The sequence below is a fragment of the Excalfactoria chinensis genome, chromosome 3 (assembly GCF_039878825.1).
Source record: "Excalfactoria chinensis isolate bCotChi1 chromosome 3, bCotChi1.hap2, whole genome shotgun sequence".
NCBI classification, from domain to species: Eukaryota; Metazoa; Chordata; class Aves; order Galliformes; family Phasianidae; genus Excalfactoria; species Excalfactoria chinensis.
Window position 1 is genome coordinate 30,866,588 of NC_092827.1, and position 136,823 is coordinate 31,003,410.

Sequence of the window (136,823 nt, forward strand, 5' to 3'; positions counted from 1 at the left end):
AGCATTGTCTGAGCAGCCCCAGAGTAATGATTCCTTGACCAGGCACAGTGATGAGGGCAACGGTGGAACTTACCTCTGCCATACAGAGAGGTATAGCCTACACTTTGCCAGCTTCATCTAGGGTGAGACAACATTCCACAAAGTACCATTCACTAAATGTTCAGACTGCAATTTTTCTGCCCTTGGAACCAAACGAAAAGTAATGACTGACTGGAGAAACCCAGGAAACTGGGAAACAACAAGGGATAAAGATGATATTGACACAGAGCTTATAAGAATGTGGTATTTCAGATCAGATGATTCATTAACAACAGCTTGATAGGATGGAGGAAGAGGAATTTGGACTGCAGTGCTGCTGGGAACATTTCCTTCTTCCTTCTCCTCATACTGCTTATCTATCTCTTCCTTTCTGCCTGCCAAGGAAGCTTGTTTCTCCCTGGCAACTGCAGGTTAGCTCACAGATGATGCCTTCAGAACAGTGCTTTTTTTACTCATCAAGCTTAAATCATCTCTGATTTTTAATTGTACCTGAAAGTTCCCCTCAAAAAAAACAATGCAACCAATGGAAACACTGATTTCTTCTTTGGGGAGAGGAGAAGGAGCAGTAGTCTGCTCAAAAAAAAACAAAACAAAAACAAACAAAAAAAAAATAGCAATTGCTACCTGAGCCTTACCAACAGCTGTGTGTTGAACATGCTATAGCATTTCCAGTTTTGTATTTCAGAGGTAAGTGAAGCAGGTCAGTAGAGCCCTGCCAGTTCCATGTTCTTTGGTGTAGAAGGCTCCTAAGGTGAGTCAGTGGCCAGTCTAGCCACAAGCCATCAACTCATAAACCATACCAGGAATTTTGGCATAAGTACCAGAGAACACACACACGCACACATTCCTATTTTGTAACCAGGCCACCGTTAATTAAGAAACAGATGTTAGAGGTTAAACATCCCCCTTGATTTCAAAAGCAGAAATTGCTCTGCCTCATAGCAGCCTTTGCCATCAGAACAAACATATTGAAGAGACCCTGTTAACTTACCCAAGTGACACAAGACCACTCAATTGAGGAACAAGATGCAGATCCCAGTCACTTTCCATTTGGAAGCCCAAGACTTGCTACATACTTGCAAGGGAAGGCTGAGGCTACAGCAGCATCTTTGGCACCAGAGCTTTTTGCCACCAGCCCAGTCCATGGGCAAAGGGGCTATCCACAGTCACACAAGGAAGCCCCATCAGCAGTCCAGGGTCAGCAAGAGATGTAGAGAATATTCCATTCCAACTCATATCTGGAAAGACATTATCATATTCACCTGTGCAGGCTTCTGCAGAAAACTGAAATGAAAATATCTCAGTTTGTACTTTCTCCTTGACTCCACTTTTCCAGGGACATCCAGCTACCAAACAAGGAGAAGAAAATTACTTCATTCCAGCATTAGGGAAGTGTAATTTTAGGGACTGCAGCAGAGAGATCACCGAATCCAAGCATCAACCTATATAAATATATGCTGTTTCTATTGAACAAATCAACATTAAGCTGGTCTTGCTATTTAAGCATTTCTCTGAACATTAGTTGGATAATGAACTTGTGCCTTTTCAGTGACTGCACTGATGGCTGGGAGATAACAAGTCAATGTCATTCCACATTTCTCACAGTTTCCAAAATTTGTTCAAGATCACAACAGGAATTTGTGCCTAAGAAAGGAAGAAAAATTCAAATCCACATGCTATCATTCTTGCAGAGTACTCAAAAGTGGGTGCAAAGATATGCAGAGAGAAGCGGGCCAAGTTTGGGGTTAAGGGAGACAAGTTGCAGGAGTAAGTTATTCGAGCATTTAATTTATGAGTATTCTGAATGTAATTCAGCAAGATAGTTGAACATGTTACAACACAACAATATGAGGTTACACAGATATTCAAAATTAAATGCACCCATAAAGTGCTTCCAAAACTATAACCGCTGAAAAATGAAATGCGGGAAATGAAACTGCAGTTTATGATCTAGGCTTTGTCCTCATGGTATCCCAGAAGCAAGAGGGAAGACTAAGTAAGAGAGGAAAGATTAAGTGCTAAAAGCCTCTTTAGAAAGAGGGTTTTGCCCTTTAAAAATAGAAGTCCATCTTTAAAAAAAAAAAAACCATCGTGATCACTCCAACATTGTACTACAGATATTTCTTGACTATTATGTTAAATGTAATCTGAAAAGCACAAAGTTCTGTACGGCTGGGATACTGGGAGATGTTTATATGCAATTCCTGTTTATACAAAAGGACTGCAATTTATTATATAGGTTCGAACCACATCCTTGGCCCTATCCTATCACAAGATTTTAAGTTCTGCTATTGATTTGACAGTAGCACAGCATATGGAGCAATGACAGATACTGTTTATCAAAAATCATATTTTCACAGTCTGAATGTAAGTCTTCAAAATTTTAAAGGAGAACTGTATTTCTGAGTAAAGAAAATAGCCAGAAAGATGTTGTCAAATTAGTCACTTTATCCAATATTTGTAGTTATACAGGAATGTGAATACTAAAAATACAATAACTTTAATTAAGAAAGAGTTACTTGGCTTGTTGTTTTGGGGGGTTTTGTTTTGTTTTTAATTCTACAGGAAAGTGAATGCAAAAACCATACACCGCTAAGAACATTACAAATTTCCTGGCATTAATTTGGCTGGTGCAAAAAAACAAGCTTAAAAATGTTGCTATTGCAAGAGTCTTGGATTGAGTGCATTTCATTTCTGCAAGACAATAACAGCTCTCCAGCATAACAGATAAGAGAAAGGTTGTTCGCTCTACATGCAGACCTGTAGGTTCTTGACCAAGTGGTGGGCTGGAAATACAAAGACCTCAGTTTTCTCCAGTCAAAGAGACCATAACATTCCAAAGAAGTCTCACTAGAATTTGCCTCAGAAAGGGAATCCCCAAGCAGAATAGAGTGGATGTTTAGGAATTCCCTTTGCCAACATACACAACACCATTTTATTCTGCATCTAACATGGTCTACTTTCCTACTGTCAGTATGTGCAGACAGTCAAATAACATGAAGTAATACAAATAAGATTCTTTTTTATAATCAAACAATGCTTTACCTACTTCTTTTTCCGAAGCCCAAAAAAATAATAGTGGCCAGGACCATGTCTGAGCCCTGTTGAACCCCTCATCGTTTAGTTTTTAGAAGATATTCATTACACAAGAGAATGACATCATAAAAAATTCTCATAAACAAGCTGGAAACAAATTCCAGTTCTTATAAAAACAAGCAACATAACAGCTGCTTTAATTCTTCCCACACATAACCATTTCCCTATTATTTATTCTTCAAATTTTCTATTCCAATTCAGATTTTACACAAAACACCAGCAATAACAGGCTCATAGATATTCTGCTCCTTCTTAATGAAAGATGCACAGCAGTTTTCCAAAGAACCTCCTCGAACTGTGAACAAAGACTCGGATTTTCTACATCCCACCATCACATCTGAGCAATTCATCCCTCGTGGCCTGACTTGTACACAGAAAAAAGACTTTGACTGTGAGAGTGCACCAGAGTAAGAGGTGAAATGTAGCTGCTCAGAGAAAAATACTGGGCAGGTTTTTTTCCTGAAAGAGGTAGCTGGGGAGAAGAGCAATGCAGAACGTAGTCCATTAGGCCTTCATAATAACTACAGGTTTCTCATAGTTCCTCCTGTTGCAAAGTAGCTTGGTCCATCGGAGAAAAAGACATCAATTTAAATCTCTTCAAAACTAACATGATAGTTTCTAATGAAATAAATACCTGGGCTATGCACTCTATATATCTCCTTGCTTGAAGCCTATGAATTAGGCAGTGCTGTTATCTCCATGCTATTAATATTTTTATTTTTTTTTAAATTGTTTTTAAATAGCATGAGCACCATCAACAATGAATGGAGTTTGCTCCTAGTTCCAGCATAGCCATAGCATCACAGGCTTCAGCTTAGCAAAAATTGAGTGGTCATGTCTAAAGCACACCTCAAACTGTCCTGTAGGAAGCCTGAGGGTAGAGCAGAGAACTAAATTCAGTACATCCAGGTCTTAGAAAAATTCTACAGACATCAGACCTTCCTGTTTCTTTGAGTATAAAAGCTGGTTTAATTGAGATGAGATTGAGATGAGATCCCTCCATTTTGTTTTCAGTATCCACACAGGAGATGGTATACATTTGACTAAATCAAATTTCTTAATTGATTTTAACTAGGATAACTCCTTCAAAAGCGACTGTCTTCAGGGTCCACCCCAATAAGCTTAACTCCAGAAAGAGTGGGTAGAGAGATCTGTCCTGCTACTGACAGTAACAGCTTGTTTTAGCTGCAGATGAAGTTAATTCTTTTTCAGTTAAGTGTGTTTCAGCAGCACTGTCACTTAGGTTATTACTTGTAGCTGAGGTGAAGGAAGTGTCCAGAGTTTTATGTAGCCCTGCAGCAAGTAGTGTCAGTTATACAAAACCTCCTCTATAAGGTATGCTACATTAACTTGTTTACCACAGGCTTGCGGTATGCACATGAACAGTCTCAGTAAATCAGATGCTTATTGCCAGCTTATGATGCCAGCACACTGGCAGAGGGTAGATCTCCCATAGTGTATGTAATGATGCCACCTGTCACCCTGTCAGTCACGTAACTGCTGATAACTGACAAATATATTAGGTGCTACCTTCATTTTACAGGTGGAGAGTAGATAATTTTTTAAAGAAGTGTCACTCAGAATGAAAGGAACTGCCAGGGAGCTCATCAAGTCCAATATAGACTCTTCTGCATGTCACTCCTCTGTGGCCATTTGTATTCTTTTCTTACTTATTCGCTGCTATTAATTGTTAGTGTCACAAATCCACTTTCAAAATCCAGTGGGACTTCAAAATTTCTGTCTGCTGGGCAAGGTGCCCCTTCTGCTAAAAAATAAAAGCAAACAAACTAACAAAAAACAAAGTAATTATGCATTTGCTAACTAACCACAATTCTCCAAGCCAGCTAGCCCATAGTATGCAAACAGCATGCAGCTGGCTTATCCACAGCCTTAGGAACAAATACAACAAGGGCCCACACTTTGGTAGTCCACATTTTGTCTTCAGGAACATATCTATAGATATTTATCTCAAAACAAATTTCAGACGCAAACTGAGTACCTCAGGACAGCACAGCTTCACTGAGCTAATTTTACTTGTTCACTTAAATTATTTTAAAGCAACCAACTCGCACGATACTGTGATACTGTGATAAATACATACATACAAAAATCAGCAGATGATAGATAGCTCCAACCACATACCTGTTCATCTGCAGTCAAGCAAAAAAATGATAAGATCCCTACTGTGCCAAACACAAAGATTTAAGTATCATGTTAAATTTGACCACTGTAGCAATACTCATTATATCTCCACTCAAAATGGCATCGTCAAATACAGATGCAACTCCAAACAGCACAACACAGCATAAATAATAATTTCCTAAAATTAGTTCTTTTTTCTTATTAGAAAGAATGTATTTACCATTGTGAATTTCACTCCTTTTCTTTGAAAGACAATAGCTGACCATTAATGAGAACAATCATTAGCAATTAATGCTTAAAAAATAAACTAACCCATCTAAAATCTAAAATTCTGTTTTCCAAAGCTTGTAACTTTCTGCCAGTTCCAGCTTTGGTGTGCAGGGTACGTAGAGCATCAAGCCACAGATACACATATCTTGTACATGTTCCTGCCACATGGCTTGGTTAAACATTTCACAACCATTTGGTATCTAATATGTGTCCTTCCAGAAAGCAATGGTGGCCCCTGAAGAAGCACAGGCAACCTCATACTTCAGTAGCACTACGAGATGTATGTAAGAGTAACCACAGGATGATTTAGAGTGGACAGTGATAGCAGTGATAAACACATTAAGCAAAGCACCTACAATATGTGTGAAAATGTCCCACAACATGCTGAGTTGTCCTCTTTACTTCCATTTCTCCCCAGTGGGACTGGGATCTCAGGGAGTGCACAGCCGCTTCAAGCTATGACTGCACTGTTCAATCCATTTCTGTTCTCCAGATTTAATTGGTTGATTCACTTCAGACCACATCTCTGTACTTCAGAGTCACCACAGCATGGTGGTACATTGTATGGGAGATTGGTAATCACAGCCTGAATCTCTGATTAATCAGCTGAGGCAAGTATGGGGTCAGCTGTGGGAGCACAGGTGAGAGTGACGTAGCTGTGCTCCCGGAAGGGGTGGAGCTCGACTCCATCCCCTCTGAGACCTCATTTAAGGGCTGACTCCCACTGAGGCAGCATCTCTTAGAGATTGCTCACTAGTGAGGACTGCTCCAGCTTCTTCAGCCAAGGCACCACCACTGGTGAGTTTTCCTTTACTTATTCCTTCTGTACATTTGCTACCATCTGTATATTAACAACCAATACATACATCAACACATATCAGCAAAGACTAGCCGGTAGTTGTTAAGAGCTACATCCAGCCTCTGAACTCATAGTAATTCAACAATCCATCACAAACAACTGCAACATTTTTTATTTTTATGTTTTCTTAAGTTAATGGAGAGAGAGAAAGTTCCCTCAGAGGTACTGGAGCTCCACAAAACCTTATTTGCCCTTATCTTAATAGCATTATTTTTGTTAATGGAAATTACTCAGGATGCATTAAAACATGTTTTTCTAACAAAGCAAAGTCCAAATCTTGTCTCCTGTACCAACATAGATTTTCCAGTAGTAGAGAATAAAACTTCCCATTAGACTAGAGAAAATACTATTTAAGCCTTTCTTCAAAAGCCTCCCAGGCTCTCTAACCCTAGCTACCAGGTATGCACCTACCTCCAAAATAGAGAAGAATTCACAAAAACATACCTGGTACTTTTCTGGGGCTGCTATCTTCAATCTGACCTCTCTATTGTAGAGGCTGTAAAACTTACAAGATTACCTGGGTACAAACAGGGGTAGCCAATGATTTATTTCTAAAACAGAGAATAACTGTAGGGTACTCACCCTGTAGTTGCCTGTGGCTGCTATCCAGAATTAGTACTGTCCCCAGAGGAAGCCAAGAGCTTACAAATGATGTCCAGGAACAGGTAAGGTTAGTTACTGGGAATGGAGCTGCCTTGGCAGGAGAGGAAATTCTATTGGCACCTACTGACCCTGGAGCAGTCTGGAGTTCCTGTAGAGAATTTAAAATCTCTCTGGAGGAAGGCAGAAGCCTACAAACCATTCCCTGGAGAATGTAAGGGTAGAAATTGCCTCCAAAATAGACAAAAATTCTCAGGTATCTACCCTGAAGGAGCATGGTACTTTTACCTCAATTTCAGCTCTCTCAGGAGGAGGCCACAATACTCCCAGCAATGTAGAATTTTAAGCCAGAACTACAGCAGACCTCCCTACAACGCAAACAAAGCTTCTTAAGTATCTACCTTGGAGAAGTCTCACACTGCTACCGCTGTATTTCAGGTGTTCTCAGCCACACGTATCTTCTGGCCACTGTTTTCAGATATTCATACAGAGAGGATGCTCCATACACACACACACACATACACACAAAAACAACTACTGTTCTGTGTGACATAAGAGAATCTATGAGGATTATGTTCCCTAAGATTGGAGCTTGAGTAAAAATTAGGTTAGCTAGGTTATTTCTAATCTTGTGGAGGAAAATCACTAAGAAACTCTGTATGGCTCATACACAACAGTGTTTCTTATCTCAGTCTTAACTTCCAGGGTCTTTGAACAACCTACATATCTGGCAGTCTATTATTTGTTCCAAATATAATTAAATTAGAATACTCCCATCCTTGCCAGTCCTTTTAAAGAGTCAGCTACAGCTAAAACTAGCTTAAATGTATCTGAGATTAATAAACATGTAAGTTAAATAATGCATAAGAATCCCATTTTCTGGCACGTGCATTTCAAAAACTGTTAGAGTCCTTTGCAACTCATAAATTGATAGGAACATTTCTATTACCTGTATATCTGCCTCTATTCTGTTTTCCTTTAACTATCATTCCAGGATTGCATTAGAATTGTTATTATTTTTTTCTTAACAACTTTGTACTGCAGGGTGTTGGATGATCTATTTCTTCTTTAAGTGACAAAATAATAATGACTTTCCAGTTACCTCATGAGAGAGAAAGTCATTCAGTTATGCACTGCCTAGTTTATACTTGCAATACTGTGAAGTTCTTCTAGCAAATTGTTCTGCTGTCAACATAAACTATGTTTACATTAGACAAGTTCAGTGTTCCAGTTACAGACAGCTGATCTAATGAGACTACAAAGCCATTAAATTTTTTCTTACAAGTGAACGGCTGCACTGCTTTTAAACAGAAATTTCTGTTCTAATGAGTTCTTCACATCTCATTTTCTCATATTGTAAGATTAAATATTTCATCCTAACAAGGAAAAAGTACTAAATGTATTTTGCACATTCTGTGCAGTTTTACAGATAAAGGCACAGGAGGTTCTGTTATTCAAACTAAAAAATACCAAGAAACAAGCAAAGTTACAGAGAAGTTTCTTGCAATATCAAGGACCAACACAGAGGATCACTGCATGAATGTTATCTTTCTTGATTGAAAGGGAAAGAAAGCTATCACAGAACCACCAAACTACAAGGGTTGGAAGGAACCTCAAGAGATTATCAAGTCCAACTCCCCTGTTACAGCATGTTCCCTACAGTAGGTCACACAGGTAGGCATCCAGACAGGTCTTGAATATCTCCATAGAAGGAGAGTCTACAACCTCTCTGGGCAATCTGTTTCAAGTGCTCTGTCACCCTTACTGTAAATAAGTTTTTCCATGTGTTTGTATGGAACTTCCTATGTTCAAGTTTTAGGCCCTTACTCCTTCTCCTACCACTACTCGTCACCACAAAGAGCCTGGCCTCATCCATTTGCCTCTCTGTAGATATTTATAAACATTAATCAGATCCCCTCTTAGTCTTCTTTTGCCCAGGCTGAACAGTGCCAGGTTACTTGACCTTTCCTCAGACGGGAGATGCGCTTGGCTCTTTATCATTTTTGTTGCCCTCCACTGGACTCCTTCTAGGAGATCCCTGTCTTTTTTGAACTGGAAAGACCAGAACCAAATACAGTATTCTAAATGTGGCCTTAATGGAGTAGAATAGAGGGGAAAGACAACCTCTCTCAACCTGCTGGCCATGCACTTTTTAATGCACCTCAGGATACCACTGGCCTTCTTGGCCATGAGAGCATACTGCTGGTTTATGGACAACTCTGCTGCCCACCAGAACATCCACATCCTTCTTCACAGGGCTGCTTTCCTGCAGGTCATCACTTAACCTATACTGAAGCAGGTGATTATTCCTTCTCAGGTACAAGACTCTACACTTGTTCTCCAGCCTGTCCAGGTCATGTTGAATGGCAGCGTAGCCTTCCAGTGTATCAGCCACTCCTCCCAGCTTTGTAACATCAGCAAACTTGCTGAGGGTGGGCTCTATCCCTTCATTGCGATCACTGATGAAGATTTTAATGGTCCAGATTCAGTTCTGACCCTTAACCCCCATCACTAGTTACAGTGGCTGATACTTAATATACAGTTACTACTACTCCTAGAAAAATAATAATAATAATAAACAAATGAATCTCATTTTAACACAATTGCCTGATGCTCCAGACTTCACAGCCACCAAAGCCCACTGATACCAGTGGAACCAGAAGAAGCAGGACAAGCACAACTTGTGCACCACAGCAAAAACTGATGATTGAGCCAAAATAGTGTGTGACCTTTCACAGGAAAAATGATGCCTTTTACATAGATGCCAACTCTGACCTGAATTTCTAGCCTCTGAGCTGTTTGACCCGTGTTTTAAAAATACATTGATTGACACAACAACACAAACCTACCTAAATAAACACCCACAAGCACCTCTGAAATGATGAAGTTTTGAAACACCCAGAGATATTCTGATTAACCCGTTACGACTGTGGTGTATATGAGACTCAGTTGTGTTAAGCCAGTTCAGTCAGTAATCATGGTGACAAACCATGTCCTAGCCCTTGCAGGATTTGCAATGACTCCTGATGTATTTCTTGTTACCCCCAGGCTTTTTGACAGAATGGGTAAAATTCTCCAGGCATCACCACTTTGGCTTCTGCAAGACTTCAGAGAAACTAGTGCTGAATTCTTGCTGAGATGGATGTCCATATGGTACACAACATGGTACTGTAGCCATATACAGTTGCTGCAGGTTGGAATCATGGTCCTGACAGAATCTCACCTACATTTCACAGGTTCATTGCACAATCAGCCCTGAGCATAAGCAACTCGGCTGCTCTTTTGTCACCCTGGCACCATTTTGGAGTTTAAAACTTTGCATGAGAAAGGAGAAAAGTGATAAAGGGGAAGAAAAGGGGAGAGAAGAAAGATAAAAGAAAAATACCTTACAGTAACTCTTTAACTTCAAGGTACATGGTTAACTAGGATTCTGTCCTTTGGGGCTCATTCAGCTCAGGTAAGTAAGGTCAAGCTGCTTTGGCAAGTGTCCTGCTCCATATAAATATCTTATCTACACTTGTTTCTTTATCTTTCAAGGAGTCCTGAAGCACAGGGACTTGATACCAGGAAAAAAAATTACTAAACAAATAGACAAAGCTCCTAAAAAATCATGGTTGTTTTAGGTTAGCCCTTCTGTATTCTTTCCGAGATTACTCACACAAATCCCATCTACCAGTTATTAATACACACAGTTCCAAGCACACTAAAGGTTTCCTCAGACATGATATTCTGAGATAGGCATTCAATCTAGAAATGGGCCTCATGAGTAGTGCTCAGAATATGAGCCATGTCACGTACTGTTACTTTGGTAATTTCAGGAACTTGGTAGTTTTTCAAAACAGGCAAGATGTTCTACAAACACATATCCATTCCTGAGCATGTCTGTCCTGTCTAACAAGTTTGATTTGTCAAATGTTCTACAGACCAAGAATCCACAAGTTTCCTCATCCTTGATGCAGTGTGCTGTCGCCTGTCAGTGCTACTGTACCTCCAGATAAAGGGACGTTCACCAAATTGGCAGACAGATTTTAAGTCTTGCATGCTGCTGGAAAAACTACATGGTTGAAGCAAGTCTATCAACACTCCTGAAAACATCTCAGCAAAGATCTCATTTATGATAGATATTTTAAAATAGAATCAGATCTAGATTTTGCTGCAAAGACTTTCTGAGCACTTTAGGAGAATACAGAGGTACCCAAATCTAAATGGAAACAAGTTCAAAAGTACTTCAAGTGACAGAAAGGGTCCAATAAATCAGATTGTTTACTGCTTGAAAGAGAACTTTGCAGTCTTATTGGCACTAACTCTTTCAATGCCCAGTTAACCATTACTTCATCAAAATTACAAGCAGAGGAATTACTGGTGCATTCAACTAGATTGCAAATTTCCCAGAACTTCTTTTTATTAATGTCAGTGTGCAGCTGGAACATTCTACACTTGAGTTAGTGACTCACAATATTAAATAGAGCCCTGTAGCAATCAAAAGTGTCACAAATATCTCATAGTACACTTTAGTAGCAATGTCCTGTAAAATATCCTTTGCATCTGGAATTCATCATTTCCTAAGCAAGCTAATAAAAATGATAAGTTTAGAGATGCCTGCAGCAATGCAGGCTCTACACAAGCCCTTCTTCCACATGTCACTTCACAGTGCTGCTATTAGCATTCATGAGCAGTAAATCTGGCTGGTGGGAGCTAAGCATTGGCTGTCAGCTCGTCATGTTCAATCAGTCACTGCTGGTATGAGCTTGTGAATAATGCAGTGTATAGCGAGCACTTCTGCAGATAATGACAAAACATCAAAACAACAGTAAGGTCATTATGAGTATAAAGCATGAGACTCATTTTACAGTATGTTTTATTTAATAATACTGACAGCAAAAAGGGCCTTTTAAACCCAATAAAAATAACTGTAATGTAGTACCATCTAGACATGAGGCATTAGAGAAGTCCATTCTTGCAACTAAGAGAGAAAGGGAGAGAAATTCACTAATCATCCATGGAGAGGCAGATCCCTAGGACTTTCCTGGAGACACCAGATCTCCAGTGTACCTGGGATCACCAGGCATTCCAACACCAGGGACACCACTGAAGCAGGCTGCTGTCCCCAAGACAAACCCTCACAAGATGCTCTTGCTAGTGAGCATATAGCACGCCTACCTGTATAGCACGTATAGCACACCTACCTGTGTGACGTGGTGTAGGGAGCCTGCTTTGGCAGAGGGGTTGGACTCGATGATCTCTAGAGGTCCCTTCCAACCCCTACAATTCTGTGATTCTGTGATAGAGAACTAGGGTTGTAGATCAGAACAATTGCTTGTAAAGAATGCTACCAAGAGTGAGATATTTTTGCTGAGGAAATGAGAACATGATATCTACAGTTCTGTGCAACATTACCAGTTCTTGAACATTCATCTATCTGGAAATGTGATTAGAAGATCATAGAACAGCTTGAGTTCAAAGGAGCTTAAATATCTCGTTCTAACCTACCTGTTATAGACAGGGACACCTCCCACTAGACCAGGTTGCTCAAAGCACCATATATTCTGTCCCTGAAGACATTAAGGGATAGAGCATCTACAGCTTCCCTTGGCAATCTACCCCAGTGCCTTCACAGGAAAGAACTCATTCTGAATATATAATTTAAATCTACTCACTTCGAACAAGACGTTGGGTATACATCTGCCAATCTCATAGTTTTCCCCAGGCTCTACTAATTTTTATTTGTATGAGAATATTATTTTTCTTTCAGCACTTGTTTCATGATCACTGTCAACAGTAATGATGACCTGCAAAGTAATTTATCATTTCATGCATTCACCCACCTGCAGAGCACATGTTCTTTGTACACACAGAGACTTTCCTACACAGTGCCAAATCTGATATGATATATATGTTTAAAAAAAAGGGGGGGGGGGGGGGAATCCTTAAATTATATAACAGAAGAAAGGAAGAAAGTTTAAAGTAATCTAAGAAGGGTACACTGTGCAGGAAAATGTAAGAACAGATTAACATCTCCAGCTGCAAAATGGTGATTATCCTTAAGTGTTTGAATTGTGGATGGGTAATTAACTGAGAAAATGATTATATGTACATGGCCTGAAGTGTTCTTAGACTTACTTTAACATGAAAGGTAATATCCATAAGGAAGAAGTGTTCTCAAAGAAAACTAAACACATTAATCAAGTCTTTTCACGTGGGAGGACAAATTCTCTCCTATAAATTATGAAGTTGTTCTTAGATCTTTTTTCTTCAAGCAGAAGAAATCCTACAGTGATTTCATGTAGAGATTTTGATGGCTCGGTACTGTATGAGCTTATTCAAGATTAATCTGACTTCAATCCTAGTGTTGTTGTTTCAGTACTTACTTGCTACTATATTCACTGCAAGTAAATAAAGTTATGTTGCATAGATTCATTGAACATCATTCTTTCATCAGTCAATTGATAAGGCACTGAAAATAAACTAGGGCTAGTAAATACAAAAATGAAGCTTATAAAAATAAATGTTGTAGGTGGGCATGATTCACTATTTTCACTTTTTCAGAAATGCAAATTACTTGTATCATACAAATGATGGACAGGATATTACCTGTTTTATGGAAATAGAATAGCTCCAAAAGTTCACTTCTACTGCCAGATCCAAATTTGGCTACTCGTGCCCAGAGCTACTGATGAAAATCCTGGGTTCATCATTCCATGGGTACTCCTTTTCTGGAACTGTCCCTGTCCACTCCAAGTTTCTTGGAAACACAGCTGATAGAGGATGCTGTTGTCTTGAGATCACAGCTGGGGATGAACAAATATGATCAAAAGATGATGTCAATCCATCCAGCAATAAAAGCTTAGAAGGAACATTCCTCCACCAGACATTCAAACTGCTTCATATGCTCTTCACAGTAAATGGCTGCAGACCCCCACCTACTCCCCCATGAGAGAGAAGAGAAATAGCTTTAACATGCTACGGCTTCCAGCTGCTACTCTAGAACTGCTACTCTGAGCTCTGATGCTTCTGTAGTAGGTATACATTTTATGAAATAACTCCAGGCACCACACAGAGAGTAAGGCTGTTTTCAAAAGCAGCTACCATCAGTCTCTGCACATACTGCAAAAAACACTTTAATCCCTACTCTACATGACTGCTTCAGACTTCATAAAAAAATGTTTTGGTTATACTGAAGGAACGCAAGGATCTTCAACACTCCTGCTGAGAGCTCAGAGGTGAGAGATGTGAGATGCAGCACACAGAAAATCAGCAAGGAGGGAGCAATGAGGGTCCTTCAAAACCTGCAGGATATTTTCTATCTATCTCCAAAACACATTTCTGAAAACAAAACAAGGAAGAAGCATGTCATGCAACAACATGACAAGAAACTGTAAGAGAAAAGACACTGCACAGGAAAGAGAGAGAAAAAATGAGACAGGAAGAAGGAGGAGGGAACACAGCAGAACTCATTTTGCAAAGACCTGCAAGAAGACGAGATTCCAGAGATGATGTTCATGGTCAGGTTAAAACAAAAATAGATGTAAAATGTATTCACAGTCAGCTCATCTACAATAATCAAAATTATGCTAGCCTTCTTCCTGTAGTTATTGACATTAGTGTATGGGGTCTTACTGCTGTGCAAGGCTCAAACAGTTACCCACACCTTGACCACTAGGCCACAATACATCTATCCTCTGATGACTTATACAGTTGTGGAAAATGTCTGTAAGAACTAAACCATTACCAGTGGTCAGGTATCGACACAGCAAGAAGCCCTTGCTCTGGGCTGGATTGGCTGAACTAGTTTGCATTCCAGTTTGCAGACCAAGAATACACTATTTGTTGGTGGTCTGTGAACAGCTAACTGTTTAAAGCTTTTTGGCTCTCCTCCTAATTTCCACTTGCTAAATTGCCTTATAAAGTAGTTAAGTAATGGCAAGGATTTTTGCTTATGGCAAAATAAGTGTTTATCCTCAGCCTTCTTGCATTTCACATCACTTCCATGTGTCAGCAAGTGGTATCTTCAAAAAAACATCTTGTGTAGTCATGATTAGCAGAGGAAAATGTCTCGCAGCACTGTGAACTGGGAAGGCAAAGGGCAAATGTGATCCACCTGCTGGTATGATAAAATCCCAGCTGAAACATTATGCCTTAGAGGCAACCTTGGGGTCTCTGAAAGAAAATTCTGATTTCTCAGTCTTTTTGGTATGCATCAGTACTGCTGGCACAGAGGGACTCAGACTCTTCACAGGATCCAATCATGCTTCAGCTCCAGATTCTCCCTCACCATACACAGAGGTTTACCTCCATGTTCACAGCCAAGACTTGGTAGGTGCTGTTGAACCAGAGGTCTCCTAAATCTCCTCACAAGAATAAAAAGTACACATGGTATGATTTGTCACAAAGGGGAACTATGCCTTGTAACTACTCCTCACAGACATCTAAATTGGATAAATCAGGCAATAAATAAATATTAATGAATATAAATATTATAATTAATAAACAGAAGTAATAAATAAATTGTAGCCAATAATTATAGATAAAATATTAATACATATAATAGATAATAAATATTAATATTACTGTCATAATGGAGGAAAAAAGAACTAGGCTGAAAAGTACAGACACAGGAGATGCTCTTAATGGGAAGATGCAAGTTCAAACATACTGGAGATACCTGGAATGAGAGGGCAAGGTATACGAAGGCAGAAAGGAAATTTTCTTCAGTCCAAGGTGGAGAAGTTCCTTTCACAGTAGTTTTTGCCTTTTACTCAAAATTATTAAGTTTTGTGTGTGTTAAGCTACTATTACTCAAAAGCTTGCCTTGTTCATGCGTCAAGGTAAAATGCAGCTGTACTGTAAGTGATCTAAACATCCTCTCTTTGCTGCATCGTGAATATTTTCTCATCCACTTTGAGATCCAGTACAAGTTGACTGCATAATGTGAGGCTAATATAGTATACAGATGGTAAAAACCAAGACTATGGCAAGAAATACAGGTGCTGCACACTGTCTGGCATTTGCCATAGTCTCTAACCAGAGCAGTCTCGAAATGAAACATGTTTCTCCAGTACCTGCTCAGATATGCTCTTACTTTTCTAAAATAAATAAATGAATGAATGAATAAAAATCAATTTATTTCCCTTGTTTAGATTTTTATTGTTTTTCCATCTTCTTTGTGATATTTAAAAGGAGAAAGTGAAGCAGGCTAAAGTGACATTGACTAAGCTAACCATAACCACTAGGAAGAACACAAACTTCAGGAACCCATCAGCACAAGAAAGGAAGCTAGAATAAAAATATCACAATAAAGTCTGATTGGGACTAAATCATTGTGTTTTCATGAAAAGGTCAACTATTACATCCTGTAAGTCTAAACTTTGAAAGACTACACAATTTCATACCAAAAGAGTATTATACAGTATGTTTTTCTTGGGGCAGACACACTTAATCTGAAATACAGTTACAAATCCACATCAAGAGGTTTGGCAGTTCAGGGTAATTTTCATAGCACGGCTCATTTTCTGTTTCTGCAGATGATTTGGCACACAATAAGGTGTTAAGGAGGTGTCTAGCAATCAATATCCTGCAATTAATTTTCTGTAACTGAGGGAGCTGGGAGCAGCACATGAAGAAGGTCAGGGCTAAAGAGATTGCACAGTTACTATTAACTACGTAAAACAGAGCAAATGCATTATGCTATGTGCGTCAAGATGCTTTCCTTTTCCATATACACTTGCACATTCATACCACTTTTGTACATTTCCACTAAAAGCCAGGTACTTCTGTTCTATACTCATGCATCAGATTTCCAAGATAAAAGCACCTGGCTCTCTCTACAGCCACCAGATTTTCCAAATCACAGTCGCTCTTTCTTAAGAACATAATGGGTTTTTAAAAGGAGTGTTTTACATAAATTCACACAGGCATAGTAGTGGTAGTACGTTATTTTCATTGAGATAATAGCAAGCTCTAGCTGCTTTGAATGGCACTTCAAGTGCATAGCTGCATATTCAAAGCCACTCGCAGAAATAAATTGGAACAATCAAAATAATTCCTGATTATGCTTAAAGAAAAGCAATTTCAGAGTAGTAGAAATTGGTAGGCCAGCCAAATATTGTTACTCAGCCATGACACATTAGATTTATGTTTTGATGCCTATTAGTTCTCTAATCGTTTTCTCCTCAAGCATTGATTTATGGAGATTTGATAGATCTCTAGGGTTGTTATCAATTACTAAGAAATGATCTGTCCTTAAAAATTTTTCATTCTTCTTGATAAGTGGCGAGTCTAAATCCTTAGCTGCATGATTCATGCACATCAACTCTTATTAAAGCTCCTCACAGAAAAGTACTAAAAGTTCACTGCAGTAATAACACCATTTAATGCAGAAGCTTTTCTCTTAATAGCTGTCTTTATACAAAGGTGTCTGTTTCATGCATATGTCTGCGCTGGCAGAAAGTTCTTCCTTTTCAGGATGCTGGTTATGATTTCAGGCAAACCACTAAGCAGGAGGATATTTGCATGAGAAATGGAATAAATGATTTGGACCGGTACCCTGCTCACTTTATCCTGAAGTGGGCTTAGCTATGCCTGCCTTAATCCAGCACGTTTTTAAAAACTTTGGTGATTAAATCTGCCAAGCAAAGTCATGGTAAGACTTTATCTTTGCTGTTATAGTGGTTTTCTTACCATTTAACTTTAGTCCTCCATGCTCCAGTTCTCTTCCTTTTTCACCACTGACATCAGCAAGAGGTGTTTCTTTTCCCACAGTTCAAAAGATTCCTCTTGCCGTAGAAGACCCTTTACCATCCTTTTCTTGAGGTTAAACAGTTTTTACATTTCCAGTCTTTCTTCAGTTGTGAATCTTCTACACCTGAAATGATTCTTGATAGCAAACTTGTCCATCTCAGCCAGAGAAACTGTGCAGGAAAGCAAGTCCAGCCAACTTTCACAGGTATCGTTTTACTGTAAAGGCATAGCAGGAGGTGCTCCAAAAGCCCAATGTGCTGTCTGAATGCAACAGGCATTCCTTGAGCAAGCACCTAACGCAAGACACCATACGTTCATGAAAAATCATATGTACAGAATTAAGAATGGAAACCATATTTTTAGTGGGAGAGTTCACTCAAGAAAAAGTGTCTATGAATAAAACAGTGATAACAAGCTGCACGCTAGGACTTAGCATATACGAACAGGTTAAAGAGTTACTAGGATTCTGTGCATGTCAACAAGTCAGCTAAGAAGATAGAGGAAACATTGCACACACACCCCAGTCACTTGGTTCTATGACTTCCACTGGGGTGCTGCATCAATCTGCTGTACCCAAATATACATATTCCAAAGAGAACTAAAAACAAAACAGTTTCAAACAAACTGCTGAAATAACTAAAACATGAAGAAATGGCCCCACAGAGAAGAATTAAACAAATTAATAATGGGACAAATGGTGGAAACTAAAACTAAGTAAATAAGATTCAAAGTCTGTTCAGTTCACTAGTGTTGGAGACAAGACTTCACAGAGTATTTCACTGAACATACAGATACTTCAGTTGACTTTTGGAAAACAAGCTATGAGCAGTGTCAAAGAGCTGCATTTATACCAAGATTTGATTAAGTTATTGTGGCAATTTTCAAACTTGCTGAGTTTTAAAATTCTTAACTCATTGGGTTGTTGTCAATCCGTAGCTTTTAGATACAGCATTTTGTTTATCCAGATCAAAAAAGGAAAGCCAGAATAAAATGAAGTTTTAGATGGGAGGAATCACTGATACTATCAAGTTGGAAGGCTAATATGATTCCTTGTCAGTCTCAAGGAAGGTGGGAGAGGAGGCACCTGGGATGGGGAAGTACAGACTGAGTTATCATGGAATCACAGAATTGCTCAGATTGGAAAAGACCTTAAAGATCATCAAGTCCAAACACAACCTAACCATACTACCCTAACAACCACCTGCTAAATCGTGACCCTGAACAATGAGAGGCTGAGGGAGCAGCCCCTCTGAGAGGGACGTGGGGGTCCTGATGACAGCAAGTTGAACATGAGCCAGCAGTGAGCTCCGGCAGCTCAAAGGGCCAACCATGCCCATGGAGTGCACAAGGGTGCACCCAGCACCCACTGGATGATGGGAGGGGTTGTCCTGATTTGTTCTATGCGGCCTCACTTCAAGCACTGGGTGCAGTTCTGGATGTCACAGTATAAAAAGGACATGAAACTATTACACAGTGTCCAAACAAGGGCTAAAGAAATGGTGAAGAGTGTGAGGGCAAGGTGTAAGAGGAGCAGCTGGGGTCTCTGGGTTTGCTCAGCCCAGAGCAGAGGAGCTCATGGAGGCCTCATGATGGCTTCAGCTCCTCACTGGGAGCAGAGGGGCAGCACTGAGCTCTGCTCTTTGACAGCAACAGGGCCAAAGGGAACGGCATAGAGCTGTCAGGAGAAGGGCAGCTGGGGGTCAGGGACAGGTTCTGCACCTGAGGGTGGTGGGCATGGAACGGGCTGCCAAGGGCAATAGGCATATCCCTAAGATGCCAGAGTTCAAGGAGCATTTGGACACCACTCTCAGACAAAGGGCTTGCATTTGGGTGGAGCAGCATGGTTCCAGAGTTAGACTCAGTGATCCTTGTGTGTCTCTTCCAACTATGGATATTCTATGAGTTATGCATCTATTTCATGTGCAAATCCACTGAAAAGATAGAGAATAATAAAACAAGGGCAAAAGAATAATGGGATCCAAATCCAACCTTCATCTAAATCACAAACAAAACTTAAACTATGAGCCTTGCTGGCAGCAAATAAAGCTTCACTTGTGCTCCTGTCATTCCCTCACTGCAGTCTTCCGTGCTTCTCAGTTTCTTCTTGGACCAGAACTACACACCACCACTCACAGCAGCATCTCTGACCTCTTGTGAAGTATTCCACAATATATGAGAAAGCCCCTCCCTGTACCACAGACTTACAGTCAGGCCCACAAGAAAATACAATCCAGCACAGACCTCCCCCTGAACTACTCCTTTCTGCACAAAGCATGGCCAGACACCATTTCCAAGACAGAAATATGCTGTTGTGCTTCCCACAACAATATTGACATACGCTCCCTTAGTATCAGCTTATAAAAACCTGGATCTCCTTTCTCCAAAATTATGTCAGTTCACTCAAGAGTCAAGATGCAGGAATCAGACATTCTATCTCTAGGTATGCTACTAGAGATAGCTGAAAGATTATATTCCTGGGCTTGCAGGATTCCTCTATTGATTCACATTCTCTCACTCAAATGCCATTTACATCCCTCAATTTGATTTCACATGTATTTAATTAAGTTACTGAAACCATTAGTTGATGAAAACGTGTGCATACGATAGTGTATTAAAGGGTACCGGGCAAAGGGAGGCCAGGTGGGTGTACTTCTGAAATGGCTGTGACTGTCCAGTATCCTGGATAATCATTAGCAAAATACCGGTAGAACAACAAATTGCTTTTCAGGATGAGTGCAACTGCATTTTTACAGCGCTCTGCAGAAGCACAGAATAGATAGTAAACTTTAATTCGCTTTTCAAATTGTATAAAAATGAAACACTTAATATGAGGAGAAAAAAAAGAAAGAAAAAAAAAGAAAAATAAAGAACTGCTTGCATTGAGATTTAATAATGATGATACAAAAAGAGAACTGAAGGCTGATGCTGGCTTCGCAATGACTCCAAGCTAGAAACGCATTAGATGCAACATTACAGAAGTGCCAGAGACACATGAAATCAGGCATCGTGAATATCACAAAGCATACGTAAATAAAACATAGTGAGAACCTGGTACTAGATCAGACTGTTGTTTACAAGCAGATGAACTTTATGGAGGAAATGTTTAATAAGTGAGTTTTCTAATGTAGACACTATGAAACTGCCAAAAGAGGAGATAGAGGGAGGTAAGCAGTGGAAGGAGGAGAAACATCTTAAATATGCTGCTATGTAACTGCGGTATTTAAATCAACCATGAAGTAGCAGGGGGTGAGGGAGGGAAATCTTGGGAATTCTCCCAAAGCCATTTAAATCCACAAGAAAAAAAACATGTATAAAAGACTTTTTGAACATTATAATCAAGACGTTGAAGAAATCACACTGTAATATTTCATCAAGCTACACAAAATGGCTGACTCATGTAATGTCCCAGTTTTCAGAGCTAAACAGATGGCATTAGTAACAGAAATGGAAAATGCAGTAGCTGAAATGAAAGCATAAGAAGTTTACGCAAACTCTTCCAAACACTGGAGACCCAAGCCAACGCAATAAACAAGCTTACATGTGAACACAAGTCACAAATTAAACAGGGGCAGAGACAATACATGGAGGAGGAGGCGGCAAGCAAGCAAGCAAAAACAAACAGGCATGGAAAATAAACTGGCACCCACTCGGTACCAAATGTAGACGAGATAAAGAGAACATGAGGAGAAATCCAGTGACGTTGTGCAGGAACCTCAATGAACTAAGTCTTACACAGAGTCATTCTGTAAAGAGTTTCAGAGGGAAAAAGAAGACCCATCAGTGACTTAGAGATTTCTCATCAAGATATTTCAGAAACGCAAAAACAAAAAGCAAATGTCAGCCAGCCCCCCCAGAAACCAAGACAGCAGCGAATGAGTTAAAAAGATAAAGAGAGAAAAATGAAATTTGTAGTAGTGTAAATTAAAATTGTAGAAGATGGCAAAAGGATCTTCATTATAAACAATTCTCAGACACAGGAAAGTGCAAAAGGATTGACATTTCACACAGGTTGGAGAAGTCACAGCTTCCAACTAAAACTAAGTGCATATATTAATTTGCACAAAACAATAAGAGACATATATAAGATAAAACCAAGATGGTTCTGAGTCGGTCATTAATACAGAAGTGAAACATCTGTCAGTCACTGAGCCTAGAGATGTACTGCAGGTCCTCATCCTGAGCACTACCAGTGCAATAGCCATATGGAGGTGCTGGGCTAATACATCCTCAAAGACCTCCAAGAATTCACCATCTGAGACAACAAATGGAGTAAGCTTCTACAGGACAGTAACTCATCTCCCTGCAAATGGTATATCAAAAGGAGATGGAAGCCAGCCACCACATCCTGAAAAAGAAAAAACCAAGCAATGAATGAAAAGGCAATCAGTGTTCAGCATGAAGTCAGGAAGGCAGAGCAGGTGAACTGCTCCAGCAAAGACAGTGAGCTGCTGGCTTGCACCTCAGCTTCATCACCAACAGATGATCCAGAAATACTTGAAAAGTACATTTGAAGAGAAAAGCCTGCTATTACAGCTATCTTTTTAAAAATATATCAAAAGGAAAGAAGGTACTTCACTAAGGAACTGAGAGGTACCTAGATAATTGGTGAAATGGAGAGCCGAGGCTGTATGAAAATGCCTCAACTGATCAAGAAGGTTAAACTCTTAAACGGAAAGTGCCAGCCATTCCACTTAAATGAAAGTTTCAGGCTGGCACCAGAAGGAGACAGGAAAATAAAACAGACATAGCCACGCATTCACATTTATCATCGTGACAGGCTGACCCAGCAGTGGGAGGAAGCATCAGCTGTCCTCTTGAAGACATAAAACATGGAGACAAACTGAGCCAACTTGAAAGCATTATGTAAAAAGCAGCGTGCATCACTGAGAACAGAAGTACTGTGAAAAGAGCCACCGTGAGAAAGAAGTCAATTCCTGAAAAGCTGGAATTTCAGAAACTGAAATTAATCACCATTAAACGCCCAGGAGTAAAATCTAAAGAGGTGCTATTGAAAATTAGAAATATTTAGACAAGAGTAGGAGTCAACAAGCCGATTCTACAGCCTCCTGGATGTTGGCATGCTGCTTCAGACAGACATCCAACCCTGATGTAGTGACAGCGCTTATAATAAGTTAGAGAAATATTAATCACCTATTCAGTCATTTCAGAATGAGCTTCGATTAATTAGCTCTCAATAAATAAAAATCATCAGCTTTTATTCCTTGATAAATCTTTAAACTGCAATGAGTTTGCACTCTCTCATGCTACCCACTGCATCCGCTCTAGCTGCTATGAGCTATTAGTAATGTTTGCAGAATGAAAAGCATGGAATAGTTCCTTTCTGCTCCAGATGTCAGAACTGACAACAGATGAAATAGCGACATCACTAGTGGTTTTTTGTCTCTTCCCATCACAGAGCCATAGAATCATAGAATGACCTGGGTTGAAAAGGACTTCAAAGATCACCTAGTTTTAACCCCCATGCTATGGGCAGGGTCACCAACCACCAGACCAGGCTGCCCAGAGCCACATCCACTCATCACCTTTCCTGAAGATATGAGTACAAATGATAACGCAAAGCATAACTGTGCTCCTACATAAGATAGTCAGTTTTTTCCTTCATTTGAAGTGGGAAGAGACTCTTGCTAGGCCAGCACACAATCCTTAACCAGAGAGAATGTGTCTTTCTATCATTTCTCAAATGTGATTTCATTTACAGTGAGAAGGACGACTAGCAGCTATCAGTGTGACACAAATAATGCAAACTACCTGTAGTGGCTCAGAGGATGCTCAATACACAGCAACAGCATTTCCAGTTGTGGTTCAGCTTACAGCAGGTGGAGATTTCAACTAGAAATGTTATTGTAGATTTTTCTGTTCACACTACTGCATATGCTCATGCACAAAAATAATGCAGCTGAGATAGAGAAACACAGTATGGAGACAGACTCCATTGCACCCAGGATAGGAGTCTCTCAATAGGCCGGTATGCCTTTTGATTTCCCTGCCTTAGTCCAGCAGGCACCTCCTGTCTTTCAGATAGAAAGTATCAGAGCTTTCAGAAGAACATTAACAGACAAAAAAATGACAGAACTAATTCAAAATACTCAGCACTGCATACTCTGTACCAAGGCTATCAGCTCTGAATTGACAGGCAGAAAGGCACCTTTGAGAGGTAGTACACAGTGCCTGTGATACAGCAGGTTTTTGTTCCTGAAGGAACAATCCCAAGAGAGATTAAATCCAGCTCCTGAGCTACAAGCACTTGGATGTGACTCAAACTAAAGTGGTAATTTTGGTGTCTGAACAACGTGAAAGATGCCGTTTATTGACAGTATGCAGGTAAGACTTTCATGCTGAAACATTAGGAATTTCTGAGTGCTGTTTATGTCCACTCTTCAGTTAAGAAAAATAAGTATGTAATAATAAAATCACATACATGTTTTGCCTTTGCCACTTACGGTGAAATCCTTGAAACCTCTTCAGCAGTTGGTAGGAATGTTAAATACCTAGCAGCCCTCACAGGATAAAGTTTGCATTGCAAAGTGTTACTTAAAGCTTCAGTGGAATAAAAGAATCTGTGATTATTTACCAATACTGTGCTTTTAGTTATTGCTGCTACTTATGGAGTTGCAAAGGAAGAAGAAGAAAAGAACTGAATAAATCCTCAAAACGGTGCTTCTAGGAATGAGGAGATTGGAATCTGTGAGATGAGAATGAATGTGGAACAGCATAAACAATTGCAGCTTGCAATTCCCATTGAGTTTTCAGAAACCCAGCCAAAACTTCCTTTCTGTTTGCCATCGGCAAGAAGAGAGCCCTAGCAGCGCAGTTCCCACCTCTGTCCATTTGTACCACTGCCCAGCCCTCACAGCTCTTCTGAAACTTTGCATGGATACAGTGACATCGCATGCCTCAAAATGTAACAACACACTATTATTATGTTTTTAAAAAACAAACTAAGCTTATGATTTTTCACTAGAATCATTTTGCCATTTTTTTTTTCTCTCAGATATTGCTCCCACCCCCAGGCCGAGCTTCACTTTTGGGAATCATTTTGATTTAGTGCTGCAAAACCCAGGAAATCCAGGTCAGACATTAAGGTTTTCCAGAGGCTGAAGGACTTGGAAAACATTTCTGTACCAGATACTTCCACACGGGCACCAAGAAACCGCAGACAGTTTTTGCCTTTCCCGCAGCCATCTCAGAGGTCACCATTGCTCCTCCATGCTGTGGGCACGTGCCTGATGTTGCTGGGCCTTCCTCCAAAGAAACTATTGCCACTGCATTTGGTTAAGCCACCCTGCTTAAGGTATGAACATCACACTAGAACTTCCTGGTAACAACCACTATCAGGTTGCCAATGGCACACTAAGCACTTGTTTGATGGAAATATTCATTCCCAAGACAAGTCATTGCCTGTGAACATAGAAGGAAACTAAAAGAGAGATGCAACTCAACCACCTCGTGGAGAGCACGCAGATCCTTCAGGGCAGGAAACAGCAGATCTTACCCCCAACTGGCAGCTCTGGTCATAAGGCTGCTTGCCTCAGGAAGCCCAAGAAAGGGAGGAACAAGCCCTGCTTCAGTATGATTTGGAGGATTTGCCTAGATTGGCAGTGGATGCCCCATCCCAGGAGGTGCTCAAGGCCAGGTTGGATGGGACCCTGGACAGCCTCATCTGGTGGGTGGCAGCCCTGCCCATGGCAGGGGGCTGGAACTTGGTTCCCTTCCAACCTAAGCCATCCTGTGACTCTATGGTTTTATGATTTGTGCATAGCTTTTCTGAGCTCAGCTACGTGCTCTGTGTATGACTGGGATGGACAGCTGGAAGAAGAGACTCCCAGATTTTCCCCCAGGATACAGCATGACATTTAATGCTGCCCCTGACTCACCAGTTTGTAACTCGCACATTGATGACCTTCTGGAAGGTAACAGCTCCCCGTTACTGTACCTCACAGATACAGTGAGGCTCACTCATTAATATTTGCAGAGTACAGAGAAAATGTTCAGATGAAAAGGTTCGCTACTGATTTATGTATATTAAAGAAAGTGAGCTACTATAGTGCCCATGCTATCAAATAAAGAGATTGCACAGTACATAAAGATGGAGATGACAGATAACATGCCAACTCCGTTTGCTGAAGTGGTGCAGTATAATTCAATCCTGCAAGTGCAAATAAATCAAAGAGTTATGGTTACACACACATGCATGCACACACATTGTCGGTCCTGATGCTGCCAGCCACTTGTACAGTGCATTAATGCATTTACAAAGATGGAATTCTGGAAGCCCCGCTGTGTTCACAGCTTGATGGCTTAATTTTATCTTCACAGCATGCTTATATGTGGGCAGTGTGTCTTGTAAACATCTTAAAATATACACAGTAGGAAAAGGACTGGGATTCTGTATATTTTCCCTTCCTTTGCAATGAAGACAGCATCTAAATGCAGGCTAAACAAATCTGTGAATTTGCACAAACAAAACACAACCTTCGTACTTAACAGTCTTTGTATTTTTTTTGCTTGGCTATTACCTGTTGTTCCGAGCGTCGTGACACTAGATGGCATGAGCGTAGTCCTCACACTCAAGTGCTGCGCTGCCATTGGTGACATTTAGCAGTAGTTAGGGTCTGCAGCAGAACGAACTGACAGGCAGAAAATAACCTTAAAAGCTCGGTCACCCTGCCAGCCAGTAACAGCTGATGAATCATTATGTCTGGAGAGAGCTAAGCTGGAGCAAGTTACTGGTATTTGCAGTGCGGTTCTCATGACCTCTTCACTCAGTGTACAGAGATTATGGACAGACTCACAGAACAGATGTAGCTCCTGTGCTTGAAACAAAGGGTGCCTGGCATTCTCCCATCTACAAGAGCATAACCTGTGAAATAAGCAGCTCTTTCCTTGCAGTCAGGGTCTACCAACACCCTCCTGCAGAATTACAGGATGATGAAATGATTAAATTAAGACTCAATTCCTTTAAAGCCACCTTAGTCTGAGGAGATGTAGGTATTTAAATGATTTACCATTGAGAGAAATTAGTTGGGGATCCAGTGCATTTGGATTGTTGCATTCTCCATGTCTTCCTAGAATAAACATGTGAGGAACAGGAAGGAAAAAAAGAATCAGCAGGAAGTATGGAAAAACATAAAATAAGCTTTTGGGGTCAATTTTTCTTTCTTGCTTTATTATTAGAGAATGAAAAAAAGAAGTTATTTTTTCTTTTAAGGTAGCTGGCTCTTAGCACTCCAGTTGCTCATATGTTAATACTGCAGAGAAAACACGGTGCACTTGCTGAAGTGTGCTCTTTTTGCTTGCTTGCTTACCTGGTTTTGGATACACGTAATATAACTTACGCAAACAAAGTTAAACAAGCATGGAGAATTGGGTGGAGATTATGAGGTTCAGCAAGGGCAAATGTAGAGTCCCACCCCTGGGGAAGAATAACAGCAAATGTCAGTGCAGGTCAGGGACTGACCTGCTGGAAAGGAGCTCTGCAGAGAAGGACCTGGGTGTCCTGGTACTCTGGTGTTCTCCTAACAAAGCTGCCTGAAGGAGATACTCTGGGATAAAGCTTAGACTTCCGACAATCTGCTGGTGTTACCATGAAAATATTAACCAAGAGATTCTCATCCTACTTTCTTAAGGCTGAGATGCAAAAAAAAAACCAACAAAACAACCAAAAACAACCCGCAATCAACAAATCACCTTCACAAGCCAAACTCCTGTTAGTGCAAGTTGAGGGACAAATGGACTGAAACAGGGTGCTCCAAGAGGTGGTGGTAGATGTCTCTGAAAACATCCAAGGTCAGGCTGGACAGGGCTCTGAGCAACCTGGTTTGGCTGTAGTTCCTGTTCTTGTTGGGAAGTTGGACTAAATGACCTCTAAAGGTCCTTTCCAACTCAACGATTCTATGATCTGAAGCATCTGAGCTCTGACCAGAGCTGTGGAGATTCAGCCAAAGCAGCACCACAGCCTGGACAGAATTCAAGGGACTTCTGATCAGGACCTGCTCCAGGACCTTCACACTCCTTTAGCTCTACTGTTTAACTCTTCACTGACTGTAACAGGAGCTCAGCCAACAAGCACCTTCTCCAAGCCCTAATTTCAGTTTCCAGCAGAAATCTATGAACATTGTATCAAAACGGAGATGTTTGCATTTCTGTCACTCAAATTAAGAGGAAACAAAACACATTTTAAGCAACATCTTAATAAAGTTAGGTAAATTTTTGAAAGGTGATCAAATGACCATGTTCAACCGTGGCAGAAGTTTTACCAGCTAACCCTGACCTGAAGTCCTCACAAAATTTTGCTCAAATTCTTTTGTTTGTTTCAACTGACAAGAAAGAAAAAAATAAAAGACAGGCAACATTAATAAAAATAGCACTCAGTGTGTGCTTCCAGAAGGGGAGGGGATGAAAAATCAGGAGTCTTTGCTGGAAGAATGAAGATAGTGAACCTGAGAAACAGCTTCATCTCCAGGAGATTCTTGCTTTTCACACCCTTCCCAAAACAAGGTCTTTGAAGCTCCTGGAGCTGAAACAGAAGGGCAACACAAATCCCTGAAGGTATCCAAGAGCAGCCTTGTGCCTTAGAATACAGTACAGTGCAGAAAACAGTTGCTTGGAAAGCAGGAGCTTCTTAGTTATCTTGTCTGATGCCTATCCACCACAGAAGAAAAATCTCACACAAGCCATCTGAGGCAATCCCTGAACTGCTTTGCTGTACTGTTCCTATAAACATTTTCATACAGAACATACATTATGGTCATGCAAATTTGCTGGCCTTCTGCAATTAAGTGCTTTCTCAAAGTTAAGTACCTAAAACAACATTCCAAGAATAAACCCAGGAGTGTAAGCATTCCAGTCTACTTTAACCTGGAAAGCAGGTAATGAGGAAGAAGAAGAAAGAAGTTTTGAGTTTCTGAGGCTAAAAACTCGAATGTACCTTCAGATCCTGCCAATAACATTCCACAAAGAACATTCATAGAGATACTAACTACATTGTTCTCACTGGGTTTAGAAATTTGCAGACATATGACTAACCTTAATGAAGTTTCAGGTTTCATAGTACTAGTCAGTGGTCACAAAGATGTCTGTATTCCACAGTACAGCAGGCAAGCTCTGCTGGTTCACTCTGAGCATTTCTGAGGTTTGTCACAGCTAGAACCTCAACAGGAGACAGTCACCTTCTGGTACCTTGTCCACATCTCACCAGGGTGAAGGGCACTTTACTTTGTAGACGAAAGAATTTGATTAACAGGCTCTTTAATAGAGTTCTACAGACTTATGGTAGAGTACAATGCGTGGTACCCACTCTGAGACCATTTGATACCTTTGTTAAGCAGTTTCCTGTTACTGCAAAGGTGATCATAATGCTATCGCCTCGACCTTGCTCATTCTCTGATGTTATCATAAAAGTTAAATGCTTAGAGGTAACGTTGTTTCATTTTAAAATCAATCTTTCACCTTCTTATTCTGAAAAAGATCTAGTAATCCTGTAACCCGTTCTGACTTTAATTGTTCACATTAGAATAAGCATCTCTAAAGTTCAGATTGTTAAGCAGCTGAAGAACATGACTGCAATACTGGAACAGCCAGTGAAATCTTTAAGTTGAGCACTGCCGAGAGAACAAAGTTTCTCTATTCCAACTACTACTAGAAGAGGGAGAAAGAACAACCATTGAACTTCAAAACTTTAAAGGCACAGCGCAACTTCCCTGTAGCAAAAGAACCCAACTTTGCTGAAGCCTTTGTAAATAAATTTTGAAGTTTTATTTATCTTTCAACTCTTGGGGGAGAATTCTTGGGGATTGTTCAGTCAGAAAAAGAGAAGGTTCAGGGTTAATAAAGTGTATAAACAGTCAAAGGGGCAAAGGGAAAGAAAATAGAGACAGACTCTTCTCAGTTGAGCCGGTTTGGGCTGGACAGGTTGGACCAGGTAATCTTCAGAGGTTTATTTCAGTCTCAATGATGACGCAGTTAAGACCGACATGCCATTAATCTCAGGAAGTGATGCTGTTTTAGATCAAAGCAAAGTATGTAACCAAAGAAAATTTCAAATCCTACCACTTCCATAGAAAAGATATTTACATCTGTTGATGCAATTGTCTTGATCTGGATTTTAGTTTGGGCCTCTGTGTGTGCAAAAGCATACAGAGTGCGTTAGAAAACACTGCTTCTATTTTCACTAAACTCTGACAGATTTTACTGCATTCCAGGCATTTTACACTCTTATATTCAAAGTTTTAAGGAAACAAAAATAGGATCTAAGCTTATTCAGCTTAGAATCAGTGACAACAAACAAACAAACTACTGCAATAAACCCAGACTTTAAAAGCAGTCAAGCTCATTAGCACCACGGGAACAGGAAATTCTCTGATAACAAACTGAAGAATGACACTTAAAACAACATATCCTAAACAATTTTGAAGAAAAGAACTGAAATGCATATAAAGCAACTTCAAGTGATTTAACAAATGTGGTTCAGGTTTGGAACAGCCTAGTGCTTTTATAGCTGTTTCTCAAAATACATAAGCTTTCTTTCAATCCCAAAGGATTGATTCAGCAGACACTGAGGCCCTGCACATTGAATCAAGCAAAGTACTTCATAGAATCATAGAATGGCCTGGATTGAAAAGAACCTAAAAAATCACCTAGTTTCAACCCCCCTGCTATGTGCAGGGTCACCAACCACCAGACCAGGCTGCCCAGAGCCACATCCAGCCCGGCCTCGAATGCCTCCAGGGATGGGGCATCCACAACCTCCTTGGGAAACCTGTTCCAGTGCATCACCACCCTCCATGTGAAATACTTTCTCCTAATAGCTAAGCTAAGCCTTCCCTCTCCCAGTTTAAAACCCTTCCCCCTTGTCCTATCACTGTCCACCCTTGTATACAGTCACTCCTCCTCATTTATATGCTCCTTTCAAATACTGGAAAGCCACAATGAGGTCTCCCTGGAGCCTTCTCTTCTCCAAAGATAATTTCACTTAATGAAAAATACTGAAAGAATCACCAATAGAATTTAATATATAATTAAAATCTACAACTTCCTTTTTTTTGTGTAGCTCCAAAATGCCTAGTTTTTTTCATACATAAAACAAGTACTTCCATATTACTCTATACTTACCTAAAGTATTGATTGTACGTACACAGTATGTAAAAGTACACTAACTCAAGGTAAATCAAGATCTTATGGTTTATTGCATTTGTTTACAACTTTTGTGGAGGATTTTTTGGTGTAGCTTAACCTGAAACCATTAGACATATCTACACAGCTTTTTTTGCAAGACTCAACTCTTATCACACAGTGATCAATTCTCTACATTCATCATCTGCAGCTCTCTCAGTTCCAGTTTTCCAGAGTTTGTGAGTATTGACGCTATTGAAAAAGTAGAAGTTCAAACACACCTATACAAACAGACAAACTAAACAGAATGTTGTAGATAAGGCTAACCTTTTTTCTTTTCTTTTACGTACATATATAGATTTTTTTTAAACCAGGCACAGAGAACTTCAGAAAACACAATACTGAAAGCCACCTATGATATCTCTGCAGGTTAGGCATTCACAAATTCCACAATCAAGCATTCATCCCCATAGCTTCAGCTTTAACAATGAACATACAGATCTTGCATTTCCTCAGCACTTCAAGTGAACCGTACCTTAAACACAGTAGTTCTAAACCTGTACCATAGTTACCAGAATAAGACTACGGATTAGCTAATTAAGTGCCACCATGCTGTATTCAACTGTGTACTTCACAATGGAACTGACTGCTCAAAGGCCAGTCGCACAACAGTGAAAAGAACATGCATAACCAAACTGAAAGCAGGCAATGTTTGGGCACTTAGGTACAGCACAGAGGTCCATTGTGGAGTATGACAGTAAAACATACTGGTCACAGTAGTCAGAAAACCAGTACATACTTACATAAGTTAAGGAAAACTGCATTACCAAACTTGTACTTAAACATCAAGTTCAAGCGTGAACTTTTTGCTATATTCCCAGTTTGCCAGAGAGCTCTGAAGAACATAACCCCCCAAATAAACTTTAAAGATGTATAATTCTGCACAATCAATTCCACATTAAATCACAAAATAAGCACTCAATTTTCAGCCACCTGTAAGTTCAACAAAAAACCATTAAAATTAGCAAACGCATTTCCAATCTACAGCTTCATGTGACACTACTAATTAAACAGGGCTTGTTAAAGAAATTCTCTCAAAACATACATACAATATATGTTGTGGGTGAAAAACACAGTGAACAAATTACTTCCATTACCTCTACCAAATACCTACCGATTATGTGCAATTTTTAATGCTGATGTTAAAAGTTACATGATTTATATTTCACCAGTCTCATTCTGCGTGTAATAAGGATTTCAGAAGTGCATGTATAATAGGGGCTGTTTAACAGTACGAATTAGTGCTTGTTCCACATAGGTGTGGCCATAGGTCCCTGTGGAGCCCTTTCAACAGTCACGAATTCATCAGGGTTGTCAAAAGCTTCATAGTGGATTAACAAATCTTGAATAGCACACTCCTCAATCTGGAACAAAAAAAGAAGAGGTATTTCAGTGCTAGATTTGCATACATGCCAGTAATAGTTACGAACAGGTTGTGGTGGCCCTGAGTACATCTGCTATAAACCTCAACAGGAAGTAGCAGTACTCAAGGTCTCCTTCACACCACTGTAAGAAGCCTTATGCTTGAAGACCCTGGCCCTCGTAGGAGACCCTGATACCTGCTGGAAGGGCAACACAGAAGGGCACAAGTACTCAAGAAGTTTTGCTCTGGTGACTTAGTTGCACAAGTGTTCAAGGAACTGATGAAGGGAGATACTGCTGGATGTCAAGGAAGATAAGGTCAAAGGCAGCCTTGGCTACTCTGACCATGAGATCTTGCACCATCTCATGAGAGGGGAACAAGACAAACATCAGAATCATAACCCTAGACCTTTAGAAGAACAGATTATGATTTTTCTGGGATCTGCTTGGAAAAAATTCAGATAACGTGGCCCTTTAAAGAAAATGGGTTAAGAAGACCTGCTTGATTTTAATATCAGGGCTTCCAAGCTTAATAATGGTCCAATGACCAGGAAGTCTGATAAATATGGCAGGAGGAACTGATAGTCTTGGAGGATTGTGAACTATGTCTTAAGACATCTTAGTGCAGAGCTGCTAGTATTAATACCATGAGCTAGCTGCTAGTATTAATACCAAGATGAAGACTAGGGTCAGTACTGCTTAGCATCTACGTTAATGACCTGTGTAACGTGACATAACACACCGTTGACAAGGTTGCAGATGACAAAATCAGGGTGAGTGGCTGGTACACCAGTGAGTTGTTCTGCCATTCTGAATGTATCCAGCCCATCTGGGACATTAGCTGAGAGGAACCTCATCAGGTTCAAGAAAGGAAAATGTAAAGTCCTGCTCATGAGAAGAGTGAAACACAAACACATAAACCAGCCAACTGAATGGAAAGTAGCTTGGCAGAAAAGGACCTGCGGTCCCAGTAGTTGACTCTAAGCCACCAATGTGCTTCTGCATCAAAGAAGAGTCCCTCTATTAGGGACAGCACTTTCAGCAGATTGAGAGAGATGATTCTTCCCCTCAACTGGTGAGAAACATTTAGAGTTTTGGGCCCAGTTATGAAGTCCCCAGTAGTACAAGAGAGTGGGTCCAGTGAAAAGACACAAAGAGGATTAAAAGCCTGGAGTCTCTGATGTGCAAGGAGAAGCTAAGAGAGCTGCAGTTGGTTAGCAAGGAAAAGATTCATGGAGATCTTAGAAATGTGTATAAACAGCTGATCAGAGAAAGTAAAGCTAGATGTCTCGGTGATGTCCAGCAACAGGACAAGAGGCAATGGACAGAGACTGAAACACAGAAAATTTCATTTCAACATAAGAATCTTTTTTTCCACTGCTGCACACTGGAATAGGCTTTCCAGAAAGGCCTCCATTAGACTAGACAATTTACAGACTCTGATTGCAACTATTTTGTAATTCTGAAAATCTATTAGCCATGGATTCAATAGTCAATCAAATACAGATCTACCTTATCAAATTGCAACAAGATGTTATTATTAAATGACATTTAACACCATTTTACAAGTGACGCTAAGTATAATGATACATAATTAATACCAAAAACTGTTTTCTGAAACAGCCAGTGGAAACTCCTGGTGCTAATACCCAGCTGCAGAAACTTTGCACTTTACCTGGATCAAAGCCAAGGGTTTTTCTCTGCTCCTAATAAGAGCAGCTTCTTGCTGGCGCTCTTCCTCTACAATAGATGCAAACATGACAGGTGCCACAACAGAAGAGTTAATTGGTGATGTTGCCAACCAAGGACTGCAAAAAAGCAGAAGACATTATGAAGCAACATTTAGAACAATGTCAGCACGACAGAGAGAAAACAAATTCTGGAATCTAAGTGAGTCAAACTTACTTATGGCTCTCCAGCTGAGGCGAATCCAAAACGTGGCCTTCCGGACCTGGGCTACTTCGAGCCGTGCATCTGGAAAAAGGAAAGAAAGGAGGGTGGAAGTCACTAACAAAGAATTTTCCTCAATCACAATTAAAAATTCAAAGTAACTAGTTACAAAAATTTGTACTTTTTCCCCCAGAAGATAGACATTATAAAGTAAGACTGAGTTTGTCTTTAAACACAATACCGTGACATGAGGAAACACTGATACTCATTCCTGAATGCCAGAACTTACTGGATTTTCAGTTTGAGCACTAACTCTGGCATTTCCTAACACTTGAGCACTTGAACAAAAACACTTCAAAAAATAAAACACACACACACACACACACTTAAACCTGTAAAATAATCTATCGAGTTATGCACTGACAGCATGCACTGTAGATCTGTTTGAAATTCACATGGAAAGAACACAGCTTCAAAATAGAAAAATCTTGCATTTAAATCAAATCGTTAATGTAAAAAGAGCCAGTACTACAGCAGCACAAGCAAATTATTTCCTCAAGTATAAGCCCAGAAAATATGGACTTCCAGTGTACGTCCTGCAACCACCTCATATTCATACAAACAGCATGTAACTATAATTAACTGAATCGGAAAAAAATCCTGAAATAACAACAAAGAATTGCCAAGAATGAAGACATTTTATTCCATTCTAAGATGTTAACCTGTCTACAAAAATAAGTCAAATTAGGTATATTCTATGCCTTAAGACACAGTATGTTTGACAAAATAATCGTACATCAGTAAGACAAGAGACTTATTCTTGTTATTTAATCTCTCTCTTTGGCAACTTCTGCAATTTCCAGAACTCTAAAAAAGTTTTATAGCATACTATGAAATGCTAACTGACTTTTCTGAATTATTCTATGGCATTGCAAAAATTCTAATGGCATTGGTATTTCAATAAATCAGTCTCAATTTTCTTTATGGCTTTGGTAATCCTCTGTAAGTGGCCACAAACTCTTGGAAACGGGGAAACATCTACAGAAAGCTATCTAATAAGAGAATTCCAGTAACTACTAAGTTCTCTGCCTGGAATTTTTTTCCCCACAACACAACTCCAAGGACAACAAGAACCATGATTCCTACTTCTAAGCAATAAAGGCAAGATCTCAAAAAACTTGAACATCCATTACAAGAAATGACATTTCAGTGAACCATGCCCAGCCTTATGTCACAAAACGTAATCTTGCCCACCCAACAGCCAACTACTCAAAGAGAAGAACAAACACAAATGTTAACATCTGCCAAGGCATAACAGTGGACTTTCAAAATAGGCTCTCTGCAGTGTCACTCCCATGAATCAAGCCCAGCAGATCCACCTTCTGCCAGCTCACACTGCTTCTCTGTTTCCACTGGAAAAATACAATTCACATGAGTCAAGATGAGACTCTACCACCATTTTAAGTAATGCTGATCATATCAGACACTAACAAGAAAGTCAGTGCAACAGTGCATAGGGAAGAAGTCAAGAAGGTATGAGGTATGGTACTTTCCAAACTGTCTGTTTCTGGGTAACTGCTATTCCAGAACTTCTTTAGTTGACCCATGAATCAACAGCTCCATGACAAGAGTGATCAAATCTGCTCTACCATTCTCCACATTGACCATCCATACAGCTGCCAGTTCCTTTCACTTGGCATTATTAATTTGCAATGCTTTTTCCATGAGGATCAAAGAATACTTGGGGAAAGAAGGTAGAAAAAAGCTTTTGTTTTTCTTTAAATCTTTGGTAAGAAAGAAACAAATGGCAGCTTAGAAAATCCTATTTTACTTTACAAAATATCAGGTCATAACAGGTAAACATGATAAATATGGGAATTTTTAAAATTTTTTTTAAATTTTTAATTTTTTAATTTTTTGTGGCTAAGTGCCACAAAACCTTTTTATTGTTTTGGTTTTTTTAAATCAATTTTCCATACCTCTCATTTCTAGCTTACTTCCTACTCACACTGCAGCCACATTATTCATAATTTTACAGAGTAAGTTAGCTAAAAGAAATATCATCGTAATTTAATGTGAATGGATAGAATAAGCAGCAATGCTGAAACTAACCAACAGAATTAGGAAATCCCATTAAATTTGCAAAGAAGAAACAGCATGACTGTGGAACAAAGCAATGAGAAAGAAAATTCAGTACAAAGAAAAAGACTATAGGGAAACTACTTAAGCTAGGCATTTTTCTGCTTGAAGAAAACAAGTAGAATCCAAGGTGTACTGATCACAGCAGTGAATCAGAAGTATGTCATTGGAAAAAAAAAACCAAAACTCAAAAGAATGTTGAGCAGCTTGGTTCAATTTCCAACAACCAATTTTGTCACTATATACCACACTGGATGAAGCTCATCTGGGAGACCTTTAATTTTCATCTCTTAGGTTCAAGGAAGATGAATCTAAATTACTATACATGCAGACAAGAACAATTTCTCATGACAACTAAAGAAAACTAAACATTATACCCATCTTCAAGAAGGACGTGGGAAAACTGAGCAGTATCACCTCAATCCTTATAAAGGTTGTTGAATTAATCCTTTTCTAAGTCATTTCTAGATGTGCCACTATGGCAGATTTTGCCTGAACAACACAGCTACCTTCTACGATAGGATGACTGGCCCTGCAGACAAACAGAGAGCAAAGAACGTCACTTCATTTGCCTTTTGCAAGCCAAGTCCTTATGCTCAGCCTGTACCTAACAGTGTATCCTTATAATCAGTCTGAAAAACATGGACAAGTTATATGAAGTACAAGATAGATGGTTCTAGACAAACCATACAAAGCCCAACCAGAAATCAACTATTGGTGATGGTCCCCAAGGATTGATATAATGTTTATTGCCTTCACCAATTATTTGGTGGTTGGATAGAGTGTACTCTCAACAAGGCCACAAATAGATGGGGGACAGGTCAGGGGCGCACATGCTGGATGCTGGGTTGCCATTCAGAAGGACCTCAAGAAGCTGGAAAAATGGGAAAACAAGGCAAATTCAAAGTCATATTTTGAAAGAGAGTACCCCCGGAAAGCAGTACAGGACAGAGGACAACTACTTAGAAAGCAGCCTTGTAGAAAAGGACTGATGTAGTCTTGGTAGGCAGCAAGTCTAAGATGAATCAGTACATGTCCTTGCAGCAAAGGCTAAAAGCATACCAGTCTGTACTAGCAAAAGCACAGCCATACGGTCAAAAGAAATTATTCTTCTCTGTTGTGCTGTATTTATGAAACTACATACAGAATATCGTATTTGTGCCCCTGGACACCTGTACAGGACCACCAAAATTAGGGACATGTGATAGAAAGAAGAGCTGAAAACAACTGTATGCCTGCAAAGAGAAGGTCTCATTGCTGACTTCAACTATATGACTGGGAGTCTGAAAAAAAGATGCAGCAAACATTTGTTTAGTGGCATATGAAGTAAGAAGTAATAGATACAAACTGCTAAATGGGAAATCCTAGTTAGATGTAGAAAAAAAATCTACTGTAAAGATGATCCTACCCTTGAATATGTTGCCTAGAAATGCTGAGGTATCTATACCCTTGGAAATATCACATATCAGTTGGGCCAAGCCTTGAACAACATGATTTAGCCACAGCTATGTTGAGCAGGAGGCCAGCCGACAGCATCTAAATTATTCTGTGATTTCAACAGTGGGACCACTTTTGTCTGAAGTCTAGCTAAATTAGCTTCCAGTTTTTATTTCAGATAATAAAGACTGTAAGAGAATATATATTTAAAAAAAAAAAAAAAAAAAAAAAAAAAAAACAGGACCAGAAAAGAAAGGACAGACAACCAGAGAAGGCATTAGTTTTCTGCTTGCTTGTTCATTTAAGTAAGAGCATGTCTGTACATCTTACTGAATGCCACTATTCTGATGTCATCTCTCTACTTCATCTCTTTCTCAGTCTCCTCTTGCAATTCTCACCTTACTGCACATTAGACAATAACCTGCACCCCTTCAGCCTTTTGAAAGATACTCTCTCCTCCTCACCCATAATCCAAAGAACTCACAGTACCGCTAGAAACAAATCCAAACAGATTGTTTCGTTTAACCTGTTTGAGTACAGATAAAAAGACTGTTTTCCAGAGCAGGAAGGAAAAACAAAAACTATACACACACAGACTTTCCCTAACTGCAGTGAACAGTTCCAGTGTCACAGCACACTCTAGCGTTCAATTAAAAGATAAGTTTAAGTACCTGTGTCATCTACCTCAATTTAAGTGATGCTTTAAAATGTAGGAAACACAGATACTTTGAAGCTGTTTGTCCATATGTACATTTGTGTTTCTTGCTGGCAAGATACTTAAGCCAGATGCTAAATCAATTGCAGATATTTCAGCATGCTAGATTAATTCCTCAGCTGGCATCAAAATAATTAGGAGATATGGAACAGAGGGGAAATGAGAAACAAAGATATACAGAAAAACAGGGGGAAAAAAAGAAAAAAAAAAAAAAAAAAAAAGCCTAAAAACACAGAACTTGGAAAGATGGAAATCTAGAAAATTAAAGACTGATGCAGAGAAGTAAGTGCATGGAAACAAACAGGCCAAGTATCATCAGTACTGAACTAGCCTGATTAACTCAGTTGGCTGAACTTGCCATGACTCCTGCCCACACTGTGATGTCCTAGCACTTAACTTCCTGATGTTTCTTGAGAATTTCTTCACTTGAAGCCATTTCAGGTCTACTGCCTTAAAGATCTAATAAATTCTCTAAGAAAAAGAACACAAACACTGGTCTCCTGCAGAACCTCTTGGGTTTTGCTGTGCCATTTGACTCATGTACTAGCTATTAGCTCAATATTAGCCATGCCAAAACCAGGCCATTCCCATGCAAAGCCAGAGAGATGTGTTTCCACTAAGACTCTTTATTGCTCCCTAGAGTAATGTAATAAAGACAATCTGGGCAGCCACAAAAAAAAGTCAAGTCACATCAGGCCTATGTTTTTAGCTTGAACTGTGAGCTATACACACACAGCTGTGCAGCGTAACTCCCAAGACTAAGTTGTCCCTGGAAACAATGTAGCCACATCCACTTGGCCCAGTTTTAGAGCTGATGAGCATCTGGACCCAATCCAGTTCACATCTCCACATTCATGACATTTTTCATCTGCAGAAACTGGAAGATGACAACGTATGGAAGCATGTTTACCCCTTGCAATGTAAAAACATGAAGTTTCACATTTCATCCAAAAGAAGAAAAAAAAAAAAAAGAAAGAAAGCTGACACAGTAGTTGTGCAAGTTTCTTCAGTGTCCCATCAGTAGGCCTGACATTCAGAGACAAGGATTGCTTATGCTTTACAAACATTCAGTTTCCTTTCCTTAAAAAGGAAGAGGAAAGGGTGTGGATAATGAATCTTTACTGAAACAGCTCTTGAAGGCTGCTGGCAAAAGTCAGAGCTTGCTGTGACAGTAGCTGACAGTCAAAGAATGAAACTAGCTCAAAGTAGAAACCTTAATCCTTATTCCAGATGGATGAACCTCAATCCCTTATACCTAACAGAAAGAAATAAGCACCTTTAGAGACAACTCAAAACAATCTGAAATAGTTCTAGAAGTGCCCTTTTTTCTGACTGATGATAGACAATCTAGCCTCCCGCTAGTTTAATATATCATTTTCAGGCAGCTAACATATTATGCCTGGATTCAGCTCAAAGAATCCAGTTTAGAGCCCGCAGACAGGCCAGACTGAACAGACTAGACAGAGCAAAGCAAAAGGAAATTAAATGACTTTATGGAGATCAGAGACCACGTGACAAAACTATTAAGAGCATCTAGTGTATGTTCCCTTATCACCAGCTCACACTCTCTCCCACGTGATCAGAAGTTTTACTACTTTGCTAGAAACTAATAATACCTGTTATTTCTGCATGTTTGCGTAAGTGCTTCTCCACTCAACCACAGCTGCCTCAGCTTTATTTCTCTTTCTGAAGGAAATTTCTGCCACACTTTCCAAATCCCTCTTCTCTCCTCTAACACCATCACCCTCACACATTCATTTCTCCATTCAGTTTTGCTCTTTAACTACCAATATGGCACATACTACTTCCATTATAGAGTCATCACTTTCTATACAATTGAGCAACTAACGGAGGCCTAGCAGAACTGTCTTTTCCTTCTTGTACAGCCAATTTTTGGAGTGGGACAGAACAGAGGTTCTTTAAAAAATAAAAAAAGGATTGAGTTGTAATGTGTACCTGGGACCTCCATGCACCAAAAGGCTCTGCAAACTCTTCTCCTTTTAGTCAAGTTGTTGGTAACACAGTTAATTTGTAAGAAAGAGCAGTGAAAAGATGCAAGGGGACTGCCCCTCCTCACTGATTCTAGCCCTGACTTCTAGATCTGAGCTCACCTGTCTCTCACCCTTACAAATGTGCCTGTAGTAGTTGCTGACTGTGGCTCATGCTGGTCACCAGCAGAGAGCCTGCCATGCTCCCCTCACTCAGGCACAGTGGGGGTGTGCCCTGCCAGCCTTGCTACCACCTGAATCCTCCAGTATGGCAGAGCAGACAGACTTTGAGGTTTCTACATGGCAGGAAAGTCAGTAAGATTTTCAAGCCCTCTCTTTCTTAAATATGTTTTAAATGCCTTGTGTTTAAAATTCCTGATGATAGAGCAAAGAGATGCAGGTGGATGACAACTTGGTCATAATTACCTTCAGAAATTAGGTTGAGATTTCTTTCCTCTCAGCTCAGATAGTAATACTAATCCCAAAACACAGATTTTATTGCAGAAAGCAGAATGCAGGGACAAAACAATTCAACCAAAGAACAATGTACATCTAGTTATTATACAGGAATTTACATAGACATCAAAACAGGTCATTTTTGTCCTTAGAATTATAATATCCCACTAATTATAATACACAAACATAAATGATACATCAATATTTCAGTAAGCCTTCTGGATTGTTTAGGCACAATATTTCATGGAATGAATCAGCTTGTAAAACAACTCAGATTAAGGACTGCTCTGTGTTTGAATAAACGGATTTTATTCACCTACTGGTTACAGAAAAATACACTTAAGCAAAACTGTTTTATGCATGCCATACCTGAATCCTAGAAGATATTTTTCTATCTTCTGCAGAAAATAGATGTTTTCAATTTTTATACACACATATATGTACATAGATACACAAGCATTATACACAAGCATTTTGTTAGTAGACTGAAGTGTTTGTGTACACGTGTGTATATCTATGTGCCCACCTATACAAATACTTCTAACTCTAAACATAATGCTAGTAGTGGCATTATATTCCTTAAGTCTAATTCATTTCCTATTTATAATAGTATTCCATTCATAAAATCCTATTAATATTAAAACAATACTAGGAGAATACTTTAAAAAGTTAAAAAAAAAAAAAAGGCAATTTTATCCTTTCAAATTCCTGCAGAAATTTAAACAGGCTACTATGGTTCTGAGTTGTTACTCACAGTTAGGAAAAGACTGCTCTCCTACCTCGTGGTGCTCTGAACTGGTGAATCCTCAGCTCCTTTATATCCAGCCCTCTTGACAGTAGTACCAGGTAAATTATTTGCACTCATATATTTTTCTTCCTCTGTTACAAGATCACGGAATGATTTTGGCAAAGCAGAATGCAATGAAGATGACCTTTTGAATAAATAAGTAATTAAAAACATACATATATACATATAAATCCCTTTTAGACCACATGCCTTCAAATGTATCAATTTGGGTCAAAAAGTGAAACACCAGATACAAAGTCTAAAAGACTTTGACAGAAATCAGCAGACACAGCTGCTGAGCAGAACCAAGAGAGAGAATGAATTACTGGCAGCTATTGGAGGTTCTAAACATCCCTTAATCCACAGTGAAATTCACAAAACTGATATGCTTAATTTTCTTTTACTTGTTTAACTATAATGTACACTGAACTCTTATTCAGTACCTCTCAAGAACAGAATGAAAATACATCCATTTAGAATAATAAATAGTATGAAGATTTTCTGATCCATAAACCTTTATTTACAGAAATCAAGGTAGTTGCCCTCAGTTTCGTTCCTCCCCATCAAGACTTTAGATTTAATTCCCCATAAATTTTCCTACATTTAACTTCACTAACCACAACAGTCTCACCTAATTTCAAAGGTCTATTTACAGTATACCAAATACTAGAAATACGTACAAGAATAACAGTTCAGTTTGTCATGAACTCAGAAGGTAACAGATCGATTATAAATACTACAGAAGTAGAACAAGCTACTAATTGTGCAGCTACCACAAGGAGAGGTGCATTTGAAGTCAAAGATGCTCAAACCACATCAATGCGGTATAAAAATTAACAAGTATCAAGGGAATAAGATGTTACAACAGAAGTATCTGAATGCTATATATGGCATCTAAGTCATACACTAGAATACGAAGCATCAAGGGCTTTTTTTTGTTTGTTCTTCTTACTGCATGAGCTGCACCATAGGCATATAAAGTGGAATGGGAACCACTAGGTGGAACTTGGAGTCATTCCACGCATCCTCCATTACAGCTATCAGCTGACTTACAAGAACCACAGAAAGAGTTTTACCAGAACTTCCCCAAGCTTATTTATACCAAGTAGGCAAATAGCACCCTAGGGATCTGCCACCACATGAGCCTTGTGCTACTAACAGTTTACATACCCTACCTGTCTCCATGAAAATTCTGTACTGAAGTCAGACTCGCCAGCGATCCAGAACCAAAACAAACGCACACCATCAACAACAACAAAAAACAACAATGCAATCGCGTCATTGTTAACGACTCTGATCCTATCCAAAACAATGGGGATGGCATGAAATGGTTTAGCTTAAACTACTACAAATTTTCTTAACAGTAATAACTCTCAGTTTGCCTGACACACTGTCACACACCTATTTAATATTTTATCCACTAAAAAAAATGGAAGAGGTGGAAGTTTTTCTAATCTATAACTGCAAAACATCCAAGTGTCAGGTTCCAAGACAGCTGCTGATGTTTCATAATAAGCTAAAATATTAACAAACTGAATACCTAAGCATAAAAAACCCCACGTCATATATATGAATTCTAAATAAAGAATTCAGATTTATACTTCCTTTCTTGAAAAGCCACAGGCTCTCCCAAGTTTAAAAAACACAACCAAAACACAACAAAAACAAAAGGCCTACCACTCAAGATCAAAGTCTGGAGAGCTAATAAAGTCAATACATACCGAATACCTAGCTTCTTGTACTTCATATTCTCCAAGTATTATTTTTTCTTGCTTGTCTTTTTTATTTGTTGGGTTTTGGTTCCTCCCTTATTTTCACCATCTTCACAGAAGGTAGCATAGCTCCAGACCACTCCCCAGCTACAAGGCTGGAGGATGCTTTTGGTGGAAAAGTTGGGCATGGTGTACAATATACTTTGCATTAGTCAAACAAAAAATGAGTCGGAAGGTCCCACACCCTTCTGGCAAGTGTTCTCACTGCACATCCAAGATGAATATCTTATTTAATTGGAATGCAAGCTCTATGGCTTCAACTGTATTGAACGCATGGAAATCTCCAACTATTGCCAGAAGCACTCTAACAGACTAGACCTTTGCAAAGATGGTATTAGAGGAGTAACACTCTTTTCTATTTAAAATAGAAAAAACTGCTTTGAACAACTGATGACTTGCCTTCTGAAGCTTAAAGTTTCTTCAACAAATGCTTTTTTACAGCACCTAAGCATAATTTGAAATGTTTATTTACCTCTCACTAGCTCTTTTCTAAAACTTTGGAACTACCAGCAGTTTCCAGATCAGCAGCCAGAACATTGCTAAGGAACATACAGAATCAACCATGGTGACCACACAAGCAACAGCCTGGATTCCATCTTCCTGATATATACACCCGTTGGCACTTCCACTTAAGACTGTGTAACACAGTAGAGCCCAGCTACTTTCAAGAACAGCTCAATGAAAAGCTCAAGAAAACTATATATTTTCTGGACTGACCTATCTAAGTATACTCAGGAAAAAATAATAATAATAATAATAATAATAAAACAAAAATCAGTCAATACTGCTTTTTAACTGTAAGGAAAAGCTTACAGGTATTTCGTAGCTTCAAAGTAAATAACACTCAATAGGTAAAGAATTAGCTATAAGAGAATAGATCAATAATTTGAATAGTCAGTGTAGCCCGATGAGATGGAAATTATGCTCCATATTTTATCAGCTTCTCTTACTATCTTATTTTCTGTATTCAGAAGAAAATAGTCTAGAGGCATTTATTGCACACGATTAAGTTGATCAGTAAAAATACGTCTAATGAGTCACATATCTTACACTATAAATTAGGACTCAAGGATCAAAAACACTTCTGAAGATATTCAGTTAACAAGATAAACACCTCAAAATGTCTTCCAAAGCCTACCTCAGGTTTTGTAGTAACTATTAGTTGTGTATGAAGGAGAGAAGAGAAAGACATACCCATACAGTTATAATCCCATGTTATCTCACAGCCCCTTCCCTTGGCACCCAAAATAATCTGCCATAAAACAAAGCATAAAGCTTTACAATATTTATGTAACAAAAATTGGAAGTGACTGATGACACTTAAGATGACTCACTGAAAGTGCCCTTGAAACACCTACAGCAACAATCACTAACATCAGAGCAAGCCATGGCAAAGGATGTTTGGTGAAGTTCAGGCAAGAATCACTAGTATAGAGGAAAATATATTGGATGCATGAGGACAACAACTGACTCATGCAGATCCCAGTCCACGTAATTAACAGCCATACTGATCTCATGCATCAGCATGGATGTCCCCAGTGCCACCCATCAGGTGCCATACAAGTGGATGACTTTCCTTCCATGCCAACCACTGATGGGCGTAAAGTCAGTGGGTTTGTAAGGACACATGAACTGATATGAGCACGAGTGACCTGTGTACACTGTCACTGTAGATGTCAGGTTACACATTGCTTACTCATAATTATGTTAGTAGTAAGATTAAAACCAGTGGCTAAAATCCTGCTGTAGTGACATACCCCTGTAACTGTAAGTTGGACACTGGAAGTACACAGAGTATAATTTTCTTTTTAATAATCTGCTCATTGTAAACAGATGCCTACAAAGACTTCTTGCCCTTGCCTTCATAAACCCTTGGTGGAATCCTAGCTATCACAGATATTTGTTCTTCAAGTAAATAAATATATTAAATTCACATCTCTCATTGCTACTTGTACAGTTTTACTTCTAAGATTTCATCCTGTACCAACTCAAATTGCAAAAAAAGAAATCTTAAAATGAGGCAAGCTGCAATCTTTCACTGCTGCAAACCCGGATTATAAATAACTGTTCTGTTTGATACAGTGGCATTTATTTAAACATTTTAATTGTGTGAAATATGCACTAAAAGTCATTTTAAACACATTATATTCCACAAGAATCCTTAACACTAGTATTTTTCACTAACTTACTCTACTCCAAAACCATTTTAGCCCACTCCTTCAGGAAGGCTAACACTTTTTTTTTTTTTTTCTTTTTGACAGAGAAAAGCACCATTCCTAATGATTATAAGTAATCTCTTTCTGACTGTTTCAAAGCTTTGTTCTACCTTCTTTTTCTTTATATCACTTGAATACCACCTGCAGATACCACATCACACACGGGCAAAAATCAGATGGGACAGTGCCTACTGACTCACCTGTAGTAGAACTCTAAACAACTGCTAAGCTGTAATTACTGCATGTCCCCATCCCCAATGGGCTTACTACCAAACAGATACAAACAGGGTTATTCTTTCTAATGAACATGTTGCTTATTGAAGAAATTACTTCTAAGAAATGATTTAAGGAATTAAGGAAGAAACATCCAAAACTGAAAAGTGATTTTTAAAATGTAACATACCATGCATTTCCTAGCTTCGTGACTTTTGCAGGTGTGGGTGGTATGGTTATTAGTGGAGTAGGCTCTGTGGTGCTTGTTACAGACCCATTATCTTTTGCTGCCAGTGCAATCATTTTCCTTTGCTTCTGAGAAAGCTTAATCCCATGAGAAGTCATTCTGCTGTGAATTGATATTGCAAAGAGACATGTGAGATCAGTGTCCTTTCAGTTGAATTGCCTTTAACCTTGCATATTAAACGGAGAAATATTCCTTTCCTAGACCAAAATACTGTTTTAAGTGCAGTGACTACAGGCAAGGGGTGGGCTGGATGGCTGAGGAGCAAAAGGAGGATCAAAAAGAATCAAGCAACAGAAAGAAACCATAAAACTATCCCATTCCTACAAATGAAAATATGCAGAGTAGGAAAAAAAGTCTCTAAGAGAGATTTGCCATCAGATGAAGACTACTTTTTAGTTTTGTGACTTTTTTTTTTTTTTAAAAAGACCATTTGAAACTTGCTACCTGAAGCCAAAAAATACTCTTGCATAAAAATGTATACAACAGAATACAACCATTTTCTTTTCTATTTAGTGATTTGTATTTTAAGCTATTTGGATTCTTCATTCTCAGCTGTTTGGCTTACAGCTTCAAAATCTACCTGGAGAACAACCCTTTACAAGGAAAATAAAACAAACCAACCAATTTTTTTCTTCAAAATTACCCTAAGCATTTCTTACTGACTAGATAACATATTTCTCTCTTATGAAAATGATCCAGGGTATTTTCCTGGCTTTCTTTTAAAAGAACGTTACACTTTAAAGGTGCTGAAGTTATCCCCAGTTCTCTTTCATATGTCATCACTTAACAAGTATCTGCTTTAACTCATTGACTCCTAAGAACATCTATTTCTTTCATTGTATTTGAGAAATACTTTTCAAAGCAAGAAGCACTCTTGCTTCTGACTGAGCAAGAACTATGAATATCAACGTATCAGGTGCCAGGGGAGGTCAGAGAATAGAAGACAGAAACAAACTTCAGGATTGAGTATACTATGGTCCAGAAGTAATTTCTTAAGTGCTATGGATGAGAAAGAGTTAATTCTTTTTGGTTGAAAATAAAGTAGTTCAGAAAGCAGACCAATTATTTAATACACTAGTTTCTAATGTGCTAGACATGCCTTTGCAGTTGACCAAAGAAGACTACAGTAAAATAAAGGGATAAATTTTGAATCCCTCAATAAAAAGCGCTACAGTGAATTAAACAAAGTTCTTCAAGAACAACATCTTTTTTCCTGTTCCTTTTCAAATATGAAATGCCAGAACCACTAAGGAAATTCATAATGGCCTGATTTCTCACACATTTCTTTTATAGATTTTGTTGGATTTTTGTTGTGCTGTTTTGTTTTGTTTTTTCACCACTAACCTTGAATTTGTCTTTGGCATAGTTCCACATTTCTGCATATTTTCTTCTATTTCCATGATAGTTCTTAGATCCATAGCAGGAGGGCTGACAGGGCTAAATGAAAAATCAAAAGTTACCTTCCAAGGCACTCATTTTCACTTACATTCCATACTGCCAACCTTCTCTGAAATTCTCTATATCACACTTAAGATCAGTAATCAGATGTATAGTTTATGTCTGTTTCCTCCATTATGGCAAATCATAAATACAATGTTTCTGACAAAAATTTCATGAAGATATACATATTCAAGAACATGCTATAAAAATACTCAATATGCTATTAAAAAAAACCTGAACTATGATTGCTTTTAAAAAAATCAGATGTCTAAATCCAGGATTCTTATTTAGCAGTCAACTGTCCATTTTAAGTATAAAAAGGCACTGCTCACAGCTGTTTCATGAAGACTGAATTAGATATTTCTCTGAAGAGCCTGTTTAGCATTACTTCACATCGCAATGAAATTTGAAAGCTCTCTCCAAACACCACCTACATTCTCAAACATTAGAAAACCATTTCTTTTTTTGTAAATGATCTTCATGAAACATCTGTAGAAATGAATGTGAATTAAATCCAGACATTTCTAAAACTTATGTAGAACTAAAAATTAAAACGTAGGGATTTGAAGACTCTTGTAAACAAAACTTTGTTACAACAAGATTCAAAGACAAACTCTGAAATCACACATACAAAGCACTTTGTACGTCTCTCCCTACAGAAAACTGTCATAGACTAAGCAGTTAATTAATTTTCAATAATACTTCAACCAAATGTACTATTAACCCTTAAAACACTATCTGCTGTCTGCCTTTTTTTGGATATCAAGTACTAGCAATACTAGAAAAAGCAAAGAAAGCATAAGGAAAATCCATAAAGGTACAGGGATATTACAACAACCACTATGGTTTTGTTTGTTCTTTCTCACTGTAATCTTCTAAAAAACGTTCTGTAAGAATTCTAAGATAACAGATGAAGGTAGAACTTCCTTCAATCACATCTAAATACCAAAGAGTCTCTGCACCAACTATGCTTGCACAAATATCTGGAAAGATAAAACAGAGTCTTAATGGATTCTGCTGTCTAAACTATACATTTCAGAGTTTGTACTTCTAATTTCTATGGATTAACTGAATTCACAAAGCACACCAGCTACAAAGCAATAGAGAAGAAAACTCTGGAAAATTATCACTGTGTGATTCCTTACATCCTTAACCTCTTCTCTATTCAACTTTTACTGGCAATGAGGCAAGACAAACCTTCAGTCTATTATGGTATTATTCGTCTTCCATATGCAGATACTGCTACAGATAAAAATTAATAGTCATTTATTTTATTACTGCATCAGTTAAAGCTGCAGTGCTGATTTCTCACAGACCACTGCAGTCTAAAAGAGTGGCTTAAAAATGTCAAAGTACAATAGAGTTTCCAACAGGATGTTACTAGCACTCACTATCATATGAGGAAGAAATAATGACAGTAAGCTAGGTAGGCACCACAATAGTTACTCCACCTGAAACTGCTTGCTACCCAATTGGGAGAAGTTGCAGAGCTGTTTTTGGTACTGGGAATGGACTGTGGAACAGACTGTGTCAGTGCTGATGATCCCTTGTATGACTTCATCTCCTTGTTTTGCTGAGAGCCTTTTGTAACCAGGCTGCATGCTTTATCTTTCATCTGGAAAAAATAAATAAATAAATAAATAAAAATAAAACATACAAAGCCAGAAAGCACACTATAAATATTCTTACATTCTTCCCCACAGAAAAAGGAAATCAACACTATAAGCTATAACTATAGCTACATATGTATATACATATCTATAAAACATATATCTATGTATAACTATATATACAACATTATGACACTATAACTTGGAATGACATGTATAAGAGAAAAGATCTTAAAAACAATACCATAAAAACAGGCAAAATATTAGTGAATCTCTGGCTCAGTTTTATTTGTTTTGTTTTGTTTTTTTTTAATACATACTTCACTCTGAATGATCTAAGCCCAAATATGTATCTTGATAATAGAAAACTTACTTCAAGATGCTTCATTTCTAAAGCTGTGGGACAGGCAGAATTATTTCTAAATTATTTTTTTGCCTGTTATGCCGAAGTCTCTCAATTTTAAGGACAACAGCTTCCCAGAAACACTCCACAAATACAAACTGTCTTTTGATGGATTAGATAAATGACAAAAAAAGCATTGCTAGAAACAAAGAAATCCAACCTCAGTCCTCTCCGGATGAAAAACTTTTGTGAAGTCAGGGGACTGCAAGTCTCTGGGGCTACTCACTCCTGCGTAACTACCTTCAGAGTCAGATGTTAGGAGTTCTGGAAGTGATTCTACAGAGTTAGTTTTATCCAATTTTATGGAGCCTAGGAAATACGAACAGAGTAAAACTAATATATCATCAAAGCAGGACCAAGCAAAGCAAAAAATATTCACCACATATTTTAGGTATAACAGAACCAGATTACTTATCCCAGTATATTAGACAAGAATAACTTCAAGCATACTTAAAACAATAAATAAATAAATGGTAAGATAAGTAATGCTTATAGTTTCCTCTGTCTTGTGACATAAAATCTCATGGAAAAAATAGACACTTTTCTGTTAAAAAGTCTTCCTCAGTATCTTCAACAGTGAGTAAACTATTTGATGTTCCAGATAAAGGTATGTGAGTAGAAATGTTACACTATAGGGGAAAGTGCCTCTTACAAAAACCATGCTTCTACAGAAAGCTGTGGGCACAAGTTTAAGGTGATAACCATTCTTTCAAAAAACTTAGTCTTCAGAATTCACTGTCCAAATTCAGCAGCAGACTCTGCAAGTTTTAATTACTGAAGTATAAAAATTGCACTGTACTGCAAATTAAACTGTATGTTCTATTATTATAACTGCAAGGAACATCTTTCCCACTGACCTGTAGAGGCTGGACTCTGAATAATGTCTGAAAGATTATATCCACCAGAGCTGTCAGAGCGTTTCCGTGGCTTCTTTTTTGCTTTAGCTTTTGCCCTTTTGAAAAGAGCTTCCCTATTAAAAGCAAAAACAGTACAACATGGACTAAAGCACCAAAAAAATCAAGTCTCGGAACTATCAATATCAAGCTTTTCAGCCAGCAGCTGTAGTTATACTTTAAATAGCAATAACTACTCCCACCAGCTGTCAATACCTCGCTTGTTCCTTCTCTGACACTTCCCTGCTTACCTCAGATACTTACTAAATTATGGATGGGGAGGGGAGGGGGGGAAATCAAGAGAAAAAGGAAAAAATTCCCCCTCAGGTAGACTTTGTTTCTGATCTGTTCGTGGCACAAACACTTGTGCTTAGACAGTAGAAGACAGCAGCTGCATAGACTGTCACCCCCACCTAGTCCAGATTAAAACTTGCTACCTGTTCCCATATGTATCAGTCAGAAAGTGTTAGAAATTAAAGTAACTCTTTCCCCCCCACACAGATACTGGCAACAAAGTAATATTACTGCTACAATAGAGTAGGTCATGTTACTAGAACTTTACTTGTTCCTTCTCATGATATAAGGAACAACTGAACCAAAGAGTATCTTTATTTAAACACAACTATTAGAAATTCATAATTAAATTAATAACACCTCCAAATTCAATCCTAATCAATACTGTAACCATAAGCATATATATATGGCTTGAGCTCTAATACAAGAGAGTCTCTCAGTTCCCTTGACCTACTATTTCTTATCTAAACTTGTTGACTTTAGTACTTTATATTACTAAGTCATCACATCAAATAAACTTTTTCACAGTTGTGCAGACTTTATAGTCAGTTTGTCCAGTTAAAAAGTTGTACTTAAAAACAAACAAACAAAAAACACTATAAATTTACTCATCAGAAAAGCAGCATGTTGTTAGCCTGACAAGTCTCTACAAACCTCACTGGTGTCACTTCCCAATCTTTAGATAAATGTTGTAAAAGAGGATAATGGAACACCAGAAAACAAGCAAGGCCAAATTACCTGATCTACAGTTACCTGGATTACATTTTCTAGCAGTTCTTAACCATAGGAAATTTGCTTTATTATTCTCCAGCCAGAAAGCATCCACTTCAAATTGACAGATAAAAAACTCACAATACAAAACTTGTTGTTTCTCATGACATACTGATAAAATGAAGAAATGCAGATAAAAAGTATTTTTCAGACAGATCTATAGTACAGTAAAGACTGCAAGTTTATCTCTGTTTCTAATTCAAGGAAGTTCAATGAACTTCATAGTTGGTTGAATAAACAGGCAGGTGCAGCCAAGTGATGCACAGCACCTAAACATTTTCAATGCTCATTTTGCTACCTTTGATCACATTACTTAAGGAATAGGATAAAACTGCTCTGTTCATAATTGAAAGAGACCTGTAAGTACTCATTCCAACTGTCTGACTGCTTCAGGGCTAACCAAAAGTTAAAGAACATTAATGACGGTATCATCCAAATGCCTCATGAAGATTGAGGAGCGTGGGACATCAATCACCTCCCTAGGAAGCCTGTTTCAGTGCTTGATCACCCACATGGTAAAGAAATGTTTCCTGATTCCCATTCTAACCCTCTTCTGGTGCAGCTCTGTGCTGTTTCCATCCTGTTATTGGTTCCCATGAGCAGAGCCCAGCACCGTCTCTCTGCTTCCTCTCTTCAGGAAACTGTAGAGAGCAATGAGGCTGCTTCTCAGCATTTTCTTCTCTACATTGGACAATCCAGTGTCCTTAGCCTCTCCTCATAGCACATGCCAGCCCTTCTACCAGATTTGTTGCCTTCCTCTGGGTGCTTTCAATAACCTTCACATCCTTTGGTTGTTTTTTTATTGTTTTTTTGATAGAGTCCAGAACCATGCACTTATTCAAGTTGAAGCTACGCCAAGACTAAACGGAGCAGGAGAATCACCTCTTCTGACTGGCTGACTGTGATGAATTTAATGTACCCTAAATTGCAGTTTGCTACCCTGGCAGCCAGGTGACACTGCTGGCTCATACTGAGGAGCTGCTGTCACCAGCACTCCTCCTAGGTCCCTTTGTGCAGAGCCACTCTTCACCTAGTCTGTCCCTGTGCATCCAGCATTACTTCATTAGTAAGCTGGAGGGAACAGGAGGTGGGGAGGGGCTTTTCACTGCAATGTACAATACTTCAGGGAACTAAGAGCAGTCCTTGAAATCATAATTTATCCTATTTTCTAGTAGGCCCCCCCAGAGGGCCAAAGACAATTAAATACCACATATAGCTCACTTAGAAATGTTGATGAAAAACAGATACTTACTGAGAATTCTGTTCTGTATTCATTTCTTCCCTTATAAAAACAAAGTTCTCTCCCTCTTCAGGCTCAAAACAACTTAAGTCAGGTCCATCTGGATATGGCGTAATTACTCTCCTGACCATAGCAGGAATCTGTAGTTGCAAAAGTTATTACACCACTGCTCTTATATCATTTGCTAGCAAATACCTGATCTCTTGCACAAGGGTCAAAACGACAGTTACATAAAACACTTTCACAGATTAAGTAATTATTTAAGCAGGTTATAAACTTCTGTTACATTTCTAAATAGGCTAAGGCTAATGGTAGTGACTATGTTGAAGAACAGTGGTTTGTAGTTGAGAATCAACTAGTGTTATTGCATTCTTTGTGGCTGTTATAGTTTCCTTGGAAAAAAACAGGAGGCATTAGTTTCAGACTGACCTACATATGTTCCCAGCTGCTTATAACCCCTGACAGAAAATGCTTCAGGGTTACGCAAACTCACATCCTTTATTCTTTAACTGTGTAACAGTATAATGTTCCTTGGTTTTCCCTTTGTGCATGGAATTTCAACTTTCACATTATTTTTCTCATTGCTTTTAAGATTTTTTGAGAACACTTCATTTTTCACTGGAAAGACGCCTTTGCTTTCTTTTCCTTCTAAGTAACAGATGCACTTTTAAACAGATTTTGCTTGTTTTTTTCTTTCACACACAAAAACTGTTAATTAACAAGTACATTTGATATATTAAATGTGCAATTTAATTACTCTAAAGAAGACTAGTATTGGCTAGTGAATAAGAAAATATGAGCTCCATGGAAGTGGCAATAGCAGGAGTTCGTTTTTTTGAGTCAGATGTTCTCCTGTCAGCCTGTCATCTAAAAACCCTGAAGGTATATACATCTTACTCACTTGATCTCATTTTAAACCTAACCTTACACTGAGGTTGTATGACTTACCATTTTCCTGTAATAAACAGAAAGATCCTTTACAACTTCATCACTTAAGATATCCAAAGTCCTAAAAATAAATAAATAAAATATAAATCATGTTAATGAAAAATCCAAATGAGACATATATAGGCCCAGACATGGAAGAAAATGAACTCAAGCCATAAAGGAATTAATGCATTTGTTATAAGGCAGGATTAAAAATACACACCTTCCAAATAGTCCACTTTTACTTAATAATCAGCTGTTGTGGATTTATCTTATCTATTCCTGCATACTTCCAAGTCTTCCTTACAGGTAGTAACACTCCAAGTCTCCATAAATTTTTCCTTAAAAATCAGCCACAATAACCTTTGACACTTATGCAAAAAAATAATACAAGATCTTACTCAACTAAATTCTGCCTTATCTGCATGAACAGCTTTCCTTCCACAGTGCTATCATGGCTCATTTTCAGCTGTCTCAGGCCTATCAAATCTTGCCACCTACTGAGGGTATTCTCATTAAAATGGAGATGCACATCTGTTTCTCAGTAAGAATGCTGCATGTCCTTCCTGGGCTTAAAATCCAACAAATCTTAATTAAGAACAGCACCGAACACAATGTTAATACATTTTTATTCTCCTCTTCAAAATCAAAGCTTAAAATGTATACAGGTATGAAGATGAGAACAAGAAAATTGACACTATCAATAGATTCTTTTATCACATTGAAGATCTTTTTGACATGGATCTGAAGTGCTGGTATTCTGAACTGGTTAATAAAGATCTCTAAAAACTCCTGTTGATAAAGGTCTAGGAAAGCAGAGAAGAATGGTGATAAAGATGAATTTACACATAAGCTTTTCCTAGAAAAGAAGATCAATGAGCTTGCCCCAAGAAGATATTATTTACTCTGGAAGTAACTCAAAGTCCTCTATGAAAGCAGTGATGGAGAACACCCTTAACCTCACAGGAGTCTAGCTGAATATTTATGGAAAGCAATAGTAAATCATCTGTTGAGCCTTCACTGCAGACAGCTAAAGCAAATACACTATCAGAAGGCAGGCCCATCCTTTTCAGCACCATCTAGTGGGTAGCAGGGGAGTTAGAAACAGACAAGCTTTAAGGTCCCTTCCAACTCAAGCCATTCTATGATTCATTCTACAGTTCTTAGAAAACACACCAGCTATAATTACCAACCATAAATTATAATTATCAACATAAATTCAGTTAGCACAGTAAATATCACATGTATAAAAACGAAGTAACAAAAAAAATTAGAAAAAAATACACACAATTTTATGCATCTTTAAAAACAATGTGAAAAACACTGAACAAGATCAGGCTTAATGTCAAAGACCATTGAATTCAAGAGAAAATTAACCCTTAATACAAGCTTTTCATGCCAGATTGAAAAACAGCTTGTTGTAGAATGGAACTTGTATAGTATGTACATGTATGCAACTATTTTCTCTCTGCAGATCTGGCAAAAATGATCTTCCCTTTAACACAGCAGCACTCAGTTGTACTTTAGCTGCTCCTACTACTTCCAACAAATCTGCCTTTCTGGAATATTTGACTCTAGCATCTACATTTAAGTTCACCTGCATCCCTCCTTACCTTGTTTCAAGCAAAGCCGCCATATTGAGTCCTATGAACTGCAGGCAGGACAGTTTTAACTGTTCAGCATTATACATTGCTGAGAACTCCAGCAACTCAGCAGCATTCTTTAAAGTTACTGCAGAGAAAACACAACAAACTAGTAAAACAATACAATCTCATGCAGCAATGTTTAAGACTTACTGCATAGCATTAACCACAGCAAGCTCCACATAACTACACAGCAGCATGAACACTACAGCTCCTTCACAAAAATAGAAAGGTCCTACCTACAGATACTTTAATTTCAGTTTATTGAAACTCATCAAAACAAAGAAGAAAAATAAAGCTAATAATCGCAAGTTTCATAAACAGCATATGAGTCTTCTTAAATCTTCAAATCTTCCTATAGACAAGAGAAAGAGAAGGAGTGGGAGGGGAAAACGACAAGTAAAATTTGTATGCTGACTTTGCATATGAAGCTGAGCAACAGTATATAGTACTTCGTAAAAAAGGCAGACCTTTGTATCCATGTAGAAACAGCATTGTATCAAGCAAACAACGGAATTACTAGCAGAACTCAATACAAGGACAGAAATAGGACAAAATTAATTCAATGTTTCTATTTTAATGGCAGGAAGTTTTAATTTAATGAACAGCAAACAAAAATTGGTAGAAATAAAGGTTTGATGAAATTTTGATTTATTTTTATTTTTTATTAAAGAGGATAAAGAAAAGAGAAGAAAAGGAAGCAAAGAGAAGAAAAGGAACCATAATGAAAGAAGGATTATGGCAATCTAGATCCTCCCCTTGACTAAAAAAAGCGATTGTAAACAGATGTGCGACTAACAGCAGAAGGTAACCCACGCAAAGGAATTAACAAGTAATTCTGTGCAGAGATGCAGAAGAAAAGGCAATAACATTAACATCTAAAAAAAAAAAAAAAAAAAAAAAAAAAAGTATATTTTCATTTCTAGAACTCTGTAACAGAAATGGCAGAACTCACGTTTTTCTGCAATGGCTACCTCACATATCTCTTTGAGCCTGGATATAAGAAGCTGGTCTGCTACCACAAGAACATTGCATATGAATTCCACATTTTGAGAATCTGGAAAACAAAGCATCACGTAAGCAAATCATTTAAGCAATTGTTACACATAGCTCTTCAAAAAGATTTTAACAGGGCACAAACGTACTGGCTCTGCAAATTCTGATGGAAGCTCACAGTACAAGGAATAGCTTACAGAAGAGCAAAAGAAGTGATTTTGCGTATTTGTTTTTACGAAGGAGAGGGAAAAGGAAAACTGAGTTTGACAAGCAGAAAAGAAGTACAAAAAACCATGGGATAAACATCCTCAAAATCTGAAGTCACGCCAATTTGGATTTTCTAGATGAAGACATAATGCAATAATGCAAGCATGCTAACTATGGAAATGACTTTAAAGAATATATATAAAACTTGCAGGAACTGCTGTTGAGCTGAAAATACATTACCTTTTATTGCAAGAGCTTCATCCGTATACATGTAATCTACTATTATCTGCAGTATGTCAGAATGTATTGGCATTTCCAGAGCAGAACAAGATGAAGACTAAAAAGCAAAAGGAAGGGAAATAAAGAAGTTGACTATTTAGAATAAAATAAATAATTAAGAAAGTGACTGTATTTAGCAAATTGTGTTTGAGCATTTGGACAACAGCTGTCCTAATTTTAGGAACTGATTGCAGCAAAACAATAAAAGTCTTGCCAAACTTCTGAATAAACAGCCATGAAACAGTTCAGTGTTTCTTCAATTTGATGATCTTCTCTAAAAACTGTCCTTAAAAATAGTATTTACCCAGAATTGTTTAAAAGCAGAGCATGGAACTCCTTTCCTCTCAGTATAGAAGGTCTAGTGAGATTACAAGTTCCCATTCAAGAATAAAACTGAAAGGTTAATTTAGCCTTTACTGTTAACCTTACAGAAAACAGGGTCATCAACAATCCCTACATTTGAACAATCATCCTAACCATTAAGGTAAGCATCAACCACTGAAGTAACTGTCATCATTTAAATGTACACAGCATCACTGCTTAATTTCAATGTATTCCAGCTGGTACTGAAGCAAAGCTTGACTGTAGAAGATTGATCTCTGTTAAAAGCATGTTACAGTACTTACACATCTCCCACCTTAGCTTTAAAGTCTCTTACAGAAACTGACATTTTCATATAACATAGAGTCCTTGATTCAGAAAATATTTACCTTTGAATGTTTTACTTATGAATATTGTACACTTGAGATTTACTTACAAAATAAAAGACTGACAATCTACATGTAACAAATATCACTATAATGTAAATGGACACTCAACAATTCAATTTTTAATTTTTGTTTTAATTACTCAGCTTTGTGTTTCAGATACGTTTTCTTGTGGATGACTGAGGAAAATACAATAGAGTAACTTAAAGGATTGGAAAAATTTTGTTACTCAGCAACAAGAGCCGCCAGTATTTTGCCAATTTACACCTTGCCAACAAAAGCTATGTGAAGTTGAGAAAACTTGCAAACAACATTTTAGTTTCCAGTCTCTAAAAAAACAACCATTTACATCTTTCTCCTTGTTCATTAATCATAATTAACGTTATTCAGATTCTGAAACAGAGGCATCTAAATGAATTCTCAATGTCAAAGAACACAGAATCAAAGAAACATCAGGGTTGGAAAAGATCTCCAAGATCATCTAACATCAAAGGAATAAACAGAAGACCTACGCCTTTTGAAATAGCAACTGAGGACTAATTGAAATAGCCTTAACAGTGAAAGTCAAATAGAGATATTACACATTAACTTCTGATTCTATGGTACCTTTCACTCAGCACCTATGAGTACAGCATTTCATTGACACTGTAAGATCTCGTACAGAAAATAAATGGTAATACATCCAGAGGCATCAGTATCCTCCAAGAACAGGCCAGCACCAACCAACGAACTAGCTCAAAATAAACCGCTGAAACGATAATTTTATCTCCTCTGATATTCAATCTTTGATTTATTCTTCTCATACAATACAGAATCTCAGCAGTACAATTATAGAGTAACTAAAAATAGTTCTTTTCTTACAAACAGGATCCACGAATTCAACCTTCTTTCTTCTCCAATACTTAGGGACCACTATTCCAGGAAGAATTAAAAAGCTGTCCCTTACTTGCTGTCATAAAAATGCACCACTATACATTTTTGTTTATCGGTAAACTTACCTCAATCCACGAGCTGCTTAACATGCTGTGAAAATAATCTGTAAAGAAAGGCATTTCAGTTCAAGATCCAATAAAAATCCAGTTTAAAAAAAGACAAATATTACATATTATATATAAATGTATATACACACACATACCAAGTCTTGCACAAAGCACACACTTATGACAAGGGAATTCCTTTCCATCTGAAGACTTCAATGTCACATCGCAGAGGTATGAACTAGAAGATATTTAATAGGATCAGAACTGTGACAGTTCATTAGACCTATAAGTTTCAGATTCTATAAATACATGCTTCGGCAAGTGAGGACTTAGATAAAATAGACACTTGAATTTTAATGTAAAACAAACAAAAAAAAACCTAATAGTAAAGGCAAGATAATTTCAAGAGAAGTATTTTTCGGTCCAAAGTACAGTTTCTCAAAGGGCAGGCATCCTATCTCAGATTTTTCTTTCAAAAAGTCACCAATTATTGTTTCAAACAGCTGTGACCAAATAAATTACGGCTAATTTTAGTCAATCTAAAAGTTTCCATGTTATTCATTATTTTTGTTAAATTAATACCTACTACAAGCTTCAACAAATCATTTTAAGAGCAAAGGAATTCAAAACCTGTGAAAAATTTGCTTTTGAGCATCATAGCTTTGATTACATTGGCAGACTATTCAAGCCTTTGTGTACAGATATCCCAATCAGATCAATGGAATTAAAGGACAGCCCTCTGATAAAAATGTAGAGAATTTCTTCTACTGAAAGATATTCCTGATTTTTTTTCCATTAGAAAAAAAATTACACATTTTCTTATTTCCACTTAATGTAGTCCTTATGTAACAGCAAGCTTACTTGCAAGAGATTTAACTGCCTTTGACTGAACTACCCTGAGAATTTCCCCTGGCATTAGCATTCTAGTTAATCTGCAGAACAAACTGCTGTACAGAAAGAAGTACACTATATACTATATATAGTCTATATACTATAGACTATAGTCTATATACTATATACTATACATAGTCCATCTCAGACTACTAATTCATAGATCGCTACATGAAGATCTACAGAGAAAATTAATAATTATCAGTTATGTAAGGAATAAGGGTACACCAGGCGTTAAAATACAGCTGATAAAACTTAGCCCACTCTTAACAGGCAATGAGATGCAGAAAAGAAAGAACAAGATAGCAGATGTGAGGAAAGCTGTGTGAAAGTGTGTGAAAAAGTTTACCATTTTTTCTGATTAAACTTCAGTTTGTTCCCATTCTTCCTGTTGACAACATTAATTTTTCCATTTTCTAACCTGACTCCATCCAATCTGCAAATCATTAACATCAGTAATAAACAGTACAATCAGTACAGAGTTCAAACCATTAAGAAAAATTTTCAAGAAGTAATAACACGTCAGTCCATTCACCCTATAAAACTGAAAACTAATTCCATCTGTCATGGAAAACCACAAAAGACCAGTTGCAAAATATACCTGAAATTCATTCTACATCTTTGGTATCTTTTATGTTAATGAATGCTGTACTGTCATACTGAAGGTTGAAGTCCAACATAACAGAATCAAAAATCTAGAAGTTACAGATTCTACTACCAGACAATTATCCGAGCAAAGACAGTGCTGTGGAAGAGATACACATTTCAGCACAGGCTTTTAAAATCCTAATTTAGGAAGGCTTGTGAACTGGAATAGTAAAGATACAAGAGCACTTCTCATGGATTATGAAGCAATGTACTCCAACAGGGAAGTGCTTAACCATGGCAATTTTATTTGGAAATTTTATTTTTAGTAGTAGATTCACACATTTTCTGATTAATTTTAGTATCTGTGGAAAAATCACCTGCCCTGAAGTAGCTCATTACCTTCACTGAAACAAAAAGAAAAATGTGGGAAAAAATGACTAACACAATTCTACATATTCCAAGTGTTTGCTCAATTTCATTAGTTTCACCATGTAATATTAAGAGCGTATCAGTTTAGCAGGAATTTAGTTTAGTACAAAGCAACACAAGACTTTAAAGCTCTTATACTTGAAAAAGGCAGATTTAGCAAACCTAACTGATCTTTCTTCCCTTTTAATAAGAAGCTAACACAAACAAAAACTCTCCGTGAAGAACTTGCCAGAATATAAATTCATTTACTTTCACCTACCTTCCACTTAAATTGCTGAGTCCAAATTTTTTTGCAGCACTTTGCAGCATTTTTATGAGGTTAGCTTCGTCACCTACAGTTTTGCCTTTTTTAGATTTGTTCTTTTGCTTTTCATTTAGAACTTGCACTTGATTATTTCTGTAAATTTCAAATGCAGACTTCCGATTAACATCTTCATTAAAACTCATTTTGTTCAGGTTAGAAATTAAAGTATCTTGATACTCTTCCGATTTTTCTTTATGTAGGATTTTTGGTTTGTAACCATGAGTCAGAAGATCACAAGTATCGGTGTATATGAACTGCAGAAGGTATGCAAACAGATCTGGATGGACTTTCTCTATTACATACAGATCGCATCCAACAGCATCTTCATCCTTACGGTAGACATCTGGAGTTTCTAGCTGACTATCACTGGAAACAAACAGCTTCTTGAAGAAGTCAGAGCGTACAGCCAAGATGTATTTGTGCACAGCGTAAGTTCTGGTGCCAATCTGAAGAGTCACATCATGGATGCTGTCCATTTCATCTGTTTCATCTAAGAGCTTGCCAAAATCCTCTCCAAAACTTGATAGTGACACACTCGGAATTTCATAAAGACTAGAAAAAAAATTATACCCATAAAAAAAAAATCCTCTCTTTACAAACTCCATGAAAATTTAAACAATATGCTCAGTGATGAGGGTAGGGCAGCCTCCTTTTATTCTTACAATGCTGAACTACTCAGAATTTCGTGTTCTGTTTTTTCAAGAAAGAGGTAATACTATGCTACTTAGACAATTAAACCACACGCATAAGATCTGTCATATCAAATGCATATTGGAATATCAGATACAGCACTTTTGTCTTTATAATTAAGCCCACAATATGTATTTTTTTCAGATTTTATCTTCATTTCATTTTTCCAATAAGAAAACACAAACGTTTTCTATATTTCATATCACAATTAAAAACAATAAGAAAAAAAGGTGATATTTACTCCTGTATCAGACATACTGGAAACTATTAAGAGAACATCATTCAGTGGTCTTCTGTTTTACATTCAACTTCTTTTTCCCCAAAGATCCACTTTTCACTTTCATTTAGAAATTGATTAATGATGACTACTGAGGTAATGAGTTTCTACAGCATTTACACTCAGACTATATTAAGAAATGGATTGCAAATGCTTGCCTTAAACACTTCATCTAAAAATACCAATTCTACCTATCCTAATTAATCAAAGATCTCTCTGCTTATTAGTTTGTTAATAATTAGCTGTGCTATGCAAGTGTTATTGTCAGGCAGTATGATAACTATATATATTATGACTTCTATATGTGTTGAAAAAAAGGCTTTTCTGAAAAGCCGAATAATTTGTTATCACATGCACAAACACACAGGAAAAAATGACAGCTGTCGATATACCTTGTTTTAGGGTCTGACTGTAAAACAGCAAAATTGCATCCATTAGGATCTGTGGCGATACTAACAGCTCGGTGGACAAAAGCAAGTTTCTGAAGTCGAATTCTTTCATACACATTGTTTGTGTCATATGAAAGAGACATTTCAGTGGAAGCATTTGGAAGACTTGATACTAGCTCTGCTAAAAACAGACGAAAAAAAAAAAAGGTCAAGCTAATTAAATTGAACCGATTAAAAAAATGGAAAGATTTAGGACTTCAAGTCCACTGATGCAGTCACTAATAAAGTTTAGATTACGCTGAAGATTTCAGCTCACTTAGCAACACTCCAACTTTCAAAAGAAAGAAAGAAAAAACCCACACAGAAGCACTCATTCATTCCAAAAGACTCAAGAATGTTGACTAAACATTCACCTAGTCAACAGATCCAGATTCTGACGTTTCCTAAAACATACTGAAGCTGCAAAAATAACACCAATGAGCAGAAACAGTGTGCCTATAGATACATACCAGCATCAGGACAAAGAACAAGAAAATGAGACGTGCTCAGGAGCTACTGTACAATACACCAAATAAAAGCTAGTGACAGAGCAAACCTAGTACGTAACTTTGCAATAATCAGGATGAAAGTTTTTTGCTGTCAAAGATTAAGTCCATTTCAGCATAACAATTAAGATGTAATCTAGATATCAAAAGCAGAACTGCAACATAAAGTTGTAAAACACAAACACAGCCCAGATTGGTAGTAAATCCACTTCTACTTGTAGATTTTTATGGCACTCCTATAAACAGAGCCAACACTTTAAGCTAAAAACCTGTCCTATGGTAGAGAAGGATCTTCTCAACCAAAAAACAATCCATCAGCAATGTGAGCCAAGTTAATAAGAAAGAAATTGCTCTGGATACCATATTATGCCCAGGTCTGGGAAACAAAGTAAGATTTTCCTAACTAAGCAGTACAATCAAGTACATCTTTCTGTTCAATACCAGTTTTCTAGGATTGGTCATTTAATATGTGACAAAATTGCTATGTTGGGCATTCATGCTACTACTGCTATTCAGAAGTAGTTTTCTTCCCAGAAATCTCTGATGTTAACCAAAAAGGAAAGAAAACACTATTGGTCAGCGTACCAAACATTAGCCACAGAGAAAACTCACTACATAATACATAATACTACATAATAAATCAAAAAGCATACAACAAGTATTTTAAGGATCCAATTAATCTTTTATATTCTAATACTTAAAAAATAATAAAGTCATTACCAACCTTTCTTCTCTAGCATTTTTCTTCCTTCTTCTAGCCACTTGCCAGTAAAGGCTTCACCATCCTGTGTGACAAACATCATTTCATTCCTATTTAAAGCAACATCAGACATGAAGACTTGCCGGCCGTATACCCAACGACATTGCTTCATGGAATTACTGGATGACTTCCAGCAAAAAATCTGCAATATCAGTAAAAGTATTTTTCAGAGAAATCATATGAAAGCAATGCTGTGTATTTTAAACATAAGAATGTGTCATTTCAAAGTCACATGTAAAAGGAGAAGGATATTCTTCTAAATATTATCCTAAAAAATTATAAGCATCTATTAAAAAAGAACCCAAATGTTAAGTGGGGAAAAATATACTGATAATTTGCTCATAACGAGCATTTGAAAAGCTTCTCTGAATATTCAAACATCTTTGTAACTGTCACCTATAGGGCAGTTTTTACTTACATTCCAATAAGGACAGCGAAAGGTATCAAAGTCAACTCAAGCAACAAGACTGATCCAGTTTATTTACAGATTTGTACAACTGATTTACAAGTTAGGTCAAATTCAAAACAAGAGCACCAAAAAACATAAACCATATATTGCTAATCACATGACAAAAATCCTAAGCTTCTTTGTACCATCTAAGGTTCTGCAGATGCAGGTCATAACCAAACATAAACATGAGAACATACAACATAAATGTGAATACATACACACAAGCATAGAGATATATTTATGCCTTCATATATACATACATACATATAATATATGGTACACATTGGTAAGATTCCTTCTAAGTCTTCTATTCTCTTAGCTGAAAAAAACTACAATCAAGCTATACCAGGAGTTGCTAACTGAGGAAACAGAAGTCAAGCACTGTCAGATCCTCTGATATCCCATCTCTCTCCTTACAGAGTCTAAAGCATCTCTCTCCTTTTCAGAGTCTAAAGCACAAATACCAGTATTTGCCAGTATCTAGCAAGGCAAAAGATGCAGTGTAGGTTGACACAAAAAGGAAGATAAGTAGTTTTTTAGTATTACCCCAAAATGATGAAGAGACACTACCAATACCACAGATACTAGAGAATAAACCTCACAACAGTACTGAAGCAGAAGTTTATGACCTCCGAGGCAGCTAATGACCTAACAAACAGATATGATCCGCGCAATCAAATGCAAGGAAAGAAAAGGAAATACTGATCACTATTTTGATACACAGATTTTAACATTCTTTAAGGAAGCATTTTGATAACAAAATGTTTTTGTAAGCACCACTAGGTGGCACTGAAAGCTAAGGTCTCCCAGTGAACAGACCTAGGCTAGGAAAGGCTGGCAGAGTATTCTGAAGGAGCCTGTGAACTGCTTCTCTGTGAGAGGAGGAAGAGAATAAGGGAAGACAAAATAAATCCACCATACCATCACAGATCTAAGACGACACTGTTTACATACAGCTACAAATCCTAAATTATTCACAGAGCTTAGCTGCAACTTTACTGAGACTGTTTCTGGAGGGCACAAAAGTGATGGAGGTAAGGTAAGAGAAGATAGAAGAAAAGACAAGAAACACGCATGCCCTAACTTCTTTTGTATGCAAAAGTAAAACAGTTTCAGTCTCCATTGAAAAGCTATTAGATGTTCCCAGATTTAAAAAAATCAACTAGTGCAGATCACTTCCGTAGTCTTCCCATAGCTTTTTAATGTATTTTAAAAGAACACATTACTAGCAGCACCATGCAAAGGAATTGTGCATTCTCTAGGCCTGATTTTGTACTGTCAACTTAAGTTTACAGTAAAACAATAAAATATAGTTATTTAGTATTGCAGCATACATTTTATCTTCTTTTCCAAGATAAGTCCTATTTTGATTTCTTTAACCAGAGGTTCAGCAAGGGAGCACAAACGATTTCATACTTATTATTCAGTAAGCAGTTTGCTGTAAGATTGGTACTTTAGAAACATAACTTACTCTTCCAGCTTCATCCAGTGCTAAAATGCAGATCTTCTGACCCCCATTTTCTTTAAGATGCTGGGTGTCTACCTTGTATTCCAAATAGCCCCCATTAACTAAAACTTTCTTAAGGTTCAGCTGTCTGAAAGAACACAAAAGGTTATAGTAGTATTATTTCCATCACAAACAAATATTGCTTCTAAGACAACTTATGTCTATCACTTAGATAAGTACTAAAAAAAAAAAAAAAGCAGTTGAAGTAGTGACACTGACAAGCTACCTACATTTAGGTATCTACTGATATAACCAACATAACTGCTAATCATATTTAATTAGTAGACTGCACAGACCTATTTTGTTTTTTAAAATGTTGCAGCACATTCACATTTTCTTTTCATGATTAAAAAATTGCTTTAATCTTCAGAACCACATACATTTCAGTTTTAGTTTTGTTTAGCAGTTTGTACTAGAAGACCTTTTACCCTTTTATTCCATGAGTTCTCAGTCTCCCTCCAATCTAACTGTTTAAAGCCATGGAAGATAACAGTTTCCAGTTTCTTAGTGTAAGAATGGTTATTTAATGATAGAGAACAGAAGCATAAATAGTAATCCCTAAGCTAATGAATATTGGTAGTACTTCAAGGGTAGCTGAAAAGATAACTGGAAGCTGTTGAAAAAACGTTCATTACCTCTTCTGATGTGTTCATGAAAACTATCAGAGAGAATGAGATTAATTAACTTAATTATAATTTATGAGTCATGGGCCCAGTTTCTTCAACAGGTTTTACACACAGTTTTTAGCACATGGACCAGGTGGTATCACGAGGTCCCTATTCCAACCTAAATTACTCTATGCAGCATGCTATTTCCACAAGTTCTTTATGAAATTCAGAGCCACAGTGACTGACTCAAAAACAGAACCAAGTAGGACATCTTCAATGTCTCTACCAAGATGCATTTAAACAAACTGAAATCAGAAAATGAACAAAAAAATACCAGTTTCAAAATTATTAAGCCTGCAGCCTGAAATATTTTTTTCTTACTGTTTTGTTTAAAATATCCTTAGTAAACAATGAATGGTATTTAGTCCCATCTAACAACAAAACAAACACAAAAAAGTTGCTGCGGTTCATATGACAGAACTGAGAGTGAAGAAAACTCAGAGTAGTGCTGTACTAGTGCTACTTTATACACAGTCTTGTGTATAATAATAATTCTACTGCAAGTAGAAGCCTATAGTGAAACCATCACCTCAAACTTCATAACAAATTAGAAAAGCAACACATACTTTGAAGCAATCTTTTTGCACTGATAGTCTGCAAGTAAGTAAATATCCCCTCTTTCAGTAACACACACTGTAGCACCATCACTTGCAGACACCAGCGACACAGAAACATCTTTATGGTGTAGAGCAGAAACTTGTCGAGGTGCAGTTACACACTTTTCTCCATTAGGATCCAGCAGATAACCTAGAAAATACAACCCACCCCAAAAAAAGTATTATTTAACATTCCACACAACTCAATTAAAGAACATATTGCTAACCTACTTTGAAGAACCTTTAAATTCTTTAAGATTTTCTAGGTAGTCAGATAATTCACCTTCAAAGCATTAAGACAGGTAACAGATGCACTACACATGAATTCCATGCACCATGAATTCCTGAAAATATTCAAGATCTGACATAAAAATTAAAAAAAGTGAGGCATATTCTACAAGACCAGCTATTTAATAGCATTAGACTATGCAGTAGCATTGCCTTTCATCTCAAAAGAAGAACTTCTATCTCATTTCATTACAGTTTATAACACTAGAAGTATTATTGCATCAACTATTTCAGTAACCATAAGGTACTAAAACAAGCTCATTATATAAATCACGCTGCTTGCACATAAGCACTAAGGCAGGAGCTAAGGTGAAACAAAAGTTAGAGTTGTAAATGCAAAGGCTCAGAAAACTTAAATATCAGATCATTACTGCTCAGCTGCACTGAGAATCTGTAAAAATGTACACAGCATAACCCTGCTTTGTTGAGCACTTATATCTGCAACACAAAGGCCTGCAATCCTGTCCTAAATGCACAGCACCATGCCCAAACTTCCTACAGAGGCACAAGGTTTATTTTCACAGTTCTCAGCTGACACAAATACACCACTTATGATCCAAGCTACGGTCTCCATGCGGTACTGCATTGGGTGGGTCTTGTGCATATCAGAAGAATCTCAATAGCACAAGTAACCACAAAGCCATGTATAAGATAGATGCATACACGCACACACACACAAAAAAATGCATTAGTAAGATGCTTCTCTGACAAAGATATTTTTATCAGATACCTTTTCACTCTTAAATAGGAACACAATGGTGTAATAACCAGATTTCAGAACTGATGCAGACTAACTGTAAGTAAGTACCAGAGCTAGCTAAGTTTTGTCTGCATAAAGAACTGTCCAATTACACAATTTCAATATATGTTTATTAAAAAAGACAAATGGAACTAAAGTATTCCATTAATACAATGAACTAGGAAGTTCACTGGTTGGTAACATGTTTTTATTAGGTTCTCATGTCAGAATAATACTGAATTAAGTAAAGGTTATGGTAATTAAATATATATATATATCTACATACAGGAAAAGATTTCACTTCAAAAAGTTAGTATATAAAAAATTATGAGTAACTTGTTTACATTGGACAAATGAGATAGTTCATTATTTATTGAAGACACTATCAGCAAGACCTTACGTCATTTGCAACACAAACAGTAACATTCCATATCCTTAACATTTTCAATAACAAAACCACAAAAGAAACACAGAAACTAAGTCAGATTAGCTCCCATCATCTCAAATGTGTAAACGTTATGAAAAATATTCTTTTAAAAAAAAAAAGTGGGGAGGGATGAAATCATCAGATTGGCAAAAAAAACAGAGAGAAGAGAGAAAGCTTTAACCGGGCTTCTGTTGTATGAAGCAGACAGTAGCTTTAGTACGTGTAACAATTTCTAATGTCTGTGTTTTACTTTTAGAACACATCTACCTTACCTAGTTGTCCTCCATTCAGCCCCATGGTATACACTGATTCCTTAGTCCATAGCACTGTATGGAATCTGCCTGCAGCCACTCCAATCACCATTCTACCTTTCAGGTTTTTTGCCTGAACCTAAGCACAAATCCAAAGTACATCTTAATATCAAGCAGCAAAGGGTGAATTTTGCATGTACAAACTTCCGACAACACTGAACTTCTAAAGTCATTAAGAGTACAGCACTGGTATCAATCCACGAACAGCCTATTAAATCGGGATTATTTCAGAAGTTTGTCAAGTGGGACACTTGTGCATTTACGACAAAAAAAAAGAAGGGTCTTTTGGTTGTCTTTTTTTTATTATTATTTTGCACTATTTAATCAGAACTGAAATCAAATCCTTAGATGGTCTTCAATGGTAAGATGCAAGGATTGCAAAGCACCTGTGTAATACATGCAAGGAAGACTGGAGTGCTACAAAGGTGTCATTTAAAGTGTTTCAGTTGGTACGCCCTAATGCTCTAGACACCCTGTAGAACAATATGCTACTAATTCCAGACTTCAAATTTAACTTCATCTTGACCATCAAGAACTATCTGGAAAATCAAAAGAAATACTGTGGATATACAGTTATCATGAAGGGCATCCCATTGTCCCTCTAAATACTATCCCACTGCACCTCGGCAAATGAGTCTTTCCTACTTTAATAACACTGATAATACAATTTCATTTTTGGGGTTTTTGTTTGTTCTTTTTTACTTCAGATGAAACTTGTTTTCAATGGTAGAACAGTTCTTATTTCCTTTCAAAAAATATTCAGAATAAATTATCAATTGAACATAGAAAAAAACTCAAGTTGCTGATGCCGACACCCTCTCCTGATACCTCGCCAGTTCTTGTTAATTATTTCTTACCCCTGTTTCTATTCTTTCCAAAGCATCAGAACTCCAAAATCATTAGCACTTCCAACAAAGGATACAACCATCATACTCTTAGATCCATCATCCAGTGATCCAAACTGTGTCAAGGTCATTAGTCTCAAGTAATGCATATCCATTATTATTATTACTTCATTTCAGCTACAGAACAGTTTGGAAAAAAAAAAGATCTTGGAAACTGCAGCTTGTATCACACATTGCTACAATCTTTTGTATAGTTCAGGATGCAAATAAGAATTTAAGATTGAGATGTACAATAGCACAGAGTCAAGATTTTATCTGAATTCAGATTTCACTTCAGTGTCCAAAAGAGTTTAAAATTTACTCGCACAATCTTCACGTTTCGCTTTCTGTTTAAAAAATAAATAAATAAAAATGAAAACAACAAACACGGCCAAGCTTTTTGTTGATGTTATTCTTACCTGTCTAGGAACACTGCAATTAGCAGGAGGAGGAAGAATACCTAATTGATGGAAAGTATTTAGGCCAAACGTGTAAACACATCCATCTTCTGTTAAAACAACAGTATGATCTTTAGCTGCTGCTATCTGGGAGCAATGGTGGCTACTCAAGCCTTCCACAAGTCTTGGAACCTAAACAAGCACAGAAGTGTTATATTTACCAAAGGCCATACGTATAACAGAAATTCGTAACAAAACATTGAAACTACAGATGAAAATGTACATGAACATACAAAATATTCATGAACAAATTTACCATATCCAATCCAATTAGATATTAAAAACACATCCTCTGCTGTCAGTGCAGGCCTGCTCTAAAACCAGGGTGGAAACTGTATCCTGAAGACAACTATACAACTATTAACTTTCACCTTTTTTGTTTTTTCTTTTAAAATCATAATGGTTTCTCCCATCCATCCAAATACAAGATAATCTAAAGAAAGTTACAGAGAATAAGGAAGGAGTTCTGTATCTTAGACCCTTTATGCCCTCTAATGGGAATTCTCCTTTATATGCGTATCATCCCCATTTCAAAACATGAGCTTCCATACCCTATGCAAGAAAAAATGTGTTCTTCTAAGGAAGTGCTTAAAAGTGAGCTTTGGTCTTCATTATAGCATTCAGAACACAGTATCAAGATCTACCAGATACTCAGTATTAAGAATATTTAACAAAACTGAATACTGTGCTGTAAACTTAGTGCACACTACCAAGAACAGAAGGTAAGATATTTAAGTCTGAACTGTACAGCCGTTGTATCTGTCTCTTCAAATTTCATTTTCGTATATTCCAACAACGTTCTGTTCAAATGAACTCACTCAACAGCTGTGCAAGTCTAACTCAAAATAATCCTTCTGTCACCTTTCATGATGTTATTTAGAGAGGAAAAAGGAGGCTGTCTATTTAAAATAAACAGCAAAGAGACTGAATAAGTTTTAAGAGTACACTCACAAGAACTCTAATTCAGTTTTCAGACTTTCTGTTTGATATAAAGGAAAAAAATGTTGGGATACACAAAAGATAGAATTAAGTTACCAGGCATGTTTGCTCATCACCATGTCCCAGGCGCCCTCCTTGTCCATGTCCACATGTATAAATTTGACCTTTGTGGGAAAGGAACACTGAGTGGAATTTGCAGAGTACCACCTGAAAGAATAAGGGCGGGAAGAGAGTACAGGACAATTGTATTTTCTTGGGTAATCTAAGAACACCTACCCAAACCACCTAGTGAACAACTTCAGCTTCACTAAAGACAACTTTATTACAATACAGGAAGAATTTGTGAACGTGAAACTATATTCAGTGCTGAAACACAGAATCTTCATCCCAAGGTGTAAGTAACCTAAGCAAAGAAGAATGCAAATGATCAGCATTGTTACACTATGAGCAACTTTTTAGAATGTTTTTATGATCAGCCAACAAGAGGATTTTTTGTTTTCACTATAACTGTCACTAAGAATTTCATAAGTAAAGGAAGAATTCAGCTGAAAGTGAGATGCACCTGTCACAATGCATCTCCCTGACCTTTGCTTATATAGCAAAGCTACAGCTCTCTCTATACACACACAATGACTAAGCTGGTCAATGTACAGAGATCCCAGAATAGATTAAATTATGGCAGGCCAGTTCAGAAAGGAATTCCTCTGATTTTCAGTAATGTACAGGTACAAGATAACTGGATTTAGGCATGCTTCTAGCTATTTCACTTCTTCACCAACATGGTAAACCACTCTGAAAGCTAAACTCTAAATGAGGCAAAAGTTACAATTCATCTGATCATGAAATTATGAGTAAGATACCAGTATAAGAGCAGACGTACTACCAAATCAAATCAGAAATAGCACAAAACACTTGCTTTAAATTTAATTGTACATTAACTACTTCAGTAGTTCTGTTTATTGAAGTATGTTCAAGCAGTGGCCTCATAGGCTAATAAAGATTGTTTTAAGGGTAAAAATACTGCCTCAGAATTGCTGAAGGAAACTGCAACACAGCTGGTTAACACTAAATGCTAGATCAAGTTTTTATTGTAAGCTTTGAGTTACTCTTAAACTGAAGTCACAAGAAGTTAAAAGGAACAAACTACCGTTTATAGGAGGTGTGCTCCAGCAGCACACATGCTACTTTCAATACATGTCACAAAAATTCATTGTCCCACTTCTGTTCACTATGGGAGTTGAACAAGAGGTTAGTAACTCAAAACAGTTAGAGGGACGCCATGTTTCCAAACTCTTTAATTATCTTCAAGCCATTTAACAATATTAATCATCAATAGCGATCAAAAAAACATTCTCCCCACTGTAACAGAATTATGGTTTCACTGGGTGTGACTGGGAGGTAAAGCAGCAAGAAAATAATACAGCAGGCCTTGTCTAATATTCCTCAGCTATTCTGGAAACAGCTTGCTTAGAAATTACCAGAAAGAAAAAATAAAGCTATACAAAGCAGACCCAACATTTTTTTCCTTGTCAATTTGCAAAACTTGATTATATTACTGACTGTTGTTTCCTTCCATAAATCCTTCCACATTCACTGAGAAAGGTGCCTATGTAATACTTTCAAAATACCTGTTTGATATACACGCTGTTACGAGGAAAGAGGTCCACCAGTTCAGGATGATGTTTACTCTGTTGACCTCCATGACCCAATGTGAAATTTATATTGTTTCCCCACGTGTAGACTTCTGTGAGATCTGCAATGAAAAAAATAGTTTCTCTGCAGCTTCTAAGTACAGCAGTTTCATACACACCAACTTTGAGAACTCCTACAGTTTCTATTAAAAATTTGAAGAGGAAAGTTGTTTTTTCACCTTGAAATGAAGTTGAAAAACATATGTTCTAATAAGAAGGTATCATGTTAGAGGTTGTTTTATGACAACTATGTGTACAAGATAAGCCACATTACTCGCATTTACATTCCCTTTGTGTAAGATGCAAATGTTTCACAGCAGAGTTACTACAGTTCTCAGAAGAACATTGCTACTACTTTAAGGTTACATGGTTTTAGTTCTCAATTTACTGAAAAGTCGTTCCCCAAAAAACGTTATACTCTTCTGCATGAAAGCCATAAGCACTTTCACTATTCCTTACCTGTTGCTTTTTTTTTTTTAATAGCCTTTTGGTTACACTGATTTTTGAACACTGTTTTCTGATGAGTATCTGATCCAACTATTATAAGGCTTAAAAGAGTTTACCATATTAAAATGTAAAATTAATACATGAAATTCAAGATTGGCATGATCAAAACCACTTAAATTGACTGGAATCAAGATGAAAAGAATATGTTTCACTGTGCAACTCTGGAGACAAGAAGACAGGGACAAAAAGTATAAAACAGCATTAAAGAAGTTAGAAAAACTGTTTCTGTCAAAGAAAACATTGTGTGCTCAGTTATTCATGCTTTTTTTTTTTTTTTTTTTTAAACTTATGTGCTCACTTCCCATTTGGAAGTGTATTTAGAGTGACTGTATCTAACTTATATCAAGTTATTTTACCTTAAAATTATAGATTCAAGAATACACTCCCCCACTCTTCACAGGAGATACAGAAGTAATGTAAATCACTCTACTGAATTCAAAGACGCTGTCTTTGGTAACTTGACAGTGACATTTGGAAACCATCCATCTCAAGTCCTCCTGCTCAAGCATGATCAGTTAGAGCTTGCTGCCCGAGATCATGTCCTTTTCAGGTTTCAAACAACTCCAAGGACAGACTCTGCACAATCTCTGGGCGACCTATTAAATCTCTTGCCTTTGTTTGATGTCTTTTTGTTAGTTATTCTTTCCTTCAAACTGATAAGCCAGTTGTTATTTGTTCATTTTTGTTACGTACACAAATCCTGTGTCTACTTATAACATTCTGCACCTGCTGTTTTATGGACAATACTGACCCAATATCCAAAGAAATCTGATAGTCCATACCCTTCTAATTAGAAACATTAAACACTGTCTACACTGGTACATACATTAAGACATTGAAATAGATTTCCTTGTAAAATACAATTTATTTCCTACCAGTTTTCTTGAACACCACATGGACTGGTCTGTCTTTCATCACGAGATCCAAAGCTGACAAGCCTTCTTTATCCTGAATGTACAGACTAACACCATGCTGAAAGAGAAGAAGGGGAAAATTAAAAATAACTCTACTGCTTGAAAAAGCCATGTCATCGTTTAAGAAGCTACATACAACTGTAACTGATCTTTAAAATAGAGGGGAAAAAAAAAATCTTCCAAATGTTTCTAGTCAAGTGGGAATAGATCTGGGGGAAAAAAAAAAACATGCCACATTAATCATGTAGTTTTGTTCAACTATATACATTTCATGTTAATGAATTAACTGGGATTTTACCGTACTGGTTGAGTAATAAGATGTAATTGGATAAACACAGAAGAAACTAATTTCAAGGTAAAGCACTGTCATCTAGGCAGGGTGAGTATTAATTGAAAAAAAAAAAAATGCATTTATCAGCTTTGAAGAATACTTTTTCTTTTACTACCCAATTAGTGAAAGTTTTGACAAGCTAGAGACGGGATTAAAAATAAAAAGCCACCTACTATGGCTTTGAAAACAAGCAGGGAACAGCAGATCACAGATGCTGAGAAAAAAGACATGAGGGCACAAATAGCCAGACAAAATACTAGTGAGGAAGTTTCAATAGCAACAAGCATTATAGGTCATAATTTCCCTCTTTTCATAAACCTCCAGGGACAATGACTCCACCACGTCCCTGGGTAGATTGTTCCACTGCCTCACCACTCCTGAGAAGAAATTTTTCCTAACATCCTGCCTGAATCTTCCCCAGTGCAATCAAATGCCATTACCTCTTGTCCTAGCACTAGTTACACAACAGAGGAGACACACAGAGCCCCGCACCTTGTAACAACCTCCCTTGTAGAGAGTGATAAGGTATCCTCTGAGCCTCTTATTCTCCAGACTAAACAATTCCATTTCCCTCAGCAGAGGAGCACCTCATAAGATTTGTGCTCCAGACCTCTCACCAACTTTGTGGCTCTTCTTTGGGCATGCTCCAGGGCCCTGATGTCTTCCCAGCAGCAAGAGGGCCAAAAGTGAACAAAGTACTTGAGGTGCAGTCTCACCAATGCCTAGTATAGTTGGATGATCACCTCCCTGCTCCTGCTGACTCTACTATTTCTGATAATGCAAGGATGCCATTGGCCTTCTCAGCCACCTGGACACACTACTGGCTCATGTTCAGCCAGCTAGCAACTAACACCCACAGACCCTTTTCCTTCACGTAGCTTGCCAGACCCTCTGCCTCAAATCTGTAGCAATGCCTGGGGTTGTTGTGACTGTAAGTATAGGATCCAGCACTTGGTCTTGCTAAAGTTCATATACTGGCCTTAGTTTACCAATCCAGACCATTCAGATCCCTCTGAAGGGCCATCCTATCTCTAGGCAGATTGATACTTCTTCTCTACTGCAAATTTACTGAGAGCGCACTCAATGCCCTCATCCAGGTCACCAATAAGGACAATGAACAGGACAGGGCCCAGTATCAACCCCTGGGAAACACCACTTGTGACCAGTCACCAGTTGGATTTAACTCCATTCTCCACCACTCTCTGGGCCTGCCCACCCAGCCGGTTTTTTACTCAGCAAAAAGTGTACCTGTCCAAGCTACAGACAGCCAGCTTCCCAAAATACTACATAAGACAGAGTCAAAGGCCTTACTAAAGTCTACATAGATTACATTCACAGTCTTTCCTTCATCCACTGGACAGATCATCTGCTCATAGAAGGAGATCAAGTTGATCAAGCAGGACCTGTCTCTCATGAATCCACACTGGCTGGGCCTGATTTCCTGGCTGTCTTGCACATGCCACATAATCACAGTCAAGACTATCTGTTCCATGACCTTCCTCAATACTGAGGTCAGGCTGACAGACCCGTAGTTCCCCAAGTCTTCCTTTTGACCCTTCGTGTAGATGAGTGCAGATATTTTATATACATACATATACATATATATACACGTATATATACATATAGTGCTCTCAATTGAAATAATAAAGTGCTTCCAACATTGGTTTAAGGATGTAAACAGCAATAACTGAACATCTTGAGTTAGAGGGTACCCACATGGACCCCTGAGCCCAAACCCGGGTTCTGCACAGGACCGCCTAAAATTCAAATCCCATATCTGAGTGCATTGCCCAAACTCTTCTTGAACTCCAGTAGCTTGGGGCTGTAACCACTGCCCTGGGGAGTCTACTCCAGTGCACAACCACTCCCTTGGTAAAGAGCCTTCTCCTAACACCATTACACGGCAACAGGTAACACAATATTTTTCCTTCCAGTTGCTGCATAAGTCATCTATAAGCATAACAAGCTGCAGTTAGCACTGCAGAGTCTGGAGAAGAGGAAGGAATCTGAGGGGAGACCTCACTGCTCTCTACAATTACCTGAAAGGCTGCAGCAAGGCAGCAAGTGTAAGACAGAAATAGAGACTCCCAAGTTGAGCCACAGGAGACTTAGATCATGTATCAGGACGAGTACCTTCACTGAGAGGGTGGTCAAACATTAAAACTGGCAGCCCAGGGAAGTGGTGGAGTCCCCCAGCCCTGAAGGTAACTTAAGAGAAGTGTGGATGGTGACTCAGATATCATATAGGAGGAATGGCTGAGAGATCTAGAATGCTTAACTCAGAGAAAGTTTGGGGGGAAGATCTTGTCAACTTGTATAAAAATAATACACAATGGAGGCAGTGGAAGAGGGGTTATCAGTGGTATCCAGTGACAGGTATAGCTGCAATGGGTACAAATTTAAACACAAGAAGTTCCATTTAAACATATAAACATTTTTACTGAACTGGTGTTAAAACACTGAAGTACAGATGTGCAGACTAGACAATTGCTTCAAGGACCCTTTCTAGCTCAGCTATTTCATAACTATGTTCTGTAATCCCTTCCTGCCATTGCTGTAATACCTTAAGAACACATGCTTTTAAGAACACATGCTTTTAATAATACTGCATAGCAGAGAGAGAGTTAGGAAACTAGAAGGCAGAGCACTCTCTATGACTCATTTTTCTTCTAAGAGGAATACCAACAGAGCCATCTATCATAAAAACCTCACATAGTCATGCAACTGATAAAAAAGTAAAACACATTTGGGAAAAACAATAACAGCGTCCTGTAAGCAAATATCAAAGACACAGAGACGCATACACACACTAGAGGATTCAATACCTTCTCAACCATCACACATACAGCTTCCAGTTTTATACAGAACAGAACCACCTACAATTCTCATAAAAACATTTAATTTCGGAAAGCTTAAAGAAAACCTTCTCACTATACAGGAGTACAACACATGAAATGCATATTTATCAGTTATCACACTTTCGATAATTAAGAACTACTGGATCCACATCCATTTCGTTCAAACTGCTTTTTGAAAGGAGAAAGTTTAACGCTTACAAATTGCTAGTCACCGCAACGTTAGAAAGCTGAACTCAAAATGGAAAAGTCTTTGCCTTAAAGTTTGCTTTAAGTCATCCTGAATCACAAATATTTATTTTCTTACATGGCTAAAAGGAGCTTGAACATCTCAATCAAATGTAGATCTTCCTGTTGCTGTACTCTGGACTGGAGGAACAGAGGAAGGAGGAAGTAAAAATAAAAAACAACTTGCTAAGAGGAGGGGAAGAAGCAGAAATAACAAGGAAGGAACAAAGGGAACCAAGAGGGAGCCCTGGTTAAAATATAAATGAAATGAGAATATGTTTAATAAAACACTGCATTACTTTGAACTACTTTTCTCTCAAACATAAGATCCACTCAAGCTTATATTTTATGATCACTAAAAAGTACTAATTGGTATAACAGACTGAAGAGTCTATTTTTGCAGTATCTTTTGTCTAACATCACGTTCATTTTATACTTCTAAAATCCTAACCCCAATACTGTTCACACAAACCAGTCTTTCAGGGAAGTCCACAACTGACTGGGGATCCTTACTCTGTGCTTATTTCTTCATGGGCAAAGACAGACATCTTTTAGGAGTACAAAGTCAAATTTCAAGTAAATCAGGACACTGTGATCTAAATACAGTACTAAGATAACCTTCAAGAGGCTTTCAGTCATGTTTTAAAACCACTCACTTTTGAGTAACTGAGACCACTCAAAAACTCACAGATTCCAAGAAAAACTGCAGTTGCAAATACTCACTTTCAGTAGCGACAGAACACAGTCAATGTATCCATAAAATATACTTCTGTGCAAAGCTGTCCATCCAGACTCTTTGTCTTTTGCCAAGAGATCCACTCCTTTGGTCTCAGCCAACCAGTCCAGCACACCTTTCTTGCCACAGGATGAAGCAAGATGTAGAACATTTCTACCAAAGGCATCCTTTATAGTTGCAGCATTGTAGCAGTAAGAAGAAAGAAAGGCTTTGATCTGGCCTTCACTTCCTCTGGTTACTACAGAAATAACATCCAAAGCATGCTGTAGAGATCGACACTTAGAAGTGCAGTCTGGCATGAGAGAATTCATCTTCACTTCGGAAGCTGCTCCTCTCCTTAAGGGGAACAACCATTAAGAATATCAAGGCACTCCAACTCAGTATGCAACACAGTGCCTTCAAAAATTTGTAATTCCAAAGATGTAAATCCAGTTTTATTGAGCTGCCATCAGAAATCTTTGTAATGTTATATTTGGCACTTGATCCAAATAAATATTTAAAAATATATATTTTAAGAAGTCTTATTTCACCATCATATATAACAAATATTGTTGTCCATAGAAAATTCTGAAGTGAACCGACTACCTTATGTGTGGAGAGGGGGATTCCCCCTCCACACTCCTTTATTCTTCTAAAACTCCATAATTGCAAGGGAGACCTGAAAAAAAGAACAAAACAGAACAGATTAGTCAATTAAAAAGCTTTTCCCCCATCAGCTGCACAAAGTTAAACGCATACCATACTAGAGCTTACAAGTGCAGGAGTAAAGTAGCATGGGTTAACTGGCTTGTCTAATGCCATTTGAGCTTACTGTCAGGCATTTAGCCAGTCTAAAAAGCCATGAATCCCCAACCCAACCTTGGAAGGTAACTCCTCCCCTTCTTTGAGGCTACATGATGAACCAGGAAAAAAGAAAGGTAAACTAAAGAACAACAACAATTTCCTTTCCTAGAAAGGAAACACCTCAGGATCCCAACAGTTTCTTAATTATCAGGAGGCGAGGACTGAACTGAAGGAAAAAAAATAACCAAAACTAAAGAAACTCAAGCAGGTATTGAATACACCTTGGCTCTGTCAGTCTTGCCCTGGAGAAGGATGACCACCACAGTTTCCCTTTGCCACTGCAATAAAGGATTAAGCTTAGGGTTCTCTTCCTGGCCCCAGAGCCCAACATTGCCCTATTAAGTCTCTTCTGCAGAATGAACAGCAAGGTCCCCTTCTACCACTTCCAGAGCTACTGACAAATGTGAGAGGAAGGACAGCAAAAGGGGCAAGAAAAAGCTATGTGTACACACAAGAATTCAGACTGCTGGCTTCCTGCAAGGTAAAGTTGTAAAGCTCCTGGAACTGGTAGGAAGAAATGAACTTGTGGATTGGATAGGGAGCACATCCATGCATACTTAAATATGTGTACTTGAATGTACAAGTATTATGAATGTGCTTATTAACTAATTAACTTCAGCATATTATCCATCTTTGGCATATATTTCATGAGAGTAAACAAGACATGACAGAAGAACTAATAGACTATTAAAAATGTGCAGTTATATTAAAAGCATTACTGTAAGTAAATACCAGACAGAATAAAAATTACATATGAAATCATCTAAAATAGGAAAAGTGAGCTATATACATCACTGATGCACTGCATAGTGCATACTGGTATTCAGTCCTTCATACACAAACCTTTCACACATCAGTATCAAACTGAATCAAGTATTATTAAATCTCACGTCAAACTTGTCGATGGTTTTGCTCACTCTTAAAACTACTGTTTAAAACTGTTCAAACCCTGAAAAAAGTATGTCAAAAGAAGCCAGGCAACAATACCATGAAAGATGGATAAATAAAACTTAATCCTCAGAAAAAAATTCTCTGTTTTCTTCCCACCTCGGCAATCAATATAAACCTAACCACAGTCACACCAAAGTCCTTGTTCTCCCCTTCAGTAGCATGCTGCCATTGTTTTTCAGGCAGCAAACACACAACCATATTTTACTGTGTCACAACCTGTCACAGAAAAATTACACTGGCTGGAAAAGAAAACAGAAGTCCCATTCCTCCTATTTCAAGAATTATCAACAATTGCCACAAGGTTAAGAGCAAACACTAGTGATGGAATTAATGGAATCTAAACTTTCAAGAGAAAAAAGAGCAAATGCACAACACTAATCCAAAGATATTAATCTGAACATCTCATGACAAGCCTCTGACAGTTATTGTTCCACATCATTCAGAGAAGATTAAATACTTGGAATGAAAATCTACAGATCACAATTGTTCACTATGATACTTTCAAATCAGTTTCAAAGATTAGGGAAAAAATAGTTTTCATTCACTATAATTGAGTCTCTCATCCCTGTCCACGAGTAACACTTAGAAACATCTCAGAGTCCAAACGTGACCACAACCATATAGCTTACATTTCCCATAGTGAGTTTAAGCTCACCCTGTTTTCCAACCAGCATACCAACCTCTCAATAACACAAAGTTTAACACATACCTATATGGACTTCTCCTTCCAACTTCTTTAAAACCTTACACTATGAAGTGAGCCAACATTACAGGCTTGAAGAGAAGTTTTAGTTTCAAGCACACGGCCTGACGCTGCCCCAAGGAATCAAAGTATGACAGGTAACTGTTATTGTCAGCCCAGATTCCCAGGGCATCAAACTCTTCTAAATGGTAACTATTCTTAAATATATTGGGGTATCTATAGGAAAAACTATCAGTACTCCACTAGGTGATAAAACCATGCTGTGAAGTAGTATGAGTTTTACTTTATGCCTTCTGAAGAATATCTTTAGGACACTGCTATTAGCACTACAAAGAAAGAAAAGTAAAATCAACAAGCACAGGGAAAAAATATGCAGAGAAGTCAAAGAAAACTGGCTGATCTCTCAGGTAAACTGATAGGAAGTAGCACTGCCACTAAAGGCAGCTGTCCTGCCATGCCCCATGGCATACCGTCCATCCCATGGGCTGATACTCATCTGTTTACAACACCAAATTGCATGGGTAAATGATTCAGAAGGAAGAACAAACTTGTACCAAAAAAGAAACCCAAACCAAAAACAACCAAAAAAAGAAACTACACCACAAGAAACACTGCAAGACATGAGCACACAAATAAGAAAAAGTGCCTCATTAAAGCACCTGAGCTCTGGACTAAGAATCTAAGAGTCCCTGACTACCACACAGTAATTCCATTATGATGATACTGCAACTATGTGGATTATTTCTTTATAAGTCACCCTTACCCAGCCCTCCTTACACATACAACAACAAATACTATATTAGGACATTGACATATACACCTCGAGTTTCAAGACAGAAGGCTGCTGTTCAAGTTCACAACCCTCTTCAACAAAGACTGAGACATCAGTAACGCAGTCATGTTATTACAACATCTGAAACGAGTTAATAATCTTATCTGACTACTTTTACATATAAAGTAGGTCCTGAAGTGATATCCTAAAACTTTAACATTGTGATGCTCATGTCTGTGTGAAAGCCCTGTATGTGGTGTTAAAAATGCTTACTTCTAGTACAAGATGTCCCAATTGAATCAGCAGCACCCAAAGGAAGCTCAAAATGTAAAGACCGGCATATTTTTAAACTTGGAACTCCAGGGGCTAGAACACACATTGCCTTTGGTTATGTGTTTGCTTTTTATTAGAAGCTATTTCTGTAGACTTCTCACCACTAACTATATTCATGTTATAACATTAGTGTTTCCCTAATTCTGTAGTTATTGAATGACAAAAAGGTAAATAACATCATCAGCCTTTAGACATTTTTGTTATGTAATGTGTTGGAATTCAATTTAACATATATGCTTATAGTCCAGGAAAATTTAAGAGACTGCAACAAAGCCAGAGTTTCTAAATAGTAAACAAAGTCTTTGTGGTTTATGGCCTTCTGGAAGTGAGTAGGTAGAGCCCCCTCAATCAGCTCTTGCCCAGAGAGGGCAAGGCAGCCCCACACCATGGCTGTCACACCTCCGCCTGGACAGCACATTCACCCAAACACTTCAGAGCTTCTCCAGCACAGGTCTCAAAAGAGACCTGCTACAACTCCTGCCCTACACCAAAGCATTAGCAGCTCATCTTAGGAAAACCTTGTCCATCCTCACATATTGCTACAAGTGCTCTAAAACAGAGTATCTACTCTCCCAACCAACAAGAACACAGTTATCTGACCTCCTACTGTCTGTAAGGTCTCTGGCCAGAGAGGAGCCATCAGACCTTAAGGAATCAGAACTCCTGCGGCTGGAAAAGTAGCAGTCACTTGTGGTTGTCTCAAATTTGTTTCTTTGGTCTCTACAAGTTGTCAAAAACATGCCACTTTATAAGGAGGTCTAAGACCACAATCAAAACAACTCGCTTGAGAATGAAACTAAGATTATAAGCATCAGAGGGCAGTTAGATGAAATCTTGAGATTCTGATCAATCTTTGGGAATGACAAACAGAGGAGAAACAATCTCCCATTTGGGAGAGTACAAAGGGTGGTATCAAAGGATATCAAAGCTTCTTACAAGGGTTTTCTGATAGGTTAAGGGTCCTTTAGTCCAAAGGTTCCATTTAGCTCTTTTGTTATCCAAGATGCTTCCCAGAATAAACAAGTATATATGATCAATTACACTCTGACAACGAGAAATCTTGTAACAATTACATAGAAACAGCAGAAATGCTAGCATTTATAAAGAGGCAGCCCCTACAGCAAGTGTATCTCAGTCACTGACTTTCAGAAGCCAGATGCATCAATGGCACAGCATACACAGCAAAGTTTTTGCAATGCCTTGAACACCAGCAGCCAGCACTGAGCGACCACAAGCTAATGGATAAAGGAAGATGCCAGACTGCCCACTTCCACATCTGTGCAATGCATTACAGTAACTCAATCGATAAACTAGTGACACTGCTTTGAAACACAGCTCCTGGCTGTCTTGGTACGAACATATTTCTCAATATCTTATTTGATAATTAGACTTAGCATAACCTGCCCTCATCCCATTCACTGTTTTGTAAAGGATTTATTTAAGTGGTGTTGATTCCTTCCTAAATTTCAACTACAACGTAAGTGGCAGAAATGCTGCTCTGCTACACAGAGGGGCTTGAATCCCGGGAGCTGGACTCGATGATCTCTAAGGTCCCTTCCAACTCGCATGATACTGTGATACTGTGATACAACTAGGATGTACTCGGTGAAAACAACCTCCCTAACATTTGGCTCTCCCACAACAAAAGTAGGAGTTTCTATTTTCCATTAAAAGAAAAAAAAGCCCAAAGTTTTCTTGTCAACCCTACTGATTTATTATTATTATTATTATTATTATTATTATTATTATTATTATTATTATTATTTTTAATAGTGTAAATGACGTGGCTTTAAAGACACAAAATTGATCTACTTTCCCATTTGACAAGAAGTTGCTGGAAGCTTACATGAAGATTAGTGACAGGCAACGTCATACACTACAATGAGGCAAATCCAGCCTTATAAGGGCATTGCAAGTTCTTAAACATACCCACGGTGCTCGTGGGTTTTTTTGTTTGTTTGTTTTGCTTTCATTTTTGAACAAACATGCTGACATTCAACAATGTTATCCAAGTTGGTCCATTCAGACTTGTTTCATAACATCACAAAGCATAACATTACAAAGCTTAGCCATAACAGGCTGGTAATGCTAACAATATTTGTCCCCAAACCAAACTTCACAAACTTGGATATTAAGCTAATAAAAATTAAAAATAATATCGCTTTAGTTCCATAAGCCATAGATTTTGTTTACTACTGTTACTGATTTTCCAGGGTTTTCTGTCGACTGAAGTCTTATCTAAAGACAGCTTCGACTAATAAATACTGAAGGAGTTTAGAATCTGACCAGAGACCAGCAAACTGAAGCTAAATGGTAATATAATAATCATAACACTGACACTAAACAGCATAGCCTCAAGGATGCATTGCAAGAAGCCACTGAACACAGATGAACTTCTAGATAAATATCACTAAATACACCTTTCAGCTACAAGCCTTCAAATAATAAGATCATAAATTCCTATTCATGAGATTACATACCCATAGAGTGTTTAACCCTCTGCACATTTTATGATCCCTCAAACAATATTATCTGAATATATTTTATAGGGGAAAATGTAATGGAGCATACAAGCATTTGGGCGAAATCTAAGTTACATGGTATGCTGAGTGATGTGGAACTCTAAAAACAGCTCTTAACTACTTTGCAGGGGTACTGAATACTTGTTTACAAGTCATAGAAATTAAGAGATCTGTTCTCACTACACAAAGCATCAGATAGAACTGTGCCTCTAGTTCGGATATCAAGTTTTAAGAGAAGCAGAGAAACAGAAGAGAACTGTGAAAAGAGGAACCAGGACTCAAAAGGTTTACAAAACAACCTGAGTAGAAGCTGAACAAACTGCATCTATTTTATTTCTTAGCTGTGTTTTCCACAGACCACGTGGAGTCTTCCAACAAGAAGGCTACTGCATCATGAAAAAAACCCATCTGTTACCCCTGATAGCAGGATAAGCAGTCATTCCTTCAGGTTTCATGAAAGATTATTTATCAGGAAGTACTGAATGCAAATATTGCTACCCACAGATATTCTCAAAATTGACTTGACAAGCAACCCAGCAAGTTTCAGATACAACCTGCCTACAAGTAAAATGATGGACAAAATCCACCTTGATTTATAAAGCCTGCTATGTTCCCTCTGCCATGACAGACTCAAGGTGCTTCCTTTACCAGGCTGGGGCCTCTGTGCCACCACCCAGTAGCCCTGCAACAAGTGGTATTTCGAGGTTCTCATACTCTACAGCTTCCATCTTCTGAGTGATGACAGCAAAATCCTTACAGTGCTAACACTGAATAGAAGGCAAACACATTTGTCAAACAAGCGCCAAGGTATCACTGATAGCTAAACACAGCTACAACACTTCAGAGCAAGTTTGTCTGTCAGAAAGAACAAGGTATCTATCTTAACAGCACAAATATGACAGAGTTTGAAATACTGTGCTTTGCTTGTAGCATCATAGAAGAGCTTATGCTGGAAGTGACTCTAGAGATCACCCAGTTGCAACCCCCTGCTATGGACAGGCTTTCTGGAAATACTGAAAACTAGCCATCTTTAGTAACACTATCAAAAAAATGAAAACATGCAGGAAGGGGTAACAGAGAAGCATAGTGCATGCAGCTATGGACATTTCCACAACATACTGGGACCCTGCTCTAGATGTGCAGCTTATCTGCCTCACAACAAAAGAGCAATGGAGAGAAAACGCTTCCTAGAATTTCCTATACTTAAAGCTATGTCAGATAAATACATCGAGTCTCCGGAAGAGACGACTTTACTGTCAGACCTTGGTTAAAGCATGGTTTAAAAGCACCCATCCGGGTGCCTTCATATTTATTTCTGTAAACCACAAGTTGCGATCAGTCTCCACGCAAACCGAGAGCTCCACTGACCACGTCAGCAAAGGGAAGGCCAGGTGCCAAAGATCGGGCAGTTGGCCCTAACAGGGCAGCACGGAAATATCCTCTCGAGCCAACGACGCGATGGCAGCACGCCGCTGCTGCTGCTCGGAGGCAGAACCGCTGCCGGCGCCCACCACGGTGTGGGATGGCAGCAAGCAGGCGGACTGGGAACCTCCCGATAGGGAAACCAGAGGCCGCTGCCAGCGCCCAGGGCTCCCTACCCGTTCCCCCATATGCTCTACCCCTTCAGCCACCGCCCGGCAGGGCTGAGCCGCGCCGCCGCCGCCGCCTTCCCCCCGGCCCGGCTCCCTCCGGACACATCAGCAGGTCGTGGCCCGCCCCTCACCAGTCGCTAGATGAATGGGCTCGGACGGGCAGGGCGGGACGCGCGCTGGGCACCGCAAGGGCACATCCTCAATGAAAACAGAACAGGAGCGAAGCCAGGCCGCGACAGCTACCGCTGCACCTCCAGCAGCGGCGGCGGCGACCAGCCCGTGCCAGCAGAGCAGGGCACAGGGACACCGCACCCCCGAAGAAGCGAACAGCCGATTGGCCGAGGCTCCGCCGCACCTCGGGTGCCGATTGGTTGAAACTGTCGGCCAGGCTCCGCCCTTCACAGTGAAGCCTGGATGGACTGACACGCCGAGGAGAAGTTGGGCGGGAGAAGTTGGAGGGGGCGGAGCCTCCAGGGCGATGGTGGAGTTAAAGCAAGATGGCGGCCGCAGGTATCGTATGGGTGTGGCGTACGCAGCCTTGTGAGCGAGGAGTCTTGGTTTGCACACAAAGGGCTTGAAAAATTCTCATCCGAAGAGATGACCCACATCTCTGGTGCCCCAAGTAACTCAAGTGCTACTTCATTGCATGCCTTGGATGATGCAATAGGAAGGACGCGTTACAGGTTGATTTGAAACAGGATTCCAGGTTAGCATTCCAAGGTAGGAAGGGATAGATAGGTGATACCTAAAGCAAAACACAGAATAAAATAAAAAGAAAAATCACAGATCACTTGCAAAATAGAGAAGAGCAGCTGTGTTAATGCTTCTGCCAACTTATGTGCTTATTCAAGGCTACATTTTTATCCCAGAAGCAGTGTAAGCACTATGTAGCTTTAAACAACCTAGCTACTTTTTAATCTCAAAACATTTAAAGTTGAAATATATATATATATGTGTGTGTATATTCAGCAGCAGCAGTTTAATTTGGGGAAAATGAAAAGAGTAGAAGTTTTACGTTGGTCAATCACAGGCATTTTTATCCATATCATCTGACCAACTTAATGGGGAACTCCACAGGCTGCTTTCTGTATAACACTGTACCAAAGGTTCAGTTTTCCAGCAGTCTATCCCCTTGGTAACTAACCTTGTAAGCTGTGTGAAGTTTATTGATGTGTTATTTTCCTAGTGATAGCTTTTTTTTCCTGCTTCAATCATGAGCATGTTTCAGAGGTGGCCTTGCTACAAGTATGCTTGCCAGCTGGCCTGTGAACAGTAATGACCATCTGGGGAGATAAGGAGGTCCAAATACAGCTGAAGTCAGCCATAAACAGTGCTTTGTTGTACAATAATGAATTCAAGCTAACAGCTGAGGCAGGCATCCTTTGGAGAGGTAAACAGAACAGTGGAGAGATCAAGAGCCTTAAAGGAGAACAAGGTCCAAGACAACAATAATAGACTGTATATGGGAAAAATAATTTTTAACAAGATAGAGTGCCCTTCAGGCACTTTCATAGAGCTCAATACAACCGTGAAGAATATAAGAATAGGATCTGATACAAACAAAACTTCGACAATAAAAAACAGTCTTTTAGCAAGTTGAGATTTTTGTGTTTGTTTGTTTTGTTGTTGTTGCTGTTTTAAAGAAAAACAGGATATTAACTGCTTTACCTGTTATTTACTGTTGAGGATTTTTCTAATTGTTCCCAGGCCAGTGATGGAAATTCCTGCTATTATGTGTCAGTTCTTCAAAAGCAGCCAAGTAGTGAACGCTGTTCAGAGGCTGAGGGTGATATAATTTGATTTGCAGAAATATTTTGAGGCGATAAGGTAACGAGTTATAAAACAAACAAACAAGCAACAGTGTAAATAGAACCTGTTTAAATTAATGATTTTCTTGTTTATCAAGACACTAAACAGTCTTTTCTAAATGGATGGTCCAGCAGCCAGATTTGTGAATACCTGAAGCACGTAGTACGTGCCTGACTGTTAAAAACTATTTTTTTCCTCTCCAGCCTGTGGCAGAAAGGTCTGAATTACCACAAATCAACATGTAATTGTCATTGGAAAAAAATGTGTCTTTGACCATCACTGTGACCTTTTATAGCAGTTTTAGACTTGCAGTCAAAGGGCTACACTTAAAAAGGAAAACCACTGTACTTATTTACTTCAAGAATTTGAGGAGGAATATCAATTTTGAGAGGCTCAGTGTCATGGTTTTGTAACTTATGGAGTACATTTTTTGTGTGTTAATATGCATCTCAGTTCATTGATAGTTGAGGGAGTTATAGGTTGGCTGTACTCCAAACTTGTATGCTTGCTTAAGGCTAGGGAAGATTAGGCTGCCAGGTAGACACTGTCCCATTAAGCATCATTCTAGCAAGCTGTGGATCCTTTCAGCTCTTCCAGAAAAATCTGATGAAATACTGAGATAAAGTTCTGTTGTTTGTCTACTGCCCCAAACTTAAGGCTGATGGAATAGTTAGGGGAGATGGTATAAGTCACAGTAAGGAAAAGAAGTGTTCTGTACTTTGTGCTATCACTGTAACAATCTCATAACAGATTATTAAAATTGATTCTAAATGTTGGGGGAAAAAAAAGATGGCAATTACTTTTATCAGCCAGTAATCCAAAAGTTCAGTCTATATCAAAAAGGGAATAATTTGTCTTTTTCATTTTCAGCTACAGTTCAGTGTCTCGTGATGGATTTCTGCTCTCACATTTCTATTTTTATGCCTCAGCTGGCCTAATTATTACCAGGGTCCTCTGGAGCCTTTAGTAATAATTCTTACTGGCAGCAGTAATACTCTGCTGAAGAAAAAAAAATTAATCAACTCCATGCTTATCTTCTTCTATACTAAATAAATTCCTTATGGTCTTTCCATTTCATGAACTTGAAAAGAGCAGAAAAGTATAAGATATTTGGCAATTTGTATTAGAGAGATAACTGGAAGATGAGACCACTTAGCAGGGAAGATTTTTGCTTTGCCATGCAAAAAATCTAAACTACTTCACTACTTCAGATAGTCACACCCCCAAGAATTTTATATATATTTATATATATATATATATATATATATATGCACACACACACCACTAGTGCATCTCTGAATTTATAAAGCATATATACATCTTGTATTAAGAAACTCTATCAAGAAACTCAGAGAGACAGGTATACTAAATTCCACCTGAGAAATGTGTGAAGTCTGAGGATAAAATAGAATTGAAAGAAGGATGGTAACATATGGACCACTCCCCAAGGTCTAGTCAGACTACTTCAGAGTTCTTATGAAAGTAAAGCAGAAAATGAAGATGCAGTGAGCACCAAAGAGCTTTTGCTCAGCAAGCAAAGGCAAGGCTGGAAACTTCTACGTAGCCATGGCACATCAGATACTCTGACATCTTCAAGATCTCCAGTTGGTCTAATTAGATTTTGAGAGCATTCCTGATATTCAAAGTCTATTTTGTGTTACTATGCTAATCCACAGACCCAGAAATGAGAGTTAATTACAAACGATACAAGCTGTATGCAACAACAAAGCACTGTCCATAGCTTTGTACAGAACTAATGAGAAAGTACAGAGTATAAAATCTCCACAGCTAGCATGGACCTTTGCACTTACCTTGCAGTGCCATCTACAGTCTAAAAACTCTTCTGGCATTCAGGTGACAGCACAGATTCTGTTTGCTTACTAACTTACAGCATTAGCAAAATAAGTTTGTGATAAAAACTCAAGAGCTTGTTCTGTGTCTAAAAACTCCAGACAGTTTTCTTGAGCTAATTTCAGCTGTGCCAGTGACTCACTGAGTACTGTGAGTCACTCCCAGCACGGTCAGAATCATAGATAATAACCTCCTCAGATAGGACTGTTCAAAACAAGAATTTAAGTTACCTGCTTTAAATTATCCCTCATATGAGCCTGTGTCTGGCCATCGACTCCACTGCAAAATAAGGTGGATTACAATTTTTGTTGTCTAAATTGTGTTGAAACCTAAGTAAAATGATAAAAATCACAGTTGAAGATGCAAGTGAAACTACAAAAGGCACACGTAGAGTTTCTTTTTCTGGAAATTTTAAAACAAAGCTATGCCAAACTGGGAGGATGACCTTAGAAACGTAAAAGGTTTGGAATTTCATGAGAGGAAAACCAACATACGCAGCTATCATCTGAACCCACTTCAAAAAAATCACATATATTTAAATTATATTCCTGACAATACTCAGGAAATACATACAATAAATCTTTATGGAGTTCTGGTTATAGACTTTAACTTTGATTCTAGCAACTTTGAATCATCTGACTTTCCAACGAGCATTCTAGCTACAAAACTCCAGCAGCAGTCCATCTTTGGACTGCCATTTTGCAATGCATAAACATATACTGTATTTTTCTATGACCACAGAGCCACAGCCAAAGTTACTGACAATTTGTGAGTATTTTTCCATTAAAAAAGAAAATATTTTTTCATATACTACTTAGAGTTCATTGGAAATAAAATCAGATGAAGTGGTTGATTAGTACTCATTATGGAAATGATCCTTCGCTTAATTTATTCTGGTTTTACAAATGTAATGTATGAATTTCATACAAAATGCTGATTCATAAGCTTTGATAAAGTTACTCCAAGTCGATGAACTTGTTTCTGATCTGATCATTTAATTTCTATTTTGCTTTCAAGTAAGGGGACTAGATTTCTGTCTCCTCTACTAGCATTGGTTGATGCAGGGTGAATGCCTAGTTATTGTACTAACAATAGAATGGTGCTTTAGTGGAACTTTAAGCCAAAAGATTGTAAATGTTTGTGAAACATTGTGGACTGAATAACCCTAATGGTTTTAAACTGGAAGATGGTAGGTTTAGACTAGATATCAAGAGGAAATTCTTTACTGTGAAGGTGACAAGACGCTGGAACAGGTTGCCCAGCGAGGCTGTGGATGCCCCCTCCGTGGAGGCATTCAAGGCCAGGCTGGATGGAGCTTTGAGCAACCTAGTCTAAAGGAAGGTGTCCCTGCCTATAGTAAAGGCTTGGAACTACATGATCTTAAAGGTCCTTTCCAGCCCAAGCCCTTCTATGAATATAGCAACCTTGTTATTGAGCTTCAGATCAAGACCTATAACAAAGGCAACCAAGGAATACAAATGTTGCATATCTCACTGCACTCTTAGTTGTATCACGTTTTCATAAATGTATTCCTCTTCAAGAATCAAGCCTGCTCCTGTAGTTACACATGCTATACAGTGTTGCTGGGCAGCCGTGTGTGCTATGAACACTTTTTTTCTGACCAAGGAGTACTTATGCTGAGATGATGAATAAACATCACTGATAAATACATTCATGATTGGTAGGATGGATTTTTACAGTCTGGTGAACACACTACAGCGCTGTAACAAACATAAGCAAAGCAAGGCTACACGAAAACCAGAAAGAAATGCCCTTTTTTGTGATGTTTTTCCTTATCATTTTTGAAGTACCCTGCTAGTTACCTAGTTCCTATTAGCAACAGGAACACAGAAGTCAAAATACCAGTTTCCCACCAAACACAAATGCGTGGTCCTTATGCTGTTTTATTTCATTATTAAGACTTTCCTGACTATCTTAAAGAACATTTCTTTCTTGGAAAACGGCAGTCTCCCTTTATGGTTTCATTACACAGGAAGTGTTTGGCCACTAGATGCCACTGTCGAAACACGTTTGCTTTCCTTTCGTCCTCTGGTTACTCAAGAAAACCAAAATCAAAAAGGAAAAAAAAAAAAATATATATATATATATATTAAGGCTTTCCAAAAAGCTACTATTCTTAAGACATAATTCAAATTCAATTGAGCAAACTAAGTTTTCTGGTGAATCTGGTATAGTATCATGAATCAGAACCAGCGAGAATTATCTTCAGACTACCGCAAGTTCACTTTGTATTTAGCTGTTTTAAATAGCTGTGGTACCATTTAGAGCCAAAGTGAATTTGTTTCGCCTATTCAAACCTGTTTCAACCAATTCAAATATTACAGATTCAAAAATAGGGAGAGAAAGTAACATGAAATTTCTATTTAATTGGCCAGGAAATTGTTCATCATGTTAGTTCTTCCTTAGTTTTGCCAAAGTCCACTTGTCAGGGAAGGTATGCTTTCCTCCCTTGTGTGAGAAACTCCCATTCCTTCTCATCTGATAGAGATCTGATAACCAACAGCCAGGATAAAAAGAAAAGAGCCCAGCATCTGGACTATTCTTCCCCCCTTCTTTTCCTAACACAGGAGAAAATATGAGTTCTCTCATTACCCTGACAGTATTGTGCAGAGTAGGAGGACCCATCCCATACAGATATTTTATGGAGACGAGAAGAAATGCACAATTCTATTTCTAGATGCTGGAAATTGAAAGTGTCCCTTAGTCATGTAGAGATCTCCTTCTGAATCAGAATGTGTCAACACAGGCCCACTTCCATTTCATTTAGTGGTTATCTGAAAAGCTATCCTTGTGCTAAGTATTACTCAGCTCTCAACAAGGTACACTGCAGACAGTGGGACCATTTCCAGCCTCGGGATGTCTGGCAAAGCAGGAAGGCTGACCTGAGGTGCAGACTGAAAAAAACATGGAGAGTGTGCTGCAATTCTGATGCCGTTCTGTGCAAACATGGTGCTGTTTTCATTTGGCATCACTTGAAATAGAAGGACTTGTGCTCCAAACCTCTCAGAGGCATTTCAGTGAATATTCAGTACTTCAAACACTGAAATAGAAAGCAAGTTATTTCAAAAGGATGCTAAAGATGCAGACAATGATTTATTCTTCATTTTTAAAAGCCCACTTTCTCAAAAGACTTCTGAATACATCTGCATATTCCCTGACTATATCCTTCCCTAACTGTTGCTGCTTAAGTCTGTGGTCAGCAGTAAGCTGCTTCCAGAACAAGTGGCTGCTGCATCTTGAGAACCAGCGTAGCCAGCTTGCTGCTTTTTAAAAACCTTAAAAATGGTATTACATGCAGGATCAAATTCAGGTTTTTACAGACCCATAAGTACTCTCTCACTAGAGTGTAGTGTGCTTACACTAAATCCTGAAGTAAACCTGAATTTCAAAAAACCCCTTATTTTAACCTGAATCAGACCAAATCTCTCAAACTTAATTAGCACAACAGAGAAAACTACAGCACAGGCATTACAAAGGCCATCTAGGGCAGAGAATAGGATGGAGAGGCAGGGATTCAGTAAGGCAGCTCTGACAATTAAGAAAATATAAGCTAAAGCAGTTTGTCACACAGCTCATAACACCTTTTGGCACCCTTCCTATCATCAGTGACACTGGAATACTAACATAATGCCACCCAGACAACAAATGGATTTTTTAGCAGAGGTATGTAACCTCAGGAGTAAAATACTTCAAAGTCACCATGGTGACCAGGGAGCTCCAAGTCAACTCACCATACTAAATTCCATTTTGGCCTCTCTGCGCAGTGACAGTGCCAATAGAACAGAAACCACTAAGAGTACAGGCTCCTTGTCCTGCAAAAGAGCATAGGAAATTATTAGGTAAAGAAAGGTTCCCAGGTAAAAGTGTTTGTTTTTAAAATGAAAGACCAGAAGCAACTCCTAGCTGTAACTGCTGGGTATCAGTTCATTCACCCACACGGCTTTAAGAAAACCTCAAGGAATTCCTGCTGCCCCCACTTCCTGGCCCCACTTTGTCCTAATGATTGCTCTATCTCAAGGAAGGGGCTGGGAACAGTGGGAAGTGTTATTTTAGCCCCTTCTTTTCTCTCCTAATTCTCAATTTTCTCCAAGCATTCTCATTTGCCAGGTAGTCTTCCTTGCTCTCTCAGCTCTATTTTTGTAGATAATAATATGAAGGAAGAAATAAGTATCATTTTTCATGCCAAACCTCATTAAGTAAATTTGGTTCATCTACTCTCCCCCAACAGGAAAAAAAAGTAGAAAAGGAAAAGTGTAACTCAGGAGTCAGTCTTCCCCCATACTTCAGTAGCACCTTAATGAGCTGACCTGTGAGAAATTATTTTTGTCTACCTTAGTGAAGTGTTCTCAGCAATGTCTCACCTCAGCATTGTCTTATGTTCTCAGCTACACAGCAGTACAACAAAACCTTTATTATGTTCTTACCAGTGCAGGCACATTTTATACTAAGTAGCATTAAACTACCCTTCCACCAAAGCACGCAGAAATAAGACTGGGCTGAAAGATATCCAAAGGAGGCATTTGGAGCTCTGAGTTGCACTAACAAATTTTCAAGTAGCTGCTGTTGCAGAGCTGTGAAATGGCTGATACACAACATGAGATTTTTGTAATAAATAGGCTCAAATAGAAGATAAGGCAGTGTGTGATGATTCACTGGCTACTTCATAGGATAGTGCCATTATAAGCTCTCCTCAGGGTCCTTTTCTTTCTGCATCCTGCTTTTCTATGACTTCAAGCTTTGTGCTCAGCCTTTTCCAGCCTGAGAGGACTACTGACAGCTGTTTTGCAGCTCCTCCCAGCAAAGGGGGAGCAGGCAATATCTTCACACAACTGCATTCTTCTTTGTCATCACATGGAGCCCAATACCAAAGCAGCCATGACTTTATGCAAGGACAGGAAAATACAGTTATAAAGGTTGCTTCGTCTGAAAAGTAGGAAGCAGATACTCCAACTCTTACAGAGTTCTCCCCTTAGCAGCTAGTAAATCTGATCTGGGACTCAGCTGCTTCTTACATAAAAATGGCATATGCTGCTGAACTTTCAGATGCCTCAGCACCTACAGATATTTTAAATTCACAAAAACTCATGTCCAGATGGTATAAGACTTAAAACATAGTTTCTCTCTCACTCTGGGATTTGATTGTGTCCTGTCTTGCTCTTTATATTGCTTGTACCTTCCAATTTACACCTCTGTAAAACATTGCCATTTGGGTAAGGTGACACTGTACACATACGCATAAGTGGCTGCATGGGAAACGAAGTAGGAGAAAATTAGATCTTTCATTCCAATCTGTCCTTGTAGGAGAAAAAGAAGAAAACAATCTAGAGAGAAAAGGAGAGTAAGAATTGCCAGCCAGCTAAGACAGTGTGGCAGATAAACAAAACTATTATTCTTTCACCAGTCAAGGAATCAGAAGCAACCTGTAGTGCTCCCAGATACTTCATTTATGACTGCTTCTCAGAGATCCCCAAATGCATGTACTTCACAAAAGAAAATCCATGCAACTTTTCTGAGGAGTTTTCTTCCTGAAAGCTTATGACCAATCTGATCCTGCTTCCTTCAGAATGCTAGGTCACTTTGACAGACAACAGTGATTCATCCCATCATAAGCTCATATGGTATTAATCAATGTCTGTGTATTGGCTAGCAAGCACAGCAATGCCTATTCTAATACAGCTGAAACAGTAGGCATCTACCTAATGCACCTGAAAAGCTGCTAAATACTTCTCTCAGCACAAGAAAGAACAGTCCCAGTGCATCTTTCACACTGAAAGGAGAGTGCTGAAAAGGTTTGTGCTTCTGAGGAAGGAGCTGGATTGCTGGCAGCTGCCCACAGGGCCTGCACAGAAAGGAGGAAAGGAAAGGCAACTCAAGAGCAGCTACTGGGAAAAGCTCTGGTCTGAGACTCTCTCAAAAGCCTAACTGTTTTGCACAAGCTTATAACTCATCTTGCATCAAGACATAAGGTCAACTGTGTTTACAAATCTATCGATTGCTGTGAAACATTAATACTTCATGCATATGTTATCTTGTCTGGGGCTGCTCTCTATGGTAAGTCACAAGAGCTTTTTAACAGCTGAAGATCTTTGTAAATATGTGGTGCATCAGAGAGCCATGGAAGTTGTAGACACACTCAGAATTAAGTGGTGCAATCTGGTGAAGAGCTTTAATCAGGCTCCCAAATACAAAATTTGAAGGGAGAAGATTGTAAGGAACAGAGATGGGTTAAAAGAGCTCAACATCAGCCTGACTCTACTTGTGTGGAAATTAGCATAAGCAGGGCAGAGGGTTTGGTAGCAGCATCTGTAGATCTTTCTTACTCATTGCCCCCCCTCCTCAAGTAAGGTTGTCTTGGGAGGTGGGAAGTAAGCACTGCTTTCCTCCAAGGACTTGGACATCTGTTACTCTTACACTGAATAACAGACAAGCTGCACACATTTTAGTTGAGATAAAGGTCTGAACTTCCTGTCTCTGTATAGAAGGCAGCCAGTATGGTGTGCAGTTCCATTCATAGAACATAGCTAGGAACTGAAACATACATATAGAGATATCTGAAATTTAAATCAAGCAACCTTTGTAATTTTAAATTCATTTTGACCTAGTAGAGTTACTCCCTTTCTGTAATTAAGCCTATCATAAACTGTAATAGGGGCTAAGTCTGATACTGTAGTTAAAAAGAACATAAAAACTGCCTCAAAGGAAAAAAGTATTCAAAAAGTATCAACTTTTCATTGAGAAACAGGTGAATACGACATTAATCTGTCAAAATAAATCTGCTCCTTATTTTCAAAATATTGTTCTTACACAAATAACATCTTGTAAGCAAATTATATACTCTATCATTTGCATTTAGCATTGTACCTGAAGTAATTTCCTCCCACTGCAACAAGAAAAACACTTTTTCTTCCATTCTGCTTCACATAATACTCCTCAGGGATGTTAGTGAGGAAAAGTTTACCACAGAGAGGCACCTCTGTAGTTGCTGAGACAATGGGCTAAGATGCCCAGAAGCAAAGGCCTTTTGTTACAGGTCTCCTTCCTTCTAAGTAGGATTCAGACATATGACTCCATTCTCCTTCACAGAGAGGAGGAATAGATTTGTGAGAAGGAAGCTTTATTGCAATCAAAAAAATATAAGTGAGTCTATGTAAATATAAGACAGGTTAGTTTCCCTAAACCAGAAATGTTTTATTACTGCAGGTAAAAAAAGCAAACCACTCGGATACTGTTGTGTGTGCTCAGCAGGTGTCTGAGCACTACAGTCATTCAGAACTCATGGGTTGAAATAAAATGATTTACTAATTTAGAGAAAAGGAAAAGGATACTGGTTATTACTATACATATCCATATATATGAGTGTATAAAACAAGTCATGCACAAGCAACTGCTCACCACCCCAACGGATGGCCCAGCTAGCACCTGAGCAGGAGCAGAGAGCCAAATGAGCTCCCACCCTCTTCAAAACTCCACCTACATGATACCACATGGTAAGGAATATCCCTTTGGCCAGTTTAAGTCAGCTGTCCTAATTCTGTTCCTTCCCAGCTCCTTGAGCCCCTCACTGCAGAACACTCATTAGCAGCAACTGTAAACATGGTTGTACTATCAACACTGTTTTTCTCCTAGAACCAAAAGATAGGATCATACCAGATACTCTGAAGAAAACTATTCCATCCCAGCTGAAACTAAAACAGATACAGAAAGTTAACTGTAGGCTAAACAAAATAAAGCTACTCTTCTCAGTATCCATCTGACATCTTTGCTTAAAAAGTTTCAGCTTTAGCAAACACACCAAAAAAATAGACTTTTCCAAGACTACTCCAGACTTTGAGATACTGTTATATTTCTCAATTACTGGAATGAAAAGTACCTTCTCTACTCACCTGAAGACTTACACTGCACACTGAAAATTTACCTAGACATAACTAGCTCTATTTCCTTCTGAAGCACAGTATTTTACCCTTTAGCACACTTAGTATTACTTCTATGGATTATTTTATTTTCAGATTAAATAATTCAAGCACTTTTTTTTTTTTCCTCCGAAGATGAAGCTGACATTAAAAAGTAATTGTAGGATACATTTTCCCCATTCATGCCTCATTAATAAAAGCATTGCCTGAATAACAAATAAACCTTCTTAAAGGCTACAATCACAAGTTAACACATGAGATTTACTAAGCATAGTGCAGTTTATAACTACTTCTTTCTTCATTATAGGCTGAACAGTAAAATTCAGGCAGTAACAAGAAATGCTAATTCCATTCTTTTTCCTATTCCTAAGGGAGATATTTTGGTATTATAGGTAACATATTCAGTTCTTAAATAGTGTTATTCTTCTCAATGGGAATCTGCAACCAGTATGTATCTGCCTTGTAGAGACACTGACTATGAGTATTAGGGAAGAAAGTACCTCTGCAACTAATAAATAGTTAGAAGTCTTAAAATGCATCCTGATTCAAAAACATAAATGCTTACATGGAAGTAAAATCAAACTTCTGGAACCACAAAGTTAACATTCAATAAAGCAATAGCTTTTCTCTCCCCATTTTCTATGTGAATTCATATTCACACAAAGCTACTATCTGAATTCATGTTATGAGGGCTTACTTATTAGCATAATATCAGTTATCTTGAAGGAAGCTAACAAGGGGCCATAACCAAAGAAGAAAGTACACGTAACAATCAGAAAGATCAACACAGTAGCATGGTTACAGAGAAGGCATAACAACAAAGGGACTAGCAGAAAGGTGTTACTAAGGAAAAAAGCTCACCCAGTTCTGAAGAAGGAAAACTCCACAAGGGAGGGATCTCCAACCAGAGAGCCTCCCTAGGGGGCACTTTGTCCTTAAATGAGATCTAAGAGATGCTCCACCCCTTCTGGTCACACAGCTGAATTGCCTTCACCTGTGCTCCCAGGGCTGATCATGCCCTTTCCCCACATGCTCAGTGTTAAGGCTGTGACTCAACAGTTACCATACAGTATGAGAAGAATTAACATGCTCTCCAGAAAGCCAAAATATGGGAAATAACATCATGGTTGCCCTAAGTTTCATGTTCCATATCTTCATCACTGTAAATAGCAACTATAAAACATGGGAATTAATTTTTCTCGTCTGAATTGGAAAACTATTGAATTCCAAGCATGCAAAGTAATTGTGTAATTAGATGAAAACATCTACGTGAAGTTTCTGCTCCTATTACAAACATTTGCAGTGTCACATTATTTGTGGCATTCATGACTTCGGTGTTGTCTGTCTCATGCACGTTTGGTTAAGATGCCAGTTCAAGTCTTTCTTGAGAGATTTTGAACATATGCCTTCCTCTGGTTACACAGACTCATTTTCTACATTGGTCAACAACTTTTAAAAATAATCACTCCATATCCTAGACAAATAAGTAAGTAGGTAATGTCTCATTGCTGGGCACTGCACAGCCAGGTTTTATTTTCTTTCAGAGAAATTTAAGAGACCCCCAATGAAATGCTGAGTTAAGGCAAAGCACAAGAACTTTAGTAACCCACCCAGTTTTTGGGTGGCACCAAAAAGGCATCAGAGTTTTTGACTCTTGAAACCGTGGCCAACAATTTTGGCAGTCACACTGTGCTCCTGGAAGGTGGCAACATGCTGTCTCTGAAAGGGAGTAGGATTTTCAGTGCATCCCTGAAAATGCCAGACTTTTTGTCCAGACTACAAGATGAAAGTAATTAAGACACTTCTGTGTGTGAGTAAAAGGTGGAACTGTCAAGCTGTGATCTGAAATATTCTCCTGGGACAGCCTGCAAATACACAAGCTAAGCAGTCAGCCATGCACATCCCTGTACATGAAGGAGCTAACAGTACAATTGAACATCCTAATAGGAAGCTGACAAGTACTCGAGGCTCCCATTCAACCCAACATCTGGACTCATTCACAGTCTTTAATTTCAAAAAGAACTTCCAGAGCCTGAAGGAAGTGAGATATTGCACTCAAGACATATTAAACTCTGATGGCCAGTAACTCCTACCAGGCCCCAAAGGCTGACTACCCTGTTGAACTCAAGGAGCAGCAGTAGTAACAGAGCAATCCTGACGTGCTGCTTCTCATGTAACCAGGCAGTAGAAAGCCTGCAGTATGACCTCCATGAAACCACCCTTATCAGACAGTGGATGGAAGAGTCATATTTACCTTTCTGGAGTGGGTTCTTGCAGCTACTGCTACATCATCCAAAGCCAAGCAGTACTGGGAACATAAATTTTAGATGATACCTTATAGCTATCAAATTGCTTAAGGAGCTGCACGCTTCTCAGGCTGTCTTTGAAACCTCAGTGTTAATCAATGGATCTGACAAAAGATTGCAGGCTAAATTTCTTCACTATCACAAATGCACTAAAATAGTTGAGACTCATCCCAAAAGGCCGAAGTTGATATCACCAGCATTTTTTCTCTTAGCTGTAATGAAGGAAGATTTTTGGCTCAGCTGATTGTGAGTGACGTTAACAAAGGTTAAAGATTTTTATTGATTCCAGAAGACCCAAATTGGACTCTTTGTCTACTTCTGATGCTTTTATTACCTTTTGTTAGGAGAAAGGAGTTTCAGGATGATGGTAAGTATCTGCAAAATCATACAGATGTATGTATGGATAGTTCTGAAAAGGCATGTCTCATGAGAATGATAGATTTGCTTAGGAAATACAGCATGTGATTTTATCTTAAATATTTACCGAAGCATGCATCTTGTACTTATTCTTAAAGATCAGTTAAAGAGCAGCTTCTCTTCTGTTTTTTAAAACCATTTTCTCCATTAGCATTCAATCATGGTGCTCTCAAAAAGTAAAGAGAGAGCATCTGAGGATGTTCATTTGTGTTAATTTGTGCATTACCATTCAACGTGCTAAAATACCCTATGTATAGACGCAAATCAATTAACAGGCATGGTTTTGGTTGTTTTGCTAGAATATAGGTAAAATTGGTTTGAATTTTGGGTGGTGCTGTGTGGAGACAGGAGTTGGACTTGATGATCCTTGTAGGTCTCTTCCAGCTCAGAATGTTTTGTGATTCTGTTACTTGGAAAGCGGGAAACAGAATCTCAATGTCAGTCTGTCAGTGTCAGTCACTTCTGAAAACAAAAGTTGGGAGCATAAATGAAGCAGCCTGTATCTTTACTGCAGGATTCAGGGTAAGGCTACAGATACCTGTAGCTCTAGCCACAGCCTCAAATTTATCATCAACTGGCAGTATTTGCATTATATAGTTTTCCATTGGGTGGCTCCACTCAGTTGAAGGTAGATAAAGGTGTTATTTCATGAAGGGAAAGCAAAAGAACACAGATTTTTGAAACAGATCTAGACAACACCAGAGCTCCTAGCAGCATTAAATGAAATCTTGTCCAAGGCTAGTCTTTTTAACCCTGTATTTTTCCAGCTATTGAATTTGCCTTTGTTCTCTTACAACTCTGAATGTTGACCTGGCAACTTGAGACTGGCAAAGCAAAGGCATTATCTGCGCTGATTCTGGATGCTGGAGAAAATGCCAACTTACTGGAGATTCAGCTGTCATAGAATTAATAAGAGATACCTTTATTTTATGTAGAAGCAATAGGTTACTATATATTTTTTTAATTTTCTATTTATTCTTTCCATTTCAGTTGAATCACAGTGAAGAGCAAATCCCAGTCCTTTTTTTGCCTCTTCTAGTTCTGTTTTCTGGCTTGTAGCAGTTGTTTGAAGAAGTGTGAAAAAGTGAGCAGGCTGCTCTTCTATGACAAATGTGATAAGCTATCTCCACGTATTTTTGCAAATACTAAGAATTGGCTCTTCATAGTAAAGTTAATATCAAGTACTGAAACTATTAGCCATTCAAGACAATGCTGGCAGCCTAGTATCCAACTCCAGTTTAAACCAACCCAAAACCTCTGCACCCAGCATGATCAGTTCCCAGTTCTGGCAATAACTATAATCTACGTACTTAGATTAAAACAATAAAACTTTTCCAGAACCAAAAAATCCAATGTGATCTTTTTCTCAGTATGATCTAAAGAAGATTTAACCACTTTAACAACTCGCTTTCTGACCATTTTCCCTTGCACCACATTAATTTTAAAACTGCACATTTATTTACTTGGTATCATCACTCTGAACTTCAGAATATTTCACCTAGTTGTAAAATAAACAGCTTTCGCCAGCCTGGATCTAATTTTGTGCCATTAATTCTCCCCAGTCAAGAAAGCAAGAATTCTTTTGTTACATTGCCTGCCCTGCACCACCACTTCAGGATACTCAGCCCAGCCAACACTGTTATAATGCCAATTCTGCTGTCTTTTAAGTGATGCGCCCTTTTTTTCCTTTCCAACATCACGTAACAAAAATATTTTTAAATCGGTACTTCAGAAAAGGGTGTGACCTGTAGAAGCACATTTCTCCCACTTATGGAAACTCTGTGCATGATAACGTTGCCTTGAGATTAGCTGCAGATGGAAGCTGTTTTCTCAGCTCTTTTACCCTTCTGAGGTAAGAATAGTAGGAGAAACAACACGGAGAACGATACGTTTAGTCTGTGCTGTAGGCTGTGACTGTTCTCCAAATGTGGGTTGGAGCAGTCACAATTATTTCCTGCTTTCCTCAATCCCCCCAAAATGAATCGTACATATATATGGTTCAACCTAATGCTAGTACAATCCTTCAGTGCATTCCACGTCTACACCGCGTCTCTTTGGAGGTAATGTGCACCCAAAGAAGAATTCACATTTGCAAGCAATCTATAGTTTTTCTTCAGCAGTGTATGTTGGCTACCATAAGAGGCAAAATGCTGGACAAGGTGGATTTTTACTCCAAATCTGTAAGATTCTGGCTCTTTATTCAAGACTGATTTTTTTTTTTTTATTTTTTATTTTTTTTCACTCTATATTCAAGACTAACAAACTTAATGGAGCAGACTTCAAACCATTTACGACATCAGGCTCATAATTATAGCTGAATTTCTAATGTAAAATGCACATGATACCCATAAAAGATATTATAATTGCTCAGTAAGCACAGTAAAATTGATTTTCACTCTCTAGCTAGTGATGACACTCATCAAGTTTCGTTGCAACATTAAGTACTATAGTGCATTTCTAAGCATGCAAATTTGTACAGAGAAAGCTGATGGTTTTTTTGATCTTGATGATTATTTTATTATAAAGAGAGTACCCAAGCAAACTCTCCCTCTATGTGATTGCAAAGGATGTTCTGATTCTTGGCCACAGTGTCACAGCAGCACAGGGAAAGTCAAAGATACACATTGATATACATTGGTTGGACTTGATGATCTTTGAGGTCTTTTCCAACCTGAGTAATTCTATGATTCTATGATTCCTCTCAAAACTCTCAGTTCTTGCATTAACTGCCACTATCTTTGCCAGCAAGGCAGTAACTGTGGGGTGGTAATCCATCATGTAGCTGTAACTACATGATCTTTAAGATCACTTAGAACCCAAGCTGTACTAGGACTGATAATTTGCTCCAACAATTTCCTAGGGCTGCAACTAGACAGCTAGTTTACTGCTTCTTTAGAGGACATCCCAAGTGGACACAACCAATACACCAACTTCCCAGCTGAAGTCTGCCTGTATAAACTGTCCTGCAGTGTGATTCAGATAAATAAGTAAATGGAAGACAGTTCTTCCAGTCTTACAGAAAGGACTAAGATCAGAAGGCTTATTTTGCGTAAATAAGAGTTCTAACTGTAATGGTTTAGTCTGACCTGCATAGAATTTATAAGGAATTTAGTCTAGGTCACCTAGACCTCAAATTGTTAAAACCTTAAATTGTATTAAAAAAGAAAAAGAAAAAAGGAAAAAAAAAAAAAAAGAAAAAAAAGAAAAAAAAGAAAAAAAAAAAAGAAAGAAAAAAAGAAAAGGACATAGTGGGGGAAAAAATTACCATTTTCAAATACATTTAGCCATCTATCAAAGGAAGCTTGAAAGTAAAAGACATGCATTCCTGAACAAGAATAAAGCAGGACTGAAAATTCACCCTGACCTGTTCCAGCATGTTGAATCCTCCGCTGTATTTGGATGAACTCAGAAGCAGCCACTCATATCCTCCACATCAGAGCAGGCTGAGCTGGAGCAAAGGCAGAGGATGCACACAGAGAAGCAGCACCTGGAACTCAGCAAGTTCTCCTGCCAGGTCCTTTCCTAGAGGATGCTTGACCCCAGCTCCAGCTTCACTGACAACAGTATTCCTTCTCATTTGAGAAAAGGATTTTAATAGTAATCCACTATTGGTATTAAAGATGGAGTAAAGCATAACAATAAGTAAGAAAATGTGCACACAGCTTTATCTTGCATAGCAATTAATGGCTGAATGATTTTCACATGGATGCACAGATAATCACAAGTTTTATCCTGCATTTATCTTACAGACAGCAAAAGCCAGAATAGGTTAGCGGGTCATTAGGGCAAGGTTGTTTTGTGGTTGGAACAAAGTGCCAATTAAAAAAGTATTTGAAGACTGAATTCTTTATTGTTTCAATTTATATAAAAATCAATGACTTCCATAAAAATGTCATACGTAGAAATGTAGGTATACCTAAAAGAAGACAAACAAAACATAAATGTTGGTGTGTGTGAGCATGTGAATACTGAATAAAGCATTCACACCAGAATTCAATGTAGCAGTTGGTAGCTTAAGTATTTTTATGGCACCACTCTGATGATGTTTCTTCAAATGTGGCTGAGTCCTGCGGGAAACAGAAGGTGTCCTTTGGAGGACCTGCTGGATCACTCCATGTGAGGAAGCAGATGGAGTCGCAGCTTGTTCTTCCATTTTTGTGGGAAGATATTTTTGGTAAAAGAGAAGAGTTCTGGTCCCTGTGCTATTGCTCACTTTGCGTACAGTCTTTAGTGCATCATAAATACTCCTCCAAGGCCACTTCCCATGAGGTGCTAAGTATCTTCATGCAATACTGAGGCAATGTAGGAACATATCACAGAGGAAACATAAATTTCCCCATCAGTTCTCACTGGTTCTCCCTACAGCTGTGATCCTTTAGTCAGGAATCGTATTTTTAGACTGAGGGAGCTGAAATATTGGAGTAGTGACTTTTAAAAGCAAGTAGTTCTCATCACTGTCACACAAAGCAAGCTGTAAATATCTGCAGAAAGAAGGTCAGAGGTCTCCTTCATAACTCCCAATGGCCAACACAACTCCCAGCCACAGCCAGGAGCACCAGATCCACTGGGGGACCACCACAAGCCTCCTTCACAGAAGCTTCTCAGCCAACCCAGAATGCTATCAAGCCATAGGAACAATTTCCTTATAGTAAATCGTCTTTCACTTTGAGTTCTCCAGCCAAAATCATTTCTTTTCAAATATTGTGTTTTAACTCAGAATGAAGTTTTGCATAAATTTGATTCAAAAGCTAGGAGATGACACTCGATGGGCTGGCCAATGCAAATTGCCAGATCAGTCATACATACTGATACATACATAACCAAACTGACCTGAAAATACATGATTTTTTCTTGCTTTTTCTCTCTCCTAGCAGATTACAGATGTGTCCAGGAAATCCACCCAATACAGTTTATTCATCAGAAAGCAGTGCTTCCATTTTGGAGTGCACTCCAAAAATGCAGAAAAGCTGTTTTGTTTAAATAGGAGGAGAGCAGAGCAGATTAATGAGTGTTTTTCTTCTTGCAAGCTTAAACAAGCTTAGCAGGTGCAATTCAGTCCTGGCTAATAGGAAAATACTTGCCATTTATTATTTGCATTACTGCAGCACATCCAAATACAGAACAAGGAGTTCCCTGCACAAGGAGCCAGCCATCTGTACAGGGCAAGAGATGTATGTGTATATAGACAGTCACTAAGTGTTAAGAGGACAGTTTTGGTCAGCATATTAAGATCAGTATTTTTGTTCTTAATTCGATTAAAATTGATGTTGTATTTTAACATTTTAACAAACAAACGAACAAACAAAATACAGATGTGGGTACATTCAGGACATTTTCTCTAGGCTTGATCTCAGATTTTTTTTGTTAGAGTTTTCAGTTACCTATTTTGTAAGCGTATCTTCTGTTGGAAGCTCCTTCTTACTGATCACTGAACTTCACTGTTGTCTAACAGGCCAACTTTATTTCTTTCTTCAAGACTTCCAAAGAATTCTAATAGACTTGGAAAGCGTGTCTTTCATTTACAAAATGAAAGGCTACTTTCACCTACATCCTTTTCTAAGCATTATCTTACAGCAGCCGTTTGGACCTGGAACTCATATTCTGTTTAACAAAGCAAACACTCCTGCAATACAGCACCACTGCTTTTATAATTCCACATCAAAGCAGTAACTTTCCAAACCTCTGAAACCACTCACAGCCCTGAGATCTCACTTGTATTACTATAACTTCTGCCATTCTGTATTTTATTTCCTCTATAATCTCCTCCTAAAAGGTACCCTAGTCTGTTGTCTTAGGTTCATACCACCACTGACATGTTGGGCAGGGGAGAGAAACCCTACAGTCAGAAGTATTACAGCTGATTATTCTATTGATTATAGCTTATTGTAAGGGTACATTTGGATTGTAAGGCCCTACATAGAGTACAGCATCCAGGCCTGGAGCCCCCAGCACAGGAACAACGTGGAGTGGGTCCAGAGGAGGAAACAACGATGGTCAGAGGGCTGAAGCACTATGAAGAAAGGCTGAAGGAATTGGGTTTGTTTAGCTTGGAGAAGAGAAAGTTCCAGGGAGACCTCACTGTGGCCTTCTGGTACCTGAAGGAAGCTTACAAGCAGGAGGATAATGGACTTTTAATGCAGTCTGATAGTGATAAGACAAAAAGAGGGGAAACTCAAGTTAGATGTTAGGAAAAAAATCTACTCAGTGCAGCACTGGCATAGGCTGTCTGGAGAGGTTGTGGATGCCCCATCCCTGGAGGCATTCAACACTATGTTGGATGGGGTCACGGCCAGCCTCACCTGGGAGGGGGGGGGGGGGGGCAGCCCTGCACAAAGCAAATTACTCTCCCACACTACAGCATTCACACAGCCTGAATCACTCAGCAAGCTTCTATTTTACTAAGTTGGCCCACAGCGTCAGAGGCAGATGCTGGTGGTATGGCAGCGGAGGCTGAACCTTCCTGCCAATATTTCTTTGCATTTTGTTGCTGTGCCACAGATCAACACTTACTGATTATTTCCGGAGGCCAAACTGTGAATGTGAGTACAATGAGGCAGCTTGTGGTGTGTTTCAGGTGACAGTGGGTCACCTCCACTAGTGCAGATGTTTACGAGTGTGGAATGCAAGCTCTTGTTCATCACTGGTGAAATGCATGGCTATTGAGGGTGACTGTATTGAAACACAGTGTTTTGTAGCTGAGAATTTGCTCTATCAAAACGTGTCGCAATGCTTTTTGTATCTGTTGTAGTTTCCATGGAAATAAAGAGGAGGCGTTACTTTCGGAGCGACCCGCGAAAGTGGACATTTAAGTTTTTCCCTCACCACGGTGAAGTTTAAACCTCAGAATTAAACCGTCGAGGTGCTGCTTCTGTTTGCTGGTTTTAGGATCTCTGGATGTCCTGGCAGGTTTAATGTCGTTTTGTTTAGGAGATCCTGTGGGATACTTTGCGACGGGATGGGATTGAGAAAGACGCCGAGCTTCCCCCTCCTCACTCTGCTCTAACACTCGGTGCTGTGCGCAGTGCCTTCAGCAGGACAAATCACTGAAAACGATTAAAAAATGAAAATAAAACAAAGTCGTCAGAGGACGGAAAGGCTCCGCAAGGGAGTTTTGCCGTCGGATCTCCCCTCGGAGGGCGGACGGGAGCCGAACCGAGCCGCCCCGTCGACGACAGAGCCGAGGCAGCCCCGCATGGAGCAGCCCAAGGTAAACCTCCGGCCGCACCAACGCACCCGGGGGGATCAGAGCTGCGCAGCGCCGGGCTGGTCCGCCCTCCCGCCGGGCTCCCGGGCACGGCCGTCCCGTGCAGGCAGCCTGGATTGGGGCGCGGGCACGGCGGGCGGGACGCGGGCGGCCGCGGGACGGGCGGTAGCGGGCTCGGCTCCCCCCGGGCGTGGCGGCGGTTGGTTTCTCCTGGCAGCGGAGGCAGGGCCAGGCGCGGGGAGGTGGGCGCGGAGTTCGCGGCGGCGGCGCGGAGTTGGCTCCGGGCGCGGGGCGGGAGCGGCGGCAGGAGGTGAGCGGCGGAGCTGCGGGACGGGGCCGCGGGACGGCTCCGCGGGCGGCACTCCGCGGAGCAGAGCGGGCAGCCCGGGAGGGGAGGCGGCGGGCGGCTCGCGCCTTTCGCTCCTCTTTTGTGCTCCGCGCTCCGCGACCGGGAAGGAACTCTGTCGGCGGGGCCACGTGTGGCGGGGCGGGGGGCGAGGCGCGGAGTCGCGCTGCCCTCTCGCTTTGCCCCCGTGCCGCGGCTCTCCCTGCGGGAAGCGGAGCGCGGCCGCGTGCGCTCGGCGGGGAAAGTTTGGTCCCGGGCCGAACCGCCGCCTGCCCGCAGGGCGGGCGCGATGCTGGGACGCGAGGCCGAGCGGCGCGGCGCGCTGTGCCTGGGGCTGCTGTTGCACGCCCTGCTGGGCTGCGGCTCGGCGCAGCCGCCCGCCGCCTGCCCGGCCCCCTGCGAGTGTTCGGAGGCGGCCAAGACGGTGAAGTGCGTGAACAAGAACCTGACGGAGGTGCCGCCCGACCTGCCGCCCTACGTGCGCAACCTCTTCATCACCGGCAACCGCCTGGGCCGCCTGCCCGCCGGCGCGCTGTCCGCCCCGCGCCTGGCCGAGCTGGGAAGCCTCAACCTCAGCGGCAACCACCTGCGGGCCGTGGAGGCCGGCGCCCTGGCCGCCCTGCCCGCCCTGCGGCAGCTGGACCTCGGCGGCAACCCGCTGTCGGAGCTCAGCCCGCTGGCCTTCGGACGGGCCGCCCCGCTGGAGGAGCTGGCCTTGCGCGGGGCCCTGCGGGAGCAGGGCGCGCTCCTTGGCCTGGCCGCCCTGCTGCAGGCGGGGGCCCTACGCAACCTCACCCGCCTGGAGCTGGCCGACAACGGGCTGCTGCTGCTGCCCGCCGGCATGCTGGGCGCGCTGCCCGCCCTGCGGCACCTAGACCTCAGTAACAACTCGCTGGTGGGGCTGAGGAACGTCTCCTTCCAGGGGCTGGTTCGGCTGCAGAGCCTCAACCTCAGCGACAACTCGCTGGGTGTGCTGCGGAACGGCACCCTGTCCCAGTGGCGGGGGCTTCCCGTCCTGCGGCGCATCAGCCTCAGCCGCAACACCTGGGTGTGCGACTGTGCCATCGAGGACATGGTGGCCTGGCTGAAGGAGAGTGACCAGGTGGAGGGCAAGGAGGCCCTGAGCTGCGCCTTCCCCGAGAAGATGGCAGGCAGAGCCCTGCTGAAGCTCAACACGTCCGAGCTCAACTGCTCCACACCTGTGGACGTGCCATCCCAGCTACAGACTTCCTACGTCTTCTTAGGGATAGTCTTGGCTCTCATCGGGGCAATTTTCCTCCTGGTTTTGTACTTGAACCGAAAAGGAATCAAAAAGTGGATGCACAACATCAGAGATGCCTGCAGGGATCACATGGAGGGATATCACTACAGGTATGAGATCAACGCCGACCCCAGGTTAACAAACCTCAGCTCCAACTCGGACGTCTGACAGCGCTGCGGCAGTGGCCGTGCACCATAGCTATGCATGACATATAGACTGATGCTTCGCCCTCGTGCTCGCTTCCCTCTCCTCAGAGAAATCTCGGACGTGCTCGCAGCATGAAGGGGATATGCCTCTTTGCGTTGCTCATTGCCATCCTCCCTTTGTTCTGAGACACCGGGCAGCTGTGCATGGTGTTGCACTGTATGCAAGAAACAAGCTGCTACTTCTCTTCTTCCTTACCAGTTCTCGTGGGGGGAATTTTTTTCAGGATCTCAAAAGAGAAAAAGATACTGTGCTACAAAGCCACCGGAGTTTATAACAGATACATATATATACACACACACACACAATTGTCATTCAACAAAATCTGCCTCAACTTTTTGGGAAAAAACATTAGATCCTCTGTGCCAGTTTTAAATCTCATATATCTGAATTGTGATGACAATGTTTCCATTTCATAGACTTGGGATTTAGAAATACAAAGAAACTCCTTTTTAACGAGTCCTCTGTTACAAAGAAGGAGATCTAAGAGTGAGCATGCACAAATACTTCATAGTTTAACCTGTTTAGGACACTTACAGTCTCAGTGAATCACTATTTTATACTGTAATTTTTGATTGCAGTTTACCTGAAAATGGGTTGTTGGTTTTTTTTATCTATATAAACTGCAGCTAAACTCCATTTGAACTGTTGAATTCAATAAACAGTCTTGCAAGAACTTGTGTGGAAGTTTCCTGTTTAATGAGAAATGTATGGACGTTTAAGAATAACTTTACAGGCTCTGGAGTAAAAGCCCTTCAGTAGTACTCTGAATAAAATTTTGTATGTGTGTAGCTTCGAGACATAAATGTTAATGATGGTTTTGTGATGTACACTTGATGAATTACACTGATGACGATGAGAGTGGTTCCACTTGGCACAAAAGCCCTGGTTTGCTCTCTTGAGGCAAGTGCAAAACGTCAGGACGGATGCGAGGGTCTGTCTAGCTGGGAAGGTATGAGCTGAATTCACATTAGTTCTTCTCTACCATATTGAACAACATGCAGATTAAATTGTGGAGTTGGTAAACTGAAGGAAATTGTACCTGAATGGAATTGTTTATTTTTTATAAAAGACATACTTGTAGATTCTGATTGAAATTGGATGCAGCTCAGTCGTGTAGTCGGTGAGCTTCAGACTTGTAAATCAATGCAGCACTCAGTAAATTAAGTGCTTACTGTTTCATTTCAAACCCTCAATGCAGTCCTTTAGTGATTACATTGAGTTACTTGATGGAACTTACGTTTATCTTAAAACTTCTAGCAGGTACATTCAAGAATTGTATTATTTCTCGTGCTTATTACTTGCCTGGGAATGCATTGTCATGTAAATATACGACGCATGCAAAGGAAAACTTGAAAAATGCATCATCTAATAAGTAATTCTGGTGGCTTATCAAAAGGTTAACAAGAACCTTTCAAACGCCGCTGATAATTAATGCACTTTTTCTAATACATTCATAGGTTCTTGACAAAAAATGTACACCGAGTGTGAAAGTGTAACGTAAGTCAGTACCTTTCAGTACAGTGGTGGAGCTTTTCTCGTGGTCGCTGTTACTGGAAGCTCTCAAGAATCTCTAAAATATTACGAGTTAGCAGCTAATTTCCTTCGTTTTCAAAAGTTACAGGTTTTCTCATAGATAGATGTACACCTTTTGGTAAGAGCTCATAAGTATGAAACAGTCCTCAAGGTATCAGAAAAAAAATGTAATCTATTCTGGGCAGCAGTATCATTCAAATGCATTTTTCTCTCCTTTAACTTCAGACGCTGTCTGAGCAAGTAGCACAAGTTGGTTCAGGCTAATTTTCTATTGCTTTAAATGGGCTTTATTCAATACCAGCTATTTTTTAAATGTGCTTTTATACACTCGCCCTCAAAAGTAATAAAGAATATTAAGTACAACTAACATTTTGATAAATGGATGTATTCAACAACTGATGTTAAGTTAGTGATAGCCTGTTTGTGCTGCTGTAATTTAAATGTATGAGCAATACCTGAATAACAACATCTGAACTTAAGTGTGTGGGTTCTTAAATTGTTGGCCTGAATGTTAGCTGCACATATTTTAAGGATAGTGTAAAAAGCCCAGTGTGGTTAATTATTACTGTGCAACTATGCAAACTGTTCATACTTAGCATTCATATAATAGTCCATGTAACAAGGTAGAGTTTACAGTAGCTGTGCTGTGTGTCGTGTATTTTGGAGATTATCAACTTACACTCATCTATACAGTACCAAGAGGAGAGGAGCGTCATCCTTGCTCCTGTAATATTATGGATAAAATGTGTGCAACCAAGCCATTTCTTGGGCAGTGTCCTGGTTTTGGTAACATGCTTTCAAGTAACTGCAGTAGAAACCTATTATTTATAGTGTGTTAATGTAATAAACATGCATTTATGGAACTATGTAAGGTTAGGCAATGACTTGAATCACAGTCTGTCACCACCAGACTGAGTGTTTGTATAGTGAGCAAGTGTAACTGTTGTATCACACTTCTTATTCTAAAGATAATAATTATTTTTGTATCATAGAATGTCTTTGTAATAGAGTTTTATTAGAGACTTGGTGATGGCTACTTTAAAATATTTCTTTCCCGCTTGCTTACATGTACATTTAATTAGGATGTAACAGTAAGCATGTGTCAATATTGTGTTGGATAACGTTCTCCTGCAGTGTTTGGCTGACAGTGAATGCTTTGGTGTTTTGTACAGTGCATTTGTTCTTAAATCCCTTTCTATAAACAGTGCTTGAAATCTGTTATCCCTTCCTATTACAAAATAGGTATGGTGGTACTTGGAAGGCATTTAAAAAATAGCTCCCAAAGTGCTTCAGAGCTTGGTTTAAAAGTATATATTTTAAAAAACATCAATTTAAAGGTTCTTCTGAAGCACATTTTATAATCCTATTCTGCTTTGACATCGAAAACATCGATTGATTACTATTTCCAGAGCAGCTTAATTAGCCAGGCTGTTTTATTCATACATTCTTCAATAAAACACGTGCAGTACTAAATGCCTCTAAAATGTGTTTTGTATACATAAAACCCCAGAGTTCTGCGTGGTGCAGCTGTCATTGATGTTTCGTGGAAAACATAAAGCAGAGGGAAGGCAACACAAGTAAGAAGCAAAAAATGAGGGATTATCCAAGGGTCAGCTGCCCTCTTAAAACTAGTTGTGGTTGTAATGAGCCCAAAACTTCCTCAGAGGAATAGTGCAAGGGACTGAAATAGTTCTAATGCATGTTGTTTAAGTATTTTCACTAAGCACTGTTGCCAATTAAACAAGAACATTTCCTAAGCCTTTCTTTACCCGGGGTAGCTCAGTGATGTATTTTACTCTCAGCAAGCCAAAATATTCCAAATATTTTTCGACATGCAAAAAGTAATTTGAAGCTGTGCATAAGTACTCTAAATCTTTTTGTTCTGGGTGATTTACCTTTCAGGAACTGGTGGTATTCCCCAGCGACATGCTGTCTGGTGAAGCAGCTTGCTCAGACCCGTGTTCAGTTGTTGACTGAGATGTCGCTAAAGACAGGCATGACAAAATATTCACAGTGCAACTGCACTAAGATCCCAACTCATTATTCTACCAGCATTTTTCCCCGTGTTATACTCTGCTCTTTATGCATCTACATAATTTCTTCTTTGCCTCGTTTTCCCAAGAAATCCATTAAAAGGGGAATAATAAATCTGCACAGGTAGAGAAATCATTCTGACTGCACCTGTATCTGTGGTTTAGCATCTTCATTTCCCTTTACATCTTAGCATGAAAAAGAGCCTTTGTCAAGGTGGACAGAGTGTAAACCTGATATGAACTTTAGCAGCTGAATGTTGAAGAAAAACCATTCATTCTGAGCATATGATGAAGAAAAATAGCATTTGGTAAGAAAAGCATTTCAGTTTCAAGCTTCCAAACGGCATTTATATTTCTAAGAGAAAGTGGAAGGGAGAAGCTTATAAGGGAAAAAGTTATCAGCACCAAAAAATCTCAATACTATTGCCAGGAAAAATCACTGACTGATTTTGTATTTTATGTTGAGGTCATATTTTATGGATATGGCTCTAATTTCCCCTGTTGCTATAAATAGAAATTTTGCTATCAGGCAAAGTCACGTCCTATAATATTTGTAATGCAAGTGTTTCTAGTGTGCATTTTTTGTGGGGTATAATAGACGGTGGAATTCAATTTGGTGTCTGCTGATTTAATAACAGCTAGATCAGGCCCAATACGTAATGCTCTGTTTTTGTAAGCGTGCTGTTTACTAGTTGCAAAGACCTTGACTTGAAAGCAAACAGTGAAAGCCCACCAAGGCAGAGGGAAAGGCAGTCTGCTTAGGGAGTATGACATTTATTAGATATTCCATACATGCTCAGAGGAGAGATGTAAACCTCACAGGAGCCGAGGGTCCTTTGCTGATACAGAAGTGTTACGGTGACTTCTTGAGTCAATCGAGCAGCAGCAGGAAAGTGGTGCCTTGTACCAGTACAATAAACATAACAGCACTCCTCTCCCAGCTTGGAGAAAAGAAAGAGAGAAAGAAAAAGATCACAGGCTTTTCAAAGTAAAAATCCAGGTTTCTCAACAGTGTTAACAATTCTCATGTTGTCACATCCTTGCTTGCCAGAAGTCTTCTGTAGTGTAGGCAAAGCTTGAAATCAGGCTCGCATTCCCAATCTTATCCTAAGTAGAAATAGGGAACTATTAAAATAATTTAAATGATGCTCTAGGCGCTATTTGTATTTCAGTAATCTACTACTTGGAAATACTTGTATTTTTCAAAGTGTTCATTGGATAGCTTTTCCTTTCTGATGGCAGAATAACAAAACAACAGAACGTATTTGTTTTCTAGTAATTATGCATGAAAGCATCCAAATAAATTAGCAAATGTTTCAGTGCTTAGAGTGATGAAAATGTTAGGGGTCTATCTAGCATTCTAGAATATTGCCCTACTCTAGAAATTTTACATGTGCAAGATACTGCTGCGAATTTCTCAAATTGAAGCTGTATTTCACAGTTAAAAATGATAATTGAGTAGAAAACAAAATGTATACCAGATAAGTAATAAATGATGTTTGTTCACTGTGCTAATTTAATTATTCTAAATCCTTGTAGATACTGAGATCCTTTCTGTCATTTTCTTTATCGCTCAAACTGATTATTGTACTGTGAATTTGCATGACACAACAGTGGAAAAGCAACTTCCATCTATATAGCGCAATTATTTTCTTTAGAAAGAAATTCAATCGGCTAATTTAACGGATTGTGCTTTAATCACTTTATATTTTGGACATAATTTGATAGCTCTTTTTGTTGAAATATGCCGTATTGACTTGCAAGATGGGTGCAGATTCTAAATTTAACAGCGATGGACTTTTATTTTTCTTAATGACTGGATCAAACTGTATTTTAAAGTCTTTAAATATGTATTTATGTAGTGAAATACAGAGGCAGTCTTACTGACAGCATAAATTTTATGAGCGTGATGGAATTATTAAAGGAAAGCATTGGTGAAACAAAATGAAGGGTAAAAACAGCGGTCTGGAGGCAAACTATCTTGTTCTTTCAACTTCCCTTAATGCAAATATTTAGATTGTGACTATATGGAAATTCAAAAGAATGGATGTTTCTTTTTTATCTTAGCTATTGCAGACCTATGAAATTTTAATAGGATGGAGCAACTTTATGGGGCTGTCCCAGGAGCATACCTGGTGACTTGGTTACCTGTGTATCTAAGCTATTTGCTGTTACTGTTTTTTAATATTGTCAGAGACACTTAACAGGGTTGGATGTTTAGCTTGACAAGGAATTGGCTGATCTATCCTAGATTTTATCTTCATATGGCTGATCTGTCTCAGTATCAGTCCTCTGCCTACTTATCTACTCCATTTGTTCCGGTGTAAATTTTGTCCGTGGCATGGCCTGTACCTTTGCATGTGATTATATGGTATCTGCATGCAATCATGGGCATTTATGTAATAAAGAATCCATTTGTCAAATTGGCATTATCAAATATCATGCAGATGTTTTCATAGAATCACAGAATGGCTCGGGTTGGCAGGAACTGTAAAGGTGACCCAGTTCCAGCCCCCTGCCATGAGTAAGGCTGTCCTCTACCAGCTCAGGCTGTCCAGGGCCCATCCAACCTGCCCTTTAGTACCTCCAGTGATGGGGCACCCACAACTCTGGGCAGCCTGTCCCAGCATCTCACTGCCCTTGAGTAAAGAACTTCTTTTTAACATCTAACCTGTTTTTTCCCACTTTTAGTTTAAAGTCATTCCCCCTTATCCTATCACTACTAGACTGTGTAAAAAAAGCACTCGCCCCTCCGGCTTGTAAACTCCCTTCAAGTATTGGAATACTACAATAAGCTCTCCTCAGGGCCTTCTCTTTACCAAGCTAAACAAGCCCAACTCTCAGCTTTTCTTTGTAGGAGAGGTGTTCCAGCTCTCTATACGCCTCATTTTGTATATAAACATACATAATATAAATGTAGGAGAATGAAGAGTCCTACCAACCACTTTCTCTTGACTGACTTTTTTCCACATGCTGCATGAGGGAGTCAGGCACCCAGATGAAGCCCTTGAGGAACTCTGGGTCTCGTACCTTGCCTTGCTGTACACTTAGTGCTGGTGTTGATGGCCATGCAGGTTGGTGCTGAGCAGACCAGGCTTTCTAAAGATACCAAGATTTTCAAAGGGAGTAGGATCTGCTTTCAAAGTACTTTAAGGGGCTTCACACTCAAAGCCGCTGAACACCTTTTGGGAAGTTGCACTGATGGTTGTTTTAAAGTAAATTGAACTAAATGTAGAGACAAATGTTCAGCGTGTAAAGGCAAGTGTCATGTATATACTTGAGTGACACTATAAATACTTGTGAGAGCTTTCCAAATTCCCCAGTCTTTGCTCTCTGATGTTTTTTTGATTCAGTGAGGTCTCCATAGTGCTTCTGTTTAGAACATCCTCTCATCCAGCTGATGATCAGAGAATTGGATCCGACTCTTGGCTCTACACAGCACCACACAAAATTCAACCCTACGTTTGAGAGCATTGTCCAAACTCTCCTTGAACTCCAGTACTTGGGGCTGTACCCATTGCCCTGTGCAGCCCGTTCCATGCCCACCGCCCTCTAGTGCAGACCCTGTCCCTCACCCCCAGCTGCCCCTTCCCTGACAGCTCCATGCCGTTCCCTCAGGCCCCGTTGCTGTCACAGAGAGCAGAGCTCAGCACTGCCCCTTCGCTCCCTGTGAGGAGCTGCAGGCTGCCATGAGGTCTTAATCATCTGTAAGCTAAACACTTTTTTCAATCACATCTGTGTTGTGCCAAACTTGATCACTTCACCTTGGTAAGCAAAGACAAAATTGCCATGAATTAAGTTAAATAAAATGAAATCTCGAAGGTTTGTCAGTAATCAAATTAACATAGAAGGTGATGCCTGTTATTATGCTTTCACACAGGTTTTCTCTTGCCCTATTTGCCCTTTACCATTCAGTTTTCCAGCACACCAGAAGCTGCCATGACAGCCCAGAGACACACTGGTTCTGAATTCTCCTACTGAAAAAGAACATTTTAGTTTGAGAATACAGTCTAGAGGGAAAAAAAGAAAAAGAAAAAAAAAAAAAAAAAAAAAAAAAAAGAAAAACTTGCAGAAACAGTGCTTGAACTTTTCTGACATCCAGGATAGCAAAATGGCACTGAAAATAGCTCCACTAACATAGCCTTCATTTGTCAGAAATCCTACATACGCAGAAAGAAAAGGAGTGCTGAATTTGCAGTATGGATTTATGTGCTATATAAGTGGATCAGGAGACCTGGCACAACAGCTTGCTGAAGCATGGCTCCAGGCACTCCTCCTCACAGCCCTCACACTCTTTGAGAACCTCAAGCAGAGCTCAGGTGGGTTTGGGATAGGCATGAGCAGGCCATGATGATCTGTATGGCTGCAAATGTGATTTACCTTTTTTTCAGACACGTTAAGAAGGAAATTCCAGTGCTTGTGTTAACACAGAAGCAAACTAGCTGGGCATAAGCCTGGTTTCATAACTTATCTGTAAATACAAAAGCTCTAAATTTGAATTTACAAGAGACAGATGTCTTTCTGCAAGCTTGAGCCTAAATTCAGCAGGATTTCCAGTTTCATCCAGGATATAATGACTCTGAACCGTATTGCAAACAGAAGAATGACTTGTTTCTCCTGTAGCTCTGCAGGCTGTGGAGTGCATGCTGTACAGAACAGCACAAGGTGTTGCACACCGCAGGTTTCCAGGGAGACAGTCACAATCCAGTAGGGGTTACTGTTGTTCTTAATAAAGCACTGTAGATTTTGTGGTTTTAGAAAATTTTCGGATCAAAATCACACAGATACCAGATAACATTTGATAAATGACACCAAATAATGTGATTTAACCTATTTCAAACAAGCACGTATGATGCTGCAGTGTGTGAGCTTACAGAAGATGACGAAGCTGTTTCCAACAGCTAGAAATGCCATTTTTACCACCAAGAAAAGTCTTCAAATGGAGTATTGCTACAGACTGACCCTATCACCCAACATTTGATACAGCAGGCAAGGGAGGGTCTTTGACAGAACAAATTGCGTAAGAGAGAAGCCTGGTTGAGCCAAAAGCCTTGTGTAACATCAGCTGTTTCTTCACACAAGTAGAAGTGATGAGGCAACAGTAAGGATACTAAAGCAGAGGAAGACACTGTTTCTTTCAGAAGTTTCAAGGTTTTTTTAGGTTTATTCAGAGTTTTACTTTGTTGGAGCTGTAGCCAGATCACACGTCAGCATATAACCTAGCTCAGTGGCAAATATCAGTACCAAAATGTGCTATACATTCCTTTTCCATTACCATTGTGCTGCACTCTGTGCCTTGCAGGCATGCCTCAAGCAGTTGTTCTCTCTTTCCCTCCCAAGGGGAGTGTGCACTGTCCTAGGAACAGCCTCTGCTGTATGTTCTGGAAAGAAGCCGTAAGCAAGTTCAAGCACCTTGTGCTTAACAAAGAAGGCTGATTAGCTGTGTGATATTCCCTAATTCCTGGAGGAATAAGTTCCTTTGGAAAGTCTGATGCTTTTCCAAGAATGTTTTGTCTCCTGTGCAAAAAGCCTTTTGTCTGCATCAGGTGAGAAAGTTCAGTGATACACATTCTTCTCATCTTCAATTTAGTCCAAAGTGTTCATCTTTCCAAAGGAATATAATAATCTTAAAGTCTTCTTTCGCACTGCAAAATAGAACATAAGCTGCTCATAAATTTGGTGAGGCCCATAGGAAAATAGTTGTTTAGAAACAGTGGGAAAAGTATGAAATGCTAAGCTTTGCGCTGTGACATACCCAGAGCTGCCATCTCCCACAGGCTGCGTGCCACTCTCCTCCTACCAAAACCACTCTCTGTACCTGCCAAACTCTTATTTCCAGTTGGAGGAGACAGGAAGCCTCTACTTCAAAGCTGCCAGCCAGCCACTTTCTCCCCTCGTATTGGTGCTACAGTGCCATTGAACACAGAAGGTTTATTCCCAGCTGTGACTGCAGCTTACCAGAGCAGCTTGTGCTGCCCGAGCCTGCCCTGTGAGCCCCTTGGTATCTCAGCCATACAGGCTTCATCTCATGCCCTCCTGCACACACAGTATTTGAACCCCAGCGCTGCTGCTATGTCCTTCTGCATCAGCTAAATTCAGCATGTGCCAGTCCAAGCTTTGCAGCCTCTTAAGGCATACAAGGAGAGCAAGGGGAAACTGGAGATGCACAGGCAACTTCATCACCTCAGAAACTGCTCTCACTTTCTTAAAAATAAAAGGGAAAAACATCCCCATCCCATATCCTTTTGTTCTTCATATCTCCTTCTCATAAGAACACATAAGAAAATCTAATTTTAGTTACATTTTCAAATTCTATACGGAATCATTAACATTGGAAAAGATCTCTAAAAATCATCTAATCCAACCCCAATAACTACCATGCACACTAACTGTGGGCCTCAGTGCCACATCCACACAGATCTTTAATACCTCCATGATGGTGACTTCATCACTTCTCCAGGCAGCCTATGCCCCTGCCTCACCACTCTTTCTGAGAATATCAACACACAGTTACATGACACATTTTAAAACATTAATTTTTACTAGTTTTATATATACATGAAAACACATGTTCCCTATCCTCAGGTGGGTTTGGACATGTAGTTCTTGGGAGAAATTATTGTTTTATGTTCGGGCTTTTGTGTTTGTTTTTTTTGTTGTTGTTGTTGTTTGTTCGTTTTTGTTTTGTTTTGTTTTTTTTTCTCTTCTTCTTTTAGGAAAAAGAGAAATAACAAATCTTAGGCCTTAAAGCTCATTATTGCAGTAAAGTCCTCTAATCGTTTCTGAGAACAGAAATGGTAGTGCAGGTTCACACAACAATTTTTAGCATCTATTATATCTTGTGAGTAGCTTTAGAATTCGTAACTTGTAGAACAGTCAGAGAGAAGCCCATCCTAGATGACTAGTTTAGCACAAAACACTCCCTTGCCTCCTCTTGGATTTTATTGCTTCTTCAGCACTGAGATGCTGCCAATATTTTGACATTTTTTTTCCTCCTAAAAAAATAAATAAATAAATAAAAAATCTGTGTAGCTCTGTCTGACTGTGTGCCTTCAGAGAAAAAGACCAAAGGATTGGGATATTCTTGCATTTTCTTGTCAAAACAATGACAGGATAATTACCAGGAAACAATACAATTTACTGGTAGGAGAGCACGTATTCCTGATATGAGTATCTGTGTTGAAGGAAGAGTATCAGCATGGTTACTGCTTTATTTGGGTATAACATTTTGTAACTGGAAAGGGCAAGTTTCAGTTTTCAAGTGTAACAGAGGAGCGAGTTACCTATTTCCAAATGTGATTTCAAGATGCAGCATTGCTCTTACCCCACATTAGCTCAGTGCTGGAAGGTAGAGGACAGAACTTTTTGCATGTAGCAAACACTTCACAGCTCTCCAGAGCTTCCCAAGGCTCCCCCACAAATAGGCCATCCTTCATCTGGGGCCAGCATGCTGGCTCTGTGCTGCCAGTGACCCCTTACAGCCAGAAATCCTGGTTTTGTAGATATCTTGGACAGCAAACTGTGGAGGGAGATCAGGTCTTTGTCCTTATTCTGAAATGACAAAAACTATCAGATTCCTCACAGGACCTGGGACACTTCAGCAAGGAGAATGGAAGCTTCAGAGGTATCTTCCTGAACCCTGGGGGCAAATCACACTTAGCAAAGATCACTGAAGTTTCCTCAGGGATGCAGATCTCTAGAGATAACAGGAAAAGCATTCAGTGGTGTAATTTTTACATGGCTGCTTTTTGCAATCCCTTCATCCCATAAACTGACAGTTTTCGAGTGGCACAAACTAACACAGTACAGGATTGCCTCTGAAGGAAGCAAATAAGCACCATGCTTACTCTGATTTCATTTCTAGCTTCATTTTTCGGAAGTGGATACAACAAAGTGACTTAAGAAAAATGCTTTGAGAAGCATGCTGTCATCTTTTATTGTGAATTCTCAGGGGCAGAGAGTAGCTTTGTTCTGTATTGCTAGGCAAACTGGGCTGTTGCTCTCTTTCAGGAGTATCCAAATGCTGCTGCAAAAGAAATAATGGCAGTGCTATGCAAAGCAATACACCTCTCTTATGTGTTAAGCTCTCTTGTCATGTTTCAACATAACTAAAAGTAATGCAATATGATGGAAAGCACAGCAGTGACAGCAGAGCAGCAACGTCCTAAGTTGTAACAAGTGAGGATCTTCTCAAATACAACAGGCACAAGCACAGAAATGAAGGAAAGAAGCTGCTTACCTTCAGAAGGGTTCAGGTAGGCAGGAGCCTCCAGCAAGATGCCCTCACTGCTAGTGACAACCCATAAATGAGGTCTGGGAAGGGGTAGATCCTGGCTCCACCCCTTCTGGTCACTCAGGTACATTGCTTGCACCTGAGCTCTCCCAGGTTTGCCCTGCCTTCCCACCAGGTGCTCAGTTCAGGCCATGACTTCATATTTCCTTACACCATTTGAGACAGTGTAACAAATTCTCTAACTTCTGCACTTCCTCCTTCAGTACTTAGCAGGAAGAAAGTAGCACCTTCTCCATTCAAAGTATCCAACATTATAATAGGGCTTTGCCAGGAAATGAATTTTTATATGAACTGTATTGAGACATACCTTCTTTAGACAGCTAAATACTGCTTTTTAAATTGGGGAAACCCTACAGTTTAATGTAGAAATACCCAAGCTGGTTTTAGCATATTGCTTTGTATATAAAAAGCTTGGTTGTGGTGATAAAGAACTTCTTGAAAGGGAATTTACTAGAGAGGCTCTGTCTTGTAAGAGCAGCAACAGCTGCAAGGTGCCTTTTTTGTTGTTCTAACAACAGTTCTTCAAGATAATGCTAAAAAGTTAATAGAGGATCACGTACAAATATTTTAAGTAGTTCCCATTTAGTGACCAACAATGCTGCTGTGAAATAAATAAATAAAAATAAAAATTAAAAAAAAAAAAAAAATCAGGTAAAGAGAATGTGAGCATCCCAGATGCCTTGAACTGCACCAGAAGTACACTTTCTACCAGAGTCCATGGCCCTCAGAACATCATTGTCCCTGCTGATGGCTTCTTGTTAAGGACCAGTGTAGCCATGCCATCCTTCCTGGAGACTGAATCCCAAAATCCCAGCAGGGCTGAAGCAGGCCAGGACCTCTAAGTCCAGCTGGCCCAGCCCCTGCCCAAGCAGAGATACCAAAGGTACAAGGGCAGGGTGCACTGGCCCATGTCCAGGTGGCTTCTAAAGATCTCCAAGAAGACTCCACTACAGAGACAGCACCCCTGGGCAGATGTGCCCAGCCCCTCTGCTGTCTCTTAATTTATCTTCTGCTCAGATCTAAGTCCACATTGAGGAAGATAGCAGTGAAGGGGGGTAATGAGCTTATTTTTTTATAAACAAATAGATAAAAACATCAAGACAAGGAGACCTTGAAGAAGCCTCTGAGAGATCCTATGGAGCGGTACATTTCAAGGGCTGTAGGTAGTTTGCTGTATTGTATTTATATCAAAGCAGCAAAAATACAAACAGTGAACTGTTTATCTTTCATTTATTTTCTTTCATATGCTTCCAAATGTGCTAATTTTATGAAAAGACATCTGTTAGCTGTGGCAGATATTTATCCTCTAAAGGAGCAGAGCACACAGTGGCAGTTGCAAGCAGGCTTTGGAGTGAGGCAGTTATATACCTGGTCCTCTTTTTCTAGCCAGCTACCTTGCATTACCCTCCTCAAAGGAGCTGAAATTCCCAAGGTCTGCTTCTTGATGTGGAGCTGTAATAAGCTTCTGTGGGAGCTGGGCATGAAGGCAGAGCTCAGGAAGGCACATCCAATTCCTAAAGCAGGATATGTCCCTGAGAAAATTCATGCTCCTGGCCAGGGCTTGTCCCAAACATCAAAACAACACAGGCATCAATCAATCATTGCATTGTTCTTACATGAAACAAGTCTTAACATACAGCATCAGGAGATGGGCTGGTTTTGCCAAGTCCTTCATAATCATGCTTGGTAAATTTAGGATCTGCTTCAAAGGAAAATAGGTAGGCACACTTTCTTTGGGTACTGTAGCTCAATAAGGTCTGTTCATTATCACATCACATCAGCAGGCCTTTTTAATTTGGGAGGGGGGAAGACTTGGAGAGAACAGGTGACCAGCATAATTTTCTGTTTTGTGAGAGCAGAACTTAATTTGTCTCATAATTCTTCTGACTCATCACTAGAAAATGTTCAATACAATGAGCCACTAGGCCCAATTGCTAGTGCCTTTTTAGTAAAATGAGAAGAGTATGCTCCTCTGATGGTATGATTTCCGTCGTTTTTTATGCAATTATATCATCACATAAGGGCCCCAGTGAATTCTAATATGCATCTTATAACACTACGGCAAAATATCCTTAAAAGTTCCTTCACCAAGGTGAATATGATTTGCTCACTGAATTATGACATAAATTTGCTTTCTGTACATATGTTTTAAACTTATATATAATATATAATTATATACACACAATTTCACCTTCAAGAAAGACTGAAATAATTTCAGGACATTGTGACTTAAGAGGACAGCTCAATGCTTAAGCAGAAGGACAGTGGTTTGGGATCGTGTGGAATAGAGGTGGAGGAGGGAACACTTACAGTTTGTTGAAGTCATGAGGATATCAACTGCCAGAGTGTTGGAAGCCAAACAACCTTGACTGGTCCGTATGCAGACTTATCAGTTAAAACCATAAAGTAGTTGGAATGGGATGGTGATTCCTTCCAGACCAGCTCCATGTGGTCTCCAAGGTTTGGAAAGGCAGGGCTTGGTCCTTCTGCAACACGTCCTTGGGTAAGGATTTCTCTTCCTCATCCTCATGCTGAACAGGAAGCGTTTGGGTTAGCTCAACAGCTCTACAGGACTGTCACACCATACACTATGTGTGTTTGGGGAGTGGGAATTCTTCAGTGAGGGCTTTTCCAGATTCCTATGGCCCATATGAATACTTTACTGCTATACACTGTCATCTTGGAGCACTATCAGAGAAGAAATCTCAAAGAATTTTCACCTTCAGTTCCAAAATACTATATGAAAACATTTCCTAAGTGGTGAAATATACAATGGACAGTTCATGTCTCATTAGGTGTATCCTCATTGCATTCTTCACAGGTAACATTTCTGAAGTATTTACTCAATTAAACCATGAAGGCCGAGTTATTATTTATGTACATATGGAGCTGTTATTACTCATTTATGTGTATTTTCATACAATTTTTTTTCCATAAGCTAAACTTTATCATTAAAATAATAATAATAATAATAATAATAGTAATAATAATAATAATAATAATAATAATTAGAAAAGCTAATTGTGAAATGGGATAAATTTCTACTCCCCTCTTCTTCAGAGCTGTCTAGAGCACTGTTAGCACAAGTTAGATCTCAATGTTCAGTGCAGTAACACAGTACTCATTTCCATGACTCCTTTGACTCCTTTTAAGCTCCTGCATAATTAGCTTACATGAATTAGTTAATGAATTAGCTTTCATTAATACCTTTCCTCTACAGTTACGAAGATCATATTCAAATGCAAGTAGAGGCAGCAGGATGGCCTGGAGTTTCCTAGCAGTAATTCTAAGAGACAGGAGCAGTCCTCATTAATAGGATGTTAACTCTGAAGTGTAACAAAGACTATTAACATTTGAACAGGAATATCAGATTACTTTTTACCTGTCACCTTCAGAACAGTATCACCAGACATTTGAACTTTCACCTTTCCCTGCCGTCCCTGCTCTGTGATAGCAGATATATTCATAATGTATTTTAAATATTTCCGTTCTTATGCCTTTCTGCTGACACAGGTAGGAAATATTGCTGAAATCTGTGGTAGCCCTCAACAATATCATGTTTTGATAAGATCAGACTAAAGCAGAAGAGATGGGGAAGAATGGGATCTAGGGGCTGTGCTGCACAGTGAGGTCCCACATGGTGCAGAGCTGTGACAGTTGGGGTCATGTGGAGTCAGGCCAGGGCACCCACTGTTGTTTGCCAGGGGGAGAAGTTGGGAGATGAGGTGGGCAGCACCTGTGAGCTCAGAGTTCAGTTCTTCTGTTTTGTAAAGAACTGTGGTGTCAGTCTCAGCATAGCCTGATACAGAAAGCTAAAAAGAAATGTGGAGAAAAAAAAAAAAAATCGGTATATTTTTGACCAATGCACAATGTGCCCATCTGTTTTGCTGTAAACCCACTATAATATTTTGTGTATGTAAAGAGAGAGAGAGAATGACAGACCTTCAGGGAGCAAGAAGAGGTTCACTAGTTATTACAATTCTTTCCTTTTTAAATACAGTAACAACAGCAAGAAGACCCTTAGGATGAAAATGAGAGTCCTCTGTAAAGACTCTTCATGCAGATCAGTAGCAACAAGATTAAAAAAAAATAATACAGTGACAGAAAGATCACTTCATTTGCAAATATAATAGTCTCTAAGGGAGATGCTCTCACAGCAGAAGACATTACTCTTCTTACTTCTCATTACTTTATGCCTAGTGTAGGGATGTTATGATCACAGAGAGAGCAAATGAGGAAGCGGGCAGCTCACCTACAGCACTCTGAACGTTACGCGTTGAGTTAGGCCTCCTGGGGAAACAGCACAATACCTTGAGATGCAACATAAAACATTTATAACCTCCCTTTTAAAAGACTTCCAGAAAGGAAGTTTCAGCTTTTCCTTTTTTTATTGGGGGGGTGCGAGGGGGTTTTGTTTGTTTGCTTGTTTGTTTTTGGTTTTGTTGTTGTTTGTTTGTTGTTGTTGTTGTTGTTTGTTTGTTTGTTTGTTTGTTTGTTTTTTTGCATATTTCTTCACTGGGAGAAGTACCACATGAAGAAAGGGAAAAGCAGAGGAAGTTAACAGCGGACAGCTTGCATTAGGGTTTTTTGTTTGTTAGCAACTTCCTTAGCCGTTCCTACACACTAAAATATTTTGAAGCAACAAAACATTAAGAAATAGTAATTCACAGTTAAAACATGAATGGAAGACACACTGCTGAAAATGTTTTAAAACTTCATCTTTGGTGCCCCTCTCTGAGTAGTCCAGCCACAGGACAGACCAGATCTTGTGTTTCAAGGGCAGGTCCCAGTGACATGCAGTCAAGCAGCTAGAACATCTAATATACTTTAGTAGCCATGAAATTATTTCATTCATTTGCCAGTACTATCTGGCTAGTATCTTATCAGTTAAATAATATATACAACACATGAATTTCCTCAGTGCTGAAATTTGTGACACATGATACAACATCAACTTTGTTGATTTTTTCTAGGAAAATTTAATCAAATCTAGTGACATAATGCAGAAGCAAAATTAAACCTAATGGAAAAAGGAATTCTTTCCTTTAAATCCACCTCATAATCTGGTATCCCAATGAGAGAATTTCATATCCCATCCCAGTTTATGCTGAATTTTACCATGTGGAGACGCATATTTAAAGGGAATAGTTTTAAAAGAGAAATCTCATTTTAATTACATTTTAATCCACCCACAGAAATGCTGCATTTTATTGACTTGATTAGTTGATGGCCATTCCTCTTGTGAAATCACAAACACAAATTTCTCAGGAGCAAACTGAGTGTTACTGGCAATTTCTGTTATGCAAATAGGTAGATGTGAATCTTGAACAAAACACACTGAAAATTCTCCCTCTCCCTCGGGCCCACTCTCATTAGAACAAGTTATCTGTACTCTGCAGCACATTTGTGTATCCTACCTCCACGAAGAGGAGAGGGGTCACAACAAGGAGATGTTCTCACCGCCAGTTGTCTCGGTTTCATACCAGAAATCATTTTTAATGAGCACGTTCACTTGTTTCAGGGCAATCCCTACAATATCACATAGCTCTGAGCAAGAACACCTGGGAGCCCTCAGTAAGGCTGTGTGTGGAGAGCAGACCAAAAATAGGCCTGTAGAAGATCCCATGATAAATCGCTAGCGAGAGTGAGTCACCTCTGGAACAGGAACCTGCGCTCTTTGTTATGCTGTTTGCATCCCTTGTAAGTGAAAGATCAGTAAACTCAGCTGTAAAAAAATATGGCTAGTTTGAATATGTACAAAAGAAGCAATTTGTGCATTTCCAAATGCAGATTACGATGAGAACTAAAAGCACATCAAACTCCGGGTACAAAATCCTGCCAGGTTTTATTTAATGTGACCAGTCACTGTCCCCCTACACAATTCTAGCAAGGCAGCAGCACTGCCTGGTGTGCTGCATGCAAACTGCTCTGGGGTGGAAAACAACACAGAAGATATTTCTTATACTCATAAATACAAATTATAAGAGTAGCTACCACAGGCAATTTAAGTCAGAAAAATCTCAACTGGAAGTTCTAAAGATTTAATTCTGCTTTCGCTGTAGTGTAGGCAGAAGACTGACAATTCACCCTTTTCTCTTGCAGTTTTTTAGACCAATGCACATTTTATTTCCTAATCCCAGAGTACAAGAGTCCTACAACCCGTCCCACAGATGCTGACTATTTGCCCTGCTCCACATCGCTCTCACTCTTCTGGTAGCGCATGGAGTGAATTAGCCCTGTGTCCTTTTGCATCCTCTGGTACTTTTCTGTACTCCTTTCAGGGGTGAGGTGAGTCTGCTGCCAGAGCATAAGGTCCAGGTTTTGTTTATCAGGAAAAAAATGGGGGAAAAGGTGAATTTATAATTCCGAAGACATAATGTGTGTTTTATTACAGTCTCTTACAGTCAAGCCAATAAAATGGTCTTCAGAAATAGGGCAAACCACTTTTCCTGATGGCATAGCTCATTTCCCAGCTGAAATGTGGAGTTACTGAGCAGGATGTGGTACACAAGACAATTAAGCCACCTAGATAATAGGCAGTGCTTCCGCTCCATCTCAGACTAGACAAATCTATGGGAAGATCTCACAGAGAAAAGAACAAGCATGATTGTATCCTGTCCACACTTCGGACTAGAGAAATAGAGTCTAGTCTGACTAGAGAGTCTTTTCTCCGGTCTCTAAATTTGGATGCAATTCTGTAGTCCCTTTCAATAAAATGTAGCCTGGCAGCAGAGAAAATGCAGAGCTGCTTAGGGCAGCCCTGATCCCCAGTTACGGCACCATGTTTTGCTGGGTGAAGTGTTCTCTCTTCCATGGGTTATTTTGAATGTACTTCACTATTAATCTGTTTTATATTAGGTGTTATCTTCCTCAGTAGGACAGTGAACTAGACTTACTTAATGCTGGAGAGAGAAATCACAAACTCAGGTTAGTAATGAGAAATATACCAATCTCTAATGTAGTTTCAGCTCCTTGCTGAGTCTGAGGATCATGGTCTAGCCATCCTTTTCCTGTAGTTTTATGAACAGACTGTTGATTCAAAGAGCAACCACTTCAAAGGCAATACAAAAGGAAAAACAAAGCACCCATAGGGTAAAAAGTCCAATATAGCTGATACAAGTCAGAAAAAGCAAAAGTAAAATAAATACCTTGCTAGGAATTCCAATAGTAGGGATTTAAAAACCTTGATCTTACTAAGCTTGAAAATATTGTGTCTTCTATTACTTTTTGCAGTCTTTAAGTCATTCATATATTAAATTTTGAAGTAGTAAAGTTAAAAGAGGGTAGACATAAGGGAATTCTTTAGGTTGCTTGGGGAATTTGAGAGAACATCTGAACACTCCTGGGAGCCCAGTCCTCTGTAATGAATGTAACTGCTGAATTATTCATCAAAAGAGCATGCTCTCCCATAAATAGTAAGCGGTAGCTGAGGAAGTGACCAGAAGAGTATTTTCAAGGAAGCCTGGAGAGATTTGCTCAGAATTTTATTGTTCAAATAATCTGAGCCAGATACAGTTGCTTTTTGTCTGAATCAGTCGCCTTAGGACAACACATTCAGCTCCAAGTTCTTTCCTGCACTCATATGGGTTGTAACTTCCAACCCTAATGCTCAAAGATGGGTGATGCATGGCCAGCTCCCCTTCATCTCATTTTTTTAGCCAAACAGTGACATTTTGAGCAAGTAGCCAGCTCTGTGTTCCGAGGAGGCATTGCATGAGGCAAGGCACACCTGATGTACCTTGCTGAGAGTGCCAGTGCTCCTCAGTAGGCTCTTCCAAACCCCTTGCAGGTGGCTGGCACAGAAGAAGAAACGAGAGAATGTGGTATCCTGATCTGTCTCCAGAAGGCAGGGCAGAGGTACAGAAGAAAGTACAGGTACATGAGGAACAGCAAGCATTGCTTGAGATGTGCATAACTATTCTTTTACAGCAAGTGAATGGTAGGAAAGAGGTGACCGGAGGCACCATGGCATACATTACTCTCTTTCTAGGATATAATTGCCTATAATACCAGAAGAAGAAATGTATCATAGGAAGTAATGTTGAAAAGTTGTTTGGCTTTCTGATTAATTATTTTAATAATGCACGACCTGAGGTAAATTATTCTGAGAATCCAGCAAAACTGCCTATAAATTGCCTATCAGCAGCCAAAAAAATGGAGAGGCAATTTTTATTTGCATTCAAACAGTCTTCTTGCAGTGATTGTGCCTGCATTTCTGTGCAAGCTATGTACCCAGAAGGGACTTGGGAGCTAGTATTTATTCAACTGCTTTTGGCATCCTTGTTGTTCTGGCTATTCTAGATTTCCCACCACACCGCTGGAATGGGCATCTTCAGAGGGAAGCTCTGAGCAACAGGACTATTCCTTTCTGTAGATATATTTCAATTACTAAAGGCTTTTGTCTAGTGAACAGTACTTGCTCCCAGGCCAAGCCAGGGTATGGGGTGGCCACTGTCCTTCTTGCTTGGGGTGGATTCTGCTACAGCACATTGACCAAACACACCATGCACCATCATTTCACCATGTCTCATCCAGCAGCAAGACCTAGAAGCTGATGTGTTTGGCATCTTTTTTTCAGTGGAAAGTGCCTGAAATATTGTGACACCAAGTCCTGTGGGTACTGATCACAACACAACCAGTAGGTGCAAGGCCTGGCCAACCCTGTGTTAAGTAGGAGGGGAGGTAAGAAGACTGACCAAAATTTTTTCTCCCTATATAATGTCATAACAGGATAAGTGCTGAGGTATAAGCAGGTCTGTTGCCCATGTCACAGACCTCAATATTAGAAGAGGGCAGCAATCCCCAGCAGAGTTTCTGCAGACATGGTATCTCTTCATCACTTAAATGTGAAGCAAAGGCTTCTCATGAAAATGTCCAGCTTATGCTCGGTGCTAAATATAGATGTTTCTCTAACGTGGAGTTACATTTTCTTTGCTTCTTTCCTGCATGGTTGTCCTTTGGTCTTACACCCTCAGTTCCTGGGCAGCTTGCTGCTACTGCTGAAGGAGTGTTCAGTGCCGTCCATCGGCTTCCCCATCAGTTTTATGCAATACCCATAGTGCTGTATGCTTGGTTCTGCAGTACGTGCTCTAACCTCCAGCCTCTGCAGCAGTGGTGGGGTGTTTGCCCATAGCCAGGGCCAAGCACTGTGCTTGCCTACTAGCAGGGAAGGTTTGGGGTGTGAATTCTTGGTGAAAAGACACATTTTTCTCCATCTCTTAGTCAGCTCGTAAGCTCCAAAAATGAGATATCTTCTCCTTCTTTGTTTCTCATCAGGCATATTTTCTGCTTGGTACATAATTTGTTTTCAAGAACCACTTTGAAGCACTTCACTATCTCACTATAGGTAGCCTACATTTCCCTCCTGCAAGCCATGTAAGTAGGTAGTTTCTTCACTCTCCCTCTAGGACAAGATTTTTAGCTCCTTCTCTGTATTCTTAATTTAGGCAGAGGTAGAGATCTTGACTGCTTCAAGCCATTTTCTACTTTCTTACAGCCAGTAAGATATTTTTTCACTCTTCACTTGTTTTCATGTGTCCATGAAGTCTGAGTCCCAGGTTCCACTCTTCTAAATACACAGTAGGAAGAAAAATCACCCTCTTGAAGAGATTGCCTACTTTGCAACAGAAAGCACACACTTTAATGCTAGGCTTTGCAACAACTACTTGTGGTTTGCAAACTTAATTCATAAAATGATTCACCAAAGCATGTGTCTACAAATTTTTCTTTCTGGGAACAAAAAATACATCAATTGCACTGCAAAATCAAATACCAGAATAACAAGAAATAGTCAAAAAGAGCATTCTAATTGAGCTCAGCATCCGTATATAGACTAAGTATTTAAAGTTCCAATTACACATTTTTTAAACATTAAACATTTGGATTACCTGATCTGTTTTTTTATTAATTTTTCAATACAATGCAAAAAACTGTCTTCAATGATGTAAGGTAAAGCCTATCAATGATTTACATTCAGTGGCTATATTGTTTGAAAGTAATCATCCACTGGAGCATTTATTAGCCCTGACCAAGTGAATACAGTGTCAAATATCATGGAAGGCCTTCAGCATTGAGGCACCAGGCCTAAAAACTCTGACCATGCTTGCCAGTCAAACTAGTCTCCAGGATATAGCTAAACCAGGTCATAACACTTTGCTTGAAGCAAATGCATTTAGGTTTATTCATGCTTTGGATCACTGTCACTCTGGCTGCAGGGAAAGTGTGACAGCCAGCTCTGTACTGGAGAAAGAGCTTTATATAATTGTAATATACAGTCTTTTTTCTTGATACATTAATTCTCGAGTTTCTCTATAAAACTGTAATTATATATTCTCTAAGTTGTTATAAAGACTAAACATTAAGAAAAAATTAGATTGATGTGCTTTTTCAGTGAGGAATGTCAGCAAGCAGGTACCTCTCAGCAGATCTTTTGTACCCATCAGTAATGTGCAGAAAGGAAAACTTCTGCTTCTAATATTTTAATTATGCTTGCTTATATATATACATACACATAAGACTCTTGTTTCCTGTATTATGATTTAAAAGACCCATCAAATTGGGTGGTTCTGCACTAGCATCCCAATGTATTCCATTCATTCATATCTATGAGAGTCAGATATTTTTTGTGCAACTAAGAAAAAAAACTGCCTCATTTAGCACCTTTTCATAGTGGCTTAAGCAACAATAAATTATGGTTAGAAGCAGTACTGCCAAGGGAGGAGAAAAATGAAAGACCGAGTATTAAATCTGATCCATATGTCCAAGTCAATGTTGCTACCTCATGAAGCAAATGCTATTTTATTGGCACCATCCGCCCCCTTCTATGATCTACCATATCGAACCACACACCTTCTGACAAGCGTAACTGAGCCACATTTAGTATACTTGGTCTCACAACGGCAAGCAGGATGATTATTGGTCTGGGCCACATTCAGAGCACACAATGACTCCTTTAAGGCATTGCACGTCTGCTTTCAAGGTGGAAAACCAGACCCACAGCAGAACCACCACCAGCTTTGCTCCACTTATCTTTGAACCCAGCACCTGAGAAGAAGAAGCGTTTCTTACCCAGCTGTTGCTGTGGGAGCTCCTTGTTGGGCCCCTCAAGAACCATTTTGATGCTTCATCTTCTCACTGCAGTGCCCTGTGTCCTGCTAACTCCTGGGAGGATGCTGAGTTTGTGAGGCACCTGCCAGCAGCACAACAAGCAGAGCTGTTGCATGTTTTACTGCCACATCAATGGCGTGAGCTGCTGGAGAAGAGTCAGGGAAAGTTTGCCTGCACAAAAACATAAAACCTCTTCTCAGCAAAACAGAAAAAACAGCTGTATTTTTTGCTGCAGCAAAGATGTGTTGCATAGGTAGAGAAGTCCGGATGACCCTAACTTGGGTGCATACATGGCTGGGCTTTTCTTGCTTGGGTTCTTCTTAGCTCAAAATCATTTCATGACTAAAATGTGCACATATAGACCCAGAAAACCCTTCTACCCTAGGAGTGACATCTAGGTAAATACCCTAATATCTCTTTTCCTCTGGATCTAATTGGCCCTTTAACTTGGAGCTACAACATCTCACAAAGAAGAAACTGATTTCTGCTTTCACTCTGGATCTAATTTACTACACAAGATTACCTGGAGTAATAAGGCCCCTTTCAGTCCAAATCATTCCAAGATTCTGTGATATGCATCAAGCAATTTTGTTTCCTTACAAACTACACTTTCCTCATGTACTGATGGAGCTGAAAGAAAATACAGAGAGTATCTGCAATTCTAGAATGGGAGAATGGAGAGGAAAGGAGCATTTGTTTTTGTTCGTTTTAGGTAGAAAATTGATAATGTCAGATTATGATAGAAAGGCCAGTATTATGAACTAATAAAACCCAGGCAGTTATTACATGTCAGTTGCTGAAGTTAATTAATGTGCTGGGTACTTTCTCACCATATTTTAAATAAATGAGCCTATTAAACTCGTATAAGGAAACTTTTGCAGACTGTAACTGATTAAAGTTTTATTATAGTGCCATAAAGACCAGAAATGCCTTAAAATTCATTGGAAAAAAATTGCTAAGAATGAATAAAAGCTACAAAGATACATCTGGGTAGGTAAAATAGCATTTAGCACTACCCAAAACCAACAGATTCATGCTTCTCTGCTCAGCAGCACACAGAAACTGTCTACCAGGTGGGTTCTCAGCTGTCTCATACTGCAGCTCAGCTCTGCAGCTTTTACCTCAGTGGAGGAGCTTATTTGGGTGTTTCACAAAAGAAGAGTAGCCAGGCAGAAGCAGTTTGCAGGCATGCAGCATTTCTGAGACCTCTGCCTGTACAGTTCAATATATCTGAAGATACAGATAAAAAACAGATGAAAAAGTACAAAAGAAAGACAAAAAAGTACAAACCGACACAAGAAAAAGATCATGTGAGCTCAACCTTCCTTTGGAAAGCAAACTATAAACACAGAATAAGCTTTTGCCTCCATTAGATGCTAAAAAAAAAAAAAAAAAAAAAAAAAAAAAAAAAAAAAAAAAAAAAAGCCAAGTTCAAACCAAATAGTAATATAATATTTTCAGCGGCAGAGAGAGACCAGAGCTTTTAGTACAGAAAAGGATTTTCTTCAATTAAGCAAATCTTGAAGTACTAAGATGCTATTACTCTATGTCAGAAGAAAAAAGTTCGGTAGAAAAACAAGAAGTTTCATTTATTTTTGTTGCATGTCTCAGATAGTTCCACTGACCCCAGCAGAACTGTATCTCTCAACCACTGATGTTCTCTTGTTTTGTTAAAAGACCAGACTACAAAGAGATACACTAGCTCTGTCTTTGACTTCCCAAACAGAGAGGCTAATTGAGGCACCAGCTTGAGACCATGCATAATGGCACCCAGTGATTGTCATATTTTCAAGTCCTTTGGTGAGATAAGGCCTCTGTACATTTTGATTTGGGGTGAGATGGTAATTTTGCCAGTAGCAGACAGACAATTACTGTGTAGACTTAACAGCTGTTTTCAAACATGTTTCCAAATTTGTAACTTGGTTCACATGTCAAGCTGTTATCAGATTGCTGTGCTGAGCATTATCAGTACAGCATGCTTTAAATATCTAGACTGAGACAGCTAGAGAAAATGATCAGCAAATGGCATGAAGCAGATGTACAGTAGCTATAGAAACCACAGCTTACACAAAACAAATAAGCACGGACCATTACCTACAATTTGGTTCACGTTCCTCCAAGTGCGTCATAACATCTGTTGTAAGGAATCTTGTAGGGAGTGCTGAGAAAATATGTTGAATACAAATATTGCTGAACGAAGAATAAAGCCATTTCCAACTTAATGGTGCTAAGAAGGTATTTAAATGTACTAATAAAGAAACTAATGAGGGATGCTGTTGGTGCCAAAGCAAAACACCAGAGAAAATTAGCTACAGCAACTTGCCTATTGGAGGAACATACATTACATCATGCTAGCACAATCTATAGGGCTACAGCAAAGCAGTGTTGTAATTGCTTTAAACATCAATTAAAGCAAAAAAGCTGCTAAGAAACATGTACTATTCTAATTACTTCATGACATAAGTCTGCCTGCTGTGAAGATTCCGGTTTTCCTCCTGTGGACCTGCCTCTCTCTTCTCTTTAAAAATAGATTTGAAAAGGATTAGATTTCAGCCAACAGAGGTGATGTTTTCTGCAGTAGGGCCTCCAAGGGTCTACCAAGACCCTGTTATGTTTCAAGAAAGAAAAACTGGAAAGAAAATATAAGAAGGAGATATAAAATAAGGCATTTGAAGTAATGAGATATTATGTCTCTATCCTAAGGAACAGACAAGTCTTTCTTCTAACTCACCAAATTTGGGATCTCCTTGCTCTAATTATAGACCCAGCTGCCTGGTGCCCTAAAGAGCACTCTGATGCTAGGAAGGTGATTTTAGATACTCAGTCAAGATTTTGAGTTTGAAAGCTAGCTAAGTGCATGAGTAAATAAAGAGAGAAGTGATTTGGGAGCCAGAAACATGGATGGTCATGAGGCTTTGCCCATATAGAACCATAGAATAACCAAGGTTGGAGAAGACCCACAGGATCACCCAGTCCAATCATCCACCCATCACCAATAGTTCTCATTAAACCATGTCCCTCAACACAACTTCCAAACATTCCTTGAACACCTCCAGGGTCAGTGATTCCACTACCTCCCCAGGCAGCCCATTCCACTGCAAGACCATTCTTTCAGAGAAGGAGTATTTTTTAATGTCCAGCCTGAACCTCCCCTGGTACAACTTGAAACCATTCCCTCTAGTCCTGTCACCAGTTACATGAGAGAAGAGGCTGAACCCCAGCTCACTACAACCTCCCTTATAGTTATAGGTCTCCCCTGAGCCTCCTCTTTTCCAGGCTGAACAATCCCACCTCCTTCAGCCTCTCCTCATACAGCCTGTGCTCCAGGCCCCTCACCAGCTTTGTTGTCCTCCTTTGAACACATTTCAGGGCCTCACTGTCTTTCTTGCAGTAAGGGGCCCAAAACTGAACACAGTACTCAAGGTGTGGCCTCACCAGAGCTGAGTTCAGGGGGATGAACATTTCCCTGTTCCTGCTGGCAACACTGTTTCTGATGCAAGCCAGGATGCCACTGGCCTTCTTGGCCACCTGGGCACACTGCTGGCTCATGTTCAGCTGAGCATCAATCAATACTCCCAGATCCATTTCCTCTACACAGTCTTCCAGCCACTCTGCCCCAAGCCCATAGCGTTGCCTGGTGTTGTGGCCACAGTGCAGGACCCAGCATTTGGACTTACTGAACCTCATCCCACTGTCTCCAGCCCAGCTCTCCAGCCTGTTCAGATCCCTCTGCAGGGCCTCGCTACCCCCAGACAGATCGACACTTCCAGCCAACATGGCTGTGAACTGTGAACTTAGTGAAGGTGTACCCAGTGCCCTCATCCAGGTCATCAATAAAGATACTGAAGAGTGCAGGTCCTAGCACCGACCCCTGGGGAACACCACTCGTGACTGATGGATTTAACTCCATTCACCACCACTCCCTGGGCCTGGCCCTCAAGACAGTTCCTTACCCAGCCAAGGGTGCACCTGTCACGGGCTGCCAGCTTCTGCAAGAGAATACTGTGGGAAACATAAATACAGAACCACAGCTCTTTCTCAAGAATAGGCTGGGTGAATGAAGTAGGAATGCTCATTGATCAGCAGTGGTACTAAATACTTGGTCTGAAAATGTCTAAATTACTTGCTGAAAAAGCTTGTTGCACCTGTGTTTGGTCAACATGTTTTGTGGACTCTGCAACCTTAACTGCATTCAACCCACTGCCAGTATCTCTGCCCACTTTTAAAGAGGATCCTTTGCAGAAGATCAGAGGAAAGCTAGGAGAGACGAGCAGACATACACGTGCTAAATCCTGTCTTCATGCATCATCCAGCAAAATGAGAAATAAATATCATGGGTTTAACTAGTTTCATATCAAAATACATCATGCAGACAGCTCTACTGCATTGTCTGTCGCATGTTCTGTACTAAATCATCTCTTGAAGTCAATCATCAAATCTCAAGTGTTTATTCAAAAGCCAACCTTTGATTCCAGACTGTGTCATTTTAGTTTCTATTATTGCCAGGGTTGTGATGAATAACACTAATTTTCCTTGCATTTTCTAGGAGTTTGGTCTAGTAACACCTTGTTAAAATGTCTTATGACAGCACCCAGAGGCTTCATTGCACTAAGTGATAGACAAATAAACAGAAAAGAAATACTCTTTGTCCTCAAGTTTTAACAGAGAAAAGGAATGCAGAAGGGCTGCTGAGCATATTTTACAGATAAAAAACTGACATAAAGGGACTTCCTGAAGACATTAGGACTTCAAAACACAGAATTTTCAAGCACAGCTAAATGAGTGCTCCTACTCTGCCTATCTTCAGGAAATTCTGTCCTCAGTCTGTCAAGAACACACAGTAACAAACTAAGAAGAATTA

The 136,823-nt window shown here is 39.2% G+C and overlaps 2 protein-coding genes and 1 long non-coding RNA gene across 6 annotated transcripts; 1 reads left to right on the forward strand and 2 right to left on the reverse strand.

Annotated features, from left to right (window-relative positions):
• Positions 1–30,920: 30,920 nt before the first annotated feature.
• IBTK (inhibitor of Bruton tyrosine kinase) lies at positions 30,921–85,994 on the reverse strand. 4 transcript variants are annotated; one of them, XM_072332177.1, is made up of 30 exons: positions 85,797–85,994; positions 78,535–78,607; positions 77,937–78,285; positions 73,761–73,857; positions 72,316–72,440; positions 70,784–70,894; positions 69,710–69,880; positions 68,368–68,485; positions 66,612–66,792; positions 65,342–65,465; positions 63,384–63,561; positions 62,118–62,295; positions 60,714–61,310; positions 59,787–59,873; positions 58,702–58,784; positions 58,565–58,602; positions 56,821–56,917; positions 56,333–56,434; positions 55,348–55,465; positions 53,756–53,816; positions 52,820–52,947; positions 50,467–50,579; positions 49,770–49,918; positions 49,048–49,211; positions 47,501–47,593; positions 46,100–46,258; positions 41,701–41,853; positions 34,202–34,270; positions 33,972–34,104; positions 30,921–32,298 (listed from the first exon to the last, which is right to left on the reverse strand). In XM_072332177.1, exons 3-30 carry the CDS (start codon positions 78,258–78,260, stop codon positions 32,173–32,175), a joined length of 4,077 nt encoding a protein of 1,358 aa, XP_072188278.1. In that variant the 5' UTR covers positions 78,261–78,285; positions 78,535–78,607; positions 85,797–85,994; the 3' UTR covers positions 30,921–32,172. The 4 variants fall into 4 exon arrangements, with proteins under 4 accessions (XP_072188278.1, XP_072188279.1, XP_072188277.1 ...); XM_072332178.1 differs by having other exon boundaries at positions 62,118–62,292; positions 77,937–78,607; positions 85,797–85,989; XM_072332176.1 differs by having other exon boundaries at positions 77,937–78,607; positions 85,797–85,989.
• A 21,430-nt stretch (positions 85,995–107,424) lies between these two features.
• TPBG (trophoblast glycoprotein) lies at positions 107,425–114,992 on the forward strand. The gene has a single exon (XM_072332803.1). It carries the CDS (start codon positions 107,819–107,821, stop codon positions 108,956–108,958), a length of 1,140 nt encoding a protein of 379 aa, XP_072188904.1. The 5' UTR covers positions 107,425–107,818; the 3' UTR covers positions 108,959–114,992.
• Positions 114,993–117,532: 2,540 nt separating this feature from the next.
• LOC140250676 (uncharacterized) lies at positions 117,533–120,834 on the reverse strand. The gene is made up of 3 exons (XR_011903233.1): positions 120,803–120,834; positions 119,888–120,114; positions 117,533–118,208 (listed from the first exon to the last, which is right to left on the reverse strand). It is a non-coding gene; the product is annotated as an uncharacterized lncRNA (long non-coding RNA).
• Positions 120,835–136,823: the final 15,989 nt, after the last annotated feature.

Excerpts from the sequence above, each read along its gene's own strand:
- TPBG (XM_072332803.1), top strand. The coding sequence starts at position 107,819 with ATGCTGGGACGCGAGGCCGAGCGGCGCGGCGCGCTGTGCCTGGGGCTG.
- IBTK (XM_072332177.1), bottom strand. The coding sequence starts at position 78,260 with ATGAATTCTCTCATGCCAGACTGCACTTCTAAGTGTCGATCTCTACAG. Across the intron at positions 68,486-69,709 it reads ATTGCAGTGTTCCTAGACAG|GTTCAGGCAAAAAACCTGAA; the intron begins GTAAGAATAACA and ends ATTTGTGCTTAG. Across the intron at positions 58,603-58,701 it reads TGTGCTTTGTGCAAGACTTG|ATTATTTTCACAGCATGTTA; the intron begins GTATGTGTGTGT and ends CTTTCTTTACAG.